At 40.2% G+C, this 125,715-nt stretch overlaps 21 non-coding genes across 21 annotated transcripts; 8 read left to right on the top strand and 13 right to left on the bottom strand.

The window, feature by feature from the left end:
- The first annotated feature begins 11,242 nt into the window (after positions 1–11,242).
- Positions 11,243–11,314, top strand: TRNAA-AGC (transfer RNA alanine (anticodon AGC)). Its single transcript has one exon. It is a non-coding gene; the product is annotated as a tRNA-Ala (tRNA).
- Positions 11,315–17,616: 6,302 nt separating this feature from the next.
- On the bottom strand, positions 17,617–17,688 carry TRNAA-UGC (transfer RNA alanine (anticodon UGC)). Its single transcript has one exon. It is a non-coding gene; the product is annotated as a tRNA-Ala (tRNA).
- Positions 17,689–24,148: 6,460 nt separating this feature from the next.
- On the bottom strand, positions 24,149–24,220 carry TRNAA-UGC (transfer RNA alanine (anticodon UGC)). The gene has a single exon. It is a non-coding gene; the product is annotated as a tRNA-Ala (tRNA).
- Positions 24,221–25,376: 1,156 nt separating this feature from the next.
- Positions 25,377–25,450, bottom strand: TRNAT-CGU (transfer RNA threonine (anticodon CGU)). The gene has a single exon. It is a non-coding gene; the product is annotated as a tRNA-Thr (tRNA).
- Positions 25,451–36,907: 11,457 nt separating this feature from the next.
- TRNAA-AGC (transfer RNA alanine (anticodon AGC)) lies at positions 36,908–36,979 on the bottom strand. The gene has a single exon. It is a non-coding gene; the product is annotated as a tRNA-Ala (tRNA).
- A 16,478-nt stretch (positions 36,980–53,457) lies between these two features.
- On the bottom strand, positions 53,458–53,529 carry TRNAA-CGC (transfer RNA alanine (anticodon CGC)). Its single transcript has one exon. It is a non-coding gene; the product is annotated as a tRNA-Ala (tRNA).
- Positions 53,530–60,347: 6,818 nt separating this feature from the next.
- On the bottom strand, positions 60,348–60,420 carry TRNAK-UUU (transfer RNA lysine (anticodon UUU)). Its single transcript has one exon. It is a non-coding gene; the product is annotated as a tRNA-Lys (tRNA).
- Positions 60,421–64,211: 3,791 nt separating this feature from the next.
- TRNAA-CGC (transfer RNA alanine (anticodon CGC)) lies at positions 64,212–64,283 on the bottom strand. Its single transcript has one exon. It is a non-coding gene; the product is annotated as a tRNA-Ala (tRNA).
- Positions 64,284–69,097: 4,814 nt separating this feature from the next.
- On the top strand, positions 69,098–69,169 carry TRNAA-AGC (transfer RNA alanine (anticodon AGC)). Its single transcript has one exon. It is a non-coding gene; the product is annotated as a tRNA-Ala (tRNA).
- Positions 69,170–69,654: 485 nt separating this feature from the next.
- On the bottom strand, positions 69,655–69,726 carry TRNAA-AGC (transfer RNA alanine (anticodon AGC)). Its single transcript has one exon. It is a non-coding gene; the product is annotated as a tRNA-Ala (tRNA).
- Positions 69,727–76,811: 7,085 nt separating this feature from the next.
- Positions 76,812–76,915, bottom strand: LOC124227489 (U6 spliceosomal RNA). The gene has a single exon (XR_006885498.1). It is a non-coding gene; the product is annotated as a U6 spliceosomal RNA (small nuclear RNA).
- Positions 76,916–77,458: 543 nt separating this feature from the next.
- On the bottom strand, positions 77,459–77,531 carry TRNAF-GAA (transfer RNA phenylalanine (anticodon GAA)). Its single transcript has one exon. It is a non-coding gene; the product is annotated as a tRNA-Phe (tRNA).
- Positions 77,532–82,037: 4,506 nt separating this feature from the next.
- TRNAA-AGC (transfer RNA alanine (anticodon AGC)) lies at positions 82,038–82,109 on the bottom strand. The gene has a single exon. It is a non-coding gene; the product is annotated as a tRNA-Ala (tRNA).
- A 6,532-nt stretch (positions 82,110–88,641) lies between these two features.
- On the top strand, positions 88,642–88,713 carry TRNAA-AGC (transfer RNA alanine (anticodon AGC)). The gene has a single exon. It is a non-coding gene; the product is annotated as a tRNA-Ala (tRNA).
- A 4,493-nt stretch (positions 88,714–93,206) lies between these two features.
- Positions 93,207–93,279, top strand: TRNAF-GAA (transfer RNA phenylalanine (anticodon GAA)). The gene has a single exon. It is a non-coding gene; the product is annotated as a tRNA-Phe (tRNA).
- A 543-nt stretch (positions 93,280–93,822) lies between these two features.
- LOC124227488 (U6 spliceosomal RNA) lies at positions 93,823–93,926 on the top strand. Its single transcript, XR_006885497.1, has one exon. It is a non-coding gene; the product is annotated as a U6 spliceosomal RNA (small nuclear RNA).
- Positions 93,927–103,507: 9,581 nt separating this feature from the next.
- Positions 103,508–103,581, top strand: TRNAT-AGU (transfer RNA threonine (anticodon AGU)). Its single transcript has one exon. It is a non-coding gene; the product is annotated as a tRNA-Thr (tRNA).
- Positions 103,582–104,544: 963 nt separating this feature from the next.
- Positions 104,545–104,617, bottom strand: TRNAF-GAA (transfer RNA phenylalanine (anticodon GAA)). The gene has a single exon. It is a non-coding gene; the product is annotated as a tRNA-Phe (tRNA).
- A 5,433-nt stretch (positions 104,618–110,050) lies between these two features.
- Positions 110,051–110,122, top strand: TRNAA-UGC (transfer RNA alanine (anticodon UGC)). The gene has a single exon. It is a non-coding gene; the product is annotated as a tRNA-Ala (tRNA).
- Positions 110,123–114,024: 3,902 nt separating this feature from the next.
- Positions 114,025–114,096, top strand: TRNAA-CGC (transfer RNA alanine (anticodon CGC)). Its single transcript has one exon. It is a non-coding gene; the product is annotated as a tRNA-Ala (tRNA).
- Positions 114,097–117,956: 3,860 nt separating this feature from the next.
- TRNAA-AGC (transfer RNA alanine (anticodon AGC)) lies at positions 117,957–118,028 on the bottom strand. The gene has a single exon. It is a non-coding gene; the product is annotated as a tRNA-Ala (tRNA).
- Between the last annotated feature and the right edge of the window lie 7,687 nt (positions 118,029–125,715).

Here is a 125,715-nt window from a genome sequence, read left to right as displayed (position 1 = left end):
GACATAGAGGAACATTAAAAGCATATTACTCAGTGAAAGAAGCCAATTTGAAAAAGCTACATATTTGATTCCAACTATATAACATTCTAGAAAAGACAAAACTATGGAGGCAGTGAAGGAATCAGTGGTTGCCAGGAGTTAGGGAAGAGAGAGGGATGAATAGGCAAAGCACAGTGAAGTTTTAGGGCAGTGAAACTATTTTCTGTGATACTATAAAGTTAGATACATGTCATTATACATTTGTGAAAACCCATCTCATGAACAACTTCAAGAGTGGACTCTAATGTAAACTACAGACTTTGGGTGATAATGATGTGTCAAAGTAGTTTTATTGATTCTAAGAAATTTATCACTCTGGTGAGGATGTTGGTAGTGGCAGAGGTTGTACATGCATGGGGGCAAGGAGTATATGGGAACACTGTACTTTCTGCTTAATTTTCCTGTGAATCTAAATTTTCTCTAAAAAGTAAAGTCTATTTAAAAATGTATATAGGGCTGATCAGTGTCAGCATCATGACAGAGTGAGCTCTATTCTTATCTCTTCCCTCTAAGATACAATGAAAAGGACATAAACTAAGGATGTTCATAAACTAAGGACATAAACTAAGGATGTTCATAAACTAAGGAGAACATTCACACAACACAATACATGTCTGAGTGATCCACACAGCCACACATCTGAAGGTTCAGGTGCTGGGCCCCCTAGGAGGCAGTGGAATGAGGTAAGGAGATCTCCTCTCCCTCCTGAGTGGCAGTGATCTAGGGCACAGGACCTCATGTGGTGGCTGGCGTGTGGCACTTAAAAGAGGAGAGGGAAAAGGCAGCCCTCCATGGGAACACTGTGCTCTTGGACCTGTCTCCAAGCTTGTGGAAACGCTCCACACCAAGGCAGCTAAGCAATCTTGGGAGTGTCCACACCAAGCTGAGTCGTCCAAGCCAACAGACAGTGAGTACAGAATGGGGGCATGTGGGATTGTGCTCACAAAAGAAAGTGCCCCTTCCCCCTACCTGGTGCACCAGCTCAGCTTGTCGGCCAGAATAGGGGATCCCTGCCAGAGTGCTTGTGCATATGTGGGTAAAGTAGCAGTGCCCAGTGGACAAAGGCAGATAGGCCCTGTTGGCTCAGCTTCCAAAGGACAGGCACATCTGCCAGGGGTCACAGAGGGGTCCAGAAAACACAGCTCCTTCCCCTCCCAGTGGTGGCAGGTGGAATCTGCGACCAGATATTACCACTATGCAACAGCAAAAGTCCACCCCATCACATAACACGAAGAAATATATTAACACTCCAAACCAGAAGAAAAATGACAAGTAACCAGAAATCAATCCTGAAGTCACAGAAATTTACAACCTAAATGACAGAGAATTCAAAGAGATATCATAAAGAAACTCAATGAGTTAAAAGAAAACTCAGAAAGACAGTTTAATGATCTCAGGAATAAAATTAATGAACAGAGGGAATTCTTCACAAAAGAGATTGAAACTATAAAAAACACCAATCAGAAATGTTGGAGATGAAAAAACACAATGAATGAAATCAAGAAAAATCTGTAGTCTTTAAAAAATAAAGCTGATATTATAGAGGACAGAATCAGTAATTTAGAGGACAGAAATTTGGAAATGTTGCTGATGGAAGAGGAGAGAGAACTAAGACTGAAAAGAAATGAAGAAATTCTCTGGGAAATATCTGACTCAATTAGGAAATGAAACATAAAGATTACAGGTATTCCAGAGGGGGAAGAGAAAGATAAAGGAGCAGAGAACTTATTCAAAGAAATAATAGCTGAGAACTACCCAAACCTGGGGGGGGGGGGAGCTGGAATTACATGTAAACCAAGCTAACAGAACTACTCCTAATTACCAATGTAAAAAGACCTTCTCCAAAGCATTATTATTAAAACTTGCAAAAGTCAATGACAAAGAAAAACTACTAAGGGCAGCAAGGCAGAAGAAAATGACCTACAAAGGAACCCCTATCAGGCTTTCAGTGAATTTCCCAGCAGAAACTTTACAGTCTAGGAGAGAGTGGAGTGATATATTCAAAATTCTGAAAGACAAAAACTTTCAGCCAAGAGTACTCTATCCAGCAAAAATATCCTTCAGATATGGTGGAGGAATAAAAACTTTTCCAGATAAACAAAAGCTGAGGGGGTTCAACACCACAAGACCCTCCCTACAAGAAATGATCAAGAAGGACCTCATACCTAAAAAAAAGAAAGCAATTACAAAGCCTTAAGCAAGGAGATAAATAGGCAGCCAAAATTTAAAAAATTGCAGCTCTCTATCAGAAAAGGTTAGCAAACACTTAATTATAACATTAAAAATAAAGGGAAGGAAAGTATAAAAATAACTATAATCATTTCGTTTTACTCGCAATACAAAACAGAGTAAATTGTCACAATGATAACTTAGATGGGGAAGGAGAAAGGAATAGAAACTGCTTAGACTAAGGAAATAAGAGACTCAGAAAATGGACTATCTCATCTATGAGATCTTTCATTCAAACCTCCTAGTAACCACTAAGCCAAAAATCTGAATAGAGACACAAATGAAAAATAAAGAGGAAACTGAGAAAACCATCATAGAGAAACACCAAACTGAATTGGCAGTCCAAAATACATTAGACAAAAAACAAAGGAAATCTAGAACAAAAGGAAAACAAGTGATAAAATGGCAGTATTAAGGCCTCATATATCAATAATCACTCTAAATGTAGATGGATTGAATTCTCTAATCAAAAGAGACAGAGTGGCTGGATGGATTAAAAAACAAGACCTAACAATATGCTGCATCCAGGAAACATATCTCAGCTCTAAAGATAAACACTCGCTCAGAAGGAATGGAAGATAATACTCCAAGCTAATGGCAAATGAAAGAAAGCAGGTGTTGCCATACTTATATCTGACAAAGTACACTTCAGGATAAAAAAGACAATGAGAGACAAAGATGGGCAGTATATAAGGATAAAAAGGACACTCCTCCAAGAGGACATAACACTTACAAGTATCTATGCACCTAACACAGGAACACCAAAGTACATAAAGCAACTATTAACAGAACTAAAAGGAGAAATTAACAGCAACACAATAATAGTAGGGGACCTCAACACCGCACTTACATCAATGGATAGATCATCTAGACAGAAAGCCAACAAGGAAATAGTGAAATTAAATGAAAACCTAGCCCAGATGCACTTAATAGACACATAGAACACTCCATCCAAAATCAGCAGAGGACACATTCTTCTCAAGTGCACATGGAACATTCTCAAAGACAGACTATATGTTGGGAAACAAGGCAAGCCTCAATAAATTTGAGAAGATTGAAATCAGATCAAGCATCTTTTCTGACCATAATGCTATGAAACTAGAAATCAACTACAAGAAAAAGGCTGGGAAAGTGACAAATATGTGGAGACTAAACAACATGCTACTAAAAAACCAAACCAATGGATCAATGAAGAAATTAAAGAAGAAATAAAAAAAATATGAAGACAAATTAAAATGAAAATATACCATACCAATTCATATAGGATGCAGCAACAGCAGTCCTAAGAGGGAAATTCATAGCAATACAGGCCCACCTTAGCTAACAAGAAAAATCTCAAATAAGTAATCTTAAACTACACCTAGCAGAAGTAGAAAAAGAACAAACAAAGCTCAAAGTCAGCAGAAGGAGGGAAATAATAAAAATTATGGCAGAAATAAATGAAATTGAAAGAAAAAGAAAAGTGGAAAGGATCAATGAAACAAAGAGCTGGTTCTTTGAGTAGGTAAACAAAATTGACAAACCTTTAGCCAGACTCACTAAGAAAAAAAGAGAGAAGGTTCAAATAAATAAAATTAGAAATGAAAGAGGAGAAATTATGATGGATACCACAGAAATACAAAGGATTACAAGAGCATACTATGAAAAACTATATGCCAACAAATTGGAGGATCTAGAAGAAATGGGTAAATTTTTAGACTCATACAACCTCCCAAAACTGAATCAAGAAGAAATAGAGAATCTGAATAGACCAATTACAAGTAAAGAGATTGAAATAATAATCAAAATCTCCCCAAAAATAAAGATCCAGGACCAGACGGCTTGTCAGGATAATTCTACCAAACATTCAAAGAAGATTTAATACCTATCCTTCTCAAACTATTCCCCAAAAACTGAAGAAGACAAAACACTTCCTAACTCATTCTACAAGGCCAACATCATCCTGATCCCAAAGCCAGACAAGAACAACAAAAACAAGGAAAATTACAGACCAATATCGCTGATGAACATAGATGCAAAAATCCTCAACAAAATATTCACAAAATACAGCAATACATTAAAAGGGGCATATACCATGATCAAATGAGATTTATACCAGGGACACAGGGATGGTTCAACATCCACAAATCAATCCACGTGATTCACCAAATTAACAAGATAAGGAGTAAAAACCACATGATCATCTTAATAGATGCAGACAATGCATTCAATAAGATCCAACATCCATTTATGATTAAAACTCTCAATAAAATGGGTAAAGAAGGAAAGCACCTCAACATAATAGAGGCCATTTATGAAAAACCCATAGTCAACATCACACTCAATGGGGAAAAACTGAAAGCCATCCCTCTGAGAACAGGAACAAGACAAGAGTGCCCAACCTCACCACTCTTATTCAAAGTAGCACTGAAGGTTTTGGCCAAAGCAAGTAGGCAAGAAAAAGAAATAAAAGGTATCCAAATTGGCAAGGAAGAAGTGAAACTCTCACTGTTTGCAGATGACATGATTCTATATAGACAGAACCCTGAAGAATCCATTAGAAAACTATTAGAAATAATCAACAACTACAGCAAAATTACAAGATGAAAAATCAACTTTAAAAAATCAGTTTCATTTCTATACTCTAATACTGAACTAACAGAAAGAGAACTCAAGAATACTATCCCATTTACAATTGCAACAAAGGAATAAAATATCCTGGAGTAAATTTAACCAAGGAGGAGAAAGACCTGTAAACTGTAAATGAAAACTATAAGACATTATTGAAAGAAATTGATGATGACATAAAGAAATGGAATGATATTCCATGCACATGGATTGGAAGGATAAACATAATTAAAATGTCCATACTTCTTAAGGCAATCTACAGATTCAATGTAACCCCAATCAGAATCCCAATGACATTCTTCATGGAAATAGAACAAAGAATCCTAAAATTCATATGGGGCAACAAGAGACCCCAAATAACTAATGCAATTCTGAGAAAAAAGAACAAAGCTGGAGGCATCACAATCCCTGACTTCAAAATATACTACAAAGATATAGTAAGCAAAACAGCATGGTACCGGTACAAAAACAGAAACACAGATCAATAGAACAGAATTGAATGCCCAGAAATAAAACCACACATTTATGGACAGGTAATCTTCGACAAAGGAGCCAAGAACATACAATTGAGAAAAGAAAGTCTTTTCAATAAATGGTGTTGGGAAAACAGGACAGTCATATGCAAAAGAATGAAAGTAGACCATTATCTTTCACTATACACAAAAATTAACTCAAAATGGATTAAAGACTTGAAGGTAAGACATGAAACCATAAAACTCCTAGAATAAAATATAGGCAGTATACTCTTTGACATCAGTCTTAGAAGCATCTTTTTGAATACTATGTCTACTCAGGCAAGGGAAACAAAAGGAAAAATAAACAAATGGGTCTTCATCCGACTAAAGAGCTTCTGCAAGTCAAAGGAAACCAGGAACAAAATGAAAAGACAACCCACCAACTGGAAGCAAATATTTGCAAATCGTATATCTGACAAGGGGTTAATCTCCAAAATATATAAGGAACTCATGCAACTCAACAGCAAACAAAACCCAATCAAAAACTGGGAAGAGGATATGAACAGACATTTTTCAACAGAAGACATACAGATGGCTAATAGGTACATGAAAAGATGTTCACCATCACTAATCATTAGGGAAATGCAAATCAAAACTACAATGAGATATCACCTTACACCTGTTAGAATGGCTGTAATTACCATGACAGAAAATAAACAGTGTTGGAGAGGATGTGGAGAAAAGGGAACCCTCATACGCTACTGGTGGGAATTCAAACTGATGCAGCCACTACTGAAAACAGTATGGAGATTTCTCAAAAAATTGAAAATAGAGGGGCAGGCCCATGGCTGAGCAGTTAAGTTCGTGCGCTCCGCTGCAGTGGCCCAGGGTTTCACCGGTTGGGATCCTGGGCGAGGACATGGCACTGCTCATCAGGCTACGTTGAGGCGGCATCCCACATGCCACAACTAGAAGGACCTGCAACTAAGATATACAGCTATGTACCAGAGGGATTTGGGGAGATAAAGCATGGGGGCAAAAAAGATTGGCAACAGTTGTTAGCTCAGGTGCCAATCTTTAAAAAGAAAAATTAAAAATAGAAATACCATATGACCCAGATATCCCACTACTGGATATTTATCCAAATAACTTGAAATCAACAATTCAAAGAGACTTATGCACCCCTATGTTCATTGCAGCATTATTCACAATAGCCAAGATGTAGAAGCAACCCAAGTGCCCATCCACCAGTGAGTGGACAAAGAAGATGTGGTATGTATACACAAGGGAATTCTACTCAGCCATAAAAAAAAAGACAAAATCCCCCCATTTGCAACAATATGGATGGATCTTGAGGGTATTATGTTAAGCGAAAAAAGCCAGAGAGAGAAAGACAAACATCGTATGATTTCACTCATATGTGGAAGATAAACACAGACAATGAGAACAGATTAGTGGTTACCAGGGAGAAGGGGGCATAAGGGGTAAAGAGACATATATATGGTGACTGACAAATAGTAACATACAACTGAAATTTTAAATGTTATAAACTATTATGACTACAATAAAAAAAATAAACTTACACATGCCCATTATGTCAAACTAGATTATGCTGTGCTTCAAGTCTTTTTAATCTTTGTTTTTTTTAAATCAATTCAAAATAGCAAGAATTAATAGAGATTTCGATACATCTCTATGGAGGTATGAAGATGGATTCACTAATTTCTCCAAGTAGTGCCATGAAATTTTGTTTTGTATATGTTGAGGTTATTTTATAAGATGCATATATGCTTATAATTTTTTGTCCTCCTAGTGAGTTGTCTTTTATGATCAGGTAAAGATACTTTTGCCTCTGTAGAAATTAGTAAACAGAAGCCTCATTAACTTGGAACCGGAGCCCAAAACGGAGAGCTCTCACGCCCTACAACAATAGCAGAGCCAAACAGGAAGAAGAAAGACTTCCTCTTCTTGATTGGCACGAAGCTCAGCCAATGAGAATCTCATGGCAATCTGCCATAACTCAGCCCGTGGAAAACTGCTACACCTCGAACTCTCAGTTTCTCCAATGAACTGTTCATTTACAATAGCCCTCCCAACTTCCTCTTCCCCTCTATAAAAGAGTTTTTCCTATCTTGCTGCTGAGGAACTTGCATGTGGCTTACCATGGTTGCAAACATCAAATTGCAATTCTTTGCTGATCCCAAATGAACCCATTTTTGCTGGAGAAAGAACTGGACACCTCCAAGTTGAGAAGCCCCAATTTAATACCAACAAAAATAATAATAGCCACCAAATAATAAAAGCACACTCTGTTCCATGCCTCAGTGAATGAAAATTATTTACATTTCTTCTTTAAACCTCACAACAATATTGAAATATAGGCATTATCATTTCCAGTTTACATATGAAGAAACTGATATTTAGAGAGATTAAATAACATCTCCAACCTAGATAGCTAAGAAGTCTCAAGGTCATTTCAACCCCAAATCTGGCGGACTGCAAGGCGCTGTGAACAAGTAGATAACACTGTTTCTCGTTTCTCCCCAAGCCAGTGTTCTCTATTACAAAATCCAAATGGTGTTTGCTCCTGAAGCAATGTCTGCCTAACATTAAGTTTCATTGGACTTTCTCATCCAGAAAGTAGAATTACCCAGCATGGCCCATAGGAAGGGGAAAGGGGGCTCGCTAATTTGCTCTTTGGGTCTCTTTTGTGTTGTCTTAAAACCTTTTCAAAACTGAGCACAGAATTTAAAATGAGTGTAGATTGTAGAGAAGAAGTACATGCTGTAGAACATGACTCCGTGCAGAGTGTGGAACCAAAGTCAGGCCCTGAGATGAGGGTCTTAACGGTGGTGCTGGGCATCCTCAGAGGGAGCTGCAAACTAGAGTGCCAGAGGCAATCCCCAGCTTCAGTTTTGAAGGGGGTAGGTCCAATAAAATCCAGATATCACTCCTCGTTGCTTTGTCTGCCTGAAGGACAGAATGGAAAGAACAGAAAAAGAAAAAAGAGAACTCAACTAAATGTAGAAACACTAAATCAGGGATTCAGATCACATACAATTCTCTAGTACTATAAAAATAAAATCCGAGTGGTTAAGTTCGCACGCTCCGCTTTGGTGGCCCAGGGTTTCGGTGGCTCGGGTCCTGGGAGCGGATGTGGCTTGTCAGGCCACACTGAGGTGGTGTCCTACGTGCCACAACTAGAAGGACCCACAACTAAAATACATACAACTATGTACTGGGTGGGGGGGGGGGGGGGGGGGGTGGGGGGGTTGGAGAGAGAAAGCAGAAAGAAAAAAAAAAGGGAAGATGGGCAACAGTTGTTAGCTCAGGTGCCAATCTTTAAAAAATAAAAATAAAAGCTTACAAAAAATCGTTCATTTAATTATCCCATGATTCTTGTGGAACCTTGATGGTGCTCCTTGATGCACTGTATTAGCCACTGTGGAGTTTATCTTAGTGCAAGAAACAATAATGAATTTCTCTTTTCTTTCAATTCATGATTAATCATGATATCATTGGCAAGCACTGTACCTTAGAGGAGAAATCTCTTCTGGAGATGAATCCCAGGCAGAAACAGGAAGAGGAACCTCCCAGTGACTGAAGTAACATCTCTCTACACATTGTTTTTGTTTAGTGTAACAAACATACAGAAAAAGTGCACAAATTGTGCTTGGTAATTTTTCATAAATGGAATACATTCATGTAACCAATACCCAGGAGAAGAAACAAAACTTTTCCAGCAACCAAGACTGTCCTCTCCTGTCATCTTCTAGCCACCATCCACAAGAGGTAACTAACTTGACTTTTATACTGTATTAGTTTTGGCAATTTTATACAAACAGAAATATACACTACGTTGGTTTCTTTCACTCAATATTATCTTTGTGATTTTTTCCCTCACCCCTATTTGTTTTGCAAGGGGTATGTCAGACCAGAGGATCAAATCAGTTGAAAATAAAATACAACTCCCCAGCCCAAATTCTCATTCTGCTTGTCAGCTTCCTCATTCACTTCTGTTGGGCAGGAGTCCCAGTGTTGGGTGTTTATTTACTGGACATGAGGACAGACTCAGCCTAGGCGAGTGGAAACAAGAGAGTGAGTGAGAAAGCAAAGACTACTCAAAAAATGACATGGGCATTGCAAACAGACATAGAAGCCAGTTTGAAGGAACACCCACTGGCCAAATCTGGGACTATTTGAGCACCAAAGTAATTAAGTATTGTAATCAACTATGAACCATTGAAAAAATAGGAATCCATACAAATAATAAATTAAGAAATTAATGGGGAAAAGCAGGAAGTCTTGCTTAGTAGCATGCCAAGCAGTGACTGTAAATGTCACGGGAGGACTGGAGTTGAAAAATCATCATTTTGCAACCGTTATAATAAAAATTGGTTCAGACAGTGGATGTTAAATCTTGGGGCAAATTTTGAGAAGGAGCAAAATATTCGCAGTCTTAAGTTATTTCCCCACAAGCCAGGTGATCAAAGTTAACCTCACCAGTCCAAGGCAGATATCCCTCTCTTGTTTCCAGATATGATAGTTTGAGAAGCACACATCATCTATGTAGTATTCCGGTGGGGAATGCATAGCCTGAATCTAATCACGAGAAAACATGTCAAATCCAAAGTGAAAGACATTCTATTTAAAAAAGTAAATTAAAAAGACAACATTCTTCAAGTAGCATGTCAATATCATAAAAGACAAATGTTCTAGATTTTAAAAAAGCTAAAAAGACGTGCCATCTGAATGCAATACTTGACCCTAGAGTAGATCCTGCACTAGAGGAGGAAATTGGTCAATTGGTCAAATTGGAATGCAGACTGTAGATTAAACACAGCTATTGTATCAATGCTAAATTAGCTAAAGTTCGTAAGAGTACTGTGGTTATGTAGTATTTAAGGGTAAAAGAATACGGTGTATTGCAACTTACAAATGGGAGAGAAAGCAAGCAAATGATAAAGCAAACGGGATAAAACATTAACAATAGTTACATCTGGATAAAAGGTATACGGATTTGTACTATTTTTGTTTTTTCAACTTTTTAGTAAGTTTGAAATTGTTTCAAAGAGAGAAAGAGAGACTGCACCGGAGGCGCTAGGGAAATCAACTGCTGTGAACTTGGGCAAGGCCAGGACAGCTCTTTAAAATATAGACAGCTCCTTCCTACCCCCACCCCGTCCCCCCAAAAAACATCCAAGGAACCAGTAATTCTTCATAGTTTCCCGGTTCCCAACGGATTGGTCGTAGGGAAACAGAAGCCAATTCTGCCATGCCTCCTCACCTTGCGCCTAAGCAACACCCCCACCCCACCCTCGACCAGCTGCGCATAGCAGGGGACCACCAGGGTTTTGCGGGAGGTAAACGTTGCTCTGGTCGCGGATCTGGGCGCCTACGTGATTTCCAGTTTGTCCTAAGTGATCGATGCAGGACATGGTGAACTCGCAGGGACCTTCCCTGCCATCACCACGAAATAGTCCATGGATTTTTTTGGCTTCCGGAAATGGGGATGATTTGAGGGTCTTTGTTCCAAGGAGGCTGGTGCTGGACACGGAAACTGAAGTGCTACAGGCGAGGACCCCCTTTGACTCCACCCCAGATCTCTTCCCAACGCCACCTTCTCAGCGGGTACCCCAGCGGCTCAGCTACTTGCTTCGGCCTTCTGAGGCTTTACACGTGGAAAAGGCAGGAAATGAAGCTGGAAAGAGCGAGAGACAACAGATTGTCGCTTTTCAGCCTCCTTCTTTGGAGCCTCATTCTGTTGTTTTCTTCTGACACCGCTGCGCAGTACGTTTCGCAAATGGAGAAGTTTACATTCACGTTTTCTCTGCAATTCAGTGAACCTTTAAGAAGCGAAAAAATAATGATTATAAATCACGAAAGGAATCCAAAGTAAAATGGTCGCAGCTGGGGGTGTAGCTCAGTGGTAGAGCGCGTGCTTAGCATGTACGAGGTCCCGGGTTCAATCCCCGGCACCTCCACCAGTTTTAAGAGAAAGCATTTGTGAGTAGAGCTGTTTTCCCTTCGTTTCTTTCTTTAAACCCAGTGTCTGCTTCCATTCACTTTTCTGGTTGCCTATACTGCGTTTGTGGTACCCAGTTTCTGCCCCGACAGCATTGCCACCACCTGAAATGTCCGGGATCCTAAGTAACAAGCCTTTTTGCAAATAATTGTCTTAATTTCTTTGGATTCCGTGCTGAAAACAGAAAAGAAGATAAAAATAACAGACCCTCAGTTTCATTCGCTTTATTTTGAATTCTGAAGAGTTCTCGGAGCAAAGAACACACTGGAGGTGGAATGGCAGAAAAAGATCTTATTAATTTCGTTCTTATGAACATCCCACCACTTGTACTTTATGTTTTCTTGAATCACCAGATATGAAAGCATTGGGCCCCAGTTATAAATGGTAGGGTTGCACGCACACGAGGGACAATAAGTACTGTCTGTCATAGTGTGTGTTGCTTTCCAAGACTAAAATGAATGATACAGATTGAATGAAGATTGGCTGATTCAGTGAATCTAGAACCACCGCCACTTTGCTGAGATAACTCATTGCGAATGTGAGAAACCAAGCATCTAAATATCTCTTGTTCAAGAAAATTTCAATCAAAATGAATGACAAGTTGGGCTCATTTTAGAAATAAATTTGAGTGGACAACCACTTCTAATGCCCCCAACACAAATAAGTATCCCACAACACCAACATGTCTTAACCAATACAAAAATCATAGCTGGTTTGCCTAGGCCAGAGCTAGTTGGAAATGTTGGTTGAATACATAACGCAAGAGGGGAAAAAGTTGTCCCTTTTAAACTTATTGATTTCTAGAAATTATTTTTTTATTCTGGAAAATAACGCTGTAAAATGTATTTTTAGTAGGTTTTTATGACCTGTACCACCTATTTAAGCCAGGTATTTTGTGGTCAAATACATTTAAATTTTTTCCCGACAAGACAAGGATATCCATTATCTTCACTACTGTTTAATGTTATAATAGAGGTAATAGTCAAGGTATGTAGCCTGAAAAAGTGATTGGAGAATGAAGCATTGGATAGGAAGGGCTAGGGCCATCTCCCTATATCTTGATAGGATTATGTATCTGGAAACCACTCCTCAAAAGAGAAAAGCTACAAATGGAGAATTTAGTAAAGCACCTGGATATAAAATTCGCACACACGCACACAGCATAGTCTTCCTACATTCAGCCATTGGAGGTTTTTGGACATCAATTTATTGTTTTGAAAGCTGACAAATGAGAGAAAAGAATCAAGTATTTATACTACCTCTCTTACATAGAATGTACTTCAGGATAAAAATATACTTGATGAGGGGAAGATTTTCTCTGTAGAAGAATTACAGCTAATACATGCAGGAGGAATAGTAAAATGAGAGTCAACATTTTGCAACTGATATTGCTGTAATGCATCCAAGTTGCGATCTTCAGTGGCTGCTACAACCATGAGGTGAAATTGGATGGGGGACTCCAGAATGGATGGAGCAGACTGACATCACCTGGTATGAATGATCAATGTCACATCATTAAAAGTGAGACCATTATCCATCATGTGCCTCTTGACCGCAGTGAAATAGAACATACCTGGCAGTACCGATGAAATACTTGTGTTAAAAATTAATGCTTTCTCTAGGTAAACAATCTGTTTACAGTAAATATTAGGAATATAGGAATATGCTTAATAACACCATAAGGAAGCAATCAGTCAAAGGCAGAATGTGGGAAATCCTCCTGGACAAACTGAACCTAAAGAAAAAAATGACATGGGGAAAAAGAGGGAGGGGGAATGGGTACAGATTAAATGACATGCGAGGAGGATACCAGACAAACGTAACGTGTTTGGATCCTGATTCAAACAAAATAGTTGGAAAATAAAACAACTGAACATGGACTGAGCATTAGATTATGTTAAGAAGTTTTATTAATTATACTGGTTGTGGTATTATTATGGTGATGTTAAAAAGAAAGTTTATAACTATTAGTTATACATCGCAAAATATTTATAGTTGAAATTAGTATAACGTCTGGAATTTGGTTTGTATTCCAGAAGGAAAGAAGCAAAAATAAAGAGTGAAAGTTGGTAAAAATTAAACAGTAACAACAAAATTATGAGAAATGCTGAAGTTGTGTGATAGTTATGTAGGTATTCATTACAGTATGATCTCTACTGTGTTTTAAAATGTCCAAAATAAAGAGTTAAAATTTTTATACTTTACATTACATACTTTATATCATATATTTAAATACATTTTAATTTTATTTTATTTTCATCAAAGAGTGGCTTCTGTTCTTTGAAAATAATTGCAGAGTATGCAGTTTTTCTCAGCTTTATTGAGGTAATTTACAAATCGAATTGTAATACATTTAAAGTGTACAACGTGATGATATATGTATTATGTAGATCAAAACTACAATGAGATATCTTTCGATAGCCACAGATAGGATGGCTATTATAAAAAACAATGATAAAAGGTTAAGTATTGGAGACAATGTGGAGAAATTGGAGCTCTTGTACACTGTTGATGAGAATGTAAAACGGCACAGCAGCTGTGGAAAACAGCATGGAGGTTCTTCAGAAAAGGAGAAATAGAACTCCCAAATGATCCAGCAATCCCACTTCTGCATTTCTATCCCAAAGAATTGAAATCAGGATCTCAAAGAGATACTTTCACTCTCGTGTTCATTGCAGCATTATTCAAAGTAGTCAAGATATGGAAACAACTGAAGTGTCCATTGACAGACGAATGCATAAAGAAAATGTGGTACATACATAAAAGAATATTATTCAGCCTTAAAAAAAATGAAATCCTGCCATTTGCAACAACATGGATGAAATTGGAGGACATTATGATAAGTGAAATAAGCCAGTCACAGAAGGACAAATACTGCACGATTTCACTTATATGAGCTATCTCTAATAGTCAAACTCATAGAAGTAGAGGACACAATAGTGATTACCAGGGACTTTAGTGTGGAGGAAATGGGGAGTTGTTGTTCAATGGGTATAAAGTTTCAATGGTACTAGATGAATATGCTAGAGATCTGCTATACAACATAGTGCCTATAGTTAACAATAAGGTATCGTGCACTTCAAAATTTGTTAAGAGGATAGATCTCTCTCTCTCTCTCTCTCTGTCTCTCTCACACACAAAACAAAAACAAACGGACACAAGAAAACTTTTTGGGAAGTGGTGGATATGTCTGTTACTTTGTTTGTGTTGGTGGTATAATGAGTGTTGCTTATGTCCCAAGTTATCAAATTGTACACATTAAATATGCGTAGCTCTTTGTATATCAATTATACCTCAATAAAGGTATTAAAAAGAAATCTGAGCAATGTGAAGAGTTGACAGGTTCATTATTGATTTGTGGTTATTCTTTGAATATTCTAGAAATGATTTCATTGTTGATTTTAAATATTGCAAATCCACTTCTCCTAATCTGTCATTGTGTTAGTCAGTATTCTCCAGAGAAACAAAACCAATAGAATATATGTGATGTCATATATATATATCATGTATATGTCATATGTATATGATATATATACATGATATATATATATATATGATGTAGTTTGAAGGTCTGAGAGTTGGAGGGCCGATGATGCAGATTCCAGTCCAAGTCTCAACACTTGAGATTAGAAGCCCTGAGGGCAGAAGACTGGTGTTCCAGCTCAAAGAGTCAGGGGCAACCTTCCTCTGCGTTCCGGCCTTCAACAGATTGGATGATGCCCATTCATGTTGGGAAGGGCTATCTGCTTTACTAACAATTCAAATGCTCATCTCTTCTAGAAACAACCACAGACATATCCAGAAATAATGTTTAATCAGATACCTGGGTGTTCTATGGCCTAGTCAAGTTGACTCACAAAACTAATCATCACAGTCATCAATGTGTTAATTTTTGCTAACGCATCCTTTGTTTCTAAGGTATCTTAATCTTTAACAATCTTTAGTTTCTTTAAAACTAAAGAATAAAGTGAAAATAAAGAAATATTTAATTTTGATTTATTCAAATTTATCTCTTACTTTTCGTAACCTTACAGATTGTGCTTGTTAGAGTCTTGTGTGCCAATATATGATAATAGTAATGAAAATTATGATGATAAAGGTGATAATGATGATGACAGTTAACTTACTGTGTGCTTAATAGGAAAGAAAGAGGTTTTGAATTGTTATTATTTCTTATTAAAATTTTGTCCTCAGTAATTATTATGAAAGAATAGAACCAAATATCAACCATAAAAACATAATAATGACTCCTTTGCCTACTGACAGGTCAACCAGAGTGGTGCAATATGGAGAGCTAGTTTGTATATCCAACTTTCTCTTGTATGAGAAGCTTTTTTCTTCAGAACCAGCTATGTAATTGAAAAAGATCTGTTCTAACCTCCATGGAGAATTCATTCTAGCTGAGCTATGTTCTAAGGTATATATTATTTAAAAGCAGTTGGTGTCAAAGGGAAACCAGGAAGAAGGGAAGTTAGAATGAAGAACTTTCCTGTGGCAAAGATTATAATGTTACTGCAAGATAATTGACAGAGTGGGACACGCACCCATACTTTATTCTCCCCCTTCTACCAAAGAGTCGATGGAACAGCATCCAAGAGGTTCTGACATTAGAAGCAATGTGGCTTCATTTCAGCATTTGCACTTCTTTTTCAAACTAAGATAAAGAAAGGTGGCACTGACTTGGTGACTTTATGTTTAAGTTACTTGTTAATGTTTCATGTTTACATGTCACAGAACACAAGAACAATCACGAGCGTATATGATCAGTGTGGCGTCAGTCTTCAATTTACTAAGTTCTCATTCCTTAGGTCAACAGCTGCTCCATCAGAACAAGGATGATCTATTGAAAAGAAAATTATGGGGCAATAATTGAAAATAGAGAAATTTTAACCTAGAATCAAAAGAGGAAAAGCTTTCATCATGTGATATTAGACAGGACATAGAGTAAATAGATGTGGGAGACTTACGTGAAAGGACAAATTAAATTTACCATTCATAAAAGAGGCCCTTACAACAAGCAAAAGCTTGCTCAGTATCAGCACCTAACCTACTGAGCCAGCTAGCACGTGGAATGCGCTAGTATCAATAAAAATGAAATATCAATAAAAATAAATAAATAAATACATAAACAAACAGATATATCTAAATTTGACTGCCTATACTTCTGGTGTTTTAGTCTATTTTAAGAGTTGCTAAGGGGCCAAAACCAAAAGCCTTGTTTTGTTTACAGAATTCTAGCCATGTCTTGACTTTTAAAGAGGCAGATGAAAAGAGGAAATGCTGCTGATCAAATTTGTGTCCTCCAAGAGGATTCCTTTACTCTACCGTTGAACCACACCTTCACTATGGATATTATTGACTTTTCTGATTGTTGACCAAAAATACCACCAAAAGGGCATCTTTATACCACAAGGAAGTGGGAAGGAAAGTTGAAAGTAAAAACTAGCAGTGGCATGACAAAGAGAATAAAATAAGCCATGAATGAACAGAGAGATGAGCAACTAGAGGTTTTACTGCAACTTGTCCCTTGGTGGAGAAGACATAAAGTGGAGATAACAGGGATAGAACTGGGAACCTCACGCATGCAAATTATGTACTCTTCTATTACATCCTTGCAGCTATTTCTGTTTTCTCCTCAATCTGTGGTCAAAAATCTTTTTAGAAATCTGATTTGCAGAGCTCTTTGTTCAAGACTGTGCCAGTAACTCAGCTCTTCTTGATGAGAAGAAAAAGTGAGGATTTAGGTCACTCAAGTGACCTGAGATTCAATTGAACCAGACCATTCAACAAGCAGTTGAAAAATTGGTTCACAATAGGTCGTGTATATGATAGTCAAAAAAAATAGTGTATTGGTGAAAAGACCAAGGAGGAAAAAGTATTTTAGAGGAAATAGCTCAGATAGTTCCTGATATAAAGCTCAAAGTGCAACTCTTAAGAGAAGATGATCCAATATAGCTAAGAGAAGAGGGTAGAATCACCTTCAACTGAGCTCCAGAAAACTATATTGCTGGTCACAAATCATTCACCTTCAGTCAATTGATGTCTGTCTTCATGTTCCCCACTCAGAGAGTTGTTTTAGAGGAAGGCTTGATAATCATTTTGTTAATGAGTGATGAGATTTAAAGCTGTCCTAAGATATTTACATGATTTTAACATATTAGATTTATAATTTTTACTAACTGGAGGAGTTTGAGTAATATTTAAACGTTCTTGGTAATTTAACGCACTGAACCTTAAAACTCAGCTACAGCCTAGCTAAAGTGGAGATGCCGGGGATCGAACCCGGGGCCTCATACATGCAAAGCATGCGCTCTACCACTGAGCTACATCCCCAAAGACAAAGGGCTACTTTTTCCTCTGATTATTGACCAATAGTTCTCCTGAAGATAGTATGGAGTATAGCTGACTAATTCTGTCGCCTCTTTCTAACTACATTCAGAGAAACAAAATCAGGTCGATTTAACAAATGCTTATTAAATAATACCATCCATAGGTTCCCTCTACTTCCCCTTAATATCATTTAGCACGGTTTACAACTGCAGATTTATGTTATTTGATTAAGTTTGTTTCCTTCTCTAGTAAGGTAGCTTCAGGAGGGCAGAGACTGTGACTGATTTTCTCACCACTCCATCTCAAGCCCCTGCCATAGAGCCTGGCACATAGTTGTCACTCAAAAAAGAACCGTGAGAAATAAATTACAGGTATACTCTGTTCAGGATATATGTTACAGTAGAGAGAATGTTGTGATGAAGTGTATGGGAGAGAGGGGGGGATTCACAAATATCTAAACAGATAATTTCAGTACAATATAAATGCCCTGAAAAAGACAAGTGTGGGTAACTACAACAGCAGACAGAAAGTATAACACATTCTTGATCAGAAATTGATGACTCCAGGAGTCTTGAAAGACAAGACTTGGCCCAGTGAATAAAGGCCAAGAATTGTACATGAGGACCAATTTGGGCTTGCAGCAGTGGGTGGCTGTGCTTCTCAGATTTCAGCCAAAGTTCTGGGCGTCCGTGGAGCATGGATGCCGGAGATAAGTACCCCGCAGCGATTTGTTCAGGTTGTTTGTTGGTTAGCTGGCCTAAGACACAAGCTGAGTCTGAACCGCATCAGTTGGTTTTACTGAATCTACACTTGGCAAAGACCCACAGAAAAAGAGATCCAGTTCGCCGGTAGTGAGACGGCTCCGGCCTCCCGGTGACACTGTGATGTGGACACGGGGCTGGTGTGGCGTATTTGGTAATTCTGCTGGAGACTGGATGGGTAAGGGCTACCAACGTTCCATCGCTGACACCCGAGCTCCGGAACGTCCCCTCCCTGGTGCAGGCGATCACTGTGCTCCACGGAGCAGACCGCGGAGTATATTTCAGAACTGTTCACAGTCTTAGCTGCCAACATCTGTCCTCCCACTCTTCAGCAACAAAAGCATGGTCCTTGTTCTCTCTTCTCGGGGGTTTAATTTTAGCATTCACATCGCGGGTTGGGCAGACTAACATTCCTCGCAGACCAGGCCTTGTCTCTGCTCTAGGAGTCAGCTTGGGATGCCCCGTTGACTCCGCGGGGTAGCTCCTAGCATTTGGAGCCAGGTCACATTTCCAGCCTGTGCCCTGTCCTGCCTCTCACTCGCTCCTTTCTGCCTTGGCCAACTGTGGAGGGCAGGACACAGCTCCTCGCCTTCCATGCCGGCCTTTCCTCCTTGTTGCAGACTCCTTGGCTTCACCGGGTTTTCCTCCCCGTGGACGCCGCCTTCTCTATGGTTGGAACTAGTCCTGCTCTGTCACCAGTCGTGCTGTTCCTGGGGTCTCTGGAGCACTGGAAATCTCCCAGAAAGTGCCCAGAGCAGCGGTGGTGCCCTAAGTATTCCCCAAATCCCTCTGGCACAGCCGTGTTGGAAAGAGGAAGAGAGAGTAGAAAAACAATAGGAGAAAAAAACGGCAAACGCTGAGGTGAAATGTTTGGAACCGAATACGGGAGACATAAAAATAAATGAATATAAATATATAAAAATTAGCAATAAAGTCAATGGTTTTATCCTCTAGCAAGGCTCAAGACCATTGGCGTGGATGGACTTCTTACTGAAAGCCTCGTCAATGGGAGCAAAAGCGGGTACACCGGGATTAATGAGGCGCAAACATCCAACGACTCTACTCCCTCGCGTAGCCCCATCCCCATCTCCCGACCGCAGAGTTCCGTTAAGTCTCCAGCTCTTGCCGAGCATCTCTCTATCCCAGAGTTCACCTCCCCTCTACCCACCATCCGCTGCTCCTCGCCCCGGTGAGTGGTTTCTGTGCAGTCCGCGAGGGGTGGAAGGGAGCTCTGGGTGCCCTGACCGGGGCGTGCCAGTCGCCGGCGTTGGCGGCCAGACGCGCTGGTAACCGAGCGGTCCACGCGGGCTCAACCGGACGTCAGTCCCCGTCTACCACGTAGTCCTGTGTGCTGTGGAGTAAACATTGCCTTGCACCTCGGGTCGTCTCTGATACCCCGGCTGGGTACGAATGGCGGGTCCCTGCTCGGGTCCAGCTGCGGCGGAGATGACAGCATCCTGCTCCCCCTAAGCTAGCTTGCAGATTGCTAGACTTTGCGGCCTCCTCCCTCTTCCACTCAACACCTCCGCCCCCCCCCCCCCCCCCCCCCCCCCCCCCCCACCCCCGGCCCCAGCTGTGTTTGGGTGCGCTCCTGGGCTAGTGGAGCGCTCTGCTGTAAGAAAGCGCTGCGGCCAGACCACCGCTGCCCCTTCTTCTTCGTCCCAATTCCCTCCTCTCTCTTTTCGGCCAGGGTAGAAAATGTATCGCGGAAACCTCGAGAGTGAAGGAACGATCCGTGGCTGTGTGGCCGCTTTTCTCAGGTGGTAGGAAGGGGTCCTGGGAGCGCAGGATGTGCCTTGGGGGCCATAGTCTCTCTTCCACTGGAGCCATCGCTTGGCTTCCCGTTTCTCCTCTGCCTCAGTCCTTGTTGCCCGCCTGGTCCTTGGAGCCTCTAGCCAACCAGTCCGCGCGGGGATCGCTCATGGACGTGTCTCGAGCTCGCTCAGCTCCGGTATCGGGTAGTGGTTAGGCCTGGGAAGTGTTGCAAGTGTTGTTCCCCATAAGCTGGGTCCGGGTTGGCAATTGAGTACAAGACACTGCCTCTCCCGTCCGAGGTCAAGTTCATTCTGGAGCCAGCGACTAAGGCCGCCCCTAGTGCAAGCGTTTGCAGTCGTGCTGCACGTTCTTCGGGCTTTTTTGGCTTCTTGGTGGGGCTCCTTTGATCCTGGGCCAACTGCCAGGTGTATCCCCTTCCCTTCTTCCTACCAGTGAGTCTTTACCTATTTTATCCTTTCAGAGCACAGACTCTGCTTGACTAAGCCTGCATGACTAAGGACACTTGGTGGGGTCAGTGAAAATACACTCCTCTCCTGCTCAGATCGCTACATTCATTCCCGAACTAAAATCTGGCGGGACTGTGGATGCGGGATGCAAGTTATTTTTTCCAAGGAAGCCAACTTGGCAGATGTAACCCGAAGCTGATGATCAGGTTCGCTTGTACCTGTACTTTCCAAGAACTTGGGAAGGCCCCAAGCAACGTGTTCACTTTACACATTTGCAAAATTTGCATCAGTGAGATTTTAATCAGTGTTCAATTCCAGAGAAGGAGCCACGTGAAGGAAGGCAGCAGGCGTGGTGGTGAGGAGAAAATTACAGGCCAGACTGTATGTTGGATGTAACTCGGGAAGCCTGCCAGGGCCCCGACGTGGAAGAATGGACACATTGGTAGCACTTACTCCAATCTGTGAGTAGTGATGCCGGGCCAGTTTTAGGGGTGGAGTCATTTTTCTGTTGAATTTCGGTAACGAATGAGACTCAAACATAATAACTACGTATTACACAATCACCGAGCGGTGGAAGGTCCTAAATTCTTTGAGCACCAGCCTCCAGAGGTTGAGCACTGCCAGGTCTAAATGGTTTCAAGATGTTCAGCCCCCTGACTGCATTGACCCGCCGGGGAGATGCTAACCTTTCAGCCTTTGAATCCAGAGAACCAGGGGTTGCAATTACTCTCCATGAATGAGGAATTCTTTATAATTTTGGTCATAAACTTATTGATTTAGACCATGCCTTTTGTGCTCAGAGCTACTAGCGATTAGATGGTTGAGTAAAGTTCTGCGATGGACGGTACAGCTTGGGCTCACAGCCCTGCAGGACCTAGACAACAGTGGAAAACTGTGCTACAAGTCGTGAGAGGAAAGCAGAGAGCCTGTGGTTAGCAGGCACTTCATACGTATTTGTGAAATTAAACTGATTTGGGGTTTAAGAAAAGTATCCCTGGAATTATATTTTGGAAGAGACTTTGGTCAAAGACTAGAGAGATCTTCCTTTCCACCTACCTTCTTCCCTTCCTTCCTAAGTCCCTCCCTCCATCCTTCCCTTGGAAGTGGCTTAGTGGTAGAGCATGTTCTTATGAGGGACGTCTTGGGCTCCATCCCTCGTGTGTCCCGCTGTGTCCCAATGCAGGGGGGAACTCTGTATCTGAAAATGGGCTTTATTTCTGCCTTTTGCTTTTCCTAACCTGTTTCTACTGATCTTTATCTCCCTCTTTGCTTCTTTTTGTATGGCTAGTGGATAGATTCTCTAGTGTTCAAGGGCTTTCAAATATCAAGAGAATTATCTGCTGCTGTTTGTACTTTGTCTAATGCACATTTCACTGATTTTTAAAAATACGTACTGTTTTCACAGTATATGAAAACTAAATTCAAAACCTTAGATTTCCCTCATGCACTTAAATATTTATTTTAATATACACTATAAAAATTCAGGCCTAATATGTCAAATTATTTTATCTTTAAATCTTGGAAACATCTTGGTACTGTGTTACTGTTAAAAAGTGATATAGTAATGTCATATTCATCATTTCCTGACACCAGTGGTTCTTGAACTTTAACATGTATAGGAATCAACTCCAGGGCTTATTAAATCACGGCATATTGGGCTCCCACCCCCAGAGTTCCTGACTCACGGGTCTGAAGTGGGGCCCAAGAATTTGTATGCTTAGCAAGATGTAATGCTAATGCTGCTGGTCTGAAGACCACACCTTGAGGACACCTACCTTACACTAAAACCTGTTTCTAAATTGTTATGACCTTTTACATTTAAGTGTTCAGCACCTCTCTTACAATTTTTATTCCACAGGATAGAGGTTTATTCACCCAATCTACTGAGTGGAATTTTCCTTCTTGGACCAGGCTGAGATTTACACACATGTTGACCAAGCCCAGAACCTGAGATTGGATGCACCTTGCAAGATGGCTCTATCCCTGTCCTTTACCCAAAGGTTTTAATTACTCCCTTATCAAATACATAGTTTGCAAATATTTTCTCCCATTCTGTAGGTTGCCTTTTCGATCTACCAAAAGATTCTTTCCTTTGATTTTTTTTTTCTTTCTGCTGTGTGGATTAAGCCTTTTAGTTTGATGTAGTCCTACTTTTTATTTTTATTTTTGTTGCCTGTGCTTTTGGTGTCATATTCATGAAATCATTGCCAGCACCAATATCATGAAGCTTTCCCATCATGTTTCCTTCTAAGATTTTTACAGATCCAGGTCTCATGTACGTTTAAGTCCTTAATCTATTTTGAGCTGCTTTGTGTGTGTGATATAAGATAAGGGTGCAATTTCATTCTTTTGCATGTGAATATCCAGTTTTCCTAACACCATTTGTTGAAGAGATCATCCTTTCCCCATTGTGTATTTTGGCATCCCTGTTGAAGATCAGTTTTACTATTTGTGCATGGATTTCCTCTGGGCTTGCTATTCTGTTCCATTGGTCTATATGCCTGTCATTATGCCAGTGCCATATTGTTTTGATTACTTTAGCTTTCTAATATATTTTGAAATCAGAAAATGTGATGCTGCCAGCTTTGTTCTTCTCTCTCAAGATTGATTTGACTCTTCATGGTCTTTTGTGGTTCTATATGAATTTTAGAATTGTTTTCTACTTCTGTAAAAAACACAATTTGAATTTTGATAGGGATTACATTGAATCTATAGATTGCTTTAGGTAGTATGGACGTTTTAACAATGTTTAGTCTCCAATCCATGAACATGGGACATTTTTCCATTTGTTGTGTTTTGCTTAATTTCTTTCATTAATGTTTTGTAGTTTTCAGTATATAAGTCTTTCACTTACTTAGTCAAGTTTATTCCTAAACATTTTACTCTTTTTGGTGTTACTGTAAATGGGATTGTTCTCCTAATTTCCTTTTCAGATAGTTCATTGTTAGTGTATAGAAACACAATTGACTTTTTTGTGTTGATTTTGTACCCTGCAACTTTACTAAATTTGTTCAATAGTTCTAATAGTTTTTCAATGAAGTTTTTAGAGTTTTCTATATATAAGATCATGTTGCCTGCAAAGAGGGACAATTTTACTTCTTCCTTCCTTTCTGATTTGGATGCACTCTATTTCTTTTTCTTGCTTAATTGCTCTGGCTGGAACATCCAATACTATGTTGAATAGAAGTTATAAGAGTGGGCATCCTTGCCTTTCTCCTGATCTTGGAAGAAAAGCTGTCAATTTTTCACCATTAAGTATGATACAAGTTGTGGGCTTTTCGTAACGGACTTTGTTATAATGGCAGTAGAAGAAGGTAAATTTCTTTCAGCAGTATGTTTGACTTTCAAACTAGAAGGAAATCAGATTTCATTAAGTTTAAATTGCTTAGGAATATCAAAAGTGCTAAAGACCAAGTATGTTTGTTTATCAAGATCCAGTGTTTAAAAATCATGCTAACCGGATACTGAGGAATAAGAAACTGGAGATGCTGGGGATTGAACCCAGGACCTCATACATGCAAAGCATGCGCTCTACCACTGAGCTACATCCCCAGGGCTGCACAACCTCTCTGGCACAAAAATACTTTTCTTTATGAATATATGATCCACTTTTCCCTAAAATGTATTTCGTGTACTTTGTTGTGCACAAATTATATACATTGTATAGGTCTTGAATGTCAGAAAGAAGATGTATGCAAATCAATGTCACTAAAGGCTTTAGATTTACCTGAACCTGACCAGGCCCAGCTCAGAATAAGTGGCTTCAAAATTGGCTTTTATCTCAGTATGACCATGAATACTAGTCCTGTAGAAATCAATGTCAAGAAGTAAACTGTGTTTCTATAATAGCTTCTGTTTTCTTAACACTCATTTGTGGTTTACTCTATTTATTTGTGAAAGTCAAGGATTTTTTAGCGGTTAATGGACATTCAAGAGCTGAATGGGGTTGGTGAAAACCTTGAAAGAACATACGAAATTTATTTTTAAGTCTACTGGGTTTTTTTTTTTTTTTTTTTTTTGGTGATGATTATAGGCGAAAGTTTTCGTTAGATAATCTAATGAGTTCAGTACCATCCAATTTTAAAAACTATTGTTCTAAAACATACTGGACACTATTTTATTTTATAAATAAGAATATTTGATATTTAAGACCATGACTTTGGGAAGAATTTGGTTTAAACTCTAGCTTGATTAACTATTTACTAGCTGTGATTTGGGCAAGTTACTTCATTTCTCCCCTGTTCTCAGCTTTCTCATCTGTAAAATGTACATCATAATGCTTACTTTCATGACTATTTTAGAGATTTAAAGGTATGGGAGAAAACATACAAAATGCGACAATAGCAAATGTTCAATAAATTGCAAACATATTCTAACTATGTCTGATTTAAGTAAGACTGCTTGGAGTTTGAGAAACCAGCAGAGTATGTTTTTAAACGGTTTGACTTAAAATTTTTCCAATTTTGTTTTAGAAATTCTCTATTCATGACTGATCTTGAGCACCCAAGTAGTTAAATCCCAATATAACCATGTGATAGATCACCAGTAGAGAGCCTGAGAGTCATTGGGAATGCAAAAGAAGGAGGAGAGGTTGCGGAGATTAAAGCTCCAAGCAGTGGATTTGATATTGTTTAGATTAAAGATGATTTCAGACTAAAAATTTGAATGAATTGCCAGAAAGGAGGACCGGGTTTTAAAAAAAGCAGTTAGGCCCCGCTGGGATTCGAACCCAGGATCTCCTGTTTACGAGACAGGCGCTTTAGCCAACTAAGCCACAGAGCCAGCTGTGCACCAGGTGAGGGTCCTTTTATGATTAAATTGTACTCAATTAGGTGAAAAGCTGTGTTATCAGTTAGAGTTACTGTGCACACTTAGAATAGATCAACCTCTCGGTAAAGGCAGATTCGCGAAAGAGACTCCTGGAACTTAGATTCCCAACAAACCTAACAAAACACATACACGCACTCACACCGTACCTTTGAGAATGTACTCGAACAACCATGGAATAGGAAAGAGTGGAGACCAGCCGAGTGTTTATTGTGGAGGAAGGGACTTCTCTGAGTGAGGCCAGAATAGTTTTTATATTTCACCCGATTGTAATAATTTAGAATCATCAAGTGAGTGGATACTCTAAAAGTGTAGTGAAAGACTTTTCTAGCAAAATAGGTCAGTTAGAACTTTTATCAGATTAATGATATTCCTGGCTGTTAGAAGATGGCATACTCGTGCATTGAAAAACAAACAACCCCAAACTCTTAACACATTCAGACTGTGCTAGCAGCTGTCAGATTGTGCTCTGCTTGAGGAAGTAGGAGACAACAAAGAGGCGGCTTGGTCAGAGTTCACTTAACGGTTTTATGATTCAAACCCCAGGAGCCCTTGCCTGCCCGAGGCAGGGAAAGGACCTCTGTTCCTGCAGTTCTCAGGAAGATGCACAGATGGAAACCAGACTCTGAAGCATTGGGGAGGCATCACCGCACGGGGAAATTCCTCATTCTCTATTCTGCCTTCTCCACTTTGGTTTTTCAAGAGGACGTTCTTTAGTATTTTCCTCATGGATCCTCAACTTGTAGAAGCTAAATAAACATTAACTGATTCTGCAATCCCAAAATCAGAATCCATTCTCAAACTGTTAATGGCTGGGTTTCCGTTTCTGCCTTTAATTAGAATAAGGCTTGTGCTGAAAGGGAGAGGTGTGAGTTCACCAAATTATCAGGCGCCACTGCACATCTACGCAGCTTCTGCTGTCTGGTTAAAATACATTTGGGAGGACTTCAGATTTCTTTATTTAACCATGTAAAAGCTGAAAGCAGCTCTGAGCCTGGGAAGGCCCTTGAATCATGAAGTCTTTTTTCTTTTCTTTCTTGCGTCAAGTGTTTTGACATTGCCATTTTCTACCCCACTCAGAACACTTTTGTGGTAAATAAACTTATTTTCTTGCTAATCAGGATAGTCACTTTTTAATTTAATCTATATGAGCAAACTTCTATGATTAGGACTACACTGCTACTCCATTTACAGTTACTGTATATTTACCGAGTTTGGAAAACAGCACCCCAAATTCTTAATGGCCCAGGAATCATAACATTTCTGAATTCTAATTAGCTGAATTGTTTGTGATCAGGACTGTATAAATTTCAGTCAAAAAAGTATAATTGGGATGATAGCATTTACAGTGAAGTATTATTCAAGCAATTGTCCAACAAGAGTGATATTGAGCACCCACTATGTGTCAGGCGCTGAAATGATTTCTATAGAACAACTAGCCTCTATCGCCGACTAGAATAGCCACAGATGACAGGAAATAAAACAAGAAATTTTAATAAATGTTATAAGTATCATAATAAAAGAAGTACAAGGTGATAGATGAGCCCCTAATGGACTGGTAATACAGTTTAGTACATAATACTCTGTACTCCATACACTGCCCTGCTCAATACTTTTTTTGTCCTTTCTCTTTAATTTATCTGATTTCTTGCTAGAAAAGAAGGCCTAATATGTATTTTATATGTACAAGTAATACTTGACAACATCTTTTATACTTTCAAGTTAATCTCGATTACGTAACTAAAATAGGAATCTCTGCTAAGGTAGAATGAAGCAAATCTGAGGAAGGCTCAATAGTAGGAAGGTCTGCAAGGTGCCTGAAATAAAATAATCATGAGAGGAGAAAGAGGCGGAATCAGTAGAACCTATCCCGATGACTTTCACTCAGGAAAGGAAGGTGTAACTGAGCTGAAATAGACTTGCACTCAGGAAAGGAAGGTGTAACTGAACTGAAACTGCAAAGAACACATGAGACCCCCGACCAATTTGAGTTTCCTCTGTTGAAAATAGGGTAATTCAACATAATGTTAGCTAGGAGGTGTTAGTTGAATTTTGTCCCCCTGAAAATTCATACGTTGAAGTCTTAACCCCCAGTACTTGAGAATGTGACCTTATTTAGAAAAAGTGTAATTGCTTATGTAATTAGTTAAAAGGAAGTCATCCTGGAGTAGAGTGGGTCTCTCTGGTACAAAATGCCTGGTGTCCTTGTAAACGGGGGAAATTTAGAGACAGACATGCACATGTGTGAACATAAAGGTTGAGATCGGAGTGATGCATCTACAAGCCAAGGAATGCCAAAGATTGCAAGCAAACAACCAGAAGCTAGGTGAGAGGTGTGGAACAGATTCTCCTTCACAATCCTCAGAAGGAACAACCCTTTTGACACCTTGACCTTGGATTTCTAGTCTCTAGAACTGTAAGATAATAGACTTCTATTTTTTGAGCCACTGAATTTGTGTTATTTTGTTACAGCAGCCTAGGCATTATCCTCTGAGGAAGAACTAAGTTTTCCCCTAAATTTTGTCCCGAACTTAAATGAAATGAATTTATTTAAAAAGAGGACTAGTGAATAAGGGGTGTTGAGAGGTAAGTGTGAGAGGTTCATATAACCTAACTAAAAAGCTGAATAAAAATTATAATTCAAAGGCCAAAAGAAAAGAAAAGCACAAGGAGAAGCATATGTCAAAGCAGTGATCCAGGTCCAAGGTTTCTGAAAACAATCAGAGGTAGAGAGAGTGGAAATAAACGAGGACCACTCAGAACTGGAGTGTCTGACAGATGTGTGGGAAGAAGATAGCTTTAGCCTGGGAAAGAAAAGTTAACAACAGGATTTAGATGGAAGCTGGAGGGTAGAAAAATCAAATAGGGATGAAAGGGTAAGGGACCATTATACAGGGAGTAAAAGCAAAGACTGTGAGCGAGGAGCACAAAGTAGGCTGGAGCCTGAGAGGCGGATATTGATCACAAATCAGTAGCTGTGATGCCTCTACTGTGAATCAGCAATGGGGAGACTACAATATTCATGGTGGCTAATGAAAAACCCAAGGAATCAGTCAAGTGTATATTAATGTTCAGGGGGTTGGGCAAGATGAAACTGTAGTGCAATTTAAGACTAAGAGGCATCATCACTTAGTAAACTAATGAAGCATAATGTAAATATAGTGTTTGGTAATCAGTAGAAAATTGGACAAAGAATATAAAGACTCATTCCCAGATGAAAAAACATAAAAATCCAATAAATATATGAAATATGCAAAACTTCACTGGTGATCTGAGGAATGCAAATTTGAAGACTGCTTTTATCTTCCTCTATTGTCAAAAATTTTAAAGCTCAATAATGCCAAGCGTTGATAGATGGTGGGAGATGGGTATTACCATAGATTGTTGCTAAGAATATAAATTTGTACAAACAGTATGGAGAGCAGTTTGGCAATATCCAGAAAAGCAGAAGATATCCTTACTTTATGATTCAGCAATTCCACCCCTAGAGGTATGACCTAGCAACTCTTTGCAAGTTTATCCAAGAAGACATGTACAATGATGTTCTCTGCAGCATTCTTTGTAAAGCAACAAAATAAAACTGTATGTTCTCCAATAGATTAACTACATAATACTTAAAGTAGATGAGATATATCTCCTTCTGTCATAAGGAATTTGCATTAAGCACATAATGATGAATAAAAAGGACATTGTAATAAATATGTACAGTATGACAGGCGAATGCTGTAAAATTTTTATAGATATACATATGTATAGTAAAAAAAAAATGGAGACTGGAAGGATCCACATGGACTTCAGGATGGTGGTTACTTTTGTGGAGAGAGGAAGCGGAATGGAGAGTGAAGAGCCATGCTTCAACTATACTTCCAAATTATTTTCTTAGAAAAAGGAAAATCTGGATAATGGGTACATAATGGCTATTATACTATTCTCTGTGTTTATGCTTAAATATTTCATAATCAACTTTAATTTAAATAAAATAAAATGTATTTGCATAAACTTTCACATTATCACGTTAGAAAAATAACAAGAGAAGTAAAACCAGAGGCTAGCGCACTTGCGAAGCCCCAAGTATTAGCCTATTTGCTTTACGCGTGGTAGAGCCTCTTCCCTTAAGCAAATGTTGCCAGAAACTCTATACTCTCAAAGCTGTGATTTAATTCCTGAACAAAATAACAAAGGGCACAGAAATAGTCTTTCCCATTAAGTAGCTAAAATGTTACTTGACAAAACAAAATGTATCTGTGGGTAATGATACTGTAGCTTTACCTAGAACACGTGGAATTGAGCTTTCCCTGTAACAAAGAGATGTAAGTAAATGCTGCCTTCCAACGTTTCATGGCAAACGTACCAGAAAGATAACACAAGTAAAGGGAAAAAAATAAAGACAATGACTTGGCCTAGCGATCTAAATTTTTCTCACCTTCTGAAACAACCATTCCAAATAACTTAAAATTTACCCTAAAAGGAAACTTTGAGGGAAAAAAAAATAGCGCCCTTTAAGAATTAAGCACAGGAAGTTCTATCTGAGCAAGTTAGCTCCCCCAGGGTAAATTTTCCCTGTCTTCTCAGTTTATTTTCAATTTTAACTTTTATTAGTGAATAATCAAAAAACAGAAATATTGCTCTTTTTGTGCATCTAGCACATTTGTTACTTTGTTCACTACTAGAAAGTTAATCCTTTTGTTGCTATTTTAAATGAGTAGAAACTGTAAAGCGGCTATTCCAACCTCCATATCCAACCCCATTCTCCTTTGATCACCTCACACTCAAAACATGAGATATCCGTTCCTCCAGCCTCCCTTAGATCAAGGGGTGGCCATGTGCCTAGTTCTGGCCCCAAAAATGTAAATAGAAGTCTACGGGGAGACTTGGGGGAGAGCTTTTCCTTTCCTGATAAAGACAATGCTTAGGTGATCGGCATCAACTCCTCCCCCATTCCTTCCTACCTTGGATGCTGATATGATTCCTGGAGGCCCGGTGTCCATCTTGTGGTTAGGACAGAAAGTCCTTCTAAGAGATACCGATGTCATTAAGCTGATGAATCAGTGTTAATAACAAACATTTTTCCAGTTTACATCAATATCTTCACTTTTAATGATCTTTTTGACATTCTGAATTTTTTTTTATAGTCACATTTATTTGCAGCCACCTATTTTTAGGCTGTGTCCCACATAAGAAAAATAAACCACTGTTAGTTTGATTTTCTTTACTTTTGGCTAAATGGCTTTCCTAGCTGAAACAATGGGTTCTTTCCTTCAAATATATATTGTAATGTTTTACAAATATGAAGACAATAAATTTCTGAATATTAATTACTCGTCCACTTTTCTGAATTCTCTTATCATTTATAATAGTAGTTTGTTGAATCTCTTTGTTTCTTTTTAAGCAGTTTTTCGAACAAAAAAAGAAGAGAATCATATACTGAACTGCATTTGCCCATCATCATCTTGAACAAGTATCAAGATAATGCTATTTTTGTTTCCATCTGTCTTTACTCTTTTTTTTCTGGAGTATTTGAAAGCAAATCCCAGAACCATATTTAACCATAAATAAAAATTCTATTGTTTTTAAAGTTATTTACACTTCTTTTGAATCATCAAATCACAAAAAGTGATTATTTTTTGTCCCTATGTGTATATCTTAGCCTTTACCACAGGTAAATTTTTTCTTAAAGAATGATCTTGTAGAACCAGGAATACATTTTGAAAGGGTTCTATTCCTCCTTAAAGTGATTCTTATTTCTTCACAAATGCAGGGATCATTGTTTCTCTGAGAGAATTAACCATCTTTTGGAAGATAAAATTTTACACAAGAGAATTGCAGTATCTAAAAACAGGTTGTAACAGTTTAATTTTATGTATCAACTTGGCTAGGCTAGCCTGCCCAGTTGTTTGGTCAAAAACCCACCTAGTTGTTTCTATGAAGGTATTTTTTAGGTGTGATTAACATTTAAATCAGTAGACTTTAAGTAAAGCAGATGACTCTCCATGATGTGGGTGGACTTCATCCACTCAGTTGAAGGCCTCAAGAGAAAAGACTGAGTTCCGCCAAGGAGAAGGAAGTTCTGCTTCCAGATTGTCTTTGGACCCAAGACTGCAACATCAACGCTTGCCAGAGTTTTCAGCCTGTCAGTCTGCTCTGCAGATTTCAGACTTGCCAGCTCCCACTATTGTGTGAGTTAATTCCTTAAAATAAATTTCTCACTCTCTCTCTCTTTCTGTCTCTGTCTGTCTATCTGTCTCTCTCTTTCTACACATCATATGCCCTGTTGGTTCTGTTTCTTTGGAGAAACTTGACTAATACTCAGGGTAGGAAGACATTAAATTGATAAGAGAAGAGCATCTGCTACAACTATCAAGAGAAGACCAGCAAGAACAGAGGGTTCAAGGAAATTCCTAGACCTCTAAATCCTATTGCAATTCTCAGTGTCACTCTTCCCCCACCAGTCCCCTAAATTTCACATCCAAGACCTGGAGAAGTTCTAAATTTCACTGATTTAATAATTCAGCTACCCACAGCTTGAAGCTAGACATGATAGTCAACTATCTCATATCCCCTTAAAGAAAACAAATAGTCTTTTATTGTGGTCACTGAAAGCCTCAGGCTTCCATTTGTGCCTTAAGCAGACAATTGAGATATTTAAGGCCTGTTTTTTTTTGCTGGGAAAGGTTTGCTCTGAGCTAACATCCGTTGCCAATCTTCTCTTTTTTTTCCCCCCTAAAGTCCCAGTACGTAGTTGTACGTTGTTGTATATTCTAGTTGTAAGTCCTTCTAGTTTTTCTATGTGAGCTGCTGCCACAGCGTGGATATTGACAGACAGTGGTGTGGTTCTGTGCCCAGGAACTGAACCTGGGCTGCTGAAGCAGAGCGCCCCGATCTTTAACTACTAGACCATCAGGGCTGGCTCAAGGCCTTTAACATACTCAATGCAGAAGATGTAACTATCCCCCTACCCACGCACCATTCTTCTCATATACCTTCATATCATTGTAGGGCAGAGCAGCAAAGTCCCCAACGTCTTCCTTTCAGTGGACTTTTCATTCCAGGTGACCACAGATAATAATTTATTTCATGTTTCAGAGATTCCTGCCAAGCATTGTTGGATTTCTTTCCTTGAATGTTTAAACTCCCCCCGATTTGCCACGCTTTTCTGAGGTCTTGTTGCCTAGAATGTACTCTGGTTATAAATGTCTTTGTGAGGAGAAGTGCTCTAATTGGCTTTTTTCCCATCCAGTCTGTCCTCTATTTGTGTGTGAAGGCCCAATATAGACAAAAAAGCAAAGAGATGAGCTTTCTTTTCCATCTACATATCAGGACATATTTTATTTCAAATTATCAAGAGGTTATTGGTCACAATTTAAGATTAAACTGCACAAGGATTGCCCTATGCTACAGTGTAGATCTGCTGTATCTCACTTCTCCTTGAAATAAAAAGAATTAAGTGTATTCTTTACTAAATGACCTTGGTTCACATCTGATTTTCTTTAGCCACAAGACTTTGTAGAAACTACTAACTGAAGTCAAACTCAGGGTATGCTCAGAGGAGTTTCATTCTGGTAAACAGAAGTTTTAGCCTTTCTCTTTAGTGCTAAAGAATAAAGATCAGCAAATAGAAGAATTTTCTCCAGCTTTCAGGTCTCTGCTCCTTTCTATGTTCTTAGAAAATAGCTCTTTTTCTTTCTATCTTTGCTCCTGTTAATATTCTTTGAGCAAAAAACCTACAGAAAAAGAGATCTAGTTTTACCTAGTTAAAATAGTCCTCTCTTGAAATGTTGTTGAAAACATTATTATATTCTTATCAGGGACCCAGAGTCATATGATAAATTAAAACAAGCATTCCCTTATGAAGCCTTAGCCCCAAGTTATCAATACCAACTCCCCGTTTCCGTGAGATAATTGTATTTCAGGAAACTTACTGTCTGTCCCTGCTTTAGGTCTAGGTCAGAGCCTCTCAGACCACTGACACGTATCCCCAAAGCTAAACTGGGTGGAGCAGGGTTTAGAGTAGACCCCTTCTGTCCCAGAAGGCCCTGAGTTATTCAGTGACCCACTTTCTTCCTAGTGACCAGCTCTGCAAACCAGGGGTCTCAGAGAGTGTCAGTTCTCACTTCACAGTCCTTGAACAACTGTGGTACAAAAACAAGAGAGAGAGAGAAGCTTCTCTCTACTTAACAGAACTGTATGTAGAGAAATTAATTTACATACAATTGGTCACCTCCATCTGCTCTTGACGTGGTCAGTCCTGGGACTGCTCATGCATCTATGACTATCTGAGTGGCCAGTGGTGCCTCTAGATAAGCTTAGCCTAACTGAGAAAGGACTAAACCTGCACGCATAGCTCTCTTATGCCCCCTCCTACCTTTTGTGGATATTTAGAGATAACTTAAATAGAGACTGTCTAAGCCAGTGATTCTCAACCTTGACCTTGTAGGGGAGGAGGACATTTCCTCTTCCCAAATGGGGGTTCGTCTGGCTGGAGAACGAATTAAATTCACATGAGACAGAATAGCAAGAGAAAATTAAACAAAGCTTTATGAGGAACCATGGCCCGGGGCCTTTTTTCCCCAAGGAAGAAAGGGCACCCAAGAAGTGGGGTGCACAAGGTGGTTATATACCCTCAAACAGGGTGTTTCACATGTAATTGAAATGTCCCTCCCACAATAGTCACAAGATTGCCCTGTCGGCACATTGCTTGATGGACACAGCAGGTAATGGTCTGCTATCTCGGTGGGTGTAGCAGGAGGCAAGTCTATTGTCTGGAGCTGGGTGGTCACAGGTGAGCGCAGCAATCAGTTCCTAGCCTAAGGAAAGATGCTTAATCCTTAAGAAATGCCAACATTGGGAGGGGGAGGGACGTCAGTTACAAGAGGTTACCAGACTAGCACAATAAAATGCAGATTTAAGTCCTTGCCTTTGGCATTGATTAAGAGTTTTTAGAGAGAAGGTCATCTGCTTTCTTCTTCCTGGTACAGAGAGGGAGGCAACTTTACAGAGAGAGATTTACCTTACAAACGTAAACGTGTCCTAACAAAGGGCAAGTTCCATTCCTCAGAGCCTCCTTCCCTGTCCCAGTTTATCAAAAGCAATCAGCCTCAAATAATCCTGATGCCAAAGAGACATATCTTGGGGTGGCCAATTCCAGGTCCCCACAACCTCATATTCAAATCACCTAGGGAGCTTTAAAAAAATGCCAGTGTCCATCCCACACTCCAGATAAATTAAACTAGAATCTCTCAGAGTGAGATCGGCATTAGGAAACTTAAGAGCTCTCTAGGTGAGGACAATGTTTGGCCACATTGGAGAACCACTGCTTTAGCCTCAAGGAAATTTGGGGGCCCCGGGGAATTGTACTGATTTCTGTCTTTCCTCATCCCTCCCATCACCCAGCACATGATTTACCTACCAGATGAAATAATTTAGTTAGGACACTGTTCTGGAACTGTACCTAAAACTTTTTATTGGTTAAATTAACGGAGAATCTTCATGTGATTTGGAATAGAGAAATCTTAAAAACAATCTTTGACCAAGTTGATCATAGTCTGATGACATGAAGTGATAACAAAAGAAGGCAAGGTGGAGAATGAAAGGGGAGCGAGGAATAATTACAACTCAAAATTGGTTCTAGGGGGGCCAGCTGATGGCGTAGTAAGTTGGCACGCTCCGCTTTGGCAGCCTGGAGTTGATAGGCCTGGATCCCGGGTGTGAACCTACAGACCATTCATCAAGCCACGCTGCGGCGTGTCCCACATACAAAATAGAGGAAGATTGGCACAGACGTTAGCTCGGCGACCATCTTCCTCAAGCAAAAAGCAGATTGGCAACACATATTAGCTCAGGGCCAATCTTCCTCACCAAAAAAAACAAAAACAAAAAACCGGTTACTAGGTAGAACTCTTGGTATTTCACAACCACTAGCCGTGACTGTGAGTAATATGGCACATTGAAAATGTGAGGAATAAGCAAGGAAAGAGTCTGCAAACTATTTCCTTATTGACTGCTCAGTTGGTAGAGTCTATGGCTACTATTTTAAATTTAGTTTAAAGTGTTCTAATATTTTTAAAGCTACATCAGAGTTACACTACTGTAGGCCTGTAATAAACATTGACAAGACCAGTTGCTCACTATATGACAGCAAGGATGATTTAGCCTGAAGCTAATAGCAGCTGATAGAGTCTAAGCTCAGGGCACCACACTTTCACAGGCCCATTCTAAGACCCGTGCCTTAATTTTGTATTTTTTCTTAAAGAGTCAAGTGGCACAAGCACTGGATCCACTCACGGCTGACAGATCAAAACTCTAAAGAGGTTAACATAAAGGGTGGTAGCCATTATCATTTTTTAACACTGGGCTCCTATCCCTGTAAGAATTTGTTTCTTTTCCCTGGTCATATCCGTGAGCTCTTGACTTAAACCATAGCCAGGCAGGGGCTGCCCAGACTCTGAGCTGACAGAGGCCTGGCTGAGAAAGAAACCCAGACCTCAGAAAACTGTTTTCTAAATTTCCTTCACGTGCTAATGTGATGGGGTGTCACAAATTGGAAGTTGAGACAAAAGGATCAGGATACAAGAATTGCTGCCTTCCAAAAGGAAATGGATCTTCAACAAAACACACAAAGGAGCTAGCCAAAGAAAGTCCCTACCCACTGATATATGATATATATCATTATATGATATAAAAATGATAGGAATGATATAAAAAGGCTAGGTTTAGAAAGAGAAGTGGATTTTTTTTTTCAGAGAAAGAATTGAAGTAGTAATTTTTGAATCAGTGAGGCAAATTTAGAGATCACAAAAGAGATCAGTACAGAAGGGATCAGATCCACAGCGACGTGACCGCCGTGAACTCACTGGCAAAATGCACTGAGGGAAAAACATGTCTGTGTGGAGATGCTTCTATTTCACTCCTTTGTGTCCGATTTCTAAGAGAACTGTCACGTTTTGAGAAGCCACATTTACCCAATATTTTAATAGCCTTGGCTTTGTAAGAGTGTATATTCTTTCTAAAGAGCTTCCGGCGAAATCTATCTTTTTCTTACTAAGCCTCAAAATGTGAAACCTGAGACAGGAGCTCAGTCTACTGTCCCATCCCCCACCCCAAACTCCAGCACCAAAACTAAGTGAAAATACTAATTCTTTCGCAAATCTTCTAATTTAGAGTTTACACGGATAAATGTCAATAATTTTTTTTCATGGAACAGGGACCAAAATTCACTGTTGATTTTGTTCTGTGGAAGAGCATATGTAAAACCTGCTGAGGACGGAGAGAAATAAAATTTTTAAAAGGAAGGGTTACGAGCATAACCGGAGCAAATTATAAATACCGGGAGGCAAGATGATTAATTTTCAGATTCTATAAGAATGGGCTGGCGACCGTAAAGTAGATGTTTCCCGAACAAGAGAACAAAAAGGATGGAGATGCTGGGGATCGAACCCGGGACCTCATGCATGCTAAGCATGCGCTCTACCACTGAGCTACATCCCCACCACATAAATCGTGGTTTTCTAAACTATCTTCATGAAATAAAACAGAAATTTACTCCACAACTTTTTTTTTTTTTTAACAAACCTATTTTGGGTTTTTGCAAGCGAGCATGAAAATTTCCATCTATTTTACAGGAATCTATTAACAAGAAATTCTGATTAACCTGTATCTTGCAGACATTCGGTAACTGATGAGAACAGACTGGGCTCAGAAATCTCAGTAGGACACATTCCCCAGGCTCTCCTTTTCTTACTGCTTTTCTCTTTTTTCGAAATACATACGGAACAAAGGAAAGATTCTTACAGGAGAGATAAAAAACGCTTTGCCGATAACTGTCTTTATCTGTGGAACTTAACAAACTACCTCCAATCCTCCTCCCCATTTCTGCAACCCATTCCTGGACTCCAGAAGCCTCTATGCACCTTTTCGTAGAAATCAAGGAGCTAACGAGGAATTTCTGCTACAAAAATAAATTCCTTCCACCCTTAGCAACTGGGAGGACTAAAGGGTAGAGATGCTGCGGCTTTCTGATCCTCATTTTACTCAAAGAATACAAATCAAATCCAGAGAATACGAATCCTCAGATCCTCCTCTGATTCTTTGGAATGAAGAGCCAGGCAAGTTAGAAACGCGTTAACTCTAAGATTGAGGCTAAACCTCTGCTTCCGTGGTACTTTATTTTCAGAGGGAGTGGTCCTCTGGATATTCACACCCCTTTCTCATCAAAGGCTGCAAAGTGAGATTTTATCCCTGCCTAGTTCAGGGAAGTCCCCAGGTAAGCTGACCGGTGAGCAAACCTGGAAGAATGGATAGGAATGCCAAGTAGAGATTTGGAGAGAGCTGAGGACACAGCATGTGTACAGGCAGGAAGTGCATGTGGCTTAGAACGATTGGAGTTGAGAGGAGGAGCAAGATGGAGATGAGGCCAGAGAAGTCAGCTTGACAAGACTACACAGCATTTCTCATCCTTTTAGCTTTTTAAGAAAACCTAAATTGTAGTCAGGTAGTGGAGATGATGGTCCCAGATGGTTTGCATAAATCATGAGTGGTCTAAAATAGTTATGATTTTTCCATTTCCTTTTGCCAGTCATTGTTTTAATGGTAGGTCCATGACCCTCTGGTGAATAAGACATACTAGGCAGTCTACCTAAACACTTCAGACTTTTTTCAGGATAAAAAAGATATGTGAGAGGAGAGACACACATCTTAGTTTAGCATTGCTATTTGATTTTCAAGGAATGTGGTTTCTAATAACAGTCTGGAATGAAAGCAACAATAAAAAAAATTATCTTTTTTTTTTTTAGTAAACAACAGTTGTTTCCCTAAGAGAAACGTAAAATAAAGGATTGCCGTTAATATTAGTTATCTATTGCTGAGTAGTACCCCAAAATTCAGTGGGTTAAAAAAATAAATGTTTATTATTTCAACGATTCTGTGGGTCAGGAGCTCTGGAGTGGCTTGACTCAGTGGTTCTGGCCCCAGATGTCTCATGAATTTGAGCCCAGTGTGTCTACAGGACATGCAGTTCTCTGACGGTTTACTGTGTCTGGAGGATCTGCTTCCAAGATGCCTCATTCACACATGGGTAGGAGGCTTCATTTCTTCCTCATATACATCTTGGTGGCTGATTCAAGTATAAGGGAACTGCACAGGAGTGTGGTCACCAGAAGGTAAGAATCATAGAGGGCCTTCTTGAAGGTTAGCTAAGACATTGTGTCATCCTTAATTGCATGTCAGTGCTTATTACAATACCTGGCATAAGGAAATATTTGAATCATTTTCAAAAAGAGTAAATGAGTTGGTGGATAGAGAGATAAATTCTTGTATAAATGAATAAACAGAAGAATGTTTTCAGTGGCTACTTAGGAGATTTTAAATGTGAGAAATCATGAAATTTGCCTTCAACCCTCTCAATTCCATTGGAAGAAATGGAAAATTTATAAAAATGTATAAGTTATCAAAACTAACCTAAGAAGTTACAGAAAATCTGATTCAACATATAGCCATTTAAAAAATTGAATGAGGAATTTAAACAAAATTTCCATAAAATATAATTTCCAGTCTGAAACAATTTTACTAGAATGTTCTGTGAAATCTTAAAGGAAATTATAACCTCTATTTTATACAAAATATTCCAGAAAACAAAAAGCTCTATGAGTTATTTTAAGAGCTGAATATTATATTGATACCAAAACCCAATGGAGAAACTATAAGAAAGAAAAACTACAAGACCATTTCACTAATGAACACAGAGGCAAAAACATATATAGAAAACTAGTAAAGAGACTTCCAGTTTCTAGTTCCATATATAAGGAGCTTGGAATTCACCATGCATCCTAACAATATGTAAGAAGCTGAACAGACTGACAAATCAGTAATTCTTCTTGGATTTGTAAGAGAGGTGAGGACACAGGGCAAACTGCTGCCGAGATTGGAGAGGGAGACAGGTGAATACAAGAAGTAATGGCTCACCTGAGCCACTCACAAATGGAAACCACAGGGGAACCAGTGCTGGGATAGAAAAACGTGAACTGTAATTGACGAATTGCTGGAGGCTCCATATAGACAAGTCTGATAGTCAAAAACTCCAGGGACACCCAGCCATAGAGGGGCCCCCACACTTCCGTGAGTTTTATCTTTAGGAGCTCAACCATGTTCTCACAATAAATATTCAAATATTGGGAGGAAATCCCCTTATGTTTCCAGTAGAGGGGGGAGAGGAGGAACCACTCTGAAATATGCCAACGTACTCTGTTGTTCTTAATAAGGCCTGCCTTCCAGAGAACCACCCCCTCTCTAGCACTTGTTGTTTCCTGTCTTTTTAGTAATAGCCATTCTGACAGGTGGAAGGTGATATCTCATTGTGGGATTAATTTGCATTTCCCTATTAATTAGTGATGTTGAACCTCTTTTCATGTGCCTGTTGGCCATCTGCATATCTTCTTTGGAAAAATGTCTGTTTAGATCCACTGCTCATTTTTTAATCAGGTTGTTTGGGGTTTTTGTTGTTGTTGTTAAGTTGTATGAGTTCTTTATATATTTAAGATATTAACCTTTTATTGGATATATGATTTGCAAATATCTTCTCCCAATCAGTAGATTGTCTTTTTGTTTGATTGATTGTTTCCATTGCTGTGCAGAAGGTTTTAGTTTGATGCAGTCCCTTTGTTTTTTCTTTTGTTTCTCTTGCCTGAGGAGACATATCCAAAAGATATTGCTAAGGCCAATGTCAAAGAGCATATTGCCTTATGAGCATACTGTTTTATTCTTGGAGTTTTGCAGTTTCAGGTCTTACATTCAAGTCTTTAATCCATTTTGAGTTAATTTTTGTGTGTGGTGTAAGATAGTGGTTCACTTTCCTTCTTTTGTCTGTGGCTGTCCATTTTTCCCAACACTATTGAAGATATTTTCCTTTCTCCTTTGTATACTCCTGGCTCCTTTGTTGCAAATCAGCTGTACATAAATGTGTGGGTTTATTTTGGGGCTCGCAATTCTGTTCCATTCATCTGAGTGTCTGTTTTTCTGCCAGTACCATGCTGTTTTGATTACTACAGCTTTGCAGTATACTTTGAAATCAGGGAGTGTGATGCCTCCAGCTTTGTTCCTTTTTCTCAGAATTGCTATTTGGGGTCATTAGTTGTCCCATATAAATTTTGGGATTTTTTGTTCTATTTCTGTGAAAAATGTCATTGGGATATTGATAAGGATTGCATTGAATCTGTAGATTGCTTTGGGTAAAATGGACATTTTAATTATGTTATTTCTTCCAATCCCTGAGCATGGAATGTCTTTCCATTTCTTTGTGTCTTCTTTGATTTCTTTCAACATGTCTTACAGTTTTCAACATACAGGTCTTTCACTTCCTTGGTTAAATATATTCCTAGGTATTTTATTTTTTGTTATGATTGTAAATGGGATTGTATTCTTGATTTCTCTTTCTGCTAGTTCATCAGTGTATAAAAATGCAAGTGATTTTTGTATGTTGATTTTGTAGCCTAAAAGTTTACTGTATTTGTTTATTATTGCTAATAATTTTTTGGTGGATTCTGTAGGATTTTCTATATAAAAAATTGTGTCATCTTCAAATAGTGAAAGTTTTAATTCTTCCTTTCCAATCTGGATACATTTTATTTCTTTTTCTTGCCTAATTGCTCTGACTAGGTCTTCCGTTACTGTGCTGAATGAGAGTGGTGAGAGTGGGCGTCCTTGTCTTGTTCCTGTTCTTAGAGGGATGGCTTTCAGTTTTTCACTGAGTATGATGGTAGCTGTGGGTTTGGCGCATATGGCCTTTATTATGTTGAGGCATTTTCCTTCCATGCACATTAAATGGCTGCTGAATCTTGTGAAAATGCTTTATCTGCATCTATTAAGATGATCATGTGATTTTTATTCTTCATTTTGTTAATGTAGTGTATCACATTGATTGATTTGTGGATGTTGAATCATCCTTGCATCCCTGGTATAAATCCCACTTGATCATAATACATGATCCTTTTAATGAATCACATTTGATTTGCTAATATTTTGTTGAGGATTTTTGCACCTATGTTCATCAGTGATATTGGCCTGTAATTTTCTTTTTTTTTTTTTTTTTTTTGCATTGTCCTTGTTTGGCGTTGGTATTAGGGTAATGTAGGCCTCATAAAATGAGTTAGGAAGCATTCCATCCTCTTCAACTTTTTGGAAAAGTTTGAGAAGAAAAGATATTAAATCTTCTTTGAATGTTTGGTAGAATTCACCAGAGAAGCTATCTGATCTGGACTTTTGTTTTTCAGGAGGTTTTTCTTACTGTTTTGATCTCCTTACTAGTGATCAGTCTATTTAGCTTCTCTATTCCTTTTTTATTCAGTTTTGGAAGGTTTGAAGTGGGACTGCACCAAACTAAGAAGCTTCTGCACAGCAAAGGAGACCTCCAGAAAAATGAAAAGGCACCTACCAAATGCGAAAAAATATTTGCAAATCGTATATCTGATAAGAAGTTAATATTTTAAAGCTATAAGGAATTCATATGACTCAAGCAAAAAAAAAATCTGATTAGAAGTGGGCAGATGTTCTGAATATCAAAATAAACAATCAAAACTACATTAAACTAAAAAGTGTCTTCACAGTGACAAATAAAAATGGCAAGTAATAGGATATATTGGAATGTATGAGGAAGCCATTTGGTGTAAACCTAATTCGACCTGACCTTGTCTTTCCAAAAGGGCCTGACCTTGGCCATGGCCATTGAGAATGCATTGTATATCTGCTTTAGAGATTCCCCATGGCAAGAACAAAGGCCCTTGAGATAAAGGTACAACATCCATCTCCCTCCCAACGTTGGCATTTCCTTAAGCATGAAGCATCTTTCCTTAGCCTAGGAACTGATTGTTGCGCTCACCTGTGACCACCCAGCTCGAGACAATAGACTTGCCTCCTGCTGCACCCGCCAAGATAGCAGACCCACTACCTGCTGTGTCCATCAAGTGCTGTGCCGACAGGGCAATCTTGTGACTATTGTGGGAGGGACATTTCAATCACATGTGAAACATCCTCTTTCAGGGTATATAACCACTTTGTATACCTCACTTCTTCAATGCCCTTTCTTCCTTGGGGAAGAAAGGCCCCAGGCCATGGTCCTCAGATTTTAGTTCAGAATAAACTCTCCCAAATTTTCATTTATAGATTGGTTATGGATTATTTTTGTCACAACAGCAAAGGCAAAATGGAAAGGCAACCTGCTGAATGAGAGAAAATATTTGCAAATTATGTATCTGATCAGCGGCTAATATCCAAAATATATAAAGAACTCATACAACTCAATAGCAAAAACAAACAATCCAATTTAAAAATGGGTAGGGGAACCGAACAGATGTTTTCCGAAAACAAAAAAACCCCAAACTTACAAACTGCCAACATGTACGTGAAAAGATGCTCAACATCACTAATCGTCAGGGAAATACAAATCAAAACCACATTGAGATATCACCTCACACCTGTTAGAATGGCCATCAGTTAAAAGATAAGAGCATTGGCAAGGATGTGGAGAAAAGGGAACCCTTGTGCACTGTTGCTGGGAATGTAAATTGGTGCAGCCACTATGGAAAACGATACAAAGTTTCCTAAAAAAACTAAAAATAGAGCTACTATATGATGCAGCAATCTCACTTCTGGGTATATATTCTGGATGTTATCTATAATAAGAAATATATATTTGATCTTTATCCCTATTGATGGCATACCTGGAGCTCCTAAAACCTTTAGAATTTTCCAAGTAATGAAAGAAACAAAGGTGCCTTTTGTTATATTAATGAGGTGACATTTGGACCACACCTAATGTTGGAAGCTGGTTTCTAGGGGAACCAGCCATGTGATTAGAGAGTTGGAAATTTCAGTCCCACCACGCTGACCTCTGGAGAAGTGAGAGGGGCTTGAGGTTGAACCAAGTGCCAATGGCCAATTATTTAATCAATCATGCCTATGTAATGAAGCCTCCATAAAAACCCAAATAGGACTTACGGATGGCCAATGAATACATGAAAAGACACTCAACATCACTAATCATCAAGGAAATGCAAATCAAAATCACAATAAGATATCACCTTACACCTGTTAGAATGGCTATTATCAACACGACAAGAAATAACAAGTGTTGGCAAGGATGTGAGGAAAAGGGAACTCTTGTGCACTGTTGATAGGAATAAAAATTGGTGCAACCACTATGAAAAACAGTGTGGACAATTCTCAAAGAATTAAGAATAAAACTACCGTATGATCCAGCAATTCCACTCTGGGTACTTATCTGAAGAAAACAAAAACACTAATTCAAAAAGATATACGTATCCCCACATTCATTGCAGCACTATTGATGCGGGGTCGGTGAGCCGAGGAGTCGAAAGAAAGATTTCTTAGACTCTCAAGATCTGGCAGTAGTGCTCTTTTATTTAGAGAATAGTGTGGAGTAGCATGGGGACAGGACACATGGGCAGTCAGAGCTGCTCCTGCCACTGCTGGCATGGGGACAGTACTCATGGGCAGTCAGAGCTTCTGCTGCTGCCGGCATGGGGACAGGACTCATGGGCAGTCAAAGGTGCTGTGTGGGGACAGGGCCCACGGGCAGGAGGAGGTGCTGCTGCCGCTGCTTCTGCTGCAAACCTGGGTGGAGAGTAAGGCTAAATTTAAGGCATAGGTATGTGAGCCATCTCTTTACAAGACAAAGGAAAGAACATGTAAAAAGATTAAAATGGTATCAGTGCAGGTGGGGTCTGGCCATTGGGTGGTCCCACAACTTTTAGATAAGAATCAAATCGGATTAAGTAAAGGCCAGAAGCCACCACCCTAAATCAGTTACATGAGGTTGCCAGACAGTAACCAACTTAAGTCCTTGCCTTCCCCATTAAGAGTTTCTAGAGACAAGGTCATCTCCCTTCTTTCACAAATGCAAATGTCTCTCCAAGGGCAAGCAAACTCTGCTCCTCAGAGCCTGCTTCTCATCTGCAGTTTTAAAATTAACCAGCCTAAAGTAATTCTCATCACTATTAATAACAGACAACATAAGGAAACAACCCAAGTGTCCATCAATGGATGAATGGATAAAGAAGACATAGGAGATACATATACAATGGAATACCATTCAGCCACAAAAAAAAGAATGAAGTCTTGCCATTTGCAAGAACATAGATGGATCTTGAGGGCATTATGCTTAGTGAAATAAGTCAGACAGAGAAAGACAAATACCGTATGATCTCATTTATATGTGGAATTAAAACAAAAACAGAATTAAGCTTATAAATATGGAGAACAGATTGGTGGTTCCCAGAGGCAGGGGGTAGGATGTGAAGGGGGTCAAAATGTACAAACTTCCAGTTATAAAATAAATAAGTCATAGGGGTGTAATGCACAGCATGGTGACCATAGTTAATAATACTGTATTGCATATTTGAAAATTGTTAAGAAAGTAGATCTTAAAAGTCCTCATCACAAGAAAAAAGATTTTTTGTAACTATATATGGTGAGAGATGTTAACTAGACTTATTGTGGTGATCATTTTGAAATATATACAAATATTGAATCATGTACACCTGAAAGAAGTAAAATAAAAGTAACATTATATGTCAATTATATCTCAATTAAAAAAATATAAAGCAAAAAACAGGAAAAATAAAAAAAGAATGAATGGCCAACTGCTTTAAATACAGGTCAAGTGAAATAAACACAAAGATGTGACCATCTGTCATCAAGGAGCTCATTGATTACTTTGGACTCAACTGAAAGAGAAGGAATAGAAGCCTTCGTGGAGTACTTTGTGGAACCAATGAGGTAAGGAAGAGAAGACATTAATTAAAAACAATTACTTTAAGGGGCCAGCCTGGTGGTGCAGCAGTTCAGTTGCACATTCCGCCCTGGCAGCCTAGGGTTTGCCGGTTTGCATCCGGTGCGGGTGCATAGCAGATATTACCTGAGGGTTAATCTTCCTCAAAACAAAACAGTTCCTTTAAGAAATTTTTGTCATGAAAAAGAGCAGAGATAGTCAACTGCCCTTTGACAAAGGAGTTAAGGCAATACAGTAGAGAAAGGATGGTCTTTTCAACAAATGGTGCTGGAAGAACTTGGACTTCCACATGCAAAAAAATCAATCAACGTAAACATTATACCTTTCACAAAAATTAACTCAAAATGGATCATAGACTTAATTGTAAGTTTCAAAATTATAAAACTCCTTGAAGACAACATAGGAGAAAATCTAGGTGATTTTGGGTTTGGCAAAAGCACAATCCATGAAAAAACAATGATAAATTAGATATCATTAAATTTTAAAATTTCTATTCCATGAACAACATTGTTAAGAGAGTGATAAGACAAGTCATATATTGAGAGAAAATATTTCCAAAACATATGTCTGATAAAGGACTCGTATCCAAAATATACAAAGAACTCTTAAAACTGGACAATGAGAAAACAAACATCCCAACTTAAAAGTAGGCAGGAGATCTGAAGAGCTGTCTACAAAGAAGTTATACAGATGGTAGATAAGCATATGAAAAGATGCTCAGTATCATTTGTCATTAGGGAATTGCAAATTAAAACAATAATGAAATACTACCACAAACTCATTAGAATGACCAAAATCCAATACACTAGCAATACTAAAGGCTGAGGAGGATGTGGAACAATGGGAACTCTGATTTATTGCTGGTGGGAATGCAAAATGGTAAAGCCACTTTGGAAGACAGCTTGGTGATTGCTCCCAAACTGAACATACTCTCACTATGTGATCCAGCAGTCATATTCCTTGGTATTTACCCAAATGAATTTGAAATTTACATCCCCACTAAAACCTGCACACAGATGTTTATAACAGCTTTATTCATAAGTGCCAAAACTTGCAAGCAATCAAGATATCCTTCAATAGACAAATGGATAAACAAACAGTGCTACATCCATATAATGGAACATTATTCAACGCTGAAAGGAAATGACCCATCAAGTCAAGAAAAGGTATTGAAGAATGAATCTTAAATACATATTACTAAGTGAAAGAAGCCAATTTGAAAAGGCTACGTACTGTATGACTGCAACAATATGGAATCCTGGAAAAGGCACAATTATGGAGGCAGTAAAAAGAACAGTGGTTGCCAGGGGTCAGGGAGAGAGAGGGCTGACGAACATGCAGAGCTGAGGGGATTTTTAAGGCGGTGAAATTGTTCTACATGATACTGCAACAGTGGATACATGTCATTACACATCTGCCAAAACTCGTAGAACGTGCAGCACAAAGAAAGAACCCCAGTGTAAACTATGGACTTTAGTTAATAAAAATGTATCAATATTGGCCCATCAATTGTAACAAAGATACCACATGAATATAAGATGTTAGTTAATAATAGGAGAAATTTGCAGGGGAGGGGGACCTAAAAGGATACTGACAAATAAAAATGGCAAGCAATAGGCTATATTGGAGAATATGAGGAAGCCATTTGGTGTAAACCTAATTGGGCCTGACCTTGTCTTTCCAAAAGGGCCTGACCTTGGCCATTGAGCATGCTTTGTATATCTGCTTTAGAGTTTCCCTATGGCAAGAACAAAGGCCCTTGAGATAAAGGTACAACATCCATCCCCCTCCCAACGTTGGCATTTCCTTAAGGATTAAGCATCTTTCCTTAGGCTAGGAACTGATTGTTGCACTCACCTGTGACCACCCAGTTCGAGACAGTAGACTTGCCTCCTGCTATGCCCACTGAGATAGCAGACCCACTACCTGCTGTGTCCATCAAGTGCTGTGCCGACAGGGCAATCTTGTGACTATTGTGGGAGGGACATTTCAATCACATGTGAAACATCCTGTTTAGGGGTGTATAACCACTCTGTACACCTCACTTCTTCGATGCCCTTTCTTCCTTGGGGAAGAAAGGCCCCGGGCCATGGTCCTCAGATTTTAGCTCAGAATAAACTCACCCAAATTTTCATTTATAGATTGGTTATGGATTATTTTCATCGACAGTTCATAGGAACTTTCTGTACCTTCTGCTCACTTTTTCTGTAAATCTAAAACTGTCTCTAAAAAATAAAGTCCCTTAGTTAAAAAAACAGACAGAGCAGAGATATGAGCAGTATTGAGAGGGAAATGTAGAATCAGTGGAGTTTGGTTTTGCTTTGCTTTGTTCTTTTTTTCTTTGGTTTTGGTTTGTTTTTAGGTAAGAGTATGATAGTGTGTGTTTATGCAGAGAGAAATTGATAAGGTAGAAAAATAAGTAAATAATTACAGGAGAATATCTCCTCAGAGCTAACAAGAGAGGAGGATAGGGAACACAAGTAGAACTTTCCAGAGAAGCTAATATACTTTTGATGCGGGATCGGTGAGCCGAGGAGTCGAAAGAAAGATTTATTAGACTCTCAAGATCTGGCAGTAGTGCTCTTTTATTTAGAGAATAGTATAGAATAGCATGGGGACAGGACCCATGGGCAATCAGAGCTTCTGCTTCCACCGCTTCTGCTGCCCCCGCTGGCATGGGGACAGGACCCATGGGCAGGCAGAGCTGGTGCGTGGGGACAGGACCCACGGGCAGTCAGAGCTCCTGCTGCCCCCAGTTGAGGGTTAGAGCTAAATTTAAGGCATAGGTATATGATTCATCTCTTTACAAGACAAAGGAAAGAACTTGAAAAAAAGTTAAAATGGTATCAGTGCAGGTGGGGTCTGGTCATTGGGTGATCCCATGACTTTTAGACAAGAATCAAATCGGATTAAGTAAAGGTTAGAAAGGTTAGACACCACCACCCTAAACGAGTTACATGAGATTGCCAGACAGCAACCAACTTAAGTTCTTGCCTTCCCCATTAAGAGCTTCTAGAGATAAGACCATTCCCCCTTCTTCCTGGCACAGAGAGGGAGGCATCTTTACAGATAGAGGTTTCCCTTAGAAATGTAAATGTTTCCCAACAAAGGGGCAAACAAATTCCACTCCCTGGAGCCTGAATCTCATCTGTAGTTTTAAAACTAACCAGCCTAAAAATCCTCATCATAAACCATTTTAAAATTAAGCAGCCTAAAAATCCTCATCACTTTGACCACAATAACACCAGAGAAGCAGAGTGTATCTTCGTAGATAGACAGAATGGGAAGAAAAGGAGCTTTCTATATGATTGCCTCTAATTTTTTGAATGATATGTGAAGCTAGGGCACCAATTGAGTATGAAAGGTAGAGCAAAAAAATGTAGGAGATTTAAGAGTAAAAGTAAAATGAGTCTGATGTGTGATTTTTCCAATACCACCAAACAATTCTCCCATTCTCAGTGGACACTGACTAGGTGTCCTACAAATTTAATTCAATTTTAATACTATATACTTAGGGATAGCGTCAGATCCCACAGGCTAAGGGCTCAGTCCCACAAGTCTGACCCCACTTCAGATGCCAAAAACAAGTCCAGGCTGATACTTGTGTTTCTGATCAACTGGCTATAAACTGGAGGTTCCCATGAACCCCTCCTTGGAGTCAATTAATTTGCTAAAGCAGCTCACAGAACTCAGAAAAACATCTACTTATATGTTTACCAGTTTACTATAAAGGATATAATAAAGGATACAGATGAACAGCCAGATGAAGAGGTACATAAGATGAGTTCTGGAAGGGTCCTGAGCACAGGAGCTTCTGTCCTCATGGAACTGGGGTGCACCACCCTCCTGGCATGCCGGTCAATTCACCAACACAGAAACTCATCAAATCTCTTTGTTCAAGAGTTTTTTTAGAGCTTAATCTCCAGCCCCCACCTTTGCAGAGGCGGGTGGGTGGGGCTGAAAGTTACAACCCTATAATCACTCAATCTTTCTGGTGACCAGCCCCATCCTAAGGCTATGTAGGGGCCTCACTCCAAGCCACTTTATTACCATAAACTCAGGTATGCTCAAAAACAGGCTTCTTATGAGTAACAAAAAACACTCCTGTTATTTAGGAAATTATAAGGGTTTTAGGTGCTCAATGCTAGGAACCTGGGACAAAGATCAAATATAGTCTTATTATGCCACAGTGAGAAATAGCCATTATTAAGAGAGGGAAAGCAAATTCACTAGGGAACAATATTGGGATTGCTAGGCAGCATTGTCTACCTATTTAGTATTTATTGCTGTCAATTTAAAATGAGTCCCATAGGGTGGTTGGGGTGTTCTTCTTTGGAAAATTGTTACCTCTTATGCATTACCATGAAATAAGTGTGTAGTTAGTTTTAACATTGATTGAGTACCTTGCCAAGAAAGCCTAGAGCAAGGAAAGAAGGGAAGTTGACTTACGGATATTTACAAAGAGTTTGAAGAATTTCTGGAGATGCATACTAGAGTGAATGAGTGGCAAAGCAGTATATGGTTTTGAGAGATAATAGAGGGTAGCTTTAAGAGTGCTTAATGATTGATTAGATGTCTGTGGGAGGCACAGGGCAGGGTATTTATCGAACAATGAAGTGGAGATATACTGTAGGCTCTATGGATTTGACTCTTGTGAGAGTGATAGGAACTCAAGATGTATATTTGAGAAATACCAGCAAAAGAAAGAAAAAAGAAATAGCTTATAGAGGGTATTTAGAGCAATTGTATATAAGAGTCCTTAGGAAGAAGGTGTAGAGTTTGAAGAAAGAATGTCTGTGTCTGAACTCTGAAAAAATCAACATTTAAGCAAAAAAGGAAGAGTTGAACAAGTAACTTCAGTGAAATAAATTCAAGGTGTTACCTTTGAAAGACAGGGAAAAGCATTTCAAAAGAACGGTCATTAGATCAAATACTGTAATGTGTCTCATAAAGTGAAGACTAATATGCCCATCAGTTGTAGAGAAGAAGGAATTATTGGTTGCTCTGGTAACCAATTGACTAGAGTTCTAGGCATTAAGATCATATTCAGAGGATTGAGAAGAGAGAGTGAGATGAGAAATGAAGACACAATATAGAGAGGTGTGTTTCAAGAAATGTGGCTAGAATTGAGAGGGGAGAAGAGAGAGAGGTGACTATAGGAGAACACGGAGCCAGGGGAGATTTTTGGTATGGAAGAAATATGAACTATTTTAAATAATAAGAAGCCAGTAGAGAGGGAGAGATTGAAGATATGAGAGGGTAAGAATAATTGATGGAGCAAGGTCCCTCTGAAGGCAGGACATGATGGCCTAAGCACAGTTGGCTGACTAGCCCTAGATGGGTTACAGTCTTGCCACCAGAAGTGTAGCATAGAGACCAGCAGCATCAGCATCACCTGGGAGCTAGTTATAAATGTAAAATCTCAGGCTTCACCCCAGACCCGAGGAATTTTCATTTTAGCAAAATTCAGAGGTGATGTGTATGGACATTCAAGCTTGAGTAGCACTGAGACAAGGGATATTTCTTCCATTTTACCAGATCATAATGAAAAAAGGAGGAATACACATATAAGCACATTTTTTAAGCTGCTGAAGGAAATTAAGATAGCTTTTATTTGATGGCATTTTTATGTTTAAAGTAGGAGGCAAAGTCAGCTGAAAGGACAGAAAGCAGGATTAGACGTTCAAGAGAGTGAAGAAGTTTTGAAGTAGCTATTGTAAATCCTATTAGGGAAATGCAAAAGGAAGGTGGAGTAACATTGGGAGTAACAAATGAGTCACCTTGCCCCTCTGTGCTTCAGTTTCCTTGCCTCTGAAATCAAGGGTTGGAGTGAACTTCCCTTAAGTCCTATCCAGACTCAAAGTAACAAAGGCTATAATGATTCCATTAATCTTGCTCTTTCTCTCCTCTGTGAAGATGACACCAAGTTGAATCCCTATGTAGGAGGAGATGATGAGTACAGAATTACCTCTTGGACCCATCCCAGAAGAGGGTGCAGCAGTCATCTGGCCTCTTTGCTTTTATTCTGAATGGATGAGGGGAGAAGCAACAGCAGCCTAAGCTTCCCAGAACTTGTGATGGGTTTGAAGGCAGGGGAGATTCCGGGAACAGGCCTCCTAGACTAGGCAGTGAAGGCCTAGTTAATATTTAGAGTGGCACTTATCTTCGTAGAGATGTGATATTTTCCAGCAGTACTCAGTAGTCTTAGTACAGTGAATAAGAAGACAGATTTGGAATCATCTACAGTTAGACTTCTGAGGGAGGATGTTCAGTATAAAACAAAGGAGTGTGAGGACATTGTCAAAATGTGGCTGAAGTGAAGAATCAAAAAGTCTAAGATCTAGGGCAGACCCGGTGCCATAGTGGTTAGGTTCCCACACTCCACTTCTGTGGCCTGGAGTTCACTGGCAGGATCCCAGTACAGACCTACACACCACTCATCAAGCCATGCTGTGGAGGCATCCCGCATACAAAACAGAGGAATATTGGCTCCTACGTTAGCTCAGGGACAATCTTCCTCAAGCAAAAAGAGGAAGATTGGCAACAGATTTTAGCTCAGGGTCAACAACAACAACAAAAAATCTCAGATGGATATGTGTCTTAGTCTATTTTGGCTGCTATAACAGAATACCACAGACTAGGTGGTTTATAAACAACAAAAATTTATTTCTTACAGTTCTGGAAGTTGGGATATCCAAGATCAAGGTGCCGGTACGTTCAGTGTCTGATGAGAACCCACATTCTAGTTCATAGATAGCCATCTTCTTGCTGTGTCCTTACATACAGAAAGGGATGAGGGAGCTCTCTGTGGTCTCTTTTATAAGGACACTAACCCCATTGATGAGAGCTCCCCCCCCTCATGACCCAGTCACCTCCTAAAGGCCCCATCTCCTAATACTATCTCATTAAGGATAAGGTTTCAACATATGAATTTTGGGAGGACACAAACTTTCAATCTATAAGAATATGGAAGGAAGAAAGGGTAGGAACAGAAGACTCATGAGGAAAAAGAAATGTCAAGGAAATGGAAGTTTCAATTAAGTAGAAACACAGAAGTTGTGGAAGTAAGTGGTTGAGGTTGCTAGAAAAGATAGAAGATTGGGATTGGTAAACAGGATACTGTGGTACGCAGAAAAACGTGTTCCCCTCCATCCCAAAATACATTCTTGTACTAATTTCCAAAACCTGTGGATATGTTACCTACATGACAAAGGGGACTTCAAAGATTGATTAATTTAAGGATCTTGAGATGGAGAGATTACTCTGGATTATACAGGTTGCTTTTTTTAAGTGTATTTTTAAATGTGAACAGAAACAAAAAAGTGAGTTACTGTTATTATATTATCAATATTACAGAGTTCTAAACTGAATCGAGGAATGAACGTAAGTGCAATGCAGTAATCATGTAAATTAAAAATGTAAATTAAAAATCCATTTAATTACAATTGTCCAGAATGCAACCTCAATTGGATCCCCAGTGCTATCAGGCAATCTTTTATGGGTTTCTAACCAATTCTGACTTCCACTTCCACAAGCTATTCCTAACCTTTACTACTTTCCCAGACCCCTTGCACTGGGCCATGACCAGCTCTCCTGCACAGAAACGTTGAGTAAAGCCAAAGGTGCAATGAGAAATAAAATGGTAACTAGGTTAGAAATTATAGCATATGAAGAAATTCTTCTTATGGTCCTAGGGTGGACCTTTGAATACCGATATGCAACTAGTACGTCAATACTAAAAAAAGCATGCTACCTTCTACCTTCCCTTCACCCTAAAAAAAATTGCTGAGGTATTTTATTTTTATTGATTATTTTCCAGTGAAACGTGGGAAGGGATAGGACCTCATTTAATTGAGTTAAGCCATTCTTTGATATGCAGCTGTATTCCCTCTTCCTGGACGCGTTCATGGGATGAATTTACTTCTGAATTGTCCCTGCCGTTTTAGTACTGTTTACTGCATAATAATACACCTCAGGGAAGTCTCCAGGAAGCAGGGAATATGGCGGTGGTTAGTTAACCAAGCGGAAGAACAGTAAATATACCGATGGGAAATAGCTCGACTTAAAATAAATGACATGGCAAAAATGAGAAAGGACTAAAATATTTTATTTAATAATTAAAAGCCAGAGCCTGAATTAGGCAAAAGCCAAGAACAAGAAACTCCGTTGGAGATGCCGGGGATCGAACCCGGGGCCTCATACATGCGAAGCATGCGCTCTACCACTGAGCTACATCCCCTAGCAAAGGACGGTTGTCAGGTAGGATTCCTGTCCTGATAAAATCTAGGAGCATTTAGAATAATTATTTTGTGTTCAACCATAGAGTGGTCATCTTTCAGAATGAATTACACCTAACGCTTCGTTCAGATTACATCCAAGTAGCCTCCTTCCGAGACACACCGACAACATCCAGCTCGGTATCGTTACTGAGCAGAGCACAATTTTAGTAGCTTCAGCACAATTGTTTTTCCTCCTTTAGGCCACGTCGAATCCCAAGAGGAAAGAATTAAGAGATTTTTCAGAACGCTTGGAAGAATGTTCTGAGAGCCAAATTTCTTGCAGCAGACTGAGTCGAAGGGTCAAATGAATATTTGAAGCTGCCGCTCGCAACTTCATCCTGCTGGGATAAAAACTGTCCAGATAGATGAAAACGTGAAAATTCTGCCCTGATCTTTGGTGTCAGAGCCAATGGCTCGGCCCACACAGACCATCTAGCCCACCTGACCCCGGAGCGATTGTCTGTGAACTTTGGCTTCATGGAGAATCTTGAATTTAAGAAGCCTGCATTTCTTTGTTTCACCCTTTCCTTTATCCACTTGCCAGATTCTCATCCCTCTTACATCTCCTGGAATCTCTGCAAGGCTACTGTGCGGAAGAATGAACCTGGGCAATTCCGCCTAAGCCGGGATCCCACTTCTCCCGGAGCGGACCACAGCAGCAGCCTCAGCTGTGCGGCTGCGATCCGCTCAAAGCGCTTCCCTGACCCAGACCCAGAGGCAGCAGCCCGGGGCTCGTAGTTTTTGTCTCTTGCTTCAGAAGTTATACAGCATAGAATAGCAACACTTCAAAAGTAAAAATGACAACACCAAAGGCACGATCTATGAAAAAAGTAATTAAGTTGGACTTTAATAAAATTTAAAACTTCTGTTCTGCAAAAAACACTCTCAAGAGAATGAGAAGACAAGCCACAGACTGGGAGAAAATATTTCCAAAAACACCTATCTATAGAGGACTGGTATCCAAAATTTACAAAGAACTGTTAAAACTCAACAAGGAAATGGACAACTAATTTAAAAAACAGGAAAAAATGGACGCTTCACCAAAGAAGATATACAGATGTCAAATAAGCATATGAAAAGATGCTCCACATCATAGTCATCAGGAAACTGTAAACTAAAACAGTAATGAGATACTGCTACACACCTACTAGAATAGCCAAAATCCTCAACACTGACAACACCAAATGCTGGGGAGGATGTGGAACAACAGGGACTCTCATTTATTACTGGTGGGAAACCATTATGTGCGATACTATACCAGTATTTGTCAAAACTCAGATGGTACAACACCAAAAGTGAACCCTAATGTAAACTATGGACTGTGGGAGATAATGTGTGCCAATGTAGGTCTTCCTTCTGTATACCTTTTATTTCTTTATCTTGTCTTATTACATTAGCTAGTACTTCCAATATGATACTGGAAAGGAATGGTGAGGGGGAACATATTTGCCTTGCCGCTGATCTTAGCTGGAAGCTTTGAGTTTCTCACCATTAAGTACCATGTTAACTGTAGAGTTTTTGTAGATTTTCTTTATCAAAATGGTGTTTGAGATTTATGAAAACAAAACAGAGTGCTTCAAAAACACAAGTAAATTTTTTATAACTTTGGAGTGGGGAAGACCATTCCACTTGTGATTCAAAAGTCCAAAATTATTTAAAGGAAAATATTGACAAGTTTGATTTCAAGAGAGCTTCTGAAAAAGTGGTAAGAATATAGGTAGTTTTTCTTTAGTATAGTTATCCTTTTCTTAACTTTCCAAATTTTCTTTCCTTACAGGAGGCTAACACCTTGCAGTAACTAGCAAGGGACCAGACAAATATGAGCTCTAGAAGTATTTGATTTGGGGATAAATTTTACACTTTTCCCCCTTACTTTAAAAGAAATATATATTCCTTGCAGAAAATATGGGAAAATGCAGATAAGCAAGAAGGTTAAGATAAAAATCAGGAGAAATTCCACCACTTAAAAATCTGTCAACATTTTGTTGTATGTGATTCCAGTATTTTTCCCTGTCTGTGTATGTGTTTGTGTGTTTCATTTTTTAAAAAAACTGGAATTATATTGTCATATATATTTTTTAATTTAGTAGAGTTATTCTGTTTTCTGTCAGCCCCACAAAGCTGTGAGTTCCTTCACGTTAGGGACTGCGTCTTATTCACCTCTGCATCGCCAATGTCTCAAACCTCATTTTTAGTAGTTGTGTAATATCACATTGTATTAATGTACTATAATTTACCCCATGGCATTAAATTAAAATAAACAAAAGAGTGAGATAAAGTAAAATAAAAACAAAAAAGTTTAAATGATTGGAAAGCAAAAAACAAAATAGTCATTGTTCACAGACAATACAGCCAAGCAGAATAAAGTCAAAAAGGACATTCAGTGGACAAGAAAATGGAAAGTACTGTGAATGACCCATATCACTGGAAAAATCTTTTAGCATTATTTGGAAGTTTCCTTAAATAACATAATTGAATGGCTATCTCAGCTATCACTTATGTTTGAGCTTGCCTGTTTTACAGTCATTGCTAGCGTGCGTATCTTTGTTACAAAGGGCCACACTGCCCTACAAGAGTTAAAAATTCTCATTTGAACCACACATAGTGTTGCAAAACTTTAACAATGAAAATTACTCACCATTTTTCATATTGATCAATAAATGATTGTGATGGAAATATTGGAAAACAATGTAGATGTCTGGGTCACCAACATGAGAACAGGAGACCGCTATTTGGTGGCTGATGACTATTAGGTAGAGAGTTGCCCAAAAGTTGGCCAGCTACATTCAGTAACATGTAATTTAGTGGTTGGTCTCATAAGTACTGTAATTTCAACTAATGATGAATATAATCTACATCTATGATTACTGTTGTTGACAAAATCACAGATGCTGCTACTACTTCTGTGGTTTGCTGCCTATAGTCATATGTAAAAACAATAGTAAATTTCACTTGGAGGCTAGGAAATATAAATTTGTAATTTTTTCCATCCAAGTTCTTGAATGCCTGAAATCTATCCATGGATTCCACTGGGGATCATTGGGCTCCAGGTTAAGAACATTTGTATTATTTCATACTTACGTTATCTTATTTATCCTTCATAATGATCTTATGAGGTAAATACTATTATTATTCTTATTTAACTGCTGAGAAAATGAGAGACTGAATATTTTCTCCAAAGTCACACGACTAGTAAGTGGCAGAGCTGGGATTTGAACACAGGACAACTGATTCCAGCATGTATGTCTTTTTTTTTAATTTTAAGCTACAAGTTGATATGTATTTAGTTCCATGTATTTTTAGCAACACCACTGATCTTTCTGCCTGTTCTTGATCCAAGTATTTCTTGGTTTAATTACTGTAGATTTATAATATGTTTTATATCTACTAAGGCAAACCTTCTCTTAATATTCTACTGATATTTTTTCAATGTCCAAACTAATTGCACCTAAATTTGGGGGAGGGATTTTTAAAGTTATAGGCTAATATGGGGAGAACTGGTATTTTAAAACACTAAGCATTCTGATCTAGGAATGGGATATTCTCTCCATGCACTAGAATATGTATATAAACCCCTTATTAAGTTACTGTTGCTTTTTTATGTAACTAGTGGATACTTTAATTTATTATTAATTTATATTTTTATTAAAATTACCATATGTCTTCTTCCTATATTTTCTTCTAATTGACTGTTGCTGGTCATGGTGTTTTGAAAATGTCCACAAATTATTTAATACTCCTTCCTTCAAGAAAAGGAGGCTGGTTTCCCTTCCCTTGAGTGTGAGCCAGACTTATTGACTCTCTTCTAATGATTAGAATGAGGCAGAGGAGTTCTACAACATCAGAGACTGCATCATAACAGACAGAGTAATTTATTACGCAGCAATAGATAACTAGTACACTGATATATACATATTTCCTACTTAGCACTTGTATGAACTTTCTTTTATATGGGTTTTTAGCTCTTTTAATTTCTTTCACAATATTGCAAACTATATTATCAGAGCATAAATGTAATTTTGCCCTTATTTTTTTTTCAATATTGATGCCTCTTTTTTTAAATTATGCCATTACTGTTGCTCTCGAGTTTATCCAAACAAATTATTCTAAGATAAAGACTATGATTTAAAATGTGTATAATTTATCATGCTACAGAATTCTCTTCCCTTGCTGTTTTTCTAAGATGTGTAACTATTTTTCTAAGATGCATGTGTAACACAAGAATGAATATCAGTTTTAAGAAGTGACTTTTAGTACCTATGATAGTGTTATGAGGTATTAGATAGTATAGTCTCAAGTAAGACAAAATCTTATTTCAATGTTGAGTTCAGTATTTACTCTTGGCCATTGTTAGAATTAAATTAGATAATCCACGGACAGTCTATGGATAAATGATACTTCATGATGGGTGATTATGTATGTGTGTGTACATGTAATTTATATATAATATATAATGTTATATATGTATATGTGTGTATATATATATATTTGCTGATATCACCAAATTTATTTTCCTCTGACTGGTAAATAGGAAAGAGATTCTGAAATATTTTCCTAAATAAGTCCAATGAGAAAGTAAACATTGAGTTAATTATCACAAAGATGATAAACAAATATAGTTTCTTGTGATAAACGTAGTTCCTGCCTCAGGTTTCTCCACCCCAACTCTCATCATCATGACTCTTGATTTAGGGGAGAGTAACCTGGAAGAACCATATTACCTTCTGTCCTCTCTCAGCTCGTTATTTATACATAGTAGTTTTCAGATATTTAAGAAAGTGTCTTATTTCTTCCCTTTAATATTACTCTATTATGAGAGGTTCTTGAGAAAATTGGATTGTTAAAGCAAGTAACAGAAAGTTATTCTTCCAATCCCCAGTACACAAAGCAAGGGAGAGGCATGGGATGGCACATGTCCTGGTTGAAAAGGCATCACAGTCCTCTGTTCCAAGCCTTCATGACTGCTCTGTTTCTTCTGGTCCTTTTTTATTCCAAATGGCAGAAATGATAGGAGTTACTTGATTTAATTTCTGGCAATTGACCACATACTAAATGGAAAACTGGTACATCATTAAACAAATAACCATTGAATGCCTTCAATAAGCCTGGATTGAAAAGGCTTATGTAAAAATTGTGTAAAAAAAAACTCATATTATATTATATTATATTATATGTTTATTCTCTGTCTAATTGAACTCTGTGTCTTTTACATCTAACATATGACCTGAAACAGCAGGGAACCACTAAATTGAGCATGTGTATTTGTGAGTATAGTATCATTTTATGAGAAAAGAACTCAAGAGTTGCAGTCCTATAATCCAGATTTGTAACTTAATGCTATTTAGAAGTTGGTGAACTGGGGCAAATTTTAGAACTTATTTCATTCTCCTTTCCTTATCTGTAAAACAGGGTCATGTAAAAGAGTTTTTATAACATCAAAGGATATCATGCATGGTATGTGCAATGATATTCCAACACATGCAAATGATATTACAACATGTCTCTGGGACTCCTCCCAAAAAAGTATACAATTGGCTTCTATTTTCCCTCAGGACATAGATGGATTAGGCATATGCTTCCTATGTTTTGAGGTTTTCTTAATAGAGTACATTAGGCTGGGGTGTATTCTGTCTTCTGATTAAAAGATTGAGTTCCTCAAAAAATGCTGTAACTTGAGTTAATCCCACAGCCCTCCCTCGAATAGATGTTTCAGTAATGCTGTGCAAAGAAAGACTGGACCTTGCCGCAAAAATTCATAAAATAATTTTTGAGATATGGCTGGAGGCAAACAGGAAAAAAACCCTCCACATCAGGAATGTACAAGAGCCCTCTTGGAATCCAGTTTGCTCCGGTCATAATGCAGAGTAATGATTTACCAAGGACACTGGACATGATCCTAGTTGTGCTTTATGTCAACACACGAAGGCAAATTAAAGCCAGCCCCATTTCCCTACCCCACACAGTTCTCTCCCTCAGTGAGACCTGTCACTTTTCTGTTTCCTATTCTCACATTCTAACAGTGTGATGAGCCTTTTGGACCAAATGAGAGACAAGTTCTGCCAGATAAATGGGGTCCACCCAAGTTCAAAATCTACTTCATGGGATTTCTGTGAACATGAGCAAGAGTTTCATATGGACAAAGGAGGGCAAAAAAGAGAGAGCAATAACTTCACCTAGATCTAAGCAGTTCCTGGGATTTCGAAGGAAGTTCCAGGAACATTATGCGATCTGGAATGAAACCAGAGCCCGAGGTCACTCTAGTTCACTTCATGGTTTTCCACGAATACCATTAATGAGTTCCCAATCTTCAAATCACAATGAACTCTTTTTGATTATCACTCTACATGTAATCCCTCTCTTTTTCTGTAGCTACAAAATTAATTTCTTAAAAATCTCCCAATCACAGATTCCTGCAGAGTTGCAGTGTCAGGGATCACTGTGGTTGCCAAACTACTTTCACAAGACGGTATCTTACATTTGTAGGCATCTTAAGTTAATCGTGTTCAAACCCAAACTCCTCCTCCTTGCTGGCCCCATCTAACATCCACAAAGCAAAAGTAGAACAACCCACCACAGAGGCAGAAAAGCATTATCCTCCTCCGCAGGATCCCTCTCCGTTCTCACTTACTTCCGAGTATCACACATCTCAAGTTTATCTGATTGTCTTCATTCACAGGGTCATTAATCATTTTTCTCTCTGGCAGGTCAAATGCCCAAGATGGGGAGCAAGCACTTTTTGGGAAATGAGGTTACATGGGGAAGAAAAATTGAAAGTTGACGCCCGAACAGGGACTTGAACCCTGGACCCTCAGATTAAAAGTCTGATGCTCTACCGACTGAGCTATCCGGGCTCACACCTGCCACGTTTTTTCTACTGCCTATAAAGATAATTCATTAGGTTATTGTCAACTTTGTTTTGCCTTCTCGGACAAAGTGTTTCAAATCAATCGCGTGCAGATGTACCTCACATACTCAAACCAAAAGCAGCCAGCCGATCCCACTTCTACACTCTACACTAATCTGCTGCCATCACAACCAGACACTGGGATTGAAGCAACTTGACTACTCTTAAAAATCCAGCCACAGGGATGAGCTCTGAAGAGCTTAGCTATGGAAAGAGGCCCCATGTTGCTCTCAAAAGCCAACAGTTTGGGTAAAAATGAGTGGGATCTTCTTAGGCGACAAGAGTTTTCAGCTCACTGCACTGGACTCCAATATTTCCTCAAACCTAGAGGATGCAGAGAAAAGAAGCGGAGCTTGGACAGTCCTTCCTACTTATCTGTCCAAATCCTATTAGTGTTTAAAGATCCATATTCAAGCCCTCTTCTCCCTACTTGGCTAACTCCAAACTCACCTCATTCCTCTTCCCAATCACCCATCGCTTCACCCTTCCGCTCCGGTCCCCTCTGCCTCCCCCTGCGTGGGATCTTAGCAATAACTCAGTTCACTCCATCCAGGTTCTAGGTCAGAGTTTCCCAAACCTGACAGATTTTGAATCTGGGGAGCTTCGTTATAGCGTAAGTTGCAGTCTGGCCCTACCTGGACTTTGCTTTCGGACTTCATCCAAAACTTATATCTGGTTGTCTATCACACAAAATAGTGACAAAAGGCAGAAAGCATTGGCCCTTTGTGCCTCAGTGTCTGAGGTCTGAGATGCTCTCTGGGTGTACAAAGTATTAGTTCGTTTCACGGATGGTGCCCCAGCCCACACATCTCCCTTGCGCTCTCCTCTTCCGGAGAGAACTCCGTCTGAAAGAGGTTGTGTATTCGACCGTAGCACTCTCTTTCCTCCTCTCAGTTCCTTCCGGCTTTCAAAACAGAACCGCAGCCAAGAAACCAGCTTCCGGGTCTGAATCATATTGCTCCCCTCGGTTTGCTAGACACAGGCTGTCGCTCTGCATTTCACGCCAGGTTTTGTGAATTATTTCCGCTCCGACATCACCTCCTGAAGGACCTAAATCTCCCTCCACTCCCCTGCCCCCAACTCACCGCAGTACTTGACTTGTCTCCTTTTCTTCTTTGTATCCCTCCACCTTACCTTTGTGATCTTTTAGGCAGCTTTGAAGGCAGAGGAGGAGGAAGATAGGGGAAAGGAATCTAAAGACAAGAAAACGCCCCATTGTGGGACTTTCCCTGATGATGGAATGGAAATGCCTTCCTGAGAGCTAGTTGTGGAGCTGACCTTGGAGCAAGCTGAGAGAAGTAAGAAGATACTTGAAACAGAAATAACTGAATCCTGGGGTCCAAAATCAGTCTAAAGCCAGCCATTCTTTTGTTTTCCAGAAAAACATACCAATAACTCTTAATTCTCCAATTCCAATGGATTCCTTTCAGTCCTCTTTCTACTCTCACTTCAGGGGCCATCTCTCCCATCGCCACATGAAAATCCAAGTCTGTAGAGCAAGCTCTCTATGGAATTCCAGGCTCAGATATGACAGTGCTTAGATATTTTCATTATCTTCATGACGTTGTTCCATAGGCATTTCAAATACATCACATTCTGACAGTGCCAGAAAAGGCGGTTGTCTGTGGCAGATACTTGCCCCTTTTCCTGAGTAGCTCCAGGTTTTCTGTCTTCTCTTTCCATCGGGACCTAAATTTCCAGAGGTAACTTTTTGAGTTCTCTGCTTTGTACTCACTCCCCTCATTTTCTTCTAGGTCTCTGGCAGTCAGGAGCAGTGGAGGTACAGGGACCCTGCTGTGATGGTATGGTAAACCTGTGATACCACGGAGATTGACCAGAGAAGGAGGTCTAAGCTGAGGCCACTTGAGCCACACTGGCCATACAGAAGCCAAAGGTGAGGCTTAGCAGTCCTAGGTATTAGCCATTTCCCAGCTCTGGGAAAAGCCGCCAGACTATGTACTCCCTCAGAGACTACAGTGTCCAGAGTCCCACTGCTTTTGGAGACTTTCTTCCATGGTTCTGCCCACTGCCTTTGTTTATGTGAGTCTGCATGGAGCCTCCATATTTAAACCAGTGAGGTTACGGAGAGGGAGAGGAAAAGGATACATTGGTGCTCCTAGCTCAGGAAACATCAAGTGCAAGATTTTGTTCTCTGTCAGATTCCACCAGGAGTCACTGGACAGAAAATAAAGAGGAGAGCAACTAATTCACTGAAAAAAGGATTTGAAAACAGTCTTTACTTGGCATCTGCCCTGAAGTGAGACTGCTTTGTAAAAGCATTTCCCAGCTGAGAGTTCAAAAGAAATACTTTGGACATCTGTGCTTTGGGTGGCTGTAGTGCCTGCTGGATAAACAGGGCATCCTGAGTTAAGCATCCGTGGAGTCCTGTCTTTTTCATTTTCCTCTGTGAGTTGCTGATCCACCTCTCCAGCCCTCACAGCCTTTGTGAGGCTAAAGGGAGATCTTCTTTGTTTGTTTGTATACACAAAACAAGCTTTGCTTCCTCTTGTGAAATTCGGCTTTTACAGTTTTTCTACCACTTTGATACACAAACTAGCCTCCAAGAGAAAATGAAAATGGAACTGATTTTGATACATCCACCAAACATAGAGTCACACTTAGAAACAAAGTAGTTCTACAATTTTTATTGGCTCCTTGTTTATAGCGATACTATTTGTTTTCAGAAACACAAGAAATTTATGCACCTGTCTTTTCTTACCATTCCCTCTTCATCCCACCACCCAATCACACACACACACACACACACACACACACACACACTGACTCTGGTTGCATCCCGGAGATCTTTGGTGTGGTGTTAACTCATATATTCCCCTTTAAGACTTTACTTAAAGTTCTAAAAACAACAAACTGGAGTCAGCGGCCAAATGTAAGAAATGTAGAAAGCAAGGAATTTTAATTCATTACTCTCCAATGTCCTTGAGATTTTATTCTGGCTAAGTCTGTGTGTATGGAGCTGGACGTTTTCCATCATGTGGTGTGTGAAAATCTCCAATGAGAGTCAACTTCCCATCGACCAGAACAACCACTCTGCCAAAACCCAGCCTCGAACAAAAAAACTTTTAACTCTTTAGGCCTAATTTCCTCCCCAGTCGATCTATTGCTGACAGCTGACAGCTGACAGCCCTGAAACTTCCAACTACGTTTTCAGCGTTCGCCTTGACAGTCTCCGCATTCCTTAGCGCTGCCATTTGGGTTGTCCAGTGTCTCCCAGTCACTCACTCAAGAAAATCAGGAATCCGTTCCCTCCGCTCAACTGCGTTCATCCAGTAATTGACTGTGCTGGGTGGACCACTGGAGGGAAAGGAGAGGGCAAGAGAAGGTAGGGGCAAGGAAGTCAGGTGGAAGTTTTCTCTTGTTTTTTACATGACTCAGATCTGACTGCTCAGAGATCTAAAAGAACTAAAAGTTTTCATAAGGCTGTTTCTTTCCCCCTTTATTCTCTGTCCTGTACTTCCATGATATACCCAATAAAACTCAATTTGAATGCGCCACTTGCGGTGGCAGGCTGCTTGCTTTTGAAGTAGGAGATTCTGGTGGGGATGGTTCCTTTTTTTCCCCCTCCCTCTCCCTCTCGTCTTCCTTCTGCCGATTCTCCCCCCTCCACCCCCCAAGGGGGTGGTAAGCCCTAGGGAGCAGAAATGGGAGAACAATAAAAGCAATTCATTGACTTCCTTTTGCTGTGAACTGGAAAAATGGAGCTGGTAAAAGGAGAACTGGAGGTGCCAGGGATTGAACCAGGGACCTCGTACATGCGAAGCACGCGCTCTACCACTGAGCTACACCCCCTGACTCTGGCCGGCTTTTGCTGTTTCATAAAATATTACTTCCATTTTCCCATTTTTTTCAATTTGAGAGTTAGTTGGAGAAAGTCTACTGGGTTAAATTTCACTTTTTCTGAAATTACTGAACTGGATACTGTCTAGTGGCTTCACTAGGAGAAGAATAGATTGTAGTCCGAATAGCACGGTTTCTGACTTTAAGACCTTCCCACTCAGGTTGGCCTGCTCCAAGGTGCACTCACCACCAGATTGTTTGGGTGAAAGTTACTTGCCTCCACAAGGAAAGTCCCAAGAAAATCACGTCTCCAACATAAATCGCAGCAGTAACGATTCATATTGAAGTGCTTCTCAATCTAGAGGTAGCTGGCGGTTTCAGTTGAACTGGCGAATTGAATTGCACGCCCTGTTGGGTCGAATGCCGAGTCAGCATCCATTTTCCAGCTGACTGGCAACGCTGGTTCTTGTGTAACATGCTCTGAGATGTCCTTAGTTCTAATTCCACACTCCATCTCTGTCCCTCGCTTGAGGATTATGTCCACAAGAGTTTTAAAAACAACTTCAAAACTCTATCATCTTGAAATGAAGTGCCTTTATTTCGCCGTTCTCCTGAATGAACAGCAGCGAGGGCAGATGTAGGGCGCAGAGCAAAGTTGGGGGATAGATAGAGCAGGGACGGCAAACTGCCTTCCCTCTTAGAATCTACTGACACAATGGAAAAACCTGCTATAGAGATGAATATTTGAAAGAATAAAGTCAAAGAGCCCTGGAAACCATCAAGTGGTGCCATAGATGAATTGGAAAATGCGGTGGAGTCCTGGATACTGCAAAACAAATAGGATTAGATTGCCTGGGGAGGAGCAGAGGTAATGGCCGCCTTGCTCCCTGGATGCTCTCAGCTTAGCGTCTTACCGCTAAAGATCTAGATGTTAACTTGAAACACTAAGGCTGCTTCTTTATCCAAGAGCCTCCGCATAGTATTGACAAAAGTATTTCGGGCAGATTTTCATTTAAAGTCTTAAAAACTTAAGTGTTTGCTGGTGAAGGCAAAGAAGATTGAAGGCGCACAATTCTGATTCTCGTCGTCTTAGTCCTCTGGAAGATTTACTTGAGATAGTGAGTGCAGAAGGATGTTTGTGATTAGGTGACACAGGTAGAAGAATTCCTTGATGTAAATTGTGGGCCTTCCAAACTCTGGGGATCTGGGACTTTTAGCTTTTTAGTCTAGGGCTCTCTCAACTGAGATGTCACCACACCTCTACTTTCATCGACACTAATAATTTTCTCAACTTTATGGTTTGGAAAGCACTGCATTCTTTGAGAGATGTCTTCCTCTTGTTCCCTTACTCAGAAATTGGGCTAAATATCCCACCATATTTGGTGATTGATCCAAATTACTGATGCCTATGTGTGTGGAAGGGAAATGAGGGGAGATAAAAATCACGGGTAGGTTTTCTGCTCCCTAGCCTTCCAACAGGCACAACTAAGAATACAAAAGGAAACTTAACGAAGATTGCCCGAAGGTCTGTTTTACCTTCCTTTGATCCTTCTGGTTTCCCCCTCTTCCTCAGTGAACTGTGAAATGGAACCAAAGGAGCATGAGCTCCTTCGCGTGGTGGTGGCATGCTTGTTCATCTCCTTTCAGGAGATCCTGAGTGGGCATGATCTTTCCTTCTCTATCATTCCTTCCTGTCTTACTTGTGCTGATGCAACTTGGATGTGTACAGCTGTGAAATGGAAAGAGAAAAGCAGTATTGAAGAAATCCAGGAATAAACCTGGACAGTCTCCTACACATTAGCCTGTGCTCTACTACACACTCAATCCTCTATAACTGATGATTGCCCTGAGTTCTGGGTAGGATAGGATCAAACAATTGGTAGAACAAAGTTTACTGTACTTAATTTCACTATTTCAGGAAATCCTAGACTGATCTTGTTTTGCACCTATGCCATGAGAAGGATATCTAAATGCTAGACCAAAAAGCATTTCTGTTACTAAGATCCAATCTTCCCACTCCGGTCACTCCACTCCAAGGTCTGCTCACCAACAGACTACAAAGCATCAGTTCCAATTCTCCAACAGGGAGAGTCCCAGGTTAGAATATTCACTTCTGTCTCCAATTCTCTTTTCTTTCAACTTCTGCTGTGCCTACAAAATGGCGCTGTTAAAATTAAATACAAAATAGAGAGCAGACTTGAAAGTTCCCTGAACAGACAAAACCATTTAAGTCATGTAAGCAAAACTAAAATCTAGCTTGTTTCATGAACATAAGAAAAACTTACCTTAGGTTATTTCATGTAAATTCCTCTGATAATCATAAATAAACAAGTAATCTGCCTAAAAATGGTATAAGATAATCACTTTTAACCAATCCCCTGCTGGAGTCTGGAAACTCTCGTCGTAATAACCAATCACTGTAAAAGTTAAACAGCTTCCTCATTTTCGCTTTATAAGCCATCCTGTGATGTCACGCCCTTGACCTTTATATCACTTTTAAAACTGAAAGCTCCAAGTTCATAAACTGTTCTTATATGCACAACAAACTCTTACTAAATACGATATTATTGATTTGGTGGTTTTAATTTGCTATTTCTGGATTTTTGACAACACATAAGATAGTGCAGAAGGGTATAAAGATTAGCAGTGTGTTACCTCAGGGAATTTAGGCACAGGTGGGTGAAAAGAGTATTCCATAATAAATAGCAGATACATATCTTTGATTAAGTGAACAGAAGATCATGTGCACAGCTACTGTTCTTTTGGTTCATCTTGAGGGGAAACAATGACTGCATGATATTTCTTTCAGAAAAATAATCAACATTAATTTCTTTGTTCTAGATTTTAATAATTCTCCTTTAGGGACTGAGGGATCATGACTTCAAATCTCAAAAGCGCTGGGATAATATACTTATTGTAGAGGTTTCTGCCTCCAGAGCCTCATCAATATGATCTGGCTTCTAAATCTGTTATTGCCATTACCTCCTTCGGTGGTAAACAATTTTCCTATTTATATCGGGAAGTTTTCCTTTTTCCTCCTCTTTCACTTACTGCTCATTTTTCTGCTGCTTCGCCTTTTTTTCTTGCTATTTCTCTCTCTCCAAGCTTTTCTGAATTTTCAGTCTCTGTTTCCATTCAATGCCTAAGCTGAAAAAAGTTTTTTTGTCTGGGTTTGTTTTTGTTTTAATATCAGGAACTGACTTCATTTGCAACAGAGTATGGAGAAGTTCACACCCAAGGGTGCTTTCAAGAACAGTAGAGGTTGTGGTGAAGCAATTAGAACGAGATTTTTGGATTTAATGAAGGTATAGCCTAGACTGCAGGCTAGCTAGTATGCAGAGGAGAACCAGGAAATAAGACAGCTGAGAGGAGCCCTCCTGAGGACAGAACAAATACCCACTGAAGCAAGATGCTACAATGCTGGCTTTGAAGATGGAGGAAGGGACCACAACTCAAGGAATCCAAGTAATGCTTCTGTAGAAGCTGGAAAAGGCAAAGAAATGGATTCTTCCCTAGTGCTTCTGGAGGGAGTACGGCCCTGCTGACATCTTGACCTCAGCCCAGTGAAACTAACTTCTGACTTCTGACCTCCAGAACTGTAAGAGAATAGATCTGTGCTGTTTTAAACCACCAAGTTAGTGGTAATTTGTTACAGCAGCCATCAGAAGCTAAGACAGGAGTAAAGAGGTCAAGGGCAGAAACAGGTGGAAACAGTAAGGGTGAAAGACCAAATAAAACTTCCAAACTCACCTTTATCCCCCAAACACGTTAACACACAGAAGAGATTCAGAGGGATTTAGATATTTGAAAAAATAAAACCAAATAACTCTTGGAATATTTAAAAGGTACCATCTTTGGACCACAATTTGGAGGAGTTTTCTAGTTTAAAAAAAGTAGATAGAATCGGGTTGATCTAGAAAGAGCAATGGCAATGGCTTCATCATGGTGTGGTGGGTTCCCTTTGGTCTAAGCAGATGACAATTTCCCTTTATGCTCCAAAGTTATACCCTGCGGTATTTCAAGCAGGAGCTCATTTAAAGATTTAAAAAGGAATGACCAAAGTATTTTGTGGGGAAGCCAGGAATAATCAAAGGCACTGAATTGTGTTTCTCTCTATGTCAGTGCTTAGAGTAGTGACTTTATGAAATGAGTGCAAGAGGGTGCCTGTGGACTTGTGTAAATGACCTGCAAGCCTGTAATTCATTTAGACAAAAACAGACGACTTTTCCTGGGGAAGACTGTGAACTGAATGAGATCGGTAGTCCCTCCACCAAAAGCTCTCCCAACTGAACTATTTTAGCGTACCTCAACACTTCTACAAATAATTTACTCAACTGTGCAGTTTCGATGACTCAAGGATCTTTGAGAGAAGTTGTTCGCCATGGAAAGTCTACTCACTCCCTCTCTAAGAAAGAACTGGGATCACAACTCTTCATGACTGGTGACTGAAACTTCATGAGCAGCTCTCATGGTACTGATCTTTGTATTTCCCCTTTATATTTTTCTGTATAGAGCGCTGTAGGCAGAAAGGAAGGAAGGTGAAGACTCAAGAGAATATTGTATCCCAAGACTCTCCTTGATGGTGGATGGGAACTGCCACTCTGAAAGTCATCCATGACCAGTCCCTGGTGAGCCCGACAGTTACGAAAGATTCTAGTTGTATTAAGGGACCTTGCAGTTCAGAATGCAGTGTCTCTTCTCTTGAGGGTTTCAGAAACAGCAGAGTTGAATAGAGTAGATGCTGACCTTGCAGCTTAAATCTGGGAACACCGGCGGATAATAGCGCCAACCAGTTATGTAGACTACATTTCCGGCATCCTCCTGTAGGGGGTGTAGCTCAGTGGTAGAGCGCGTGCTTAGCATGCACGAGGCCCTGGGTTCAATCCCCAGCACCTCCATATGTCTCGCTTGGTAGCTCACCATAAGTATGTTATCAGCAGAAGTGAATAGTTTCTCCTCCTCTGGTGGTGGCTTTTTCATGCCGGGCGTATGTGGATGGGTGTGGAAGGATAGGGAAGCATAGGAAAAAGAAAAAGTGAAAGTTTTGTACTTCTCAGTCTGTCTATTGACAGGGGAATACCAGCTGAGAGAGACGCGGAAAGAGAAGAAATCTAAAGGAAATTATCCCAGGGCTTCTTATTCTTCTTTCGGTTGGTCTAGTTTCCCTTCCACAACTAATAATTTAATACTAATTCCTTTCAATTCCTAGGGAATTGCCTCCAACTTGACTGCTTCAACACCAAAATAACAAATGACATACGACGAATAAAACACGGAACATTCATGCGTTAGTGACATGCTTACGGCCTAGCATTCAGATTAATTACTCCTATGCGCTGAGGTACCCAGGGTGGGAGGAATCAAATTCAGTTACGACGACACATGGAGGTGCTGGGGATTGAACCCAGGGCCTCGTGCATGCTAAGCACGCGCTCTACCACTGAGCTACACCCCCTACAGGAGGATGCCGGAAATGTAGTCTACACAACTGGTTGGCGCTATTATCCGCCGGTGTTCCCAGATTTAAGCTGCAAGGTCAGCATCTACTCTATTCAACTCTGCTGTTTCTGAAACCCTCAAGAGAAGAGAGACACTGCATTCTGAACTGCAAGGTCCCTTAATACAACTAGAATCTTTCGTAACTGTCGGGCTCACCAGGGACTGGTCCTAGACGACTTCCAGAGTGGCGGTTCCCGTCTACCATCAAGGAGAGTCTCAGGATAGAATATTCTCTTGAGTCTTCAACTTCTTTCATTTCTGTCTACAGCACTCTCAGAAAAATATAAAAGGCAGTGCAGGGGGGTACAAAGACCAGTACCATGACAGCTGCTCAGGTAATTTAGGTCCAGGTGGGGAGATCAGACTGAAGTGTAACTAATTCACAATATTGGCATGAAATGAAGAGCAAAGAGTGTGTCAGTCACCACTTTCTTAAACCTCTGCGCCCGGCATGTGTGTCTGGAAATGTGGAAGCGGCGTTCTGTCCAGGACGCTTGCATCTCTAGTTCTGAGACCCCTAAGGACAGAAGACAGGAAAGAAGATCAGGAAAGACGCTCTCGTCTATATAGCCTCTTTCAGACAGAATGCTTTCCACAATCAGGCGAACAGGAAAGAAGCAAAAGAAACGAATTAGTTCTTTATATGACTTCCCTATGCCTGGACAGGTCCTCAAACCCTGTCTGTTCCTGGGATACAAAAAGTAAACGTTTCCTGCCTTTATTCAAACTGCGTGCCACAGTCGACCCAGACACGTGTTTTGGAGGAAATCCTGCCATGGGTGGAGGAGGGAGACCTCAGGAATGTACATAATTTTAAAACTCCCCCATATGACTCTGAATTTCAGCAAGATTGAGTTACTACTAGACTGACGTCTGAGAACTAAAGAGAGCTGAGAAGGAGTGGAGAGGAGAGAGGAGATAGAGAGCAGAGAGTATCATGGCGGGAGAATGGGGAGGAGAAGACTGGTGAGGGGAGAGAAGAAGCCGCCGAGGAGGAGCAGGAGCAGGAGCAGGAGACAAGAAGAGGAGCTGGGAATGGGACTTCAATCGCCGATAGTATTCGGCTAGGGGAGGACGTCGGATGTATCCAAGGTCCTTATCTCTCCTGCATTTTCACCAGGTCACCACAAGAGAAGGCACCGTTATTCTAAGCGAAGTAGGTGAAAACGTACGTCCCGCTAGAATGCATTTGTTTTCTTCCAGATTATCGTAGTTTGAGAGCTACCAGTTGCTCTTTTCCTCGCTGAATGAACAAGTTGAGCACCTTGTAGGGCGCTCGTGTGGTTGAACTTTTGTTTGCGGTGCGCAGGGCTGGGATCCATAGCTTTATAAAGAGCAGCAGAAAAGCCACGCCCAGACCACCGCGTGACTGTAGTGGGAGCAATGCCGAACGCAGAACCAGAATCCACAGGGGCCTTTGGGCCTACGCATCTGAGACAGCAACTGATTTTTAGCGCATTGGCCTTGTATTATGAGGGAAAAATCAGATAGAAAAGTAAGACGGACAATAAAAGAAAACTTTTGACTTGAACAGATTGAACAAGAACATGTGCTTGTCACGTGAAGGTGAAAACTCCTGGGAAATTTGGCTGGCAGTTGACTTTTAGTGTTTACACGTTAACCCACAAAACAATTTAGGTGATTTTGTGTGACTTCCCAAATTCACCCAAATGTTGGTGAGGTAGGAGAAACGAGAACCCTCTAAAACTGTGAAGTAAAGAAGGTACAACCATCTCTCAGTTTATGTGCTGCTGGCTCTTGGAAGTGGTGAGTTATTTGTAATAAACAAATAAACACATAAAAATAAATCCAACCTTACACCTCCTCTCATAACCCAGGCCCCTCTTTCCCACTAAAAAATAGCCTTTTCTTACCCCCAAACCTCTTTGGCACCCTGTACCCTGTTAAAGTATTTTCTCCACATTTAGGAAAAATACAAAATCTATTTTAATTTATATTCTGGATGGTATGTTTTCATACACACTACTTCATAAATATAATAATTATTTTTAAGATCAGAAATTTAAAATACATTAAGAAAAATGTACAATTGTTTTTTGTTTGCATCTTTTTGTAAATTCATTGCAGCATTCCTTATCTGACTGCAAATGCGTGGTACTTTGAGTTCTTTTTAGCTAGTTGTAACATCTTACTCATTAAGTAAATGAGTTAATTATTATGTTAATAATCACTCATTAGGGGCCGGCCTCTTGGCCAAGTGGTTAAGTTCCCGCACTCTGCTTCAGTGGTCCAGGGTATTGCTGGTTGGAATCCTGGGTTCAGACATGGCACTGCTCATCAAGCCATGCTGAGGTGGCATCCCACATGGCACAACGAGAAGGACCCACAGCTAAAAATACACAACTACGTACCAGGGGGCTTTGGGGAGAAAAAGGAAAAATAAAATCTTTAAAAAATAAATAAATAACCACTCGTTAATGGTTAACTCATTGACTAATCAGTTAAATAAAATCTTTGGCACATATTCATTTTATGTTTGTATGACAGTCATGATTTTATCATTTTGGGAAAATTATTCTTTAACAACATTGTGATATAGAGATGCATTGGCAACTGCATGCAGGAATGATTTCGCTTCAATGTGTGGTCTTATATTCAAGGTGACTTTCCTTCACAGGGTGTATTTGATTAACAGTATCCCAATATTTCCTGCTTCTTAGGGTGTTGCTGTAAGTATTCTTTGGCCAATCCGTTACTGCTTGCTTAAAGTGCTTGGGGAAAATGGATATATAATAACAATAGCAATAAGGGAATTTGAGTGAAGTCACAATTTGAGTACTTGTCGTTAAATACTGGATCCCCAAAAAGGTCAAGTAACTGGCCCCACGGCTCACATCTGATATGTAGAAGAGCCAAGATTGGAAGTCAGGCAGTTAGACTTCTCAGTGAATACTTCACATTTTCATGGGGAAAAGATCCGCAGGGCAATGACACTCCACATGAGGAAATTATCCTTTGAAATGCTTTTCCCTTCTTTGAAGTTGTCATAATTACCTAACAGGGAGAAATTATTCATTGTCAGAGAATTTAGGTATCTTTTACCAAGCTTTCAGTCAACAATTCTGGAGTCCTTTAGGGGTTTTGGAGGCTTATCATCTAGTCCGGTGCCTGAAACTCAGCGGTGGTCCAACAAATGTTTTTGGAAAGGTTTGGCAAGTGGTTGGTGAGACAGAGTCAGTGGGGGTCCTGACGCGACCACAGGACTGGGAATGTGAATCTGTGTTCTTCTCGCTTCATGCTGATGTTTGAAATTTTGCAAAGCAGACACAAAGGCAAAAAACAATCCAGTTCAATGCTAGAAAGCTTGCATAACCTTGATTGAAGACTTGCAAGGACTGCATTTAAAAAGAAAGAAAAACTTACACATGTATATAGATTCAAAAGTTATTACTAAGTTCAATTTTACCTTTGAAATACAGACTGTATTACAGGAACAGAAAAATGGATTATTAATAGGTTAATGGATTTTTACAGCTCACCAATGGGTTAAAAGTGAAGAATCATATAGACTCAATAAATGAGGATAGAGCTTTGGTAAAATATATAATTCAGTTTAGATCTTCAAACTACAGACTACATTTTAGCAGCTCTTTATTCAACTGCACTTAACCAGCCCATTTATTAATCAATCCATCCACTAGGTCTGTCAGCTATACAGCTGAGGTGCCTAAGGCTATTAGGCTACCTTCTAGTAGTGACTCCCCACACACTCACACTTCTGTTTCCATGAGTTAGAATGCATGCTGATGAGTCTATTTTTGTTCCCACATCTTATTCTATTCCATTGATGAATTTTTCAATTTTATAACTGACTTAAACATTGGATAATCCGGTGTAAAATGATGAGTGAGGAGGAAGATGTTTTGGAATAATTCTACAAAATCCACTCGGTTAAAAGAAAGAAAAATGCTTTTAAATTTTATATAAGTGGGAAAAAAGATAAGTTAGCCAGAAAATAAAAAAAATTGAAAGGATTCCACATTTAGACATGAACATATTTTCGTGGTTTTATTCCTCTTTAAGTTAAAATTTAGTTGAAAACACAGAATGTAAAATATAGGTTTTCTTATGTAAAAAACACAGATGGAATAAAAACCCAAGCACTCAGACTCAAGGAAAACGGTAAAAGGACGAAGTAGAAGAACAGATTTGAAGCAGGTGGTATCGTTGCTTTGATTTACAGCAGCAAGTCACTCTTTTGAAAACCAGGCTTGAGTTACAAACAACAGGAATGAGAGAGGCAAAAAAAAAAAAAAAAAAAAAAAAAGAGAGAGAATTATAAAATCTTGGGCAGGAGACAAATGATGATTATTTGCACATGAAAAAAAAAAGATAACCAAATAAATATGTCTGATTCCAAAAGGTTATGCTGACTTCTTTGGAAAGTAACACCAGTCTTCAAAGCCTGACAATGGCCTCATAAAACTCTTTTTATCTGGTGTCTCTCACTCAGATACCAGATTCCAGAATTGTCAGTAGGGTGTTGCCATTCCCTCTGTTGGCATCTTCTCAGTCTGGCCAAAGAATTAGCAAGAAAAAAGCCAGACACTAGCCGGCTTGTCGTCTTACCATTTTGTGATGGAAAAGCTACTTTCCCACAATTCAGTGCCCTGGCGTGAATGAGCGAGTCAAAGCCACAGGGCAGCCTCGAGTGGAGCCCGCCTGCGCTGAATCCAAAGTTCCAGCTGACACGCAGGCTCCAGCGCACGTTCCCAGACGGTTCTCAGTTCTGGCTCCACCCTTCCATCTTGTGTTTTGTTCCAAATAGTATAAAACAGAACTTCAGAACTACACCTACTCTTAAAAAACAAATATTTCAGTGTGAAGAAGGGGACATTTCAAGGACAGGCACCGGGCGGTGGAGTAAGGTTAGCAGTTGGAACAAGACCATCAAATTCCTTTCCCTCCGAGAATGCAACGACTCGCCTGGTAAGATTGGCACAGAAATTAGAAAGAATAAAAGTAAATACCTGAAACCTCTGACAAGGGTTCACTTTCATCTGGCAGCTGATAATGGCCATTTATTTCCAAACCCTTTCACCGCTGGTTCCTCCAATGATTCCGTGTGGTTTTCTGATGTGTACCACAGAGCATTTCTTCAATTTATTTAAATACGGTGACTAAAAGATTTGACAGCATGGCATTCCGATTCTCCCCATTTCAGCCCTCTAGACGGTTCACTTCAAACATGGATGCAAGAGCATGTCTGTGGTCAGGAAGCTTCTGTATGTGAATTGCTAAAGAATCGTTTTTGACTAAACCTGACGACCGCCAAAGCCAGGGAACAGATCCGGCGCTCTTCGTCTAAATTCTTTCTCAATCTAGCCATTCCAGTCGCACTAGAAAAGTCTACATTCACTCATCCAAGTAATTATTTTCACGTTGGGGTTTGGATCTCCCAGCCTTCTTGTGGAAAGTGGCGTTCGTGTGCAGCGTCCATCCGCGCAGAAGAACTGAGACCCACTGAGATCAGCGTCTGGTGACCGAGCTGAATTGCATCAGTGGAGCCTGGAAAGTAGAAAGGGGAGGAAGAAAACGAGTGGCAAGCGTTTTGCTCCTCAGCCTGCAGCCTCTTTCTTGAGAAGGACTTGGCTGAGAAAATAGAGTAGGAAATGCTCCGTGGTCCTCTTATTGTTTCCCTTTCGTTCTTTCCCCCCCGCGCTGGTCCGTGATTTTGCGAATGAACCGTTGACCGGCACGTTCACGTGGAGCTGGCGTGCTTGCTGCCCTGGGCGAAGAGTGCGTGTCCGCGTTGTCCCACGCGACCCAGGCTTCCTTGTTCTCACATAATCACGTCAGGCCGTCGACTCCAAAGCTGCACGAGTACAATCGCTTGAGTACTAAAAGCCGCAAACTGGATAACTCGTGTCTCTCGAGTGTGAGCAGGAAAAGACGAATAAAGAAATGCGAAAACAAAAGTAAGAAAAACAAAAAAGAACGAGAGAGGAGAGGCCGGACATGGTCGGGGAGCTGTGGCTGGAAGAGTGCAAGGGTGGAGGAACGAAGATCACACCTGGGCCTTCTTCCCTGCTCAGTGTTCTCTCCACAGCTCAGCCACGTTCACCAGGACACTCAGCTACTGAGGAAAGGTTCGGGACTGATAACCTTCCTTTTCCAGGAGTCTTCGAGGACGTAATAGTTGGCAGAACGGAGGGTAGTGTGTTCAGTTCCTTTGTTTCTGAAGCCCCTACTCTGAATCCGGTCCTGTGACTCTGGCACCGCAGGCGAGCCGAAAAGACACTCTTCCTCACGGTCTTCCCACGGTGGCCGGCTCCCAGGTCGGCTTGCCAAGGGACTGCCTGAGTGGCAGTTCCATCCTCCAACCGAGAGAGGCCCGTTATGGAACGTACTCTCGTGTCTTTAAATCTCTCTCCTCATTTTTCTCCCCCTCTGTCTACAAAGGCTGCAAGATAAATGGAAAACAATGTAAACAGACACGAAGACGCATGGGGCGCCTCCTCGAGAGTTTGACTCCGCGCGGCGAAATAAAAAAGAGAGAAAGGGGTGAACGTACAATACTTACCAGGAAATGAAAACACCTCGAGTCCAGCAATATGGTCTGCAAACCCTGCGGCGACGTCTTCTAGGGGACGCTTCAGCTCTGGTTCTGGACGCCTCGAGGAGTGGGAGACAGAAAGAGGAGAGAGCCAGCGATTATGGCGTCTCTTTCAAATGGAATTTTCTCTGCAAGGAAGAGTATGCCAAAGAGATTTACAAACTAGGACGAGATCTAAGAAACGAATTAGTTGAATATATGCACAGCAGCTGGACCTATGGACTCCGGTAGCTCACTCCGCAGACTTTCAAATTTTATTCCGGGGAAACACAAGTTCGAATCCCCAGGGGTTCCTGTTCCGTTTGTTCGCATGTATTCTCCGGTTATTTCTGAGCCGTAACAGGCTACGGAGATCTCACCTGGTCTTAAAATTCTGAGTTTTTGCAATGGGATCCTCCACCCTACTGGTTGGTAAATTATTGTCTTCGAACTAAGAATGGTTTTTTTTTACATTAAAAAAAGAAAAAGAAAAGCAACGTGTCATGAATTTGCGTGTCATCCTTGCAGCAGGGACCCTGCTAATCTCTGTATCTTTCCGATTTTAGTATATGTGCTGCGAAACGAGCAGCATTTTTAATTTTAAACGGTTGAGAAAATAAAACGAAGAATAGTGTTACGTGACACACGAATTTTACATAAAATTCAAATTTCACTGTCCATGGGCAAAGTTTTGTTCGAACACAGCCGCTTACTTTGTGTATTGTGTGTGGATGCTTTCGGGCTGCAACGGAGCGTAGGTGCGACAGAGACGAACTGCGCGCTCCTTTCCCTTCCCACCGCTGCTGTGCGGGCCACAACTCGCAGCGACTCAGTAATGGGCCCACAACTTTTTCAGTGCCATGTGCATCTCTGGACCCAATCTTATTCTTATCTTTTTATTGCCACTGCTTACAGATCCTGTGAAAACAATAAGAGAAAAGTGCGCTTTGATGGTCAACTCCTTTATCATGGAATCACGGCACAGCGTTGCGCTTGTTGCGCAATTACACTTTAGCTTGAGAAGGACATAGAGCGTATGAGAACGTCATCAGAGCGAAAACCACTCACAACATTTCCTGACTCACAGGGAAGCAAATCACTTTTGACGTTGACTAAAACTGAGTCCTCTATGTGCCGAAACCCGGGATTGAACCAGGGACCTTTAGATCTTCAGTCTAACGCTCTCCCAACTGAGCTACTTCGGCTGGCTACGACAACAGTTTCTTCCGTTTCTTTTTCAGTACTTGATTGGTTTCAACTTTCGCTTTTAGGTCGGACGTTCTTTAAGCATAGCTGGCCAACAGTGTTGCCTATCCAGAAATCCACGAAGCCTATTGTCTTCCACCCATGCCAGTTGGATCCAATTCCTGGCAGCGGGTCATGGATAGGTGGAGGGAGATTTCGAAGAGAGCTGACAGTGAGGGATTCAATGGAAAGCCTTTCTGCTCTTCCGCATCCTGTCACTGGATCCCTACACAGCTCCAAAGACAAAGACAACTAAGGAAATATTCCCTGGGGTCCCTCATTTTTCTCCTCTTCTCGTTCTCTCGTCTCTCTTAGTCTCCAAAAACGCTGAGAACTGGAATCCAATCTGGCTGTAAATTTGCTAAAGAGCACAATGTACTTGAACATTACCAGACTAAGCATTCATCACCACATTCCCAACTTACAGGGAAGCAACGGTCACAACAATTAGGAAATTTAAAATGGCATATCGTACCAGCAGTTTCTTCACAAGAATTTTTGAAAAATGAAAATGAGGATGGAACCAGGTACGTTTGTGATTGGTTCCTTTGTTAGCCACGCAAGGAAACCGTTTACTGGTGAGGTAATTAAATAGTGTTCACTTGTAGTATCCTAACAAATATGTGTAGAGAAAAGAAACTTGTTGAAGACTGTCTTTTGGTGAGAATAGTTGATGAGACAGTTGAGGACATTGGAACAACCATCAACAGTTAATTTAAAAAATAAGGCAGGTGATATGGCCTGGTTTTCCTTGACTCTTGATGAGTCCACAGATGTTACCAACATTATTCAGTTGTTTGTTAGAGGAGTCAATGCCAGTTGGGAGTGACTGAAGAAATAACCTACATGAGTAGTCTACGTGGAAAAACTACTGGTGAGAATACTTTCTGAGAAGTTGAAAAAACAACCATTCATTACACCCTGAAGTGAAATCTGCTAAGATGTGTTATAACCGGGGGTGGTGAAATTACCAAAGGAGCAGAAAAATGCTTAGTTGAATACGTTTCAAAACTTGTGAAAAGTATAAGCTACAGTTATTTATTGTATCACTCATCGGCAGGCACTTTGTGGGAAATATTTGAATGTATCATATTAAACAAGAAATGTCAATAATGAATTTAGTTCGCTCTGGTAGTCCCAAGCATTGTCACTTTTGCACATTTTATCACAAATAGTAGCTGAAGGTCCTGGCTTGTCCACCCACGTAGGGTTTGATGACTTAGCAGTGACAAGTTGTGGTTTTTGAGCTCAGGGCTGAGAGGAAAATTATTTTGAACGGGAAGAAATGCCCTCACCTCAAGTACTACTAGTAAACACTGAATGGCTTTGGAAATTAGCTTCTGTTTCAGATTGCATAAAGCCTTTTAATGAGTTTAACCCAAATTACAAGGCAAAATGATGCTTATATAGAAAACATATAATATGTATGCATATATATGAAACGTACACTACAGTAAGGTCATTTCGATGACAGTTAATGTTGGTAGAGTCACAAGTAGCATCAAGCTGTTCCCTACGCTTCCCAGCTGTCGAAAAGATGCAAGATCTCCACTGCCACGCAAATTTTCAGCAGATGCGTTTTTCTGAGCTCATAGCAGTGAGGAATTTTGGATCTTAATTGTTTTTTGGATCTTAATGCAAGTGCAAAAAAGATTTCCGTATTTCAAAATCCATTTAACTGTGCCATTGAGGAGCTTAAACCTAAGCTTCCATCGGAGGTGATTGATCTACAATGTAATGACATGCTAAAAGGCAAATATCAAAAGAATAGTAGAACTCTACAAATGGCTTTCATGCAAAAATATGCTAAAAATCAGACACTCGTAGATTAATATCAGCACTTGGCCCTTCCTATATCTGTGAGAAGATATTTTCAAAGACGAAATGTTAAAACCCCATTACAGATCATTACAGAGCATTAGCAATCAATTTTGATGGTAGGAAACATGAACTTTGAACTCTAATTAGGCAAACTGTTATCTTGAAAGATAATTCCATTCTTTTCCTTTTATTAGTCATAATAATTGTACTCAGTTATTGTTATTATGTTTTAAACTTCATTTAAAAAGCGGAAATTTTTCTCTCTTGATATGTAAATACCCATATAATATCCTTGATTTTGCCATTTGACCTGCAAAGTCTAAAATATTTACTACTTGGACATTTACTGAAATAGTTTACCAACTCCTGCACTAGAGGACTATCCTCAGCCAGTCTTGGAGAAATGTGTTGGTGAGGAGAGCAGCAGCATCCTTTCTGCAAAGTCTCTGCAGTGGCCATTCTCTACAAGCCAAGAATGGCGGTGGCAGAGGCTACAGTAGACATTATTCTCTGAATTCAGTTGTGAGGATGGGATACCGGAGTGGCTGTGTGTGTCTATTTCAAGCAGGCATCTTGGATCTTGGAAATAACTATGGAGTGGATTCAGGGATCCAAATAGGCCTGCAGTAAGATAAACCTGACTCCAGATGATCACATGACCTCCATAAGCCACTGCTATGACTGATGGACCACAATAGCATTTCACGTTCATGTCAGTTCAGAGGCATGTTCAACAGTGTCCAAGTCATCCGATTATGTCTCTTCCTCCAAAACACAGTTGCCTTGGTAAAGGGACTTTCTTTGGGGAAAACTAGAAAAAGCATATTTACGATATACATTTCTAGCTGTGTTCCAAGGTCCTTTCTCAAGTGGACCCAGTCTCTCTTCATTCAAGGAGATCTGGATTGGATTCCTGAGATGTGAGGAATTAAGGTAGGAAAGGCCAGTTGGAAGCCATCGGACTTCTCTCTACCTGCCCAAATGGTAAACACAATGGAAACTGCCTTCCTGGAGGAATTCTAAAGATAAGTACTGTCAGCAAGGACTTGAAAATGTAGAGGGTGGTGATTCTTACCACATCTCTATTCAGCTTGCCTATTTGGCCTGTGCAGAAGACAGAATTATCAAGAAAAACATCAGTGCACCATGGTAAATTTAATCAAGACTCCAATTACACCTGCTGTTCCTGCCGTGATTTCTTTACTGAAGCAAATCATCATAGCCGCTCATACTTGCTGTGCAGCTATTGGTGTGGAAAGTATTTCATTTTTTATGCCTATAAAAACTGACCATTGTTAGGGGCTGAATCATGTCCCTCCAAAATGCATGTGTTGAAGTCCCAAACCCTAGTACCTCTGATGTGACTGTGTTTGAAAACAGGGCCCTTAAGGAGATAGTTAAGGTAAAATAAGGTCATACAGGTGGGCCCTAGTTCAATTTAACTCACTTCCTTATAGAAAGAGGAGATTAGGACACAGCCAACATGCAGACCGAGGAAGGACCATGTGAGGACACAGCAAGAAGGTGGCCATCTGCAAGCCCAGGAGAGAGGCCTCAGAAGAAACCCAATCTGCTGACATCTTCATCTGGGACTCTAGCCTGTGAGAAAATAAATTCCTGGCGTTTAAGCCATTCCATGTATGGTGTTTTAGTGGCAGCCCTGCAAAACTAACACAGTCATCAGGCATGGTTTGCCTGTGGCTGGGAAGGCCAGCAAGATCCCTCCACTCTCACCTCAGGGTCATATAAATTTTCCAGCTTTCTGTAATAATCCAGTCTGCAGGGACATTGATCACTTCTCCATTTTGCAGGATAACACACTGGTCCCTTATGTTGATAGTATCGTGCTCACTGGGCCTGCTTTTGAGTCCTTGGTCTAAAAGCAGCAGCTGCTTTAGTCTCCTTTGAGATACATGCAAGCCATAGAGTGAGAAATACACCCCACAAAAGTTCAGGAGCCTGTCACCGTGGTAAAATTTTTGTGGAGCATGTTGAGATAGCCCTTCAAAGGCGAAGCACTAGTTGCTTCATCGGGCTCCTACCGCCAGAAAAGAAGTGGAATGTCCAATGGGCCTCTGAATTTTGGAGGCAGCATAGAGTCATTTGGACCTAATACTCTGACTGACCTACCAAGTAGCCTGGAAAGTCACCAGTTTTTGGGTTTTTGTTAAAATGAGGTATAATTGACATATAACATTATATTAGTTTCAGGTGTACAATATAATTATTGGATATTTATATATTGCAAAATGATCGCCACAATAAGTCTAGGTAACATTCATCACCATATGTAATTACAAAGAGATGCCCTTTCAAGTGTAAGTGATTTTCCTGCTCTCAGAACTCGAATTTTTCCCACTACACAGTGTTTGTGGAGTTGAAGACTTTAGCCAACATAGGAGTGATTGCTCAGAGTAGCTAGAAAGTGAATGGATACTGCAAATTTCAACAAGTCTGAGTGAAGATCACGAACTACCTTCCAAAATCACTAAGAAGTTTGCTAAGAGAAGACTCTCAATATATAAGAGAGTCGGTAACATCAACACCTATGAAAACCGAGGCCGTAGGCAGGTCTGGTTACCTTTAGCTGCGGGCTCAAGACGCATCTGCAGAGTGCTCTGCCAAGGCATAAAGAGCCTCCCAACTGGAGGTGCCGGGGATTGAACCCGGGGCCTCGTGCATGCTAAGCACGCGCTCTACCACTGAGCTACACCCCCTGCTGTCATCACCTAATGTCAGAACATCTTTAATGGCAGCCCTCTATCCACCTGTGCGTTTTGAGGACCTGAAACTGGGAGCACAGGGATGCTTCGTATACAGTTATTACGGAAATTCCCAGATTGAATTCTCATTCGCGGCTACATGCAGAGAAAGGCAACTGAATGCTAGACAGAAAGGCACTGTTCCTAGGATCTGTGCCTGCTTGTCAATCTACCCCGAAGTTGGAGCTCCTCAAAACTTGAATACAGGAAGGCAACGAAGAGCCCTCTCCTAGCTCTGTCTGCGCAAAGAGCCTGAATCAATGACACCCTAGGAACCATGAGGAGAGCTAGTTTCATATTTTAGTTTGTCGGTACAGATCCCCAGTAGAAGGAACCACGATGGCTGAAGAATTTGCTGTCACCGAGAGGGCTGGGGCAGGGGAAGTAAAGACGAGCCTAGAACATCTTTCTGTGCCAGAAGGTAAGAAAGTGCTCAAACAGTAAGAGTGTGCTCAAACGGACAGCGGATCTACGAGACAAATCTTGGAAACATCGAGCATTAAAATGAATAATGAGCAATAAAGGGATATAGTCTAATGGATAAAATAAGAATACTTGAGTTCATACTGATAAGAAAGAAAAAGAAAAAGATGAAGGAACGAAAGAAGAAGAAAAAGAAAAAAAGGAGAGAAAGTTTTCCTTCTGGCAGTATGCCAATTAATAAGTGTGGAAAGAATGATAGAGTCATCATTTTCCACTGTCCTGCAATGATTGACTCAGGCAAAATTCATCAGTCAGTGCCAAAGCTATGGGTGAAGGTTTGATAGGGGACAAGATCTTTGTGTAGTCTCAAACTGTGTCCTCGACTTATTTCTTATGAGTGATAACTTGGCCGTGAAGAAGCTCAGCAGACAAAACCTTATCTCACATGATCAAAGAAACATCACCATAATGGCATAGTAGAAAAGAATAGGAACAGAGTATTTTCTCACTATTTTTCTACTGGTTTTACTTCCTTTACCTAATCCTCACAGTGACTACAATCAAAAATTTGGTCCAAAATTCAAAGAGAGATGATAATTGGTACCAACCCTCTCTAGGTGGTGGGGTGGATGGACATCGGTCGATAAAACAATGGCTTTTGATGAGCTAGAGTGCTGCCAAGAATGACACATGAAAAAATAAAATAAGCTTGCATTGTCAATTAGATATCCTACATATACTCAAATATTTCTTACTATCCAATTGTTTTATATTTCCTCACTTATCTCATTTCCTCCTTCTTCCTCTTCTTCTTCTTCTTCTTCTTCTTCTTCTTCTTCTCCTCCTCCTCCTCCTCCTCCTCCCCCTCCCCCTCCTCCTCCTCCTCCTCCTCCTCCTCCTCTTCCTCCTTCTTCTTCTTCTTCTTTTGAGGCAGACTAGCCCTGAGCTAACAGCTGCTGCCAATTGTCCTCTTTTTCTGAGGAAGACTAGCCCTGAGCTAACATCCGTGCCCATCTCCCTCTACTTTACATGTGGGATGCCTGCCACAGCATGGCTTGACAAGCGGTGTGTATGTCTGCACCCAGGATTCCAACGGAGAACCCGGGCCTCCCAAGTGGAACATGTGAACTTAACCGCTGGGTCGGCACCCCATTCTCCTTTTTAAATATATAAATATAATGTTTTCTGCAAACTTCAGTTATTATCAAATGGAGGATGCCCTATAGAGAAGCAGCAAAATGTTTTCATGTAAAAATGGATATTATCAGCTGCAAAGAAAAAAGGGAATATTTTACAAGTGGCCTGGAACCTTCACATTTTAATAAAAGAACAATCACTTCTTCTGCTTTTTTTTTTTTTTGTCAATATGATTACTGTACTTTGCATTATCCAGGCTCTTCTCAATATTTCTTGTTCACTTATTGACTTGTTAGGGATTTTCAAAGTTATTATGGCTTCAAAGACATCAACATGAGCACACATCTTTTCTACTGAATTAGAAAGAGGAAAGGAAGTTCTGTCTGCCAACTTCTCTCTTCCCTCTTCTCTGCCACTGGCAGCCTCTTCATATTCTGGTCTCTAGAAAGAAAATTCAGTTTCTTTACCCAATGGCTGCATTCTTAGATCTTGTTCCAAATGTCTTTGATTCCAAATGTTACCAGCAAGGAGTATGAAAGGAAAATGATGCAAAACCTCCACTAACTTCTTTAAAACTTTTTATTTTTCCTTCATCTCCCCAACGCTCCCCAGTACATAGTTGTGCATTTTAGTTGTGGGTCCTTCTAGTTGTGGCATGTGGGACGCCGTCTCAGCATGGCCTGATGAGCGGTGCCATGTCCAGGCCAAGGATCAGAAGAAGCAGAGCACCTGAACTTAACCACTCAACCTGGGGGCTCGCCCCCCTCCACTAACCTCTAATATGAGTTGGAAAGTTTGCATTTTTGTCTCTGCTTTTCAAGAGTCTTAATAAAATAAAACCAACCTGAGATTCTACCCATATCACAAATCCTGAGGATGACTGGGACACAATGCTGCCTTTCCTTTACCAACCTCTTTCCAAATCTTCAGCAAACATTATACAAGACTTTACTGAATTCTAGGCCTTGAACCAGATGATGAGACTCCAAAGTTCCTAGTGGACATCTAGAATTATTGACTGAAGAAATGGATGAGAATTGAGAATTGCATAACATTAAGAAATCATGTAGGACCACCTCTTCCCTGTAAGTGATAATCACATTTTCAAAGACAAATGAATCTGAAAGTCACTCTTCTCAACTTTTGACTTCAGGATTCCTGTCTCTAAAGGAGAAATCTGGAGCAGTTGCTCTAGAGGAAATCTGCCTGGTTTTGAAACTTACCCTGCTACATGTTGACTGTGACCTGTGTGACTTGTTAATTACTTCATTTCTTAGGGAGTCTGTCTATCAGGGAAGTGATATACTCATTTAATGTAATCCATTGTTATTACTATTATCCACTTGTTACCTCCAGCTACATTATACAGTCAGTTTCATATTGACCACAGTCAGAATTCAACCTGGGGTTCTGTGAGCTGGATTTCAGCTTGTCCTTGGGAAGCCCACTTAGTTTCAATGCCTTCAAAATTCAAACTTTCCTAGACCTGGCAATAAATGATCCTCATCATCTGTCACTCACCCAAAAAAGGCATCATCATTCAGTCCAAGCACATTTATTCCTGGATTTGGGAAAAGTTTGAAACCAATAAATTTAAGGGTAGGAAACAAAAAAGTGGAAAGACCCATCCCCAATTCTTCTGGTTTTTGGGGGGCAAGCAATGTTCATCCTCTACAGTGAAGAACATGGGATTTTCAGGTAATTTCAATTAAAGGAAACATCATCCTACTGAAAACATGAGCCACAGTTTCTTCCCTCAGCTTTTCCTCCAGAATATTCCAGAAGGCTGAGAAGCAAGTGATCAGTGCCTGGTGTATGCTGGGGAAGAAGTTGCTGCCTGTTCAAATAATGGAGCAGTGACCAGAAATCAAGAGAGACAACTATAATGACCTTATTTCAAGAATTTTATGGTTTCTTATGTCTTCTAGCCCACTAATCTTTTAGGCAACATTGATGTTCCCAAAATGGCCATAGACTTTTCTATGAATGAACTCACAATGAACTTACAAAGTCTCACTCTGGCCAAAATACATGAGATTTTAGAACTTTAATTCAACAAGTGCCTGACTAATCTGTTTAAGCCACTGGGCTCTCAATTCAAACCTAAATTTGGAAGTCCCCAAGTTCTATGACAGTCACCATAACTTTTCTTCCCACACTCAGAGAAAAAGTTGGTGATCCTTTGATGCTGGCCACCTCCTCACTCATACCTAGGAATTCAATCAATCCTCTGTTCTAGGATCAAGTTATTTAAACTTCTAATTTATCAATGAATTGTAAACTAAAAATCCTACCAGCATTTTCCAGTTTACTGGTCATATCTTTTCCTTCCCTAATTACTTGCTACATTGCTTTTAAATTTGTAGTTTCTTTCTTAATATTGTAAGGAACCTCCCCTATATTGACTAGTAGAACAGAATAGAAAGTTGCTAGTCAATATATGTCACTCTGGTTTCCAGCTCTTCATTTTCCTGTTTAGCCAAGAACTGCAAGTGAGAGGAGCAAATGTGTGGACAACTTCTCCAGAAGAAAGCTTGGTTTTCCTAGGATCTGTTAGAATTAAGTAGGGGAAACGAAAAACACTGCCAGGGTCTGAAAAGCGACTCAAATCCTGGACCATCAAATCAAAAGTTTAATTTTCTAACTAACTATCCAGGATTAAAGACATTTTGATCATGAAAATCTCTTCAATTCAAAAATATTTGGTTGCTGCCTAACCTATGTTTTTCATCCTTTCCTTTGCCTTACAAGACCAATGTGCTAACAAATAGACACTCCCAGCCAAAACTTAAGTACCTAAGCTCAAAACTGCCAGCAGATTCTATTTCTCATTGAAACAGGTCCCACTATAGCTACAATAGGGTCAAGAAAATGTGGCTACCTGCTGTTCTCTTCGAAGCCACCGAGACCAGTGGCTACTTTGTCAAAAACAAAAACTCAACTACACACATGCCTTCCAATGTGCTCAGTTTGTCTGTCCTTCAAAGGAAAGAGCAGTGAGGCACTCTCCAAACCATGACAGGCTTAGAAAAGACAAGCCAAGTCTTAGGTGGGACAAACACTTTCAGGTTGCTTCACTTAGGGGACCTTCTCGCTTCCTGCATACCTAAAGGAAGAGTCAAAGAGATAGCACCCCTCAAAATTCTATGCCAATCCCAAGCATTCTTCATCTTCCCTACTCTGCATTTGGAGTCGGATATCAGAAATTAATTCTCATTTCCCCATCAAGGTCTAAACTCCCAGAGGTGGCACACACAGTACTCGTGTTTGAATCACTATATATTACCTTTTGTGTCATTCTGGCAGCCTTTTGGTACAAGAGGAAGGAAATTTTAAAAGGAAGAATTTTTTGAACTTTTTTTGGAGATAATTTCAAACTTAAAGCCAGTTGCAAAAACTATCTTACACACCCAGGTTTATCTATTGTAAACATCTTGCAACATTTGCTAGTTCTCCTTCTCTCTCTTTACATACACACATGGGTTATTTTTTTTTTCCTGAAAGATTTGAGCATGGTTGGCAAACATATCCCTCTGCCCCAACATTTTTCAGTGTATTTTTTAAAGTCTCTCCCTTATGTAAGCATAATAAAATTGTCAAAATAGGGGATTTAATATTGATACAACACTACTATCCAATATACCATCCATACTCAAACGTTGCTAATTGTTCAAATAATGTCTGGGATTGCATTTTTTCCCCAGATCTGGGACCACTCCAGAAGGACACATTTTATGTAACTATCTTGTCTCTTTAGTCTTTTTAATTTGAGATAGTTTCTCAACCTTTCTTTATCTTTCATGACATTGACGATTTTTGAAGAGTGTGTGACAGTTGATATGTATGATGGTTTTCAATTTTGGTTTGACTGATGTTTCTTCCTGATTCCATTCAGATGATGATGCATTTTTAGCCAGAACACCACAGGAGTGATACTGTTTACTTCACAGTTTATCTCATCAAGAGGTGCATGGTGTCAGTATCACCATTGTGGTGACATAAATTTGATGATTTGGGGTAAGGTATTGTCTGCTGAGTTTCTTCATGGCCAAGTTATCATTTTCATAAGAAATACACTGAGGACACACTTTGAGACTACACAAAGATCTTGTCACCCATCAAACTTTCCCCCATAGCTTTGGCACTGACTGATGAATTATACCTGAGTCAATCACTGCATGACAGTGGAAAATGATGACTCTATCATTCTTACCACTCTTATTAATTGGCATACTGCCAGAAGGAAAACTTTCTCTCCTTTCTTTCTTTTTCTTCTTCTTTCGTTCCTTCATCTTTTTCTTTTTCTTTCTTATCAGTATGAACTCAAGTATTCTTATTTTATCCATTAGACTATATCCCTTTATTGCTCATTATTCATTTTAATGCTCGATGTTTCCAAGATTTGTCTCGTAGATCCGCTGTCCGTTTGAGCACACTCTTACTGTTTGAGCACTTTCTTACCTTCTGGCACAGAAAGATGTTCTAGGCTCGTCTTTACTTTCCCTGCCCCAGCCCTCCCGGTGACAGCAAATTCTTCAGCCATCGTGGTTCCTTCTACTGGGGATCTGTACCGACAAACTAAAATATGAGACTAGCTCTCCTCATGATTCCTAGGGTGTCATTGATTCAGGCTCTTTGCGCAGACAGAGCTAGGAGAGGGCTCTTCGTTGCCTTCCTGTATTCAAGTTTTGAGGAGCTCCAACTTCGGGGTAGGTTGACAAACAGGCACAGATCCTAGGAACAGTGCCTTTCTGTCTAGCATTCAGTTGCCTTTCTCTGGATGTAGCCGCGAATGGGAATTCAATCTGGGAATTTCCGTAATAACTGTATATGAAGGATCCTTGTGCTCCCAGTTTCAGGTCCTCAAAACGCACAGGCGGATAGAGGGCTGCCGTTAAAGACGTTCTGACATTAGATGATGATAGCAGGGGGTGTAGCTCAGTGGTAGAGCGCGTGCTTAGCATGCACGAGGCCCCGGGTTCAATCCCCGGCACCTCCAGTTGGGGAGCTACTTATGCCGTCACCGAGCGGGTGCCTCTTGTGCCTGGAGCTAAAAGATCCTGGTTACCTGCCTACGGCCTCAGTTTTCATAGGTGTACGACATTCCCAACTCTCTTATGTATTGACAGTCTTCTCTTGGCAAACTTCTTAGTGATTTTGGAGTAGAAGGAGGTAATTCGTGATCTTTACTCAGACTTAGTTGTTGACATTTTCAGTATCCATCCACTTTCTAGCTAGTCTGAGCAATCACACCTACGTTGGCTAAAGTCTTCAACTCCACAAACACTGTGTAGTGGGAAAAATCAGAGTTCTGAGAGCAGGAAAATCACTTAGACTTGAAAGGGCATCTCTTTGTAATTATATACGGTGATGAATGTTAACTAGACTTATTGTGGTGATCATTTTGCAATATACAAATGTACAATGATTACGTCGTACACCTGAAACTAATATAATGTTAGATGTCAATTATACCTCATTTAAAAAAAAACGAAAACTGGTGACTTTCCAGGCTACTTGGTAGGTCAGTCAGAGTATTAGGTCCAAATGACTCTATGCTGCCTCCAAAATTCAAAGAGGCCCATTGGACATTCCACTTCTTTTCTAGTGGTAAGAACCCAATGAAGCAACTAGTGCTTCACCTTTGAAGGGCTATCTCAACATGCTCCACAAAAATTTTACCACGGTGACAGGCTCCTGAACTTTTGTGGGGTGTATTTCTCACTCTATGGCTTGCATGTATCTCAAAGGAGTCTAAAGCAGCTGCTGCTTTTAGACCAAGGACTCAAAAGCAGGCCCAGTGAGCACGATACTATCAACATAAGGGACCAGTGTGTTATCCTGCAAAATGGAGAAGTGATCAATGTCCCTGCAGACTGGATTATTACAGAAAGCTGGAAAATTTATATGACCCTGAGGTGAGAGTGGAGGGATCTTGTTGGCCTTCCCAGCCACAGGCAAACCATGCCTGATGGCTATATTGGTTTTCTAGGGCTGCCACAACAAAACACCACACAGGGAATGGCTTAAACGCCAGAAATTTATTTTCTCACAGGCTAGAGTCCCAGATGAAGATGTCAGCAGATTGGGTTTCTTCTGAGGCCTCTCTCCTGGGCTTGCAGATGGCCACCTTCTTGCTGTGTCCTCACATGGTCCTTCCTCGGTCTGCATGTTGGCTGCGTCCTGATCTCCTCTTTTTATAGAGACGCGAGTTAAATTGAACTAGGGCCCACCTGTATGACCTTATTTTACCTTAATTATCTCTTTAAAGGCCCTATCTTCAAACACAGTCACATCAGAGGTACTAGGGTTTGGGACTTCAACACATGCATTTTGGAGGGACACAATTCAGCCCATAAGAGCGGTCAGTTTTTATAGGCATAAAGAATGCAATACTTTCCACACCAATAGCTGCACAGCAAGTACGAGCGGCTATGATGATTTACTTCAGTAAAGAAATCACGGCAGGAACAGCAGGTGTAATTGGAGTCTCGATTAAATTCACAATAGTGCACTGCCATTTTCCTTGATAATTCTGTCTTCTGCACAGGCCAAATAGGCAAGCTGAATAGAGATGTGTAAGAATCACCACTCCCTACATTTTCAAGTCCTTGCTGACGGTACTTCTCTTTGGAATTCCTCTAGGAAGGCAGTTTCCTTTGTGTGTGTTATCTGGGCAGGTAGAGAGAATTCCGATGGCTTCCAACTGGCCTTTCCTACCTTAATTCCTCACATGTCAGGAATCCAATCCAGATCTCCTTGAATGAAGAGAGACTGGGTCCACTTGAGAAAGGACCTTGGTACACAGCTAAAAATGTATATGGTAAATATATTTTTTCTAGTTTTCCCTAAAGAAAGTCCCTTTACCAAGGCAACTGTGTTTTGGAGGAAGAGACATATCGGACAACTTGGACTCTATTGAACATGCCTCTGAACTGACATGAACGTGAAATGCTATTGTGGTCCATCAGTCATAGCAGTGGCTTATGGAGGTCATGTGATCATCTGGAGTCAGGTTTATCTTACTGCAGGCCTATTTGGATCCCTGAATCCACTCCATAGTTATTTCCAAGATCCAAGATGCCTGCTTGAAATAGACACACACAGCCACTCCGGTATCCCATCCTCACAACTGAATTCAGAGAATAATGTCTACTGTAGCCTCTGCCACAGCCATTCTTGGCTTGTAAGAGAATGGCCACTGCAGAGACTTTGCAGAAAGGATGCTGCTGCTCTTCTCACCAACACATTTCTCCAAGACTGGCTGAAGATAATCCTCTAGTGCAGGAGTTGGTAAACTATTTCAGTAAATGTCCAAGTAGTAAATATTTTAGACTTTGCAGGTCAAATGGCAAAATCAAGGATATTATATGGGTATTTACATATCAAGAGAGAAAAATTTCTGCTTTTTAAATGAAGTTTAAAACATAATAACAATAACTGAGTACAATTATTACCGCTAATAAAAGGAAAAGAATGGAATTATCTTTCAAGATAACAGTTTGCCTAATTAGAGTTCAAAGTTCATGTTTCCTACCATCAAAACTGATTGCTAATGCTCTGTAATGATCTGTAATGAGACTTTAACATTTCGTCTTTGAAAATATCTTCTCACAGATATAGGAACGGCCAAGTGCTGATTTTTAGCATATTTTTGCATGAAAGCCATTTGTAGAGTTCTACTATTCTTTTGATATTTGCCTTTTAACATGTCATTACATTGCAGATCAGTCACTTCTGATGGAAGGTTAGGTTTAAGCTCCTAGATGGCACAGTTAAATGGATTTTGAAATACGGAAATCTCTTTTGCACTTGCATTAAGATCCAAAAAACACTTAAGATCCAAAAAAAAACCTCACTGCTATGAGCTCAGAAACATGTATCTGCTGAAAATTTGTGTGGTAGTGGAGATCTTGCATCTTTTCGACAGTTGGGAAATGTGTGGAACAGCTTGATGCTACTTGTGACTCTACCAACATTAACTGTCATCGAAATGACCTTACTGAAGTGTACGTTTCATATACATACATATCATATGTTTTCTATATGAGCATCATTTTGCCTTGTAATTTGGGTTAAACTCATTAAAAGGCTTTATGCAATCTGAAACAGAAGCTAATTTCCAAAGCCATTCAGTGTTTACTAGTAGTACTTGAGGTGAGGGCATTTCTTCCCGTTCAAAATAATTTTCCTCTCAGCCCTGAGCTCAAAAACCACAACTTGTCACTGCTAAGTCATCAAACCCTACGTGGGTGGACAAGCCAGGACCTTCAGCTACTATTTGTGATAAAAATGTGCAAAAGTGACAATGCTTGGGACTACCAGAGTGAACTAAATTCATTATTGACATTTCTTGTTCAATATGATACATTCAAACATTTCCCACAAAGTACCTGCTGATGAGTGATACAATAAATAACCATAGCTTACATTTTTCACAAGTTTTGAAACGTGTTCAACAACCCTTTTTCTGTTCCTTTCGTAATTTTACCACCCCCAGTTATAACACATGTTAGCAGATTTCACTTCAGGGTGTAATGAATGGTTGTTTTTTCAACTTCTCAGAAAGTATTCTCACCAGTAGTTTTTCCACGTAGACTACTCATGTAGGTTATTTCTTCAGTCACTCCCAACTGGCATTGACTCCTCTAACAAACAACTGAATAATGTTGGTAACATCTGTGGACTCATCAAGAGTCAAGGAAAACCAGGCCATATCACCTGCCTTATTTTTTAAATTAACTGTTGATGGTTGTTCCAATGTCCTCAACTGTCTCATCAACTATTCTCACCAAAAGACAGTCTTCAACAAGTTTCTTTTCTCTACACATATTTGTTAGGATACTACAAGTGAACACTATTTAATTACCTCACCAGTAAACGGTTTCCTTGCGTGGCTAACAAAGGAACCAATCACAAACGTACCTGGTTCCATCCTCATTTTCATTTTTCAAAAATTCTTGTGAAGAAACTGCTGGTACGATATGCCATTTTAAATTTCCTAATTGTTGTGACCGTTGCTTCCCTGTAAGTTGGGAATGTGGTGATGAATGCTTAGTCTGGTAATGTTCAAGTACATTGTGCTCTTTAGCAAATTTACAGCCAGATTGGATTCCAGTTCTCAGCGTTTTTGGAGACTAAGAGAGACGAGAGAACGAGAAGAGGAGAAAAATGAGGGACCCCAGGGAATATTTCCTTAGTTGTCTTTGTCTTTGGAGCTGTGTAGGGATCCAGTGACAGGATGCGGAAGAGCAGAAAGGCTTTCCATTGAATCCCTCACTGTCAGCTCTCTTCGAAATCTCCCTCCACCTATCCATGACCCGCTGCCAGGAATTGGATCCAACTGGCATGGGTGGAAGACAATAGGCTTCGTGGATTTCTGGATAGGCAACACTGTTGGCCAGCTATGCTTAAAGAACGTCCGACCTAAAAGCGAAAGTTGAAACCAATCAAGTACTGAAAAAGAAACGGAAGAAACTGTTGTCGTAGCCAGCCGAAGTAGCTCAGTTGGGAGAGCGTTAGACTGAAGATCTAAAGGTCCCTGGTTCAATCCCGGGTTTCGGCACATAGAGGACTCAGTTTTAGTCAACGTCAAAAGTGATTTGCTTCCCTGTGAGTCAGGAAATGTTGTGAGTGGTTTTCGCTCTGATGACGTTCTCATACGCTCTATGTCCTTCTCAAGCTAAAGTGTAATTGCGCAACAAGCGCAACGCTGTGCCGTGATTCCATGATAAAGGAGTTGACCATCAAAGCGCACTTTTCTCTTATTGTTTTCACAGGATCTGTAAGCAGTGGCAATAAAAAGATAAGAATAAGATTGGGTCCAGAGATGCACATGGCACTGAAAAAGTTGTGGGCCCATTACTGAGTCGCTGCGAGTTGTGGCCCGCACAGCAGCGGTGGGAAGGGAAAGGAGCGCGCAGTTCGTCTCTGTCGCACCTACGCTCCGTTGCAGCCCGAAAGCATCCACACACAATACACAAAGTAAGCGGCTGTGTTCGAACAAAACTTTGCCCATGGACAGTGAAATTTGAATTTTATGTAAAATTCGTGTGTCACGTAACACTATTCTTCGTTTTATTTTCTCAACCGTTTAAAATTAAAAATGCTGCTCGTTTCGCAGCACATATACTAAAATCGGAAAGATACAGAGATTAGCAGGGTCCCTGCTGCAAGGATGACACGCAAATTCATGACACGTTGCTTTTCTTTTTCTTTTTTTAATGTAAAAAAAAACCATTCTTAGTTCGAAGACAATAATTTACCAACCAGTAGGGTGGAGGATCCCATTGCAAAAACTCAGAATTTTAAGACCAGGTGAGATCTCCGTAGCCTGTTACGGCTCAGAAATAACCGGAGAATACATGCGAACAAACGGAACAGGAACCCCTGGGGATTCGAACTTGTGTTTCCCCGGAATAAAATTTGAAAGTCTGCGGAGTGAGCTACCGGAGTCCATAGGTCCAGCTGCTGTGCATATATTCAACTAATTCGTTTCTTAGATCTCGTCCTAGTTTGTAAATCTCTTTGGCATACTCTTCCTTGCAGAGAAAATTCCATTTGAAAGAGACGCCATAATCGCTGGCTCTCTCCTCTTTCTGTCTCCCACTCCTCGAGGCGTCCAGAACCAGAGCTGAAGCGTCCCCTAGAAGACGTCGCCGCAGGGTTTGCAGACCATATTGCTGGACTCGAGGTGTTTTCATTTCCTGGTAAGTATTGTACGTTCACCCCTTTCTCTCTTTTTTGTTTCGCCGCGCGGAGTCAAACTCTCGAGGAGGCGCCCCATGCGTCTTCGTGTCTGTTTGCATTGTTTTCCATTTATCTTGCAGCCTTTGTAGACAGAGGGGGAGAAAAATGAGGAGAGAGATTTAAAGACACGAGAGTACGTTCCATAACGGGCCTCTCTCGGTTGGAGGATGGAACTGCCACTCAGGCAATCCCTTGGCAAGCCGACCTGGGAGCCGGCCACCGTGGGAAGACCGTGAGGAAGAGTGTCTTTTCGGCTCGCCTGCGGTGCCAGAGTCACAGGACCGGATTCAGAGTAGGGGCTTCAGAAACAAAGGAACTGAACACACTACCCTCCGTTCTGCCAACTATTACGTCCTCGAAGACTCCTGGAAAAGGAAGGTTATCAGTCCCGAACCTTTCCTCAGTAGCGGAGTGTCCTGGTGAACGTGGCTGAGCTGTGGAGAGAACACTGAGCAGGGAAGAAGGCCCAGGTGTGATCTTCGTTCCTCCACGCTTGCACTCTTCCAGCCACAGCTCCCCGACCATGTCCGGGCCTCTCCTCTCTCGTTCTTTTTTGTTTTTCTTACTTTTGTTTTCGCATTTCTTTATTCGTCTTTTCCTGCTCACACTCGAGAGACACGAGTTATCCAGTTTGCGGCTTTTAGTACTCAAGCGATTGTACTCGTGCAGCTTTGGAGTCGACGGCCTGACGTGATTATGTGAGAACAAGGAAGCCTGGGTCGCGTGGGACAACGCGGACACGCACTCTTCGCCCAGGGCAGCAAGCACGCCAGCTCCACGTGAACGTGCCGGTCAACGGTTCATTCGCAAAATCACGGACCAGCGCGGGGGGGAAAGAACGAAAGGGAAACAATAAGAGGACCACGGAGCATTTCCTGCTCTATTTTCTCAGCTACGTCCTTCTCAAGAAAGAGGCTGCAGGCTGAGGAGCAAAATGCCTGCCACTCATTTTCTTCCTCCCCTTTCTCTACCTTCCAGGCTCCACTGATGCAATTCAGCTCGGTCACCAGACGCTGATCTCAGTGGGTCTGAGTTCTTCTGCGCGGATGGACGCTGCACACGAACGCCACTTTCCACAAGAAGGCTGGGAGATCCAAACCCCAACGTGAAAATAATTATTAGAATTAGTGAATGTAGAGTTTTCTAGTGCGACTGGAATGGCTAGATTGAGAGAGAATTTAGACGAAGAGAGCCGGGATCTGTTCCCAGGCTTTGGCGGTCGTCAGGTTTAGTCAAAAACGATTCTTTAGCAATTCACATACAGAAGCTTCCTGACCACAGGCACCCTCTTGCATCCAGTGTCTGCAGTGAACCGTCTAGAGGGCTGAAATGGGGAGAATCGGAATGCCATGCTGTCAAATCTTTTAGTCACCGTATTTAAATAAATTGAAGAAATGCTGCCTAGTGCACACCAGAAAATCACGGAATCATTGGAGGAACCAGCGGCGAAAGGCTTTGGAGAGAAATGGCCATTATCAGCCGCTAGACAAAAGTGAACCCTTGTCAGAGGTTTCAGGTATTTACTTTTATTCTTTCGAACTTCTGTGCCAATCTTACCAGGCGAGTCGTTGCATTCTCGGAGGGAAAGGAATTTGATGGTCTTGTTCCAACTGCTAACCTTACTCGGCCGCCCGGTGCCTGTCCTTGAAATGTCCCCTCCTTCACACTGAAATATTTCTCTTTAAGAGTAGGTGTAGTTCTGAAGTTCTGTCTTATACTATTTGGAACAAAACACAAGATGGAAGGGTGGAGCCAGAACTGAGAACCGTCTGGGAACGTGCGCTGGAGCCTGCGTGTCAGCAGGTTCTGTAGCTTCAGCGCAGGCGGGCTCCACTCCAGGCTGCCCTGTGGCTGAGTTCGTTCATTCACGCCGGGGCACTAAATTCGGGGAGACTAACTTTTCCATCACAAAATTTTAACACAACTAGTCGGCTAGTGTCTAGCTGTTTTCTTGCTAATCCTTTGGCCACATTGAGAAGATGCCAACAGAGGGAATGGCAACACACTACTGACAATTCTAGAATCTGGTATCTGAGTGATAGACCCCAGATAAAGAGTTTTATGAGGCAATCGACAAGCTTTGAAGACTGGTGTCACTTTCCAAAGAAGTTAACACAAACTTTTGGAATCAGAGCTATGTATTTGATCTGCATTTTCTTTTATGTGCAAATAATCATCATTTTTCCCCTGCCCAAGATTTTATAATTCTCTTCTTTTTATCTCTTTCATTCCTGTTGTTTCTAACCCGTCTGGTTACTCAAAAGAGTGAGTTGCTGAGGTAAATCAAAGCAATGGTACCACCTGCTTCAAATATGTTCTTCTACTTTGTCCTTTTACCGTTTGCCTTAATTCTGAGTCCTTGCGTTTTTATTCCATCTGTGTTTTTTACATAGGAAAACCTGTACTTTACATTCTGTAGTTTCAACTAAATTTTCACTTAAAGAGGAATAAAACCACGAAAATATGTTCATGTCTGAATGTGGAATCCTTTCAGTTTTTATATTTTCTGGCTAACTTACCCTTTTTTCTCACTTATATCAAATTTAAAAGCATTTTTCTTTCTTTTAACCGAGTGGATTTTGTAGAATTATTCCAAAGCATCTTCCTCCTCCCTCATCATTTTACACCGGATTATCCAATATTTAAGTCAGTTATATAATTGAAAAATTCATCAATGGAATAGAATAAGATGTGGGAACAAAAATAGACTCATCAGCATACAGTCTAACTTGTGGAAACAAAAGTGTGAGTGTGTGGGGAGAAGGTACTAGAAGGTAGCCTAATAGCCTTAGGCACTCTGACTGTATAATTGACAGATTTAATGGATGGTTTGCTTAGTAAAATGGACCGGTTAAGTGCAATTGAATAAAGAGCTGCTAAAATGTGGTCGGTAGTTTGAAAATTTAGACTGAATTATATATTTTACCAAAGTTCTATCCGCATTTATTGAGATTATATGATTCTTCACTTTTAACCCATTGGTGAGCTGTAAAAATCCATTAACCTATTAATAATCCATTTTTGTATTCCTGTGATAGAGTCTATATTTCAAAGGTAAAGTTGAATTTAGTAATAACTTTTGAATCTATATACACATGTAAGTTTTTCTTTCTTTTTAAATGTAGTCCTTGCAAGTCTTCAATCAAGATTACACAAGCTTTCTAGAATTGAACTGGATTGTTTTTTGTTTTTGTCTCTGCTTTGCAAAATTTCCAATATCAGCATGAAGTGAGAAGAACACAGACTCACATTCCCAGTCCTGTGGTCGTGTCAGGACCCCTGCTGACTCTGTCTCACCAACCACTTGCCAAACCTTTTCCAAAACATTTGTTGGACCACCGCTGAGTTTCAGGCACCGGACTAGATGATAAGCCTCCAAAACCCCTAAAGGACTCCAGAATTGTTGACCAAAGGGTAGGCAAAAGACACCTAAATTCTCCGACAATAAGCAATTCCTCCCTGTTAGGTATTTATGACAATTTCAAAGGAGAGAAAAGCATTCCAAAGGATAATTTCCTCACATGGAGTGTCTTTGCCCTGCAGATCTTTTTCCCATGAAAAAATGTGAAGTATTCACTGAGAAGTCTAACTGCCTGACTTCTGATCTTGGCTCTGCTACATATCAGATGTGAGCCCTGGGGTCAGTCACTTGACCTTTTTTGGGATACAGTATTTAATGACAAGTATTTAAATTATGACTTCAATCAAATTCATTTATTGCTATTGTTATTCTGTATACATTTTTTCCAAGCACTTTAAGCAAGCAGTAACAGATTGGCCAAAGAATACTTACAGCAACACCCTAAGAAGCAGGAAATATTGGGGTGCTGTTAATCAAATACACCCTGTGAAGGAAAGTCACCTTGAATATAAGACCACACATTGATACTCCTCATTCCTGCATGCAGTTGCCAATGCATCTCTATTATCACAACATTGTTAAAGAATAATTTTCCCAAAATGATAAAATCATGACGGTCATACGAATATAAAATGAATAGGTGCCAAAGATTTTATTGGACTAATTACTCAATGAGTTAACTATTAATGAGAATAAGTAACATAATAATTAATTAACATTTATTTAATGAGTAAGATGTTACAACTAGCTAAAAAGAACTCAAAGTACCATGCATTTGCAGTCAGATAGGAATGCTGCAATGAAATTACAAAAAGATGCAAACAAAAAACAATTGTACATTTTTCTTAATGTATTTTAAATTTCCGATCTTAAAAATAATTATTATATTTATGAAGCAGTGTGTATTAAAACATACCATCCACCATATAAATTACAATAGATTTTGCATTTTTCCTAAATGTGGAGAAAATAATTCAACAGGGTACAGGGAGCCAAAGAGGTTTGGGGGTAAGAAAAGGCTAATTTTTAGTGTCAAAGAGGGGCCTGGGTACGGGAGAAGAGGAGTAAGTTTGGATTTATTTTTATGTGTTTATTTGTTTATTACAAATAACTCACCACTTCCAAGAGCCAGCAGCACATAAACTGAGAGATGGCTGTACCCTCTTTACTTCAGAGTTTTAGAGGGTTCTCATTTCTCCTACCTCACCAACATTTGGGTGAATTTGGGAAGTCATACAAAATCACCTAAATTGTTTTGTGGGTTAACGTGTAAACACTAAAAGTCAACTGCCAGCCAAATTTTCCAGGAGTTTTCACCTTCCTGTGACAAGCATCCTCCAATATATTTGGACTCTCTACGTATACTCCTCTCTAGAAGTAGTTTGGAATTGACCCAAGCTGCACAGCAGACATCAGGATCCCTTAGTACAGCTTTCCACAGAGATTTGGGACCCACTGTCCTGGCCCTACTCCAATACTTGGTGATTCATCTAATCATTTGGTCAAGGATCGAGTTATTCAAACCTATTGAATTAACGAATTACAAGATTTTCCCCAATGTTAAACTTGTTGTCCTGGAAGAGATGTCCTTTGCCACTTATAGACCATTTCTCAACTTCTCTGGAGCAAGTACTATCATTCCTTACTCAGTAAATAAATGATGGAAATGCTCTGAACAGAGAAACTTTGGTGCTCTCTCCTTTCATCACTGTCATTTCCCATTGTCACCTTTGTCCTCTTTCATTATATACACTTTAAATCTTGACAATACTCTCCTTTCCTCTAAGTTTCCTCATATTTATCAGAGACAACATCTTCTCAAAGACCTATGTCACTTCTCATCAGGTAACAGTTTGCTAATTCTAAGTAATGGGGCTTATTCCTTTTTTTTTTTTTTTAACTCCAATTGTGAAGAGCTTTTGAAAGTTTGAATCCTTGAAGAAAAGAAATTTAACATTTCTGCCACCACACTTCCACTTTCATCTTCATATAGAAAGAAAGAAACCTGTGTTCGACTGGCCTCAGAGTGTGCTGGATAAGGTGTCTGATTCTGGATCAGAAAATTGAGGGAACTATTCGATTCTTCATCATTCATTTTCTTTCCTTATCAAACTTGTGCAAGTCATAGGAACTGCGTGAGCTCACTTCCAGTGGTTGACTCCTGAGATGAAAGGAGTGTTGGTGGCTCTTTCCTTTTGTCGCAGAACCACAAGATAAACATAAGTCAATTGCCTTAGAAAGCCTAAAATGAGCCTGGAAGGAAAATATCTGGGAGCAAACCAGTGTGTCAACTAATTATATTCCTACTAGATTAATGTGCATTGCAATGAACCCTTGAAAAAGTTGAACCTCAATACCAAGAAACCTTTTACCACTACCACTCTTCTGCTCTCTGCTTTGCATAGAAAATGAGAATACTCTGACATTGAAAGTTCTTTAGTGGACATCCAATTGTGAGTCCCAAGGTTAAGTGCTCATGTCCCTTTATCAGGTTTCCTTTTCATCTGGTATTTTAAATTTGGCCAAATGGTAAGAGCTGCAATGACTATACCGAAAGGTTATGGTGAAGATCAAAGTAGATCATGCATGGAAATATACTCCCAAAATTCTAGACTATGATAACAAAAAATCTGTTTTCCAGTAAACCATATTCCAAAAGAGAAAAGATAAGCATTACGTCAATTGTAAACTGGTAGAGGGGAATAGGAATTCTATAGACATTCCCAGGAAGTATCAGAATCACCATGGCAACTGTGATGAAATTCAGGGTCCAAGAGTTGCATGCTCATTCTTTTGTTTTATCAAAAAATAGCCACTGATAAACTCTTTGTCCTTCAATCCTTATTTCTCCTCTTTAGTACTCACTATATCAGTACTCCAGGGGCTGTCTTCTTCATAGCCACGTGAAAATCAGCTCCAGACTCAGGTATCAGATTGCTTATCACAAATTTTAATGAGACCGTCCCTTAGGCATCTTTATCATATTCAAATTCAGTTCATCTCCCTTTTCCAGCCCCAGACAAAATTACCCAAGTGCATGCATGCACACAAGATCCAAACAACAAGCAGAAAATCCCACTCTTCCTCTTGTGCTTTACTGGCACTCTGAAAGGTGCCACCATCTACAGAAGCCAAGTTACCCTTACTTGGCAACCTTCCTACATGCATCACTTTCTCTCCTGCAGCTCTTTTTGAGCCACTAAAACCAACCACTACTGTAGGCAAAAAAACAAGAAAAAAGAAAAAAACCAAAGGAAAGGAAAAAAAGAAAAGAAAATCTAAATCACACAAGCCTCCTTCAAAGCGCTCATCCTTTCTAGTCATGATGGAATGACCAGAAAGATGCTTTCAAACCCACAAAAGTCTTGGGGCAAACAAGCCCGAGTTTTTTGTAGGACAAATGCTTTTAAGCAACTTCTCTTGGGAGCAAGAGTATCTCCTGGCTTCTCACTACTTAAAAAAAGCACAGGAGAGATGGGGAGCTTGGATGTCTGAATTCTACACTGTTAAAAAAAAAAACAGGCCAAAATGGAGTCACTTGTCTCCATGACAGCAAACCAAGACTTAATTGCAGCCTCTCCCAGCAGTGGAAAGTCAAACAATATCGGTCTAGAATTTCCTAATCCACACCAGGGAGGTAGTCTGACTGGTAAGGCCTCTGTCCTTCCCCCTTAGAAAGCGACCTTGCCTGAAACAATCCTTTCCTTTCTTTTGCTAATAATGTCTTTGTCCCACCTGGTTTCTGCCTATAAAAGCCTTCCATTTTGTACAACTCCTCAGAGCATCCTTCTGTTTGTTAAATGGGATGCTGCCCTATTCATGAATCAATGAATAAAGCCAATTACATCTTCAAATTTACTCAGTTGAATTTGTTTTTTTAACATATTTTCAGCCACAGGCCCAAGCTCTCTTCCCACCCTCTCCTCTCCTCTTCATTGGCAGCCGCTGCCCTCCCTGGACCCCTGTTGCCTAGCTTTCCTCAGACACCAGGAATCTTTCTGCCCACCCCTTCCCCTTCCCAACCACTTCTTCCAGGTGAAGTTTGTCAGCAGATTGTCTTACTTGCTTCAATTCACTCGACTTTCTAGATGGGTGGTTTTCTAACCTGGCTGACCATCAGTATAATCTGAAGAGGATTTTAAATTATAAACATTCCTGCCCTTCCCACCTATTTTTAATTCATTCAGGAGTCATGTGGTGGACCCATACATCTATATTTATATCAAGTTCTCTGGCAATTCCCCAGGTCTGGGTACTACTGACGTTTGTCTACAGCATTTATGTACTTTTTTCTCTCTACCTGGTAAGGTTGCTTGTGATTGACTTTGCTATTCACCATAACATTAGTGTTAATGTATTAATTAAATTAATTAAAATTTGTTTAAGATCTTGATATATTTACGTATATTTTCCAGTGACGTCCCAAGTGCAAGCTGAGCTGCTTTCGTGCTAATGGGCTGGGAGGGGAGCTGACCTGTGCTACGGAGGAACTAGAGAGATAGTGCATGTTATTTCCGTCTTCACAAAGAAGGATCTTCCACCAGTAAGAGAGGTCTGAATGAAACTTGAAAGTAAGACAGAAGATAAAATAATCTAGGATTACCTTATAATTTAAAATAATTTTTTAAACTCGTGTCTGGGTTGACTGACAGGTCAAAATTTGGCTAGAGGCAAAACGGACTGCTTTGAGCCTCAGTGGTGTTGAAGTTTGGAAAACTGTCCAGTTGTCCAAAGGGCGTGACAAAAAGTTAATTAGCTTCTCAGGTCGAGCCCCCAAACCATTTGCCATCTTCCTCCTGTTCTCTTCATTTGGTATAAGACTCTGCTTAAAACAGTTGCAGTATTCAATGGAAGGATCTACTCTTTGGGGTTTTCAGAACCAAGTCTTAGAATTTCTGCTGCAGGGTTCCCAACCACACTGGTGGGGCCAAAGATTTGCGAGCAGCCACTATTTTGCCCCTCTTCATTTAGCTCCTGGCGGTTTTGTGTTCTCTCTCCATCTGGATCTATATTTCCTTAGGCAACCGTTTATATTCACCTCTTGGAAGATCCCGGCCAGCATTGTCAACTACGGCTCTGACAGTCAAGAGAGTGGAGGGGCAGGGATCCCGGTGTAACTATGAGGGAAACGCCTGTTAGCGCAGGGCCTTTTCCAGAAAAGGAACAATCAACCTAGATGTCCGCGATGAAGCCTGGGGGCTCTCTCCACCCAGCATCAGGCACCAACACGGAGAGGCTGAGGTAATCCTGGCCACAGGCGCACGAGATAGAGGGTTTGAGGTCCTTATGGTTTTGTTAGTCTCGTCCCCTGGAGAAAATGGTGCACTCTGAATATTGATTCCCTTGCAGCTTACCGTGGTCATTGTCCCAGAGCTTTCTGGGGAAATCTATGCATAGCCCTTTCCCTTCTATCTCGCTTAAAGTTTTCCATCTGCCTGAGTTTCTCTAAGGCAGTATGGAAGCTCCATGCCAAATATAGTGAGGCTATGCAGAGCAAGAGAGAAAGAAGACTGATGAGTCGGGCCTTCGGTCACAGCTGTTGTTCGCTGTCTGAATGGCCCCTGGACTAGCCAAAAGCCAAGAGAGTAAAAATCAAAGAAAGGAGTAAGGCCCTATCCTGAAATACATCAGCAATACAAAAGCATTCTCTGACAAAAATGAAACCAATGGGAAGCATGGCGTGGGCTCCGTGGCTTAGTTGGTTAAAGCGCCTGTCTAGTAAACAGGAGATCCTGGGTTCGAATCCCAGCGGGGCCTGTCTAGTTCCTATTATTTGAATGTTTGGTGGTTCCTCCAAAGAGGAAGTGTTTTCCTCTTTTTCTTAAAAGCTGGCTTCTGCAGTTTTTGTTTCTACCGTGGGCCTCCCTCCACCCCCGGCTTTGGGTATACGAGGTAGTGTCCAAAGACTTTAGAAGCAAAATGGAACTGACTTTGGTACAGCCGCACAAAGCAGGACTATTAAGAAAACAAAGAGTAGTGTGGTGATTTTAGTGTACTTCGAAGTACTATTTTCTCCATGTCTCCTTTTGGAAATATAAACCACATCTTCCCTTGGGGTTTGCTGTGCAGCGTTATCTCAGATATTCCAATCCTGATTTCATATAAAAGCTAAGAACCAATAAGTGAAGTTCAGAGAGGGAATGCAGACTGTAGGCGTGAATTTTAATACAATACTCGCAAGTGCTCCTGAGATTATAATTTAACTACAGGTGTGTGGGGAGGCTTGGGGTGGGCGTGGAGGTGGATGGAGTTAATCCAAGAAACTACGAATGTTGACTGAATGTTGATCAAGACCAACTACACAAAGTAAACGCCCAGGACAAAATGAAAACGCAGAGTCTCTTATTCAAAAAGCAGGGAAAAGGTGCCATTAAAGGTAAGAAAATATAAAGCTGTCTCCTTTCTTTCTCAGTCTCTCTCTTGACTTGTTACGGTACTTCTTATTTGCTATTTAAAGTCATTATAATTAAGAAGTAATAACATTGTAAATTATTGGCAGGAATTTTACTGTTTATCTTTATTTTACACATCAAAATTCGTGGGGCGTCACGATTGCTGTATACATAAGGAGAAGCAAGGAAATCCTTATTTCCTTTGCTCATGTTCTATGGTCCATTGTTCCATTCAGAGATGTAATTATTATGGAGTTTCAAGATGGCTAAAGGAGATCGTGGGATTACCAGAGGCACTCTTCCTTAATGTTAACTAAAATACTTAGTCTGCCGAAACCCGGGATTGAACCAGGGACCTTTAGATCTTCAGTCTAACGCTCTCCCAACTGAGCTATTTCGGCCGCCTGAAAATGGCTGTTGCTTCTATTTATTTTTCAATACTTGGATTGTTTTCAACTTCTATTTTTAGAAGACTTCAGACTCTTCAAGTGTTGCTGTCTAACTGTCCAAAATATTTATCCACCCCTAAAGGTGTGAAATCTATTGTCTTCCACCTGTGCTGCTTGGATCCAATTCTTGACAGCGTCGGATGGTAGGTGGAGGAGGGAGAGAGAAGAGAGGTAATAGGGATTCAACAGAAAGTCTGTCTGCTCTTCTGCATGCTGTCGGTTGACCCAGACACAGCTCAGAAAATTAAGGAAACAAGAAAAAATTCGTGGGGTCTCTTATTTTTCTCTTCTTTTCATTCTATCTTTCATAATCTTGAAAGATACTGAGAAATGGAACCCAAGGTTAATTTTTGTTGATGTGAGATCAGTTTTCTGTTTCTTGATGTTGATTTCAAGTGAGTTGGTTCCTTTCTTTCACCCTCTTCCATCTACTCTGAAAAAGTCTTTTGCCCTAGGAGATGTAGAAGTCTGTTGAGACCAAATGAGGCAGCACTAAGGGGGGGGGGGGGGGGGGGGGGTCTAGTGGATCATATTTATCAGAGCAAAGAAAATGTGAGAAAAAGAATGAAAAAAGTAAGGCGTAGGTGTTGGCCAGTAGCTAACGAACAGAGAGGAAAGTTCCAGGAAATGAAACTGAGAGGCACACATTTTAAGCCTGCTTTCCACCACTTAGTAATGCCTTCCCCATAGCCAAGCTCTCTTGGAGATACATCTTGAAATATTAATGCCAGTATCTCTAGTTTTCGAAATCCTGATAATTGGCAGCAGAAAGTCCACTAAGATAAATCCCACTATTTTTGAAATTCTTACACAGGATCTTGTCTAATCACAACACCAGGAGAAAAGTTACTGAATTGCAGGCCAAATGACAATGTTTCTGTTCCTAGTACTTTCCCATTCCAACCTGAAAAGTGTACCCAATTGTTGAAACATATTTACACTAATACTTTTTTACTTGCATATAATTAAACTAGGGTGGACAAGTTCCTCTCTTTTGATTTGACAGGGTTTTGTTTTCTACATTGCAAAATTTGCTGCAGAAGAGTGTCACAATAATTTTTTACCTAATTAAAGTGTGGAGCATAAAACAACCGCTAATTATTTACAGTATCCTTTTTATTAAGAGCTGGAACAAATCTTTGCTGTGGATCACAGCTAACTGAGAAACTCAAAGATAGTTTTAATGTAAGAAACATCCTAAAATTTTTTTAATAATTATTTTATTGAGGTCATATTGGCTTATAAGGTTGTATAAATTTCAGGTGTACATTATTATATAACAATGTCTGTATAGACTGAATCGTGTTCATTGCCAATAATCTAGTTTTTATCCATCACCATATATATGTGCCTCTTAACCCCTTTTGCCCTCTTCCCACCCTTTCCCTTCCAGTAACCAATAATATGTTCTCTTTATCGATGTGTGTATTTGTCTTCCACATGTGAGTCAAATCATTCCGTGTTTGTCTTTCTTTCTTTGTTTTATTTCACTTAGTATAACTCAAGGTCCATCCATGTTGTCACAAATGGCACGATTCTGTCTTTTTTTGTGGCTGAGTAGTTATCCATTATATATATATACATTATATATATATATACCAAATATATATATATAATGGATATATATATATATATATTTGGTATATATATACCAAATCTTCTTTATCCAATCATCTGTTGTTGGGCACTTGGGTTACTTCCACATCTTGGCTTTTGTGAATAATGCTGCAATGAACATAGGGATGCATAAATCTCTGTGAATTGTTAATTTTATGTTGCTTGAGTAAATAGCCAGTAGTTGAATAGCTGGATCATATGGTATTTCTATTTTTAATTTTTTGAGAAATCTCCATCCTGTTTTCCATAGTGGCTGCATCAGATTGCATTCCCACCAGCAGTGTATGAAGGTTCCCTTTTCTCTCCAACATTTGTTACTTCTTGTCTTGTTAATTATAGCCATTCTGATGGCTGTCAAGTGATATCTCATTGTTTTTATTCGAATTTCCCTAATAGTGAGTGATGTTGAACATCGTTTCATGTGCCTGTTGGCCATCTGAATATCTTCTTTGGAAAAATGTCTGTTCATATGCTCTGCCCACTTTTGGATTGGGCTGTTTTTGTTGTTGTTGTTGAGTTGTATGAGATCGTTATGTATTTTGGAAATCAACCCCTTGTTGGATATATGATTTGTAAATATTTTCTCCCAGTTGGTGGTTGTCTTTTCATTTTGTTCATGATTTCCTTTGCCTTGCAGAAGATTTTTAGTCTGGTATAGTTCCATTTGAGAAATACCCTAAAATTTCTATTAGTCAGAATTTAGGACCTAAATGGGAAAAAGACAATACCAAACAAAACAGCCAAAATATGTATATTTATTTCAACAGGATATTAAATTACTAAAGTAAAAAAATAATCTTAGCTACAAAAATTATTAGGATAGTAATAATAGCACACTAAAGTCTTGGAAGTTCAATTCCCTTTTGTCTTCTGAAAATTCTAATGTTTCTAATTTTTATTTTTATGTAAGTTCTTAATAGTCCCTAGAGCCAAATCAGTAAAGGAATTCCACTGAATATACAACACTTTATAACCTAATTTATTAATTTTTTTCTAGAGATAAGAAAAGTTCAGGAAATGTATTCCCTTGAAAAATATTTTACATTCATATAACTGAAGGTTATTTTTTCAAAAAACGTTTGGAGTAAGTTACAAAACTCAGGAGGAGTTCTTTTAGATTCTCCCCGCTCTCTGATATTACATTTGTCAATACAAGCCAGATATCCCCAGCATGTAACCAAAATGACAAAAAAAAATTTATGATCAGTCAATTTCTAATTTTTTCCAAGAGAAGTAGAAAAACGGGGGGAAAAATACAAGAAAAAATGGCTAAAGACAAATACAGAAAGAGTTAAGGTCATTGTAAAAGGTGAACTGTCTTCCCCTTGTCAGGAGTAATAAGAGCTTTCTACTATCAATTCACCCCAGTTTGTTGGAAACAATGCAAATGAGAAGAGGGGGAGAAACATCTTTGAAGTACTGAAGAAAAAAACTCGGTTAATTTTATACCTAGTGGAAGTATTTTTCAGAAACAAAGACAAACTAAAGAATTTTTCAGACACACAAAACCTGAAAGAACTCATCTCTAGCAAACTCACGTTAGAAGACATGTTAAAGAAAGTGCTTCAGACAGAATGAAAATAACACTAGATTAAAATCTGTGTCTACACAGAGAAATGAAGAGCACTGGCAATGGTATTGATGTAATGAATATGATATTTTTTTGCTACTTAAATATCTTTAAAAGATAACTGTTGGGTCCCTCCCAGATGCCAAGTGGTTAAGTTTGCGCGCTCCTCTTCGCCCCCCAGGATTTCGCTGGTTCGTATCCTGGGCGCGGACATGGCACCGCTCATCAGGCGATGCTGAGGTGGCATCCCACATGCCACAACTAGAAGGACTCACAACTGAAAATACACAACTATGTACCGGGGGGCTTTGGGGAGAAAAATGAAACATAAAAAATCTAAAAAAAAAAAATGTAACTGTTAAAGCATAGATAATAACAATGTATTGTTGGGTTATAACATGGAGAAGTTAAATGTCAGACTCTGCGAGAAAAGAAACGGAGGGAAAACGGAGGTATAGTGTTGCAAAGTCCTTATACTATATATGAAGCAATGTAAAATCACTTCAAGATAGAGTGTGATCATTTTAGAAAGGTATGCTATAAAGCCTAAAGCATCTACTAAAATTGGATCATAGAACTAAATATAAAACAAAAAACTTTAAAACTTCTAGAAGAAAACATATGTGAAAATATTTGTGACTCTGGGTTAGGCAAAGATTTTGTAGATATGACAACAAAAACATAAAATTTGATAAATTGGGCCTCATCAAAAAATTTTAAAACTTGCTCTGCACAAAACATGTTTCAGAGAATAGAAAGGCAAGTCACAGACTGGGAGACTCCTTTGCAAAGCATATATCCACTAAAGGATTTGCATCTAGAATATATAAAGAACTCTCAAAAGTAACAATAAGAAAACCCAATTTAAAAATAAGCAAAATATTTAAGTAGACACTTCACTAAAGAAGATATAAGAATGGCAAATAAACAAAGATGTTCAACATCATTAGTTGTTAAGGAAATACAAAGTAAAACCATAATGATATACCATTACACAGTTATAAGAGTGGCTAAAGTTTCAAAAGACTGATCATACCCAGTGTTGGCCAGAACATGGAAGAAATGGGACTCTTATACACTGCTAGCAGTAATGGAAAACAATACAACTTTGAAACAGTTTGGCAGTTTCTTAGAAAGTTAAATATATACGAACGAGTCAACTCCTAAGTATGTACCCAAGAGAAAAGGAACTGCAGTCCATAGAAAGACTTTTACACAAATGTTCACATCAGCTTTATTTGTAACAGCCAGTAACTGGAAACAACCCAAACATCTGTCAAGTGGTGAATGGATAAACAAACTGTGGTATGTCCATACCATGGACTATTACTCAGCATAAGATAGAATGAACTATTGATACATACAACATGGATGAATTTCAATATAAGTATGATGAGTGAAAGAAGCAAGGAAAAAAAACACCTAAATACAATATGATTCCATTTATGTAAAACTTGAGAAGATGCAAACTAGTCAACAGTGACCAGAAGTAGATCACTGACTGCTTGGGGATGGAGAGGCAGGGGGTGAGTAGGAAGGGAGTTGAATCCATAAACATTTTCTTCTCTCTTCCTCTCTCTCTGTTTCTGTCTCTTTCCCTTTTCTAGACTTCCCGGCCAGTTGTAGGGTGAAGACATTTCTCAAGATATGGAATTGAGGGAAGCCACACAATTCGAAAAAAATATGATGATTTTCGTTTTGCACATAGGATGTCAAAGTGCTTCCTCAATTTTGTAAGGGAAGGTATCCTGGTCTTGTAGATTGCTAGTAAGGAAGGAAAGACTCAGTGTAGAAACTGAAGGAAGAGAATAACTGCGGAACACAGATACTTGAAGAAGTGGGTACAGACCAGAGGACTGATGAAGATTAGGTAGCGTGATCTATATGAGAGAAAGAAACCCACAGAGAGAAATAGAAGAAGACAAAAGAAAGTTCCAAGATGGAACTTGTTTCTCAGATGGTGAGCAAATCTTGGAGAAGACTGACCGGGCTGGGAAAAACCTAGGATCAGGAATGGTATCAATTTGAGTTTAGAATTTATTATTCTTGAGCATATCTGGGGAAAAAAATCCAGTTTAGAAACTTTAGAAATAGTGGAATTAATATAATAAATTTTCTGACCAAAAAAAAGCCTTGCAAAAGAATACAGAAAATGAGCATATTTCCCAGTATGTTACAGAAAAGCACCATTGTCACTTGGGGGTGTAGCTCAGTGGTAGAGCGCATGCTTTGCATGTATGAGGTCCTGGGTTCGATACCCAGCACCTCCATAGGTGTTTCCTTTTCCAGTCTCCAATATGCTTTACACTCGTACACTCTTTTAGTGTCGTGGCATCGGCTCTCCTACTTGCATCACTGAATGCCACCAATTTAACCAGCTTTTTCACCTGTACTACCATTTTACAATAGATTTTTAAGAAAAAGGAAGATCCAACGTATGAGGAAAAGAAAAAAAATCCCATGTGCAATTTCTTTAGCCAGAATAGCTAATCTTGAAGACACTAACCGAGGGAAAAATTAGTATGCTGTGAGCAGAACTCCAACTGTCCCCAGAAAAACACTTCAGACTGTAAACTGAATGCCTTGAAAACACAGCTATTCATGAACTTTTATCACTTACTGGGAATACAACACGTGAATTAAAACAAGGACTTTTGTTTCTTCAGTAAGAGCCTGAAAAAAAGACACAGTAAGGAAAGTCCCACCACTAACCTGCTTTAATTTTGGAGACAAACTGATGTTCATTCTCTGTGATAGAGAATACTTAGCTTTCAGATAAACTCAAGTGATGGAGAGATCTTGGCTTCTAAGAAGTTAACCTTCTCCTTGTTTCTTTTCCTTCCCTTTCCTTCCCTTCCAACTGTATCTGAAAAAGTTGAGAAACAGATGCTCAGCACCAGGTGTGTGCTGTGGAGGTAGGAGACACTCCCTTTCAATAAGTCAGCCCTGAATGGACAGTATTTCTGTTCAAAGGTTGGTCTTGAGGATTGGTGGAATTGATGACATTTCCTTTTACAAATAGCTTAAGAGATCTGCAATTTCTGCTTTTGCTTCTCTTGGAATAACCCCTCTTGGAAGCTGCTGTGTAAGGAGTCTGACTACCACAGGATAACACTACCACTTCATAACAAAGGTGCTTCCTGAAACCTAGTCAAGTCCTACTATGCCTTTCCTCCCATACGGTATACTTCCTCTTGGATGAGGTTTTCCCAATAAATTAGCCCAACCCAGTTTCCAAGGCCTTGATTTTGTAGACTACATACGCTCAAAACCAGCTCGTTATCAGAATCATGGGTGAGGCGAGGGAATGACTTTTTCAATCGTGTAAGTTACCGGCTGCTTCTCCTACATAATGCCCTCCAAAACTCACATGGACCATTATACAATATATTGGCAAAAATCAGAAAGCAAATACCCTTTGTGCCTCAGGTAACACATTAAGTTTGAGGGCTTCTTTAGGTCTATAGAAGTTTAACAAAAATTACGTAGTTTTGCAGCTCACGTATTGCCTCCTTTGCACTCTCTCTCTTCAGGAGAAAATTTTGCCCAAAGGAGTTTCTATAGTGAATTGAAACCTTAGCATTTTTTTCTCTCTTCCACCTTCCTTCTATGTGGTCTCCTGATCCAGAGCTTCGACATCCACTAACAGGGGTCCAGGGTTGCTAAAACAATGCCTGTCTATGAAGCACATTTATCGCTCTTCATTTAACACCGGGTTCTGTGAATTCGTGTTTAAATTTCCAGACCAGCACTAGAGTCACTTGTGTTGCTGAACTTCATTTCCCTTCAAATATTGTTAATTGATTCTTTTCTATCTTTGCTCTCCACTCTGATCTAAATTCTCTTAGGCAGCACACTTGCAACTCTTCGTTGTGTTTTTCTGCACTATCTTTTGTATCTTGCTGATAGTTTTGTAGGCAGAGGTGAAGAAAGTTGAATGAAAGACAATTGAAACAGAACACATTCCAATCTGAGACTTTCCCTCGTGGTGTAATGACACTGACAGTCTGGTAGTGTAGTCTGTTGGTGAACAGACCTTAGAGTGGACTGATTGAAGTGGGAAGGAAGAATGGTACCTTTTTTCCTAGCATTCAGTCATCATTCTCATGGCATAGCTGCAAAAAAGGATTCATTCTAGGATTTTCTGAAATAGTGAATCTAACTACTGCAGACTTTGTCCTGCTAACTTTTAGGTCCTAGAATATCCAGAAATCAGGGCAATCATCAGTTATAAATGATTTACTGAAGAATAGAATCTAGCTGGTTGCGTAGATCACTGGAACAGCACAGGTTAAGCATTCAGGAGAATCCAGGTAATCTTGGACTCCATTATTGCTTTTCCCTTTTCCCATCAATGCTGTACTTCAATAACACACCCAAATTTCCCTGTTTAAAAAATTTCTTTTATCACTCTTTTCCCTTGCTCACATTCAAAGTAAATCCATCACCCTACAGATTGCCTTTAAACTGATCTATTTCAACTGTACGACTCTCACACCTACCAACCTTACTGCATCAGCACAAGTAAGACAAGAAGGAATTAGAGGGGGAAGCCAGGCTCCTTTTGTTCCATTTCATAGTTTACTGAGGAACAGGAAAGAAAAAGAAAGATGGAAAGGAAATGAAAAGAGGCTTGTAGTCAATTTTTGTTAACAGATCCTTTTGTATTCTCAGCTGTGCCTGTGTCAATTAAAAGACAAGACTGAGGAATAGAAAACCTACCCACTGATTTTCTCTCTTCCCGCTTCCCTTCCACAACCACACTTGCTGGTAGTTGGAAGCAATCACCAAATGCAGTAGGATATTGAACCCAACTTTTTCAAGGTGAGGGAACAAGGGAATGACGTCTCTCAAGGAACGCTGTGCTTTCCAAACTCGAAAGTGGAGAAATTATTAGTGTTGATGAAAGCAGAGATATGGTTCACATAGCTCAGTTGGATGAGCACTAAAGGTCTAGACTAAAATCAGGAATTCCTCCCCAAGATTTGAAAAGTACACAGTTCATGTCAAAAATAAAATTCTCCTGCCTGTAACATGTGCCCCTAACACAAACTCTTCTGAATTCACTTTCTCAAGTAAATCTTCCAGAAGGCTAAGATGAGCAGAATTGGAATTGGTGCCTTCAATCTTCCCTGCCTTCATCAATAATGTTCAGTATGTTCAGTACTTCAAGCCATTAAATAAAGACCTTCCTGGAATACTTCTGTCAATATTATGTGGAAAATCCTGATGAAGAGGCAGTTTAAGTCTTCAGACTCATTATCAAAGTCATTGGCCTTACACACAAAGCTAAAGTATCCCAGTGAGATAATATTGATCACCACTGCTCTTTCCTGGCTGGTGAATTCAACCCTATCTGCTTTGTGTTGTCCAGGATCTCCTCGAATTTCCATATTCATAGATGGGACTCAAGATTTCTACGACTTTTGGGCTTTATTCTTTCCAATATCGTATCTATAGCAGGCTTTCCCGTTGTGATAATGGGTTCCTCAAGGGAAAGCAGTTTGACAGTTTGCCGGATCCCCCAAACTTGTTTTGCCAACCTGCGTTTGCCCTGTTCATTCCCCCATCTGAAAAAATATCGGTTGTTTAAAATTGATGGAAATTTAAAGGTCTTTTTTTCTGAAATCCTTTGTGGACATAATCCTCAAGGGAGGGATAGAGATGGGGAACGTGGAACCAGAACTGAGGACAATCTCAGAACACGTGTTGATGCGTGAGCCATCAATGAGTCAGCCGGAAAACGGATGTTGCCGGAGCATCCAACCCAATCTGGCGTGAAATTCAATTCTCGAGTTCGATAAAAGCTGGTGGTTGCTTCTGGACTGAAGAGCACTTCATTTGAGCCAGTACTGCTGGAGATTTGCGTGGGAAATTGGGGTTTTTTCCTGGGACTTTTCCTGGTGAAAGAAAGTCATTTTCACGCGGATTGATTGTAAGTGGACCTTGGAGCAGGCTAACAGAAGTGAGAAAGTTGTAGGATCGGAAACTGTGTCAGTTGGACTATAATCCTACTGTCTCAGTGAAGCCAAAAGACAATATCCAGTTTAGTAATTTCAGAAGTGATGGAATTTAACCCAGTGGACTTTCTCCAATAATCAGAAAATAAAACTGACAATTTCAAAACAGAACTGATAAGTTATAAACGATTCCCAGAGGATTCACAGCGGCAGGGGGTGTAGCTCAGTGGTAGAGCGCGTGCTTCGCATGTACGAGGCCCCGGGTTCGACCCCCGGCTCCTCCAGCTAGTCTTTTCTTTATTTTTCCTCCCGTTTTTTGTCATACGTTTTGTCAAGTTTCTCCTGCTCCCATTAAAACAAAAGTATACAATCCAACTGATTCTCTTCAGTATTATACCATTTCTACTCCAGGAGCCTTGGTGCCACCCAAGATAGGGGCATTCACAGGGAGAAGAAAGAAGAAAGAGAAGAAAAGAAACGGAACTAGGCTTATCTGCAATTCCTCCGGCAGGAGCACGAAGTCTGCAGCCACGGACCCATTCATCTTGGGTTTCATTTGGAAGGAAACCTAAAAAGTACGACAGAAAAAGAGCAAAAATAAGCAGTACCGCGAAGTTTCCGCTGTTTTATGAGCACTGAGTGGTCTGAGGCCGAGGAGCAGAAAAGCTTCCCGCCGGTTTCCTTAAGCCGCTCGCTCTCCCCGCTCCCCCACCGCTGCCTCCGCCGCCGGGAGTGGAGGATGGGACGTAAGCGACAGAGGCGCTGGGCGCCAGGTCCCAAGTTCTCTTTGCTGAGTGAGTGAGTGGACGTTGGACGAAGGTAAGATGGCAGTAGCAAAACTTTTGCGAAGCGAACGTTTACAACAAAGTTTGGAAGACTGAAGAGAGCTGGCTCAGGCTCGCGGGATGCTTCAGATGAGCGGGCAACCAACGGTTTTGTGAGCATCGTTATTTTTATTCCATATTAAGTCGACTTTCATAGGAAGTTTACGCAAAATATATACGAGAAGATACCCACTAACTCCCCACTATCCTGTCAACCAAAACACCTAGCTGAAGGAAAATCTCAGGAACACTGGCAAACAGCAGATTTAAATTCCTTAGCTTCTACGTTTCCTCAATGAACTTCAGTTTTTTTCCTTAAATCTTTAAATGAAGTAATAACACCTCATGTAACACCACGCCGAATGTCCCAGAGGAAGATGTGGCCAAAGGTGTTTGGGTGGGAATAAGAACAGATAAATAAGTTGCTTGCATTTCAAAACCAAAAAACACAAACACTTGTTAAGGACTCAGCACAAACTACAGAATGTCATTGCGCTGCACTGTTTTCTGTGCAAGTCATGTGTCAGGTTAAAATACCAATCGTTGCATTTTTCTTTGTCAAACCCTTTGCATGCTATGTTTTGTATTCGAAAAGGACATTTTAAAGCGTGAAGTGGAAGTGTAAAAGATCACGTCGAATTTCCCTCATTTGGAGAAACTAAAAGCATGCTCCTCCTAGTTCCTCCGAGATCACAAGAGGGAGCGGGCATCAATCACAAGCTCAGTTTTCTCTGGGGCTCAAACCCAGGGCAGACGTTTTAACCAGCTAAGCCACACAGCCCCCACCAGGGCCGTCTCTGGGCTCTCTCCTTCCAGGTATGTCGTCATGCTGCTGTCTAAATTATTCCAGGGCAAAGACTAAATGAATGAACTTTCCTTCTCTTTGACTCTCATTCTCTTGACTCCTGATTGTGGCACAGAGTAGGCAAAGCAGTGAAAAACAGTGTGGATCACCTCCTCCCATTTGATCACTCACGGATTCTCAGGGCATCTTTTTCCTCTTGCTCTTTACAGTCTCACTATATTTGGCATGGAGCCCTGATACTGCCTCAGGGAATCTCTCAGGCCGCTGTCAAAAGCCATGAGAGATAAGAAGTCCCCATAATGTAATGGAACTCTGGCCACATAACCGACAGGGGAATCCATATTTTGGACTCATTTTTCCAGAGGAAGGGGGTAGCTAAACCCTAGGATCTGGAAACCTCAGCCACCGACATGCATAGGCCCACATTAACTCAAGTGATTTCAAGTTGAAACCCGAATGCGCTGTTCCTTCTCCAGGCAGTCTCCGCAGTATCTCGGATTTCCCAAATCATCATACCCTGCCCCTCCAGTGCTTCTAGCTGTCGAGCTCATGGGGAAATGACAAAGAAGGGTGCAAAAGAGAAGAACCTGAAAAGTTGCTTTGGGAAATTTAGATCCAAATGGAATGAGAAAATAGGTCCCAAATGAAAAACAGTAAGTATATGTTGTCACAGACTGTCACTGCCAGAGCAAACTCTTGAGCCCAGCATCATAGTCAAGTAACTGGGCAGTGGCTTTCTCTTGGAGATCTGCAGTTCTGTTTCTGAGACGCTCAAAGAAGCACAAGGTGGGCATTTCGGAGGCTGAGCAAGAACTGCGAGGCAAATTAAACTTTTATAATAACCTTCCCTCCCCAGCCCAGTTCCTGGACAGATGTTCAAACCTCACCCATCACAGAGGTGCAAAGAATCGACGCTCCCCTCCTGTTGTCAAAATTTGTGGCGACCAAATATGAGTTTCAGGAGTAATCCCAGATCATGTGTCTTCTCTTTGACTGTTGATTTTCATTCTGATATTTTTCTAACCTCTACATTCCTGAATATCGGAATAAGTAATATATCAGCTCTTCGGTTCCTCCTCTGCTCAAGTCATCTCCCCTCCCCTCTCTGGAATAACCAAGTTAGGCTCAGTTGGTGCTGGAAAGTCGCTAAGATGGGCAATTAGAGGCCAGATGATATTTAAAAGTAACTTGGTGAATAACATAGTCGGCCAGAAGTGACCCTCTGATACAGAGATAAAAGGTTTTAGACTAGAATGCAGTGTTTCCTGAACCTGGGGAACCGTCTGAGAACTTTATAAGTAGACGTATTCCCATTTCCACCTTATAGCTCCTGAGTGCGCTAAGAATCACAGGATTGGGGGGTGGGGGGAGTGGGGATCTACACACTTGAAATGCCTCCCCAGATCATTTTGTCACCCAGGTTTGAGAACTGCTAACCTAGAAAGTGGAGCTGCAGGAACTGAAGTGATCTGCTGGGAAAAATTTAGCTAAGAGGAAGCAGTGGAATGGGATGAAAGGTGGGGGGGAGGTCAAGTGGAGGAGAAGGTGACACAGTAGGTGGCAAAGGAAAAGAGGGGGGATAGGAGGAGGCAAGTGGCTGGGGCTGCAGAGAGGAGCTGGAAGAGCAAGGGGTAAAAAGGGCTGGGGCTAGGTCTTTACTCATGCGTAGGATTGGGATGGCCCGGGAGGTAATTTGTGCCGCTGTTGGCTCTGTCTCCTCTGCTCCCTCTAGCGAAGTAGGAAACCGGGAGGTTCTCTTCCTCCTAAGGGAAATGGGCTTAAAAGCATTTGTCCCACAGAAAGGCGTAGCCATTTTTGCCCAATACTGTCATGGCACTGAGAGCCACTAGCTGCTCTTTTCATCTCTGGAAACCATTTTTTCAACTATGGATTTTGGAAAGCTCTGAATTTCACGAGAAGTGTCTTTCCTTTGGACAGTATCCTAAATATTCCTTCACGGAGGAAAAGCTAGGATCACAGCACTCAATGACTGGTGATTGGACGGACTTTTTGCTGCCCAACCAAGATTCGATGTGTGGCAGATGCATAAGGGCTAGTGGGGAAAGGAAAACGAGAAGGAAAGTTTTCTCCCGAGCCTGCATTATCCATCGGCAGTGGCACAGCTGGAAGAAAAAACGGGGAGGGGAGAGGAATCTAAAGGAATTTTTCCAAGAGCCCCCATTTCCCCCCTTCTGTCTCCAACTGTCTGTTTCTTCCCTGCTTCGTAATAATAATGAAAAATTGCAGCAGAGGGGAACGGACCGTCTATGGCGTGGTGGTATGCTTGGTGCTTCGCCTTCAGATTGATTCTGAGCGAACAGCTTCTGTACTTCACTTGGTTCCTCGCTTTATTGTGCTGAGGCAGTCAGGTTGGGAGGTCCAAGGAGTGTCAAAGCCCAGAGTAGAAATGGTTAAGTGCCAAACACTGCATGAATCAAAGTATGCACAAAGAAAAGAGTGGTTGAAGTCCGGAGCAGAGTTACTATCATGCCCCTGTGAGGGAGCTGAGAACAAATGGAGGTGCTGGGGATTGAACCCAGGGCCTCGTGCATGCTAAGCACGCGCTCTACCACTGAGCTACACCCCCTTGGTTAACTCCATGTGTAAAGTATATTATATTATCTATTTACAGCGTTGTCTGAAAGTGTTGGCAAGTCAAAGTCCACTATATTTGACTCCTCTCTTTCTGAAACTTCTGGATTGAATCCTATTTTACAGCTATACCAGGAGAAGGAGAAATGCCTTCTGGACAGAAAGATGCTTGATCTTCCCACAGTCCCTGCCCCCTTCAAGAACTGCTTTTAGCCATCTGCCTGTTATGTCAATTCCAGTCCACCACGAGAAGAATTCCAGGTTGAACCTTCTGTTATGTCTTCAGATTCTCCCTTCTTTAAAAGTCCTTCTCTGCCTACGAAGTGGCCAAAAAGACGCAAAAGCTAGTGCCAGGGAAGGCAAAGACATACTCAGGGACTGCTACCGAGGGAGTGTAGATCCAGATGTGGAGATAAGACAGGATGTTCATTAATTCACAATACTTAGTATGCGTCTCAGGCAGTCTTACACGCTCTTGGAAACCTCTGCATCCAGCATCTGGATTTGGGAACATGACAGCGGCTTTGTTTCAGTGAAGCTATAGCTCTGGTCTGAAGACAATAAACGAGAGGCAGAACACAGAGGAGAGAGGAGAAATGTGGGCGCTCTTGTTATAGCCTCTCTTTTAGACCAATCAGCTGCGCAATGATGAAAGTACAAGGGAAGCTGGGTGCGACCTGTGAAACAAATACGTTCTTTGTAAACTTTCCCTATGCCTGGACAAGTCCGTAAATTCCATCAGTCCTCAAGACTCAGAAAGTCGACACTTCCTGCCTGTAGGCAAACCTAGATATGAAGTTGGAGGAAATCCTAAACCTTATGATGGGGGAAGAGGTGGGGAGGAGAGGGCAGGTGCTCAGATAGGTTATGTTATTACTGTCCTAGAAAGGCAAGTGGTTGGGAACTGGAATGAGCTGAGGAGGGGAAACATGGGAGGGTTGGAGAAGGGAGAGTGGCCTGGCTCGTGGTGGGGAGAGGGATGAAGCCGATGGGAGAGAGAAGAGGCAGCAGAGGAGGAGGGTGAGAATAGAATAGGAATAGAGTTTGGGGATGGGCCTCCAAGGACAGATAGGATATGGACAGGCGCAGAGCTAGAAAGTGACCAAGTCCTGCATCTCTACTATGCTTTCTCCAGGCCCTCAGGAAGAGAAGAAATTTCCTCCTAAGGTAAGTGGTTCGAAAGCATATGTCCCACAAAAGATACGTCTCATCTTGCTTAGGATGTTGTGATTCCGAGAGTGCCTTGCTGCAACGTGTCACAGCAAACAGAAGCTGAGCATTTTCAGGGGCGCACCTGTGGTTGACTATCTGTGAAGCAGTATCCTCCGGTACTGGAGGGTTTGGAAAGGCAACATTGTACGAATCCCCGTGTAGGGGCAGCATTGAGCTTAGAGACAGAATCTAGCAGCGGTTTTGTGCTTGGATGTTGCGCTGGGAGCAACTGATTTTTAGCGTGTTTGGATTTAAAATAGAAGGGAAAGAATAAGGAGGAAACGTTAAGCAGCGACTAAATGTTTTTGGTTTGAATCAATTCCCACTGAAACCGTCGGACTCCTGGACAGCTCAGTCAGCAGTGCATCAGGCCCTTAGTCTGAGAATCTAGGATTCACCACCTAGTTCTAGTGTAGATTCTTTCATCTTTTCCTATAACTTATTTTTAACTCCATACGCACAAAAGGCTACTCAATCCAGCTTTCTATTGGAGCAGCTCTGGGACTATTTGCAGTTCACTTTGCTATTCACATCCTCACTATTTTGTTTTAGCCTGTGCTGAATGTTATAAGGAAATAATCTTCATAGAAACTAGACAGTGGCATCGGCCCTATAAGACATCATTGTGTTGAATGTGGGTGCTAATGAGTACAAAAGCCCTGCTATAAATGCATTCACTCTCCAGAGCAAAATCTTTGCCCCAAATCTTTTTCAGCACCCTCTTCTCTTGTATGTCTAAAGGGAAGGTCACTTTTATTTTATAAAGAGCTTAATTTTATAGGAAAGATCTACAGAAAAATTGAGAGAATATTACAGAGAGTTCCTATATACCCTGCACCCAGCTTCCTCTATTATTAACGTCTTACATTAGGATGATACATTTGCTAAATTAATGAACAAATGTTGATACATTTCTATTAAATAAATCCATAGTCTATTCAGATTTCATTAGTTTTTGCTTAATATCCTTTATCTTTCCAAGATATCACATTACATTTATTTGTCACGTCTCTTTAGCCTTCTTTTGACTGTGACAATTTCTCAGATTTTTCTTGTTTTCGATAATTTTATTAGCCAGGGTTCTCCAGAGAAACAGAAGCAATAGGATATATATATACACACACATATATATATATAGACACACATATATATACATATGCATATATTTATGTATACTTTTTGACCATATATATACATATATCATATATACATATTTGACCATATATATTATATATATGGTCAAAAATTCAGAAACAGTAAAAATTGAAGCCAGATCAGTAAAACAGTATTTAGTAAGAGTTTATGGTGCACAAAAGAACAGTTCTTGAACTGGGGGTCTTCAAGTCCAAAACTGCCATGAAGCTCAGAGGCGTGACATTATGGGATGACTTAGAAAGCGAAAATGAGGAAGTTGTTTAACCTTTACAATAATTGGCTATTACAAGGCGGGTTTCAAGACACCAGGGGACTGGCTAAAAGTGATCATCTTATACCATTTTAGGAAGGTGACTTAAGCTTCTTTTATGATTATCAGAGGTTTTTACAAGAAATAACCTAAGTTTCACTTCTGTTCATGAAATAAGCTAGATTTAGTTTTGCTTATGTGACTTCAATGGTTTTGTCTTCTTGGGAGATTTTCAAGCATGGTCTCCATTTTATTTTGTTTTAACAAGATGTGTATATATATGTGTGTGTGTGTGTATGTATATATATATATATATATATATAAGAGATTTATTATAGGAATCGACTCATTGGTTGTGGAGGCTGAGTGGTCCCACAATCTGCCATCTGCAAGCTGGAGAGGAAAGAAAGCTAGTAGTATAATTCAGTCCCAGTTGGAAGGTTCCATAACCAGGAGCTCCAAGATGTCCTAGGGCAAGAGAAGATGGATTTCCCAGCTCAAGAAGAGAAAAGGATTTCCTCTTTCTTTTGCCTTTTTATCCTTTTTGGTCCCTCAAGGGATTGCTTGATGCCCACCCACACTGGTGAAGGTGGATCCCTTTACTCAGTCTACTGAATCAAATGCTGATCCCTTCCAGAAACACTCTCAGAAAGACACCGAGACATAGTGTTTTACCAGTTATGTGGGCATCCCTTAGTTCAGTCAAATTGACACATAAAATTAACCATCACAATGACCATGATAGGTTAGAGGAATAGTGGTCAGGTATATTGTAGGATGCCCTTCGAATGGAATTTGTCTGCTGTCTTTGTCATGATCAGGCTGGGGCTATGTGTCTTGGCAAGGAAGACCACAGATGTAAAGTACCATTTTCATCACATACGAAGGGTACGTACCATGAGCATGACTTACCACTGTTGATGTTAAGAGAGAACTTTTTAAAAAATTGTCTTTGAGGCCTCCAAGAAACTGCTGGATTGCACCAAATATTTTCCAACACTTTATAGAAAGAAACATACCAAAAGTAATTAGCTATATTTGGTGTGTTTCGCCTCCTTAATTAGTTCATAATCATTTGTGATGCTTTCTGTTATAAATTCCACAAGTCAAAAAAGAGAAACTTTACCTACCTAGGTTAAATAATATATGTATATAATTAATTTTACATATAATTGGTAAAATGCTATTAATTTAAATATGTTTCAGCAACTGTGTACAAATTTCAGATTGGAGTAGGAAGTTTCTTGAACCAGAAATGCTAGAGAGGATCTATTTTAATGATTTCAAAGTTAATGGAACTTACCTCGGTGGATTCTGTCTTGCCAACTTTTAGGTTTCTCAAAACAATTCAAAAAGGGCACTGATGGGCCAGCCCTGTGGCCGAGTGGTTGAGGTCATGCACTCTGCTTTGGTGGCCCAGGGTTTTGCTAGTTTGAATCCTGGGCGTGGACATGGAACTGCTCATAAAGCCATGCTGAGGCAGCATCCCACATGCCACAACTAGAAGGGCCCACAACTAAAAATACACAACTATGTACCAGGGGCCTTTGGGAAAAAAAGGAACAATAAAATCTTTAAAAACACATGGCAGTGATATTTTATAAGAATATCTAGGGCAAGCTGATTTTTATTGGTTGTACTTTAATGTTGAAAAGGTGCCTTCCACATACAAAGTCTTGAGTACAATTCCCTGTATCTCTATTTGTCTCCTTTACTCTGTAACCAAACCTTTCTTGCACTCTTTCGTTTATTTTCTCATGATTTCCCTGCTCACATGACAAAACCAATGATCCAATGCATTGCCTTTACGGCTGTCCCATTTCTGCTCCGTAGACCTTGGTAACACACGGGGTGGCTGTTTTGGCAAAAGGAAGACAAGATAGGAGAGGGAAAAAGGGGGGGGAACCAGTTCACCCTAAATCATCACCAAGAAAAAGAGGCCTACCACAGCATCAAAGGGAAGTTCACCTTGGGTTCTATTTTTCGGTAACATTGAAGAGCAGAACAGGAAAAAAAGATGAAGAGGAAAAATAAAGAACTTGACAAACATTTTTGTTGAGTCTCTTAATTTTTTGAGTCATGAAATAGACAGTAGGTGGAGGAACGGAGATGCTGCCCACTGAACTTCCTTACCTCTCTGTTTTCTTCTGGCTCTCTCCCCCACCCCATCCATCCAGAATCACCAAAAGTTGGATCCCAAATCTTTCAGGGTGAGTGGTGAATGAATGACTGATTGAATAATGGAAAATGGTAATGCTTAAGGAACATAAAAGTTTCCAAAAGTGAAAATTAAAAATCATTTGAATGATTGAAGAAGCAATTGAAATATTAACCCCTCTGAGTGGCCCAAAATAGTTCAAATGGGATAACGTAAGACTGACTGGATCCCTGGTTCAATCTCAAGGTTTTGGTAAGATGACCTGCTATTTTGGTCGATATTGAGTTGTCCCTCACAGGATGTTTCCACAAATCTTGTGATCAAACCTCCCCGCCCCCCCCCCACCGCCACACACACATATCTGGCTGAAGTGCAATTGCAAAACCTCTGAGTGCTATTTTAAAATTCCAACCTCTAGATCCCTCTGGTAAAACACCATCCAGAAGATGCACCCGAGGGAAATGGGGGTAGTAAGTACAAAGATTGGTTGTATATGTATTTCTGAAAAGAAACACTGCAAGTATAAACAAGAAGTGAGTAAGCAATTGCCATGTAATATAAACACTACACTGAACTCTGCTTTCTACACATAGTCTTGCACTGGATGGATAAATTAAAATCAGTTTGATTTTGTTTCCAAAGTCTTTGGGTACCAACTCTTAGATTCAAGGGAGCGGGGAGTAGAAAAATCTGTTCCAGTCAAATTTTGAGAAAGGGAGGGAAACTTTAGATGTTCAGGTAAGCAAATAGAAGCCCTCTCTATTTGATGTGTCTTTTCCTTTTTTTTTTTTTTTTTTTCCAAAAAGCAGCAGAGGAGACAGATGATATCCTAAGACAAAAGCAAGCCCCATTGAGACTAATGTCTATCTGTTTAACAGTCAGACAGCTTAACCAACCAAGCCGAGGAGTCCACCATACAACAGATACTTCCTTCACTGTATCAGGAAATGCGTTTGCCATGCTAGTGTCTAAATTCCTCCAAGGCACAACCTAAGACAAAGATTGCACCCTCATTATTTCCTGAAAAAGTAAGTTGTTCCTCTCTTGGATTCTCATTCCCTTAGATTCTTTTTTTAATTATTTATAAGGTGAAATTCACATACCATAATATTAACCATTTTAAAGTGAACAATTCAGTACCATTTAGGACATTCACAACATTGCGCAACTGTCACCACTATCTAGCTGTAAAACATTTCCATCACTCTAAAAAAAGCAATACCCTTTAAATAGTTACTCCCTAATCCTCTCTCCACCCAATGCCCCTGGCAACCACCAATCTGCCTTCTGTTTCTATGGACTTATGCATCCTAGATATTTAGTATAAATATAAACTATGTGATCATTATGGATTGAATTGTGTTTCCCCCAAATTTATGCGCTGAAGTCCTAATCCACAAGACCTTAGAATGTGACCTTATTTGGAAATAGGGTTGTTGCAGTTGTAACTAGTTAAGATGAGATCTTTAGGGTTGGTCCTAATCTAATATGACTGTTGTCCTTCTATAAAGGGGAAATTTCAACAGAGAGATGCACATACAGGGAAAATGCCATATGAACCTAAAGATGGTCATCTATGAGCCAAAGAGAAAGGTCATTCCCTCCCTCACAGGCTTCAGAAGGAATCTACACTGCTAACACCTTGACTTTGGACTTCTAGCCTCCAGAACTGTGAGACAATAAATTTCTGATGTTTAAGTGACCCAGTCATTTGAACTTTGTTACAGCAGCCCTAGAAAACTAATATGATGACCTTTTGTGGGTGGCTTCTTTCATTTAGCATAATGTTTTCAAAGTTTATCCATATTGTGGCATGTATCCATACTCCATTCCTTTTTATGGCAGAATAATATTTTCTTGTATGTATACACCACAATTTTTTTGGCCATTCATCCATTGTTGGACATTTGGGTGTTTCTATCTTTTGGCTATTGTGAATAGTGCTGCTATGAACATTGCGTACAAGAGTTTGTTTCAGTACTTGTTTTTAGTTCTTTGGGGTATATACCTGGGAATGAATTGCTGAATCATATGGTAATTCTGTGTTTAGCCTTCTGAGGAGCCATCAGACTTTTCCACAGTGGCTGAATCATCTTACAATCTCACCAGCAGTGTACAAGGATTCCAATTTTTCCACATCCTCACCAACACTTGTTATTTTCTGTTCTTTTTTCTTTTTTTTTTTTGGTAATAACCATCCTAATAGGCATGAAGTACTATCTCATTGTGGTTTTAATCTACATTTCCATAATGATTAATGATGTGCTTCCTGGCCATTTGTCTATTAAAGTCCTTTGCTCATTTAAAAAATTTATTTTTTTGGGTTTGCTGTTGTTGTTAGTTTGTAAGAGTTCTTTATATATTCTGGATATTAGGCGTCTATCAGATAAATAGTTTGCAAATATCTTCTCCCCTTCTGTAGGTTGTCTTTCACTTTCTTAAGTTGTCCATTGATGCACAAAAGTTTTTAATTTTGATTAAATTCAATTTATCTATTCTCTTTTATTGCTCATACATTTGGTGTCTTATCTAAGAATTCATTCCCAAATCGAAGATCATAAACATTTACCCCATGTTATATTCTAAGAGTTTTATAGTTTTAGCTATTGCCTTAAGGCCATTTATCCATTTTGGATTAATTTTGTATAAGATGTGGGATAGAGGTCCAGTTTCATTCTTTCACATGTGAATATACAGTGGTTCCAGCATCATTTATTAAAGAGAATAATCTTTCCCTGACTAAATGGTCTTGATACTCTTGTCAAAATCAATTGGCCGTAAATGTAAGGGTTTATTTCTGAGCTCTAAGTTCTATTCCATTGATTAATATGTTTGCCCTTATCCCAGTACTACAGAGTCTTCATTACTGTAGCTTTTTAATAAGTTTTGAAATAAAAAAAGTTGAGT

This window comes from Equus quagga, chromosome 15 (assembly GCF_021613505.1).
Source record: "Equus quagga isolate Etosha38 chromosome 15, UCLA_HA_Equagga_1.0, whole genome shotgun sequence".
In the NCBI taxonomy this organism is placed as follows: domain Eukaryota; kingdom Metazoa; phylum Chordata; class Mammalia; order Perissodactyla; family Equidae; genus Equus; species Equus quagga.
The sequence above is the reverse complement of the archived record's forward strand: the minus strand, read 5'-3'. Positions and strand labels throughout refer to the sequence as shown.